This window comes from Girardinichthys multiradiatus, chromosome 2 (genome assembly GCF_021462225.1).
Source record: "Girardinichthys multiradiatus isolate DD_20200921_A chromosome 2, DD_fGirMul_XY1, whole genome shotgun sequence".
NCBI lineage: Eukaryota > Metazoa > Chordata > Actinopteri > Cyprinodontiformes > Goodeidae > Girardinichthys > Girardinichthys multiradiatus.
The window spans coordinates 13,667,365-13,787,461 of NC_061795.1; the positions used below are offsets into that span (position 1 = coordinate 13,667,365).

At 41.6% G+C, this 120,097-nt stretch overlaps 6 protein-coding genes and 1 non-coding gene across 10 annotated transcripts; 3 read left to right on the forward strand and 4 right to left on the reverse strand.

The window, feature by feature from the left end:
* Nucleotides 1-472: 472 nt before the first annotated feature.
* On the reverse strand, nt 473-11,419 carry sv2 (synaptic vesicle glycoprotein 2). 3 transcript variants are annotated; one of them, XM_047393243.1, is made up of 13 exons: nt 11,290-11,419; nt 9,930-10,028; nt 9,474-9,635; nt 5,654-5,816; nt 4,633-4,754; nt 4,168-4,331; nt 4,010-4,090; nt 3,827-3,925; nt 3,048-3,115; nt 2,592-2,722; nt 1,479-1,574; nt 1,134-1,293; nt 473-948 (listed from the first exon to the last, which is right to left on the reverse strand). In XM_047393243.1, exons 1-13 carry the CDS (start codon nt 11,381-11,383, stop codon nt 765-767), a joined length of 1,623 nt encoding a protein of 540 aa, XP_047249199.1. In that variant the 5' UTR covers nt 11,384-11,419; the 3' UTR covers nt 473-764. The 3 variants fall into 3 exon arrangements, with proteins under 3 accessions (XP_047249199.1, XP_047249190.1, XP_047249204.1); XM_047393234.1 differs by having other exon boundaries at nt 3,048-3,136; XM_047393248.1 differs by lacking the exon at nt 3,827-3,925 and having other exon boundaries at nt 3,048-3,136.
* A 145-nt stretch (nt 11,420-11,564) lies between these two features.
* On the forward strand, nt 11,565-23,846 carry LOC124885040 (sorting nexin-1-like). Its single transcript, XM_047393224.1, has 15 exons — nt 11,565-11,908; nt 15,132-15,957; nt 16,066-16,196; nt 16,391-16,460; nt 16,556-16,599; nt 16,802-16,943; nt 17,775-17,853; nt 17,971-18,046; nt 18,198-18,311; nt 19,263-19,356; nt 19,603-19,808; nt 19,896-20,039; nt 20,143-20,223; nt 20,308-20,379; nt 21,852-23,846. Exons 1-15 carry the CDS (start codon nt 11,780-11,782, stop codon nt 21,900-21,902), a joined length of 2,259 nt encoding a protein of 752 aa, XP_047249180.1. The 5' UTR covers nt 11,565-11,779; the 3' UTR covers nt 21,903-23,846.
* A 4,962-nt stretch (nt 23,847-28,808) lies between these two features.
* Nucleotides 28,809-46,767, reverse strand: ireb2 (iron-responsive element binding protein 2). The gene is made up of 22 exons (XM_047387876.1): nt 46,659-46,767; nt 41,586-41,672; nt 41,251-41,416; nt 40,932-41,069; nt 40,600-40,839; nt 38,509-38,578; nt 38,147-38,330; nt 37,868-38,007; nt 37,517-37,688; nt 37,333-37,433; nt 36,585-36,701; nt 36,312-36,471; nt 35,872-36,007; nt 34,778-34,862; nt 34,521-34,677; nt 32,558-32,682; nt 32,361-32,465; nt 32,087-32,229; nt 31,815-31,962; nt 31,466-31,588; nt 30,652-30,837; nt 28,809-30,543 (listed from the first exon to the last, which is right to left on the reverse strand). The coding sequence occupies exons 1-22, from the start codon at nt 46,681-46,683 to the stop codon at nt 30,388-30,390; spliced, it is 2,964 nt and encodes a 987-aa protein (XP_047243832.1). The 5' UTR covers nt 46,684-46,767; the 3' UTR covers nt 28,809-30,387.
* A 2,260-nt stretch (nt 46,768-49,027) lies between these two features.
* slc25a44a (solute carrier family 25 member 44a) lies at nt 49,028-64,009 on the forward strand. The gene is made up of 5 exons (XM_047387889.1): nt 49,028-49,171; nt 49,301-49,429; nt 58,479-59,174; nt 59,322-59,449; nt 61,559-64,009. Exons 3-5 carry the CDS (start codon nt 58,541-58,543, stop codon nt 61,748-61,750), a joined length of 954 nt encoding a protein of 317 aa, XP_047243845.1. The 5' UTR covers nt 49,028-49,171; nt 49,301-49,429; nt 58,479-58,540; the 3' UTR covers nt 61,751-64,009.
* Nucleotides 64,010-65,649: 1,640 nt separating this feature from the next.
* Nucleotides 65,650-65,768, reverse strand: LOC124861576. Its single transcript, XR_007036672.1, has one exon. It is a non-coding gene; the product is annotated as a 5S ribosomal RNA (ribosomal RNA).
* Nucleotides 65,769-67,382: 1,614 nt separating this feature from the next.
* On the reverse strand, nt 67,383-78,625 carry wdr61 (WD repeat domain 61). 2 transcript variants are annotated; one of them, XM_047383379.1, is made up of 11 exons: nt 78,514-78,625; nt 78,194-78,232; nt 78,081-78,108; nt 77,322-77,427; nt 76,558-76,730; nt 76,021-76,169; nt 74,465-74,558; nt 72,613-72,706; nt 72,362-72,454; nt 72,025-72,103; nt 67,383-67,597 (listed from the first exon to the last, which is right to left on the reverse strand). In XM_047383379.1, exons 2-11 carry the CDS (start codon nt 78,203-78,205, stop codon nt 67,508-67,510), a joined length of 918 nt encoding a protein of 305 aa, XP_047239335.1. In that variant the 5' UTR covers nt 78,206-78,232; nt 78,514-78,625; the 3' UTR covers nt 67,383-67,507. The 2 variants fall into 2 exon arrangements, with proteins under 2 accessions (XP_047239335.1, XP_047239340.1); XM_047383384.1 differs by having other exon boundaries at nt 78,194-78,258; nt 78,514-78,545.
* A 3,993-nt stretch (nt 78,626-82,618) lies between these two features.
* crabp1a (cellular retinoic acid binding protein 1a) lies at nt 82,619-104,561 on the forward strand. Its single transcript, XM_047348911.1, has 4 exons — nt 82,619-82,895; nt 87,306-87,484; nt 95,516-95,629; nt 104,231-104,561. Exons 1-4 carry the CDS (start codon nt 82,826-82,828, stop codon nt 104,279-104,281), a joined length of 414 nt encoding a protein of 137 aa, XP_047204867.1. The 5' UTR covers nt 82,619-82,825; the 3' UTR covers nt 104,282-104,561.
* Nucleotides 104,562-120,097: the final 15,536 nt, after the last annotated feature.

Below are 120,097 nucleotides of genomic sequence, written 5' to 3' on the forward strand. Positions count from 1 at the left end.
TGTTTATTTTGAGCAAGAGTGATTCGTCTGTCAAAATAAGCTCAAAGTTCCCCCACCTTCGGTGAAGCAGTTGATTAAACAGTGAGAATTTAATAATTGTAATTATCAAGGGCTTTGAGCCATAATTACAACACCAGAGGACATTTCTGATTTCGATTCGTAAGTAAAGATTTTTGGATTAGAAATAATTTTTTTTTCCAAATTATGATTTTAAATTATAATTCTTGATAAATATAAATTAATAAATAATCATAATTCTTACGATGTCAACTCAGTAATTATATTTTCTGTTTTGAAATAAAAGTAGAACCCTGCTTTGCAGCCACTGCTCTCTCACGTGTCACCTCTGCTTTTAGTGGAGATAATTAATGACAGCTCATGACAGGAATGCTGGAAAAATATTTTTCAATAGTGTTTTAAATTTTCATATATAAAAGTTATTTAAGAAAAAATGGCAATCAGCTCAAATCTGTATCAGCGGGTAATAGCTTTACACAAACCCATGATTGGATATCAGCCACAGAATCTCAATTCTCAGGAGCTCACGACATGTCAACCCCCCACACATCTGCCACTACTTTTCTGGGACGGCAGAGATATACGCTTTTAATTACGTTTCTCTTGCTTTCTGGCAAATGGACCAGAATAAAAGGCACCGATATTTGGCCGAAGGCTCCAGAAACACCAGATTCATTAGAGAACTTTATGACCAGCAGCTTTCCTGTCTGTTTCCATGGGGGAGTTTCTAAAACATACGAGAACAATCAGGTGAGCTCCGTCTGCCTCGTCTGTGGGAGCAGAAGAGCCATCAGCCCTCCTGTCAACAGCAGAGCAGACACCAGCAGGATGGGCACGGTGCAGTTGGAGTCCACCATCTTTCCGAAGGCCACGTTGCCCATGATGGCTGCCACTCGGCCCACTCCAGTGAAGAAGCCCAGGGCAGAGGACCTGGGAGGAGAACAAGTAGCGGCTGAAACCATGTGAGCTGCTTATTCATTCCATTCATCTGGATTTTTTTTTTTTTTGCTTCATTTTAGAAAGTGAAACACTTTTTAGGCGTCACATCTTCAATATATAATTTATTCTTTAAATCTTTCAGCAGTTGGTTGAATTTCAGTTTCTGAACTGGTTACCGTAGCTGGGTCGGGTAGAGCTCAGTTCCCACCACGTCCAGAGCGTTCCAGGCGATCACCGAAACTCCGCTGAAGATGCAGGACAGACCCAGACTCTGGGCTTTGGTCTGAACCATGTAGATGAGGAAGACGCTCAGACTGGACATGATCAGGCTGCAGGCTGGACGGCGTAGCAGAGAGGGAGAGGTTAATGTGTTTGCTCATGTTGCGACCAGTGCACCAGATGCTACAAAGTGAGGTGACTGAAGCAGAAGGCTACCGTGCCAGTGCAAACTGAAAGGCAATAAATATGGTTCCCCAGGTTTTCCTTAGAAAGCACAAAGGCTACAATCCAAACAGACTCACAAAGCAGAGTTTTCCCCCCTGTGCTGTCCATAATGAGGATGGTGAAGATGTTGCCTGGCAGGTTCGATGCAGCAATTATGAAGCCCTCCATGTACACTGTTAGGTGTAGAAAACATGTGTCAGAAGATCAGAAAGGACAGAGAGAGGCAACACCTAGAAGGATAAAATTGGTGATACTTCTTGGAATATTCCCAAAAAATAAAACTTAATACACGCCCCCTTTTTAAACAAATACAGTTATGCACATTTTTTGGGGGGGAATATATGTACAGTGCTCTCCAGCAGTTTTTTTATTTTATTTTGTTTTGCAGCACTAGTGACCTTTATTTTTAGCATTTTCTGAAAGTAGACAGACAGGAAATGGGGGCAGAGAGAAAGGGAAGACATGTGGCAAATGTCGCCGGGGCCGGGAATCAAACCCTTGACAGTCGCGTCAAAAACTGAAGCCTCTGTATATGGGTCACACGACTAACCCCTTAGGCCATCAGTGCCGTACCTGCTCTCTAGCAGTTTTGTATCAAGTTCTTAAATGATTTCCTTTAAGTTCTGGTTTATGAAGATCAACACGATTATGTCTACAAGCCTATGCATATTCTGCAAAAACAGAAATTTGTATCTCTCTACCAGGGCTGCAAAAATGAAAATGAATGAGTCACTCTGTTGTTACAGCCCATGTTTGGGAGTTCTTGCAGCTTGCTCTTGACAAATGTTCCAGACAGAACCTTTTCCTTGTGTTCGGGAAATGTTCTAGAATTTTAACCTCTGTTTCCACTGCATCTATCAGAGGTACAAATAAAAACAGCCACAAGGGGCCCAGCTTGTCTGAATCCTGACCTCTGGACATTTGTTGCATGTCTTTTCCCCCTCACTCTCTTACCCTTTCCTGTCTGTATACTGTGAATAAGTGCCACTAATCCCCTGAAAAAAATTTGAAACAAACAAAAAAAAAAAACACACACAAGCTCAATGAATATTTGTTGTGAACAGATTTTAAGTTTAAGTCCACAATTTACATAAATGGAACCCCACTTGAAATGCACACACCAAACAGCAGAGCGGGTAAGAGGATAAAGGTTCAAGGTAGCAATAAAGAAGACTGCCTTAAGAGCACACCTGCTGTCTTGACTGGGTAACAACTTTGGTTGTTGAATGGAGACGGGAGGGACACGTTGGCACAGGGAGAGCCGCCGCTGCTTTCAACTCGAGCGAAAAGCTCTGGAAACCACATCCACAGTCCATAGTAGCTACACAAAACAAGAGGTGTTAGCAGTGAGCCAGCACTCTGTCCAACCAGAAGTAAAACTGGACTTAGTCATTGTTCAAAATCCTGCTTTGTTGTGATCAGGGGAGCATGTTTTAGCACAGCATTAGCCGTTAAGTAGAATATCTGGCGGTAGAAGATAAAAACCCTTCCAAGTGTTATCTCTTGCACCGGTTTGTAGTTGTAGAGCAGCCAGCTGTAGATTTAGCAGCAGACTATGTTGTTTCCAAATGTGTTTTATTCACTCTGGGCTGCATGAAAAAAACCATAAAAGAAGTCCAGGACAAGAGAAAAATGACTTTTCTCACCCAAAGGAGATGCAGTAGAAGATGATGAGCAGGACGAAGCTCCTGGCTTTGACAGAACCACTGAACATCTGTTTAATAGGAAGCAAACCCTGCAAGTTCAATTAAAATAATTAATAACAAAAGATAAAGTGAACAACAAATTCACAGGACTAATAATTCATGAGTCTCAGTGCTGGCAGCAGTTGGTTTACACAAACATGAGTGTATTTTAGTGGGATTTATGTTACAGACAAACATAAATTACAACATGATTTTAATAATGGCAAAAAATGGTTTTGTTTTTTAACAAATAAAATCTTTGTATCCCCTTTACTCTGATTCCCTCTAATTAAAACCCACTGCTATCAATCTCCTTCAAAAGTCATTGAATTCGTTAACAGAATACACTTGTGTATAATTTAATCTCATTCTAACCCCAGCTGTGTGAGGCTGAAAACTAACCCTGTTCATTATCCTAAACACACCATCTTCACTGTGAAAAATGGTGGTGGCAGGATCATGCTGTGGTAACGATTTTCTTCAACAGGAACAGGACATTTGTTCTGAGTTGACTGAGTTGGTCTGTTATAAAAAATCCTAATAAAATACATTTGGGTTTGTTGTTTATATTGACAGTTGTTAGATTAAGAAATTAAAAGAAATTGATGCCTTTACGTGACAGGATTTCTGAACAAAAATAGAGCTTTTATTGCTATGATTTACATTTTCCTTACAAAATGTCTAAACTCACAGTTAAGAAACATGAAGAAGTTGGATTGAAATTATTTGTAGAATGTTACCTGTTTTAAAACACTTATAGGAAATGTTCTCTTTTTATCCTGAGATCTGATCTCTTCGATTTCCCCTTGTTGCTTGGAATTTGTACACAAAGCAAATTCCTACAGACAGACAGTGAATGCACAGAGAGCGAAATTGAGTTTACAGAAATAGGTTTTGAACTGTACAAGTCAACTGCTGCTTACCGGAAAATCCTTTTCTATTCCCTTCATGTTCAGGTCAAACATCTGTCTGAAAACAAGAATTGCCTCTTTCTCCCGACCAGCCTGGAAAAGACCAGGAACAAGCGTCAAAGACGTCAATCCATCAGAGAAACGCAACTGTTTATCTGCCCTTTCAGTACCTCCATGAGGAACTTTGGGCTCTCGGGCATGAGGAACTTGAAGAGGACGGCTGAGGAGATGCTGGGAACTGAGCACAGCACCACAAACAGCCTCCAGCTCTGGAAGTCTAATGTTCCCAGAGAGAAATGTGCCCAGGTTCTTGGAATCACTAACCAGGCCAGACCTGCAGAAAAAAAAACACAGTAGAAACTGATGAAAAGGGAACAAAACTAATTTCCTTTTGTATGTGTTTTACTGACGCCACCTGAAAATGTTCCGCTATCATTCCAATATTTATCCAGGTAAGTCATTCTGTTGGCATCACAACCTCTGAACAGGTTTTCTCACCAGAGAATTTCAGATAGAAATCAGCCATCTTTAGTGCTTGTATTGGCAATGTTTTTTTCCTTCAATATGACTCATTCTTCTGAACCTTTTTTATTTTGTTTTTATTTGTTCATCCTGATCCAGTTTATTGTTCCCACCTGCAGCCAGGATGTTTCCTGCCATCCAGAAGGTGGCCAGAGCGCTGATCATTGCCCCTCTCCTCAGGCGGGGCATGAACTCTGAGAAGTAGGAAAAGATGACAGGGATAGACCCGCCGACCCTACAGAGAACATAGGAGATTACATTACAAAGCATTAGTCTAAAGGTGGACATATGGGCCGAACCACACTACTTCCTCGATGCGCATTTGAACACATTAATGGAGCTTTGAACCTTTTCTGCAGTTTGACTTTTCTATTTTTTTCAGAAAGTGCTAGAGATGCACCAAGAAATGCTCTAGGCGTGACCCTTGTCACTGAAAGAAGAGGACTCACAGTTAGCTATTTCTGGTATCAGCGAGATGTTTAGAAGGACATCAGAGGATGCTGGCTCCAACAGAGAGCTAGACCTCTGTGGGTGCTGGATCACTTTGCTACTTCAACTTTTCCTTTATCAGTTTGGGTCATTTTATTTCCAGATACAAAAAGGAGCTGTCTGCTACAGGAAATTCATTTATACTCGCCTTAGGGACATTTTGTCGAACCGGTAAAGGACTGAATTGATCGGGAGCCATCGGTACCATGAAAGCTGCCCAGAGAACAGCAAAATAGCTCATTTTAATTCTGAGTTTAGGTGAAGGGAATACATATACAGTTAGCAATGCTAAACAGGCTAATTGTGCTAATCACTAATAAAAGATGCTAAAGTAAAAAGTTTAAAATATAAACCCCAAACATTTTTTCTTCACCACTTTACAGCAACTGCTCTCTCATAAACATGGTGGGACATCACCTCTGTTCCCCTCTGAGCCTGATATAAACACCGCCCACAGCAGGGAGGCTTAATAATAGTCTTAAAAAATATATGGATCAGCTCAAATCATTATTGGCTTGACCAAAAAACTAAAATTGGTAAGCAGCCACAAATCTGTGATGAGTGCATTTCCATGAAGAACCCTGTAGGAACAAAAGGATGAACAGACCAGACGTCATTGATGTGTGAAATGAATCCTATGCTCACCCAATGCCGCTGATGAACCGTAGCAGCAGGAAGAGCCAGAACCATGGAGCCATGCTGGCCAGACCTCCAAACAGCCCATTTACAGTCAGCGACACCACCAAGACCTTTCGCCGCCCCCTCTGGTCAGCGAGGTATCCCCACATGTAGCCACCAACCATCATTCCTACAGACATCAAAACATCATGATGGTACAGTTACAAATCTGCAACACAGGTCCAGTTGTTGCTGATAATTTCTAACTTTATTTGCTTTAATAGTTCAAGTCAAGTCCAATTAAGTACAAATTTGTGAGTTTTAAATGAACTGGTTAAAACTTATTTGGCATCCCCACTCATCTACAGAGGCTTTTATGTTCCATTGTTTTTTCAAAAAACTTTAATAAGATGAGGATTATTTTCTGGAAATGAAAGGAGTATTTAAAAATAAAGTACAAGTTAAAGCTGTGTTACTGTTACTGCAACTCTCAGAAGCATAGCTGCTAAAACCCATAAAAATAAACTCCTTAAGACATAGAATCTCTGTAACATAAAAAGATATTGACCCACGTTCAAACTTCCGAGGGACTCCAGTCTAAGGTGGAATATCATAGTCGAAAAGGTGCTGACTGCACGTGTTGGGGGGCTTTGCTTGGCCCTCCCTATTTGTCAAGAACGGAAATATAACACCATTGTTTTAATTTCTGAGAAATCTTCCAAATGTAAACATTTAGGGTAGTACCAGATGTTGGGACGAGTTAGTTACAGATAAAATAGATGTGAGTCAGGTCGAAAACTCAGCTTTTAATTGAAGAAACTCATTAATTTGGACATATCATTTGCATGATGATGGTTGTTGGAGTCATCCATTTCGGTCGCACAATTGAACATGCGCAGCTCTGAATCCGAGTGGTGTTTTGTTATTGGACTTCTGTGCTAGTCACGGATTGTCCATAACGAACACCATGTTCAAACATAAGGGTGTCCATCAGTGCACTTGGCACCAGGACACCCTAGGCAGGAGGTCGATGATCGACTTTGTTGTCGTATCATCAGACCTTCGGCCACATGTTTTGGCCACTCGGGTGAAGAGAAGGGCTGAGCTGTCCACTGATAACCAACTGGTGGTGAGTTGGATCCGCTGGAGGAGGAGAAAGCCAGACAGACTTGGCAGGCCCAAGCGCATAGTGAGGGTCTGCTGGGAACGCCTGGCGGAGCCCTCGGCCAGGGATGTATTCAACTCCCACCTCCGGGAGAGCTTCGACCAGATCCCAGGGGATGTTGGAGACATAGAGTCCGAGTGGACCATGTTCTCCGCATCTATTGTCGATGCTGCTGCCCATAGCTGCGGCCGTAAGGTCTGCGGTGCCTGTCGTGGCAGCAATCCCAGAACCCGGTGGTGGACACCGGCAGTAAGGGATGCTGTTAAGCTGAAGAAAGAGTCCTATCGGCTGTGGTTGGCTTGTGGGACTCCTGAGGCGGCTGACGGGTACCGTGAGGCCAAGCGTGCTGCGGCCCGGGCTGTGGCAGAGGCAAAAACTCGGGCCTGGGAAGAGTTCGGTGAGGCCATGGAGAAGGACTACCGGTTGGCCTCGAAGCGATTCTGGCAAACCGTCCGGCGCCTCAGGAGGGGGAAGCAGTGCTTTGCCAACACTGTTTATAGTGGGGGCGGGGGACTGCTGACCTCGACTGAGGACATTATCGGGCGGTGGAAGGAGTACTTCGAGGATCTCCTCAATCCTGCCATCACGCATTCCGTGGTGGAAACAGAGGCTGGGGACTCGGGGTTGGACTCTTTCATCACCCAGGCTGAAGTCACCGAGGTGGTTAAAAAGCTCCACGGTGGCAAGGCTTCGGGGGTGGATGAGATCCGCCCTGAGTACCTCAAGTCTCTGGATGTTGTAGGGCTGTCATGGTTGACACGCCTCTTCAACATTGCGTGGCGGTCGGGGACAGTGCCTCTGGACTGGCAGACTGGGGTGGTGGTCCCCCTTTATAAGAAGGGGGACCGGAGGGTGTGTTCCAACTACAGGGGGATCACACTCCTCAGCCTCCCTGGTAAGGCCTACGCCAGGGTATTGGAGAGGAGAGTCCGACCGATAGTCGAACCTCGGCTTCAGGAGGAGCAGTGTGGTTTTCGTCCCGGCCATGGAACACTGGACCAGCTCTATACCCTCTACAGGGTGCTCGAGGGTTCATGGGAGTTTGCCCAACCGGTTCACATGTGTTTTGTGGACCTGGAGAAGGCATTCGACTGTGTCCCTCGTGATGCCCTGTGGGGGGTGCTCCAGGAGTATGGAATCGGGAGCCATTTATTAGGGGCCATCCGGTCCCTGTACGAGCAGAGCAAGAGTTTGGTCCGCATTGCCGGCACTAAGTCGGACCTGTTCCCAGTGCATGTTGGACTCTGGCAGGGCTGCCCTTTGTCACCGGTCCTGTTCATAACTTTTATGGACAGGATTTCTAGACGCAGCCAAGGGCCGGAGGGGGTCTGGTTTGGGGACCAGTGGATTTCGTCTCTTCTTTTTGGAGATGACGTGGTCCTGCTGGCCCCCTCTAGCCAAGACCTACAGCATGCGCTGTGGCGGTTCGCAGCCGAGTGTGAAGCGGCTGGGATGAGGATCAGCTCCTCCAAGTCCGAGGCCATGGTACTCGACCGGAAAAGGGTGGCTTGTCCTCTTCAGGTTGGAGGGGAGTTCCTGCCTCAAGTGGAGGAGTTTAAGTATCTCGGGGTCTTGTTCACGAGTGAGGGAAGAATGGAGCGGGAGATCGACAGACGGATCGGTGCGGCTGCCACAGTAATGGGGGCGCTGTGCCGGTCCATTGTGGTGAAGAGAGAACTGAGCCGAAAAGCGAAGCTCTCAATTTACTGGTCGGTCTACATTCCTACCCTCACCTATGGCCATGAACTTTGGGTCATGACCGAAAGAACGAGATCCCGGATACAAGCGGCTGAAATGAGCTTCCTCCGTAGGGTGGCCGGGCATTCCCTTAGAGATAGGGTGAGGAGCTCGGCCATCCGGGAGGGGCTCGGAGTAGAGCCGCTTCTCCTCCACATCGAGAGGAGCCAGTTGAGGTGGCTCAGGCATCTATACCAGATGCCTCCTGGACGCCTTCCTCGGGAGGTGTTCCAGGCACGTCCCACCGGGAAGAAGCCCAGGGGACGGCCCAGGACACGCTGGAGGGACTATGTCTCTCGGCTGGCCTGGGAACGCCTTGGGCTCCCCCTGGAGGAACTGGAGGAGGTGTCTGGAGAGAGGGACGTCTGGGGATCTCTGCTGAGTCTGCTGCCCCCGCAACCCGGTCCCGGATAAGCGGAAGACGAGTACTCTGAACATTCCTGAATGTAATTGTGAAATTAGACCATGTAACAGTTTATCTCTATATATATGTTTATTAAGGACTTCTTTGTTGTATTTTGTTAGAGGAAGGCTGATTTTGACACACTTTTTTCCTAATATTTCAATAAAAATACTCCTTAATAAAAAAAAAATCTAATTTGGTTTTATATTCTCAAGAAACAAGGAGTTTGGTACAAAAATTAAGCATTTGTCCAAACATTTCTACTGTGAGCAGCAGTTAAAAGTTAATAAAGAACAATGTTCAAACAAGACTGGAGGTTGAAAAAAAAAAAGCATTGTGTGTTTTGCCACACCTGTTGCACAATTCAAATAATAAATCAATAAAGAGTGAAACAGTGAAAAAGCCCCTGGTGAACTCAGAGCTTCCGTCTGTTTGTTTAGTGAGATCTTCAATTCACCGCTTGTTATAACAAAGCAGCACCTGAAACAACCGCTCAGACTGATACATAAATTGCTGATTGTTGGATTTATTCAACGTTTTACCGAGGAAAATACTGGCCGTGAGCAGGCCCATGTCCGAGGAACTCAGCAGCAGATCGCAGCGCGCTGTTGGTAGCAGAAAGGACACGCAGAGGATCTCCACGGCGTCGCTGGCGTTGGCCCAGCCGCACACCACCAGCAGGAGCCAGTGGAACAAACCAAAACCTGAGAGTAAAACCAGGGCAAACAGGGAACAAGCAAAAAGAGATGTTAGCCAATAAAGGCTCACCCAGAAGCTATAAGAGGTTTTCTTTTTCTTTACTGGTTCAAAAAGAACACAGTCAGCAAACATTTCTGTATTAAACACATGAGAGTCATGGGATCAAACCCAAGGAATTTTACTAAAGACAAAAAAGTTGTTTTGTTTCCAGAAGCTTAAATATGGCACATTCTTACAGCACAAAACAAGTCTGGTAAGGTTTCAGTTTTTGCCTGTGATGAAAGAAAACCACAGATTACCTGCTTGTTCGACCGCTTCCTCGTAAGTGAGTCTTTTTGTTGCGCTCCATCCAGCTTCATCAGTGATGCCTGAGACCCTTCTGTCAAAAATGACCTCACCTGTGGATCAGCAACATACCACTTTTTTTTTTTTTTTTTTTACTTTTACAGTAAATAAAACCTGCAAATGACCAGATTTAAGGAACTAAATGATAAATGACTTCAGCTCTATAATAATTACATTAAGCGAACACGATTTATTAATAAAGTTTCCTATTTTGTTAGTTGGATTTTATGTGTCAGCCCAGTACACAAAAGTGAATAAAGATCAAAAGCAAGAAAACTAACATTGGTTACCACCATGAACACACCATCCAAAGACAGGGGCAGAGGGTCACCAGCCAGAGTGACAATGAAGGTGTTTAGATCAGACATATTCATGTGTTAGAAGGGGGAGTTAAAGGCCAGACCCGAATCTAATTCACAATTTGTGGCAACACATGTAAATCGATTCTTACAGAGGATCTTCACCCAGTCTGACTGAACTTGAGCTATTTTGCAAAGAAGAATGGATGAAGAAGCTAGACGCCAAAAGATGTGCAGGAAAACATTTCAGCAAAGGGTGATTCCAAAACGTTTTTCCTCTGGGGGGGATGAATACAAATGTGAATACACTTCACAATTATGTGTTGGTCCATTGCATAACATCCAAAATAATTAACTGCAGTTTGTGGTTGGAAAGCAACGCACTGTCAAATAGTTCGATTTGTAGTAATACTTATGCAAAAGCACTGAAGTGGCCAGCTCATGTGAATGTTAATTATTAACTGTTTGAAAACAAAGAAATGTAATTAAATACATTTTTTATAATTAAATAAAATTACAAGCAAAACATATTGTGCCTGTTTTCCATTTACTGTGCATTTATTATTAAGAAGTAACAAAATAAATAATTTTTCTAAGTGCATATATGCAAGAAACAAAATGGAAAATTACATTAATCATATAGAATCTCGCTAGATCATATGGGTTTTTTGTGAACATGTACTTGAAAACATAAACTTGCAGGTTATCTGTGTTTTCTCCCCATAGTAACAATAGTCATTTCAAATAGTATTTTGTTCTTTGCAGCCTTTTTTTGCATCCTCACTGGTCACCCCTTACAAAACTTTCTCACTTCAGCTTTAATAGAGATGGAGGTCCTCATTTCTCTCCAGATCTCAATTTTAGACTTTTTAAGTACATGTTCGTTGCTAATGTACAAATTACTCTTTTTTTTTTTTTTTTACTAATCATTGTATTTTACCATAATGCTGTGAACATTTCTCCTATCCATCCCTTGGTAAAGCTTGATGGTGAAATGACGGAGCCCCTGATTTACCTTCATCTGAGTCCAGCTCGGTTGGACCCAGGTGATCTCCGCTGAGGAGCGGCCGTCGCGCCTCCTGATCTCCACCGTTAGTGTTTCTGGACATTCTGACCCCTGACAGCCAATGGTCTTCGTGGCTATGTGGGTGGATTAGTTCTCTTTAGCCGCAGCTGTGCGTGGGTCCCACAACACCTGAGCCTAGCGGCTGGCTAACGCTGGAGCTAACCTGTCTGAGAAGAAGAAGAAGAAGAAGGAGGAGGACCAGGAAGTAAAAAGACAGCGGCAGTTTACACGTTCTGAGCGCCGCGTCTCTGCTCCTCCTGCTCGGTGTGGTTAAACAGCAGACAGCGGGGCTGAACTCGAAGCACAGAAGGCGGTGCGACGGTGCTTTGGCCTCGGTGTGAGCGGCTAACTTACGGCGACACACAAACAAACGGCTTGTGGAAGCAGAGGAGGTAGTGTTACCTCCCCTTTGGGTTTTTAAAAATTATATAGAGCGAAGATGGCGACCGGCTCAGAGCGCAGTCCTCCTCCGTTCCCGGATTCCGAGGACCAAGATGCTCTGGATTCTGAAGAAGTCCGAGCCCGGGACAGCGACGAGGACGACGGGGAGGAACTTTTCTTGAGCGCGGTAGGTTTCCTTGGAGCCGACGCTCCTTGCGATAAGGCTAGCTGATATCAACAGGGAGTTAACGAAGGGAGCTAACGGGGGGCTTTCTGGAAAAGTTTAAGGTGTTGCTGACCGACATTTATCAACTCAGTCCTTCTGGAAAAATATTTAGCGTTAACACGGAACACTCTCTGGTAAAATTAGACTCACAACGGCCTCCGTAACTTCAATATAATGTGTTTGGTGCAGGAACTTTCTCCTACCTGCCCCCAAAAAGCTCGTAGTTGCATCAAATTGAACGCAACAGCGTCTTCCTAAAAGTTTCATATTATCCGGGATTTGACCTGCAGGCCATATCACTGTAAACTTCGCATGTGGTAACTGATTTTTTATTTTTATTTTTTACCTCCCCAAACACTTCCACTATCAACCGTGAACTTGCAGCGAGCCTGGTTAGGGTGTGCAGGCTTCCAGGCCGTATTCGTGGGCAAGGTTAGCTAGAGCCCCGGGGTGACAGCCTGCAGAACAGTCTGTGCTTCGGCTGACTGGTGTTTGAGAGAGGGTTATTCGCATATTTGTTCGGAGGTTAAATTCAGTTTCCAGGGAGGATTGTGAAGCTGGCTCACTCTTTCTCCTGTCATGTGAGGACGCCGTGGTCACATGGTCAGAACCCGGATGTTTTCTCGCAGTCAAAGTTCAGAGGAGAAACTGGAAAGTTGCTGCCTATGCAGAGTTTGACTCATCCCTGCAGGGAGGACAGCAGTCAGCATCTTTGGATGTTTCAGTTAGACCTCCTAGTTCAAATCCAGTTTGTACATGGGGACAGTCTATGTTGATCTGCTGCTGCAACGACACCCAAGGCATTAATTGTGACTGTCAGTTTCCCAGGGGCATTTAGTGTGGTTCTCTTGGTTTTTTTTTAAATTATTATTTCCTGTCTGCAGCTGCACAAACCCTCTTAACAAACATTTCACAAAAAACCGAGCATCACGATCAATGAAGAAACCAGATTGGATTTCACATCTGCTGTGTGTGTTTAGCTTATTTTAAAACGCAACATTTTTGAGGTGGATAATTACTGAGTTCTTCTCCATGAGTAAATTTGGTTAATTTAAGTATGATTCTATGTTCCTACTATGCTCTGGATTTATTGTGTTAGGCGGTCCTCAACTCAAGCTTTGAATGTCCGTCAAGTAAAAGAACTATTGCACTGTGATTACCTCTGTTTGTCTATTTTACTGTAGTGGCTAGCAAACAATTATTATTACAATTTTTTTTTTACAGCCCTTGAACTTTTCCACACGTCACATTACTACCACATTTGCGTATTTTATTGGGACCAGTCAGTACTTTGTAGAACCACCTTTCACTTTAATTTCAGCTGCGAGTCTTTTGGGGTATGTCTCAACCAGCTCTACAGGGAGCGAAACCTTTGTTCATTTTCATTTGAAAAATAGCTCAAGCTGTTTACAAGGCTGGACTTTGACTGAAAAAGTGTGGCATATTGTACTCAGACCCCTTTACTCTGATTCCCCCAAATAAAATGCAGTACTACAACTAGCTGCCTTCAAAAGTCACTAAATTAGTAATCAGAGTCCACTTGTGTGCAGTATAATCTCACTATAAATACAGCTGTTCTGGGAAGACCCAAGACAGTTCAGTGATAAAATTGCAGAGTAGTTTAAAGCAGGTTATAAAACCATGTCCCAACCTCCAGCTCAGTCGGACGTCTTTTTTTTAAGCTGCTAACAGGATTTTTCTTTAAGGATTAAGTTAGAGCAGCACTACTTCAACACATCTTCACTCAAGTAAAAATAAAGAACTAACTCAATAGTAAAAAAGATATTTGGTAAAAAGACTACTCAAGTACTGAGGGACTCTAATATTTAGAAATTATATAATGACTCAGACAGTTATATGCTATTTCTGGTATTTTTAATACAAAAATAAGAAAATAGGAATAAATACAATCATTGCAAAATAACAAACTCAGACAGAAGAAACAGTTTTTAAATCGGGGTTTTGTAACATAAAACAAATGGAACCAGTACCTATAGTAGGTAATGTATGTTAGAACAGGTGTGTACTGTTTACTGTATATTCGCTTGACCTCCAAATGGCTCAGCAGGACCAGCAGATAGAAGATAACATTAAAACCATGAAGCTTGTGTAGAAACAAGACGTCTCTCTTTAAAGTAATCTGTGTGTGTGTGTTTATGTGTGTCTGCTGCATCTCTTTGGATAAAATGAGCTTGTTCTTCATTCAGCGAGGAAGAGCAGCCAGAACGTTTACTCAAATAATAGTAGCTATATTTTATAATAATATTGCTTCATAATAATTAAGTAAAGATAAAAAGTATGACGCAGTAAAATACTGCCATAAGTCCTTTTTCTTTTCTTTTTTTTTTTTTTTTTTTCAAAGAAGTTACTCAAGTAAATGTAACTAACTACTACCCACCGTTACATGTAGACCAAAAAGTTCACCGTTGGTTTCTTCTGACCAGAGCATGTTCTTCCACATAATTGCAGTGTCTGATTCTTGGACTGTGACTAATTATAGTAAAACTCGACTCCTTTTGACTTTTTTTTTTTTTTTTTTGCAACTCTTCTATTGGCTAATAGCCGTCCTGCCATCAGATTATACCACGTGAGCTGCGGCCCACATCTCCTCCAGAGTTATTGTGAGTCTCTGGGCTGCTTCTCTGATTGAGGCGAGGTTGAACAAAGCTCTGCGAGATGTTCATAACGTGCAATATTGTTTAAGAACCGAATCCAGCTTTAAACCGCTCCACAACTTTCTCCCTGACCTCACCACTATGTTCCTCGGCCTTCGTGATCCTGTGTGTTCAACCATGTTCTCTGACGGACCTCTGAGACCTTCACAGAATAGCAGGATTAGGTAACTTAGGCAGCAGTTTGCACTGGATTTTCTTTAGTGGTACCCGCGTAAAGGGGACTGGCGACAATTGCATGCCACCCTTTTCAGGTTTTTATTTGTAAAACATTTTCAACCATGCATCATTTTCCTTCCAGTCCATTAATATGCTCTACTTTGTGTGGTTCTGTAACATAATAAAATACTTCTGCAATCCACTGTATAAACTTTTAAAGCACGAGGTGTGGAATGTGCTGCAGCATCTGTTCAGTCAGGGTTTATGGGCTTCTAAGTATTGCTTTTGTTGTTCCAAGTTGATGGTGGCTTATAATAAAAGCAGTAATAATAATGCCTCTCCTGTGTCTCCAGACCAATACTCCCATGGCCAAAAAGGAGAACACGTCTGCACCTGCCAGTCACTCCGTTGACCTCATGAGTGACCCTTTGATTGAGCCCCTCAGCAGCCAAACAGAAAACAAATCCCCCTCCGAGCTTTTTGAGGACCTAACAAACGACATAAACATCACAGCAGAAGGTGCCAGTACAGCAGAGAACCCTTTTGGTGAGGCCTCGGATGATTTTGTTGACATTCTGGGAAGCAAAGCTCCAGAGGAAGTAGATGTTACTGTTGAAGCAACAGCAGATAAGGGTGACGTGAGCGGTGGTGCAACGGAATTATTTGGTGATGGAAAAACGAGAAGTGCTGTACAGGAACCAACTTCCACTGCTCCAGTTATGGACCTCAGCGACAATTTGTCAGCCAGCGCCTTACAGCTGCCACCTGGCAGTGCAAAAATCCCCAACCCTCTGGTGGACCTCCTGGGGGATTCTCCTGCCGCATCTGATGCCCAAAAACCCAGCGGGGCAGTGACTGACCTCTTTGACGATGAGGGAAGCGACATTTTCACCGGACCCCTGCCTAGTAAATCCGCCAAGCAGCCTCAGAAAAGCCTCTTTGGCGAAGCCAACGAGGACCTGTTCGGTGAGCCCCTGGGGGCTGTCTCAAAGAAAGCCACCAGTAAGGAGCAGAAGGAGAAACCCGCCAGAGCTGCAGCTGCTGGGGGGCACCATTCAGGTGGAAACCCTGCAGAGCCTGGTGACATCTTCTCCGAGGTGGCAGTCAGCGCATTGCCAAACGCCAGAAACACCAGAACCAATGGAGTCCACTCTGAAGAGGACTCTGATATATTTGGTGGTGGGTTGACGCTTTTTATTCCACTATTATGATTTTATTTTCCTTGTAAGCTTGTAAAGATCAAACTTCAAAGCTAGTTTTCTTCTGGTTTTTCCTCCTTTCCAACAGAAGCCACAGTGGAGCTTTCTCTGGACAGTCCGAGGAACGAGAGAAGGAAAGAGGCGACGACCAAACCTGCTTCTGCCTCCACGTCTGTGTCAGCCAGCCTTGCCAAGCCACAGTCGGCTGCTCTGGAAGAGGTTTAAACAACTTTTATTTATTCATATTTATTTATATTACTACAGAACCTTAGCAAACCTTATAAACAGATGGCCAGTCAAGGGTCCTTCTAGCCACTGTGGTTTGTTTAACATCTCTTCTTAGCACAATTTCCTGTTGGAGAAGGAAGCAGGTGTTGTCACATTTCACTCTTTCTGTCTGATATTTGTTTCAGCTGGAAGAGGAAGAGGAACTTGAAGATAAAGTTGACATTTTTGTCTCCGTCAAAGACCCTGAAAAAATAGGTGAGGCAAAGCAGTAAAACAAATAGCCGGGCTCAGTTTGTTTGATTTAAAATAGTCGGGATTTACCAGTTGGAGTTTGTGATCTTGTTTTCCAGGGGATGGGATGAACGCCTACATGGCTTATAAAGTATCAACACAGGTATGCAATAAGAACTGAAAATCCTGTCATTACAGAAGCTAAATAGAATGTTTTCTCTCTTTAAATATGAGGAAATTATCTAACGATGTGGCAAGAAAGGATATTGATTATGTCTAAGTCTGAGATTACCATTTCTACCCTAAAAAAAACTAAATCCACTGATGTATTTATAGCACAAGCTGTAAAACCCTGCCTCTTTCAGACCACTCTGCCCATGTTCCGCAACAAAACTTTTACCGTGAGGCGACGCTTCAGCGACTTCCTCGGCCTCTACGAGAAGCTGTCCGAAAAACATGGACCAAACGGATTGATTGTGCCTCCGCCTCCAGAAAAAAGCCTCCTAGGTGGGGTTAACCCTCCACTCTCCCAAATTTATCTCAATGTTTAAATTCAAGCTTTAGGGAGAATATGCTGCCTTGCACACATTTAACATTTCAGCTTTACCGTACAACCAGAAATTTCAATGTGTTTTATTGGGATTTTTTTCCGTGATTGACCAAAAGCATAGTGCGCAATTGTGAAGTAGAGCAAATCAATAGCTAGTTTTCACAGTCAAACAAACAAAAAATAAAACTGATGGGCCTTCAGCCTACCTGAATAAATGCTGCATAAAACCAACCTCGACAATCTAGGGACAGGAATTCTTTTTCCATTTTTCCAACTTATCTGAAGCTTAGTCAAATTTGGTGGAGGGCACCTGGGCACAGCAATTTGCCTCAGAGTTTGGTTTGGGCTTTGACTAGGCCATTAGATGGAAATAAAAATGTTGTGATCCAAACCAACTCAAGTAAATTATAGCAGGTTTTCTTCCAGGATTTCCCAGTAAATACCTCCATCTGTGTTCTCATCACCAGCCTCACCATCTGCATTGTAGAAGGGCATCCCCACAGCATGATGCTGCCACCACCATGTTAAATGGTGGGGAGGGTGAGCTAAGGGGGATATTTTTCCACAATTCTTAATGTAAGGTTAAAACACACAGGTGAACTCTATTTACTAGTCAGGTGACATCTGCAGACTATTGGATGCAGTTGATTTTATTTAGGGGTATCAAAGTAAAGGGGGCTGATTGTTTATCACATAAAATGCCAATAAAACACATCGACATTTTGTGGTTGTAACTCGACATTGTGAGAAGCCGCTCCAGAGGTATGAATACTTGTTTTCTGGCGCAGGGATGACAAAAATGAAGGTAGGAAAGGAAGATTCCTCATCAGCAGACTTCCTTGAAAGGAGAAGAGGTGCTTTGGAAAGGTATGAGAGACTGACTGCATGGATGTTGAAAGGAAATCAAGTAATGCAATATTTTAGCAGGATTTTGTCATTTCTTTAGAATGCAATTCAGGATATTGAGTCTTCTTGTTTTCACAGGTATCTCCAGAGAGTGGTGAATCACCCAATGCTTCTACAAGATCCTGATGTCAGGGAGTTTCTGGAGAAGGAGGAAGTAAGCAACATCTTTAAGTCACTGCACCTCATACTGAAATATTGCGTGATTAAAAACAATTATTAGTCTGGTGTGTTAATTTACTCCCTTTTAGCTCGCAATGATGGCTTTATTTTTCTGAGGCTTTGATGATATTATGACTTGTTTTCAGTTGCCCAGAGCTGTCAGCACCCATGCGCTGAGCGGGGCTGGATTCCTTAAAATGCTCAACAAAGCAACAGATGCCGTCAGTAAAATGACCATCAAGATGAACGAGTCGGATGTGGTGAGTTCAGCCATGAACATGGCCTCCTGATCCTGACATTTGTTCCCCCATGATTTCCTTTTCCTCCCAGGAGGTTTGGATTGTGGAAATCCTTCCATGTTTATTTTAAAGCGCAAAAAGTATCTGGTTCTGAACGTAAAGATTAGGTCATTTTGCATCAAATATTTATGCAACTTTGACCAACAAGAAATAAAGGACTGCTGTCTTATTGTTCTCAAGAAAGTTTTCCAAAGTGATCCAGAAGACATTCTTCCACAACAAGAATCTAAAAACGGGTTTTAACAGGAATACTCCCATCCTGATTCAATGAGAAGATTTACAGGTGCCTGTCAATACGTTAGAATATTATCAATTTATCCACATTTAGTTGTCATATTTGTTTGTTTATGACAGTCGTTCAGGTTTACAGGTTTGGTCAGAAGGTAACATGTATATCATGGGTGTTCTTTCCAAGGTGGTAGGATAAGACAGCAAATAACTTCAGTGAATCTTGATAATAAGACTTGGATTCTCAAACCCAAACATGGTCAGAATTACACATACACACAAGCACAAGGATAAACATATCCCTCCACTAATATTTTATCACAACACCCCTTAGCACATAGCACCTTGGTGCTTTTGTAGCCATTAAGACGCTTCTGAGCAGTTCTCCTGGCAGAGCCTAATGTTGGCCCGCTTCATCCAGTTCAGTTATGTATTTGGGATTACTGTTCTGTTGGAACACCGGATCTCAGTTTCAAACATGTAGCTGCTGATTTGAGGTGAAGTTGAAGAATTTGGAGGTCTTCCTCATTAATGTGTAATTCATCTGTACCAGGAGTCGCCCACTGCATGATGCTGCCTCCACCATGCTTCACAGATAACAGTGGTCTTCAGTCTGAAAGCCTTACCTCAAGTCCTTGTAGCCAAATGGTCTCGTCCATGCATAAAAATGTGTTTTTCTTGCAGTGGTTTGAGGAGAAACTGCAGGAGGTGGAATCTGCAGATCAGCAGTTTAGGAAGCTCCACGCGCTGGTTGAGTCGCTCGTCATTCACAGAAAAGGTAATGCGATACATTTTCACTAGCAGTCCATCATATTCCAATATCTTTGTCTTATGCAGTTCAATTATTTCAAGTCCAATCCCCCAATAAAAGAAGTTATCGCATAAGACTTAAATGTTCACTTTATCTTCTGCCATGTGTGTTTCAACCTGTTTCAACGCACAGCTCTGTTCCCTTTGTTCCATTCTGATGCCGGAGTGTAACTGTAACATGGTTCCTTCTGTGTTCGTCTTCCTCCTCCTCCAGAGTTGTCACTAAGCACAGCAAGCTTTGCCAAGAGCGCGGCCATGCTGGGCAGCGCAGAGGACAACACCGCTCTGTCCCGAGCCCTCTCTCAGCTGGCGGAGGTGGAGGACAAGATCGAGCAGCTACACCAGGATCAAGCTGCAAACGACACCTTCAGCTTTGCAGAACTGATCGCAGATTTCATCCGCCTGCTGGGAGCAGTCAGGGTACGTCCAGAACTATTACAGAAAACACAGAACACATTGCTGTAAGACGGAGCCAGAGGTAAACCTGCGTGTGTTTGCTGCCCGCAGGGAACATTTGATCAGCGGATGAAGGCCTGGCAGCGCTGGCAGGACGCTCAGACCATCCTGCAGAAGAAGAGAGAGATGGAGGCCAAGCTGCTGTGGGCCAACAAGCCGGACAAGCTGCAGCTGGCCAAGGACGAAATCACTGAGGTACAACATGGTATATGTTGGAATATGTTGTTTATTATTGAGCCGAATGTTGCGTTAAAAGAACAGGTTCACACTTGATTTCTCCATTTCTCCCTGAGAACAGTGGGAGGCCAAAGTGACTCAGTATGAGACAGACTTTGAGAAAGTTTCTACAACTGTGCGCAAGGAAGTAATCCGCTTCGAGGTACGACTTTTATCTAAACTCTATGCCCCGTGTCAGTTAAACATGTTGAGGATAATAATCCCTTTTTTAAAATCGTTCTAACAGAAAGAAAAGACGAAGAATTTCAAGAGACAGATAATTGAATATCTGGAGTCTCTGCTTCAGTCTCAGCAACAGGTGAGTCTGTCTCCAGTTAGAGGTTTATATCCACTCATCACGGCCATGATTTTCAAAGCCATCTGCGCGTTTCAACACAGTTTTACCCAAGTAATTTCAATTTGTCGGGTCCACACTTTCCCGGGTAAAAGGTCGGCGACGGGCGCACCGCTGGTGGTGTAGGGGTTAAACACGCGACCATATATAGAGGCTTCAGTCCTCAATCAGGCAGCCCGGGTTCGAGTCCTGGACTCGGCTACCTTTGTCGATTGTCTCCCCCTCTCTCTGCCCCTCTTTCCTGTCTGCCTACTGTTGAAAAATGAAAAATAAAGGCCTCTAGTGCTGAAAAAATATTTTAAAAAATAAAAGACTGTGACACGGAAAACAAAATTGCCCCAAAAGAAATCTTATTACCCGCTGGACTGAAGGTGTAGTGCTTTTTTTTTCACAACTTCCCATCAGCCATTAGGCTGATTTAAAAACGTTTTCCGCAGCCTTTCAGAGCAGCGATAACAAAAAGCACACAGATTACGTGGTATTCCTTTTACCCGGGTAAAAAAAAAAGTGGAAAAGGGGCTATTGTCATACTCATTGTGGACCATAGACTCTTTATTGAATTTTAAAAACAGGAATTGGGTGCACAAATTTAGATGTATTCATTTTTTTTCTATAATCAACAAAGGGTCAGAATTCCACCTACAGGCTCAGATATATTCATACACCACTACTAATATTGCCAACTGTGAAAGAAGCCCCGCTTCTGTAAAAAAAAAGAACAGCATTTTTACCATGTGACAAGCATGGTGGTGGCAGCATTATGCTATGAGTTTGTTTTCCTTCTAGACGAAAAACAACCTGCAAATTTCACCTCAACAATTAGACAGTCGAACCTGAACACAATAAGGCAGAGCAGTTTATGCATGGATAAAGCAGGTTAATTATGGGTTTTTGGAACGGCTCTGACCCCAAATATACAGAAAATTTGAAGGATGTTCAAAAGCTGGATTTTTGTTTAAAAACAAAACAAAGTAAACTGAACTCTACCATTTGCCAAGAAGAAGGATCAAAGAAGCTTGTTGTTGGCTCCAGAGTTTGGGGTTGAGGTAACTTCCTAAGGAAAATTTAAGCACATATTACTGGAAGTTCATCTATATATTTGAACCTGTTTATATAATTTGTGAAGATTAGAGAAAATCCACAGTACATTTAGACTTGTGCACAAAATTCTTGTTTTTCAAATAATCGAATATGCACGTCGTATCATCATTCAACAGAGTTGAAAGGCATGATTAAAAGTTTACAAATGAGGAATTAATGGCCACGATGGGTGTATGTAAACGTCTGACAGTAATTGTACCCAATGAAAGCTGAAAGTACAGTGAAGGGTGCAGGTTAAAATGCAGGTGTTGGAAAATCGGATGCCGAAGATGTAACGCGACAGCTTGGATCTGGCCTGACGACCACGAACCGATAATGTTTTTGTGTCTTTCCAGCTGATCAAGTACTGGGAGGCGTTCCTACCCGAAGCAAAAGCCATTGCCTAGTGGCCCACCCTCCAAACGACAAACAGGCTGCCTTCTTTATACACTTTACCTCTTTTTGCCTTTAAAACAAGAAAACAAATGTGTGCATTGAAAAGAGAAATACAATGAACTTTTTTTTTTCTTTTAAACAATCATCCTTAACATATATCTCTGTATTCTATTGTATTAATAACTGTCAATTTTCATTTACCCTTCCACAATATTTTCTTACTAGAGCAAAGAGTACGAAACGATAGAAATGAAAAGAGAAAAAAATTTAGCCACATGATTCTATTCATTTTTACATGTGAAACTGGAAACAACCGGAGCAGGATGCGCTCAGTAGCGCCCTCTCTGGGTGATGAGGAGCTCCTTCCAATCAGCAGCGTTCAATGTTGCCTCTCTCAACAGAGGTCGCTGCTGCAGAAGGTGGCCAATAGTTTCACTCTGTCTCTTGCTTGTAATAATGATTCAAAAGGGATTAAATAACATTTTTGAGCACTTCTAGCCGCTGGATTATCTTCCTCGAGTACCAGCCAGGTTATTTTTCTTAAGTGGGGGGACAATACGGGTTACATGTCATGTATGTGGGTTCCATGTGTTCAGTGGGATTTAAGTCATGCAAAATCATGTGTCTGTGCCTTTTTATATCTGGATATGATGCCAGTTTGATAGAATTTTGTAAACAGGTGTGAGCCGAGCAGAGGCTTTGTTGCACTTCTAGTAAAGAAAAGAAGAAAAAAAAAACCAAACTGTTCACCTGGGAGTTCTGATTGAAAGTCTGCTGTGTACATGTGAAACAGGTGAGCGTGTCTGAGCTGATGCCATGTCAGAGTCCACCTTGGAGACAGCAATGCTCTTCAGGATCATTCACTTGTTTATGGCAGTCTTAGCAAGTTATTACATGATGCAGTCATGGAAGGAAATGCCTCAAAAGTACCTGGTAGGGAAGCCCGTTTGTCTCTGCTTACAGGGAAATATCTTGGCTCAGTTCTGTTTATTCCTTTTTGCAGTCCTCTATCACACCAGATGGGCTGCTCTCACATGTTACTGTGTCATAAAAAATAAGTCTCACTGGTGGAAACAAATAGAGGCTTCAACGGTAAAAGGGGGAGTTTCTTGGGTGTTTGCAGTGCAGAGACCTCCTCCTCCTGATTGAAAACGTGATCAAAATGCACCAAAATCGAAAGAAAAATCACTTCAAAGTCAGTGATTTGCTGCTTCAGGTTAAATTTCCACTTAGATTTTAGGAAATAAAATTCCAAAAAGTTGAATCATCTGTTACAGATGAAGTTATGGAGGGATTTTTGAATCACTCTTTGCAACACCATAACATTGATGGAGAGTTCTACTTGTTTTCCAGGAGCACATTTTAGTAAAACCGTTCAGATTCAAACCACCAGGAACTGTTTTGATTGCTGTGACAAAATCCAGAGAGAAACAGGACTGGAGCCAAAAGAGTGTTGATTGTCTTTCTCGACTAACAACGTAGGCAATCAGTTATTTAGCTTTTGTTTAGTTCACCATGAAAAAGAATAGGCAATCAGTTGGAGTCAACTGGTCAGGAGGAATGGTGAGGTGTGAAACTGATGGCGCAACTTAACATCATACAGTTCATATAAGGATGTCAAGAACGTAATTTGAAGTATTACCTGGTCCGTGTCACTGCTGTTTCTGCTTTAAAGTCACGTTTCTTCACAGGAAAACTTCGAAGTGACTTTTCTACTATTTTCTCATGGAAGTTCCTGTAATGTCCTGGGATTTCTTTGGTTTATTCTTTTTCTCTTTCAACCTGTAACCCTTTTTTTTTTTACTTACATGTTTTTCCACCACATTACTAAAATTGTCTGAATGGCCTCCCACTCTGTCACTAATGTAATGTCAGGACATAGCACTGTGTCATAGTCCTTTAAAAGCCAATCAATAAAAGTTGCACTGTTAACTCTAGGAAATGTCTTAAAGACAGTCGAGGCTTCATTTTTTATTCCTCTACATGGAGGGTTTCCACAGAACCATCTAGATGTTATAACAGTCTGTGTCCCAAAGATGCTCTGAGAACTTTGAAGCTAAATTTAATGTTGATAAAGATGTGCATAAATCACAATTACTCTCGCTCTCAATTCCAGGAAGGTACCATAGTAGGATGCCAGACACGAAACGTCTACCCTACTAAATATTTCATGGTCAACCGTTGGTGTTATAGCAAAAGGAGAGTGACTGGGAATGAGCTCAGCCACGAACGTAGAGGACCATTTTAAAATCCCAAGCAGGTGTTGAGCATCAGTTGGCAATGTTCTGCAGTCAGCAACTACAGATCTCCAAACTTTATGTGGCCTTTAAATTAGCTCAAGAACAGTGTGTAGAGCACTTCATGGGATAGTTCCCTGGCTAAGCAACTTTGTCTAAACATAGCAAGTGTAAAGTGTCTGGTGCTGAACTCTGAACCAGTGGAGAGGTTGTCACTGAAGTGATGAAGCAGACTTCACTGGTAATCCAACGCACCAGTCTGGGTTTTGCAGTTGCCAGGGTAACATTACAGGTCCTTCTCAAAATATTAGCATATTGTGATAAAGTTCATTATTTTCCATAATGTAATGATGAAAATTTAACATTCATATATTTTAGATTCATTGCACACTAACTGAAATATTTCAGGTCTTTTATTGTCTTAATACGGATGATTTTGGCATACAGCTCATGAAAACCCAAAATTCCTATCTCACAAAATTAGCATATCATTAAAAGGGTCTCTAAACGAGCTATGAACCTAATCATCTGAATTAACGAGTTAACTCTAAACACCTGCAAAAGATTCCTGAGGCCTTTAAAACTCCCAGCCTGGTTCATCACTCAAAACCCCAATCATGGGTAAGACTGCCGACCTGACTGCTGTCCAGAAGGCCACTATTGACACCCTCAAGCAAGAGGGTAAGACACAGAAAGAAATTTCTGAACGAAAAGGCTGTTCCCAGAGTGCTGTATCAAGGCACCTCAGTGGGAAGTCTGTGGGAAGGAAAAAATGTGGCAGAAAACGCTGCACAACGAGAAGAGGTGACCAGACTCTGAGGAAGATTGTGGAGAAGAGCCGATTCCAGACCTTGGGGGACCTGCGGAAGCAGTGGACTGAGTCTGGAGTAGAAACATCCAGAGCCACCGTGCACAGGCGTGTGCAGGAAATGGGCTACAGGTGCCGCATTCCCCAGGTCAAGCCACTTTTGAACCAGAAACAGCGGCAGAAGCGCCTGACTTGGGCTACAGAGAAGCAGCACTGGACTGTTGCTCAGTGGTCCAAAGTACTTTTTTCGGATGAAAGCAAATTCTGCATGTCATTCGGAAATCAAGGTGCCAGAGTCTGGAGGAAGACTGGGGAGAAGGAAATGCCAAAATGCCAGAAATCCAGTGTCAAGTACCCACAGTCAGTGATGGTCTGGGGTGCCGTGTCAGCTGCTGGTGTTGGTCCACTGTGTTTTATCAAGGGCAGGGTCAATGCAGCTAGCTATTGGGAGATTTTGGAGCACTTCATGCTTCTATCTGCTTAAAAGCTTTATGGAGATGAAGATTTCATTTTTCAGCACGACCTGGCACCTGCTCACAGTGCCAAAACCACTGGTAAATGGTTTACTGACCATGGTATCACTGTGCTCAATTGGCCTGCCAACTCTCCTGACCTGAACCCCATAGAGAATCTGTGGGATATTGTGAAGAGAACGTTGAGAGACTCAAGACCCAACACTCTGGATGAGCTAAAGGCTGCTATCGAAGCATCCTGGGCCTCCATAAGACCTCAGCAGTGCCACAGGCTGATTGCCTCCATGCCACGCCGCATTGAAGCAGTCATTTCTGCCAAAGGATTCCCGACCAAGTATTGAGTGCATAACTGTACATGATTATTTGAAGGTTGACGTTTTTTGTATTAAAAACACTTTTCTTTTTTTGGTCGGATGAAATATGCTAATTTTGTGAGATAGGAATTTTGGGTTTTCATGAGCTGTATGCCAAAATCATCCGTATTAAGACAATAAAAGACCTGAAATATTTCAGTTAGTGTGCAATGAATCTAAAATATACGAATGTTAAATTTTCATCATTACATTATGGAAAATAATGAACTTCATCACAATATGCTAATATTTTGAGAAGGACCTGTATTTAGCTGGTGTGGGGCTATTTCTGGAGTTGTGTTCAGGCCCGTTAGTTTCAGTGAAAGGAACAATGAATGCTTCAACACACCCAAGATGTTTTGTCCCAAATTAATGAGAACAGGTTGGGGTTAGCACTTCCTGCAAGCAAGGCCCTCTCAAGTCAGAGTCTGACCATAGAAATGCACTTCTGAAAGAATGGCCAAAGATATCCATAAACAAAGTCCTAATCTTTGTGATAAGTCTTCCCAGAAGAGTTAAAGCTGTTATTGCTGCAAAGGGTTTGGAATAAGATGTGTTCAGGAATGTATTGTGCACCCTGCTTTTTGCAAGGATAAGCAGGTGTAGACAGTGGATGGATGGAGATTACAGTTCTTTGCATAAGAACTCATACCACTTCAACTTTGTTACATTTAGTTAGATAACAATGACATATCCCATGGTATTTGTGCTACTTTGTGTTGGTCTATCACGCAAAATTATTTATCCAGCTACATCTTAAAAATAAACTAAAAATTTACTTAACTGATTGACTTAGTGCCTTAAGGGTGCGAAGAAAAAGATCATTTAAACAGAAACCCTACAACAGAAGGTAAATGAACTATTCTAAAATTTAAAAGAAACCTTAGGCTTAGCGTAAAGTTAGGATGCTAAGCACACACCCCTGAGGCACCAAGATGAAGTTAAAGATTTTTTTAAGGCTCTTCTTATTTGTCCACCTAATACCATATTAACTTTTACATAATTTGAGATCCTCATGGATGGTTCTGATAGATATTCTGTTAGTGGCTGACAGTTTATAGTCAAACTTGTGAACTGTGAAATAAACGGAGGAGAAAAGGTCAGCAGAGTCATTGCGAAGCATTATGATCTTGCATAACTTTAGTGTTATGGTTATATAAATGCTGACAAAACACTTATGTTATGGCAGAAGCAGCTGAAGCCAATGGAAAATGCTTTCCCCCTCTGAAGTGAGTTACCACCTGTTCAAAAAGATTATTGTAAACATGACATTGCTAATAAATCCTTTACAATGTTGAAACATCTGACAGTACGCGAGGCCATCACAATAATATGCATAAATGGTGGTTATTTCTAAGCAAACAGCCTAATACAGCAGCCTCCACCTGTGGGCTAAGGTGTGTAAAAGTCCTTAAATGCAGTCCATCTTATCTTATTGTAGTTGCACAATCTCATTCCAAGAATATTTGTTGCAGATCAGCCTCATGTACCATCGTTCTTACATGGTAAACCGGTGTCCTCGTCCAGAGTTGTTTGCCACAGTTCCAGTTATTTGAAACTTTTTAATCATTGCCATTCCCTGACTTACAAACATCAGCCCACATCTAAGATTTTTATGCCTTTAACCAATTTGGAAAACCCAAATTGAGGCAGATATCAGGAGAAATGTGGACCTCATCAAGTCTGGTTTATCTTTGGCTAGTTTCCAGATTCCTGTTGGTGCCATATTCCTCTGTTCGATTTTACGCAATTATGCACAGAATGGAACTGTCGAGCCATCCTACTTTTCGAAAGGAGATCGGTTCTGTGTCCAAGGATGAATGTGCTTTGGTCAAAATGTTGTATATCAAAGAGGGAAGCTTACAAAGCCTGGGAACACCAAGCCAACTGTTAAGTACGGAGATGGCAGTATCATGCTGTGTGTGTGTCGCTTTAGGAGGGACTGGTATCCTGATGGACCACTCAGACCGGTTCTGTCTGGAGGCCAAGATTCCCATTTTCCACAGGTTTGTGGAAGGATACCCCAAAATGTAACTCAAGTCAGAGTTTAAAGGGCAGTTCCACCAAATCTAAGGAAATGTGTGTAAATGTCCACCTTTGAATAAATTCATAAAATGGTCTCAGACATTAGTCTGGCTTTTAGCAAATTGAATTAATTTTAGTCATTCTGACCTAAAACAGAAAATGTTTGATTTAATGTTGGAGAGAATAAAAAGGTTGTGTGCCTTTATATATAGTGCGACAACATATCTGGTTTCAACTATAAATGTTCAATTAAAAGGTTATTTACAAAGTAAGCCCTTTTCAGCACTGCTCAGAGACAAGTAAGCATGTAATCTTAGCTTTTCCATTTATTAAAAACTATTTACATCAAGATGTGCCGAGACAAACTCCTGTCCGGTGAGGCGGCTCACTCCCCTCTACCTGGCTGTGAACCTGCCGTCCAGCCGAACATTTCATCCTTCGGTTTAAAAACCAGCTCAAAACAGGGCTGCAAACCGGAAATGGAGGCAGCCTGCGCTTTCTGATGAGCTACACATCCTGTAATTTAATGCAGCCTCGAAACAAGGAGATAAATTAAATGTTTAAAATGACTTTATGATGCATCAAAACATCAAAGAAAACATGGATCATTTTGGCAGCTGGTGATGCAAAAAAAAAAGAGAAAAAAAGTGATTTAGCTCAAATTAAGCAACAAGTATGTCCAAGTTTCAAACTGCTCATGGATTAATCACATGACACACCACTGTAGGTTCGAGTTAATAACTAATCAGCAACACAGACAGTAGCAATAACTGTGGTCTGTCCAGAACGTCACGATGCGTAACATTAAGGTGGATTTTTAAATACCTTAAATCCAGGCGGGGATGGAGTTGCTTCGCCTGAAGCCGCAACTCAGCCGATGAAGGTAAAGTGCTGATAATCAGTCATTTCTCACAAAAACAACTCTGACCAGCAGGTAGAGGGTTTTTTGCGAAGTGAGATCATCCTAAGCCGCGGGGAAGCATGAAAGAGATGAATAGCTGTAATAACACCTTGAGCCAAATCAGTCATTATGATGACTTTTAATGAATTGTGTGGGATTTGGGAGACATTTGTGTGATTACTGAGAGTTTGATGAAACCCATGGCGGTGGTGTGTACAGAGAATAAAGTGAGAGCCAGCGGATCTGGTTAGCACCAACAGGTAGGACAGCTGAAGAGAGAGCTCTTTTAACTCCCTCCTGATCAGCACAAGTCAGAGGTTTACATACTCCTAACATGAACATCATTATCCTAGGATTTAAATCATTTATATCTACCATTTTTTTTTTGGGGTGGACTGATAATATATCATACATCTTTAAATATTTAAATTTAAGCTAATACCAAATAGGTTTTATGGTCAGATTAACCTTTGACTTAAAAGCACTGGGGTGGTCCGTGTGGGCAGTTGCAAATTTGAGTCCATCTTCAAGGTGTCCATTTTAGAACAGGGGCTTTTTTACTGGCTTACAAATTCTTATTCGAAGGAAATTCACTTTAGTTTGGACAGTGAAGCTAAAGTTGTAGCATCTTCCAGTAAGTGGCTGGTTTGAGCTTTGGGGGTTTCCTGGGTTGTCTGTGAACATCCCAGCTAATTTCCTTTAATCGGAGGGTAACAGTACACAAACTGGTGGTACAACTGGAAAACAATCCCAAGCTCACATTAAAACTGGTCTTGGATTGGACAAAGAACAGCAACATGAATCACCAAAATGGCCCCGGCATCAACCTTGTTGAAGATTTATGGGCTTTACTTTAAAAATCTGGTCAGAATGATGCCAGATGCTTGGTGATTACTACAAAAAGCTTGTGATAGGATTGCAACTTCCTAAGGGACCTTTAACACAATATTAGTACATGTACGAGTATGTTTCAGCATGAATGTATAATTTTGACCCTTCTTTCAAAATACGTCAACTGGGTTGTTTGCTGCATCATCAGTCCACCATGGAAAAATAATGGTTCACATAAATCACTCAAACCTAAACGATTCTAACAGGCACTGAAAGAGTGTCAGGTTTACAAGGACCAGGAATGACACACGCAACATGCAACTGTGGTCACATTTCACAGCAGGTCACATAAGTGATTTTATCAGAACATGATGTTGTTTTCTGAAAAGGGCCCAAAGAAAGAAACATTAACACCCATGTAAGATGGTTCTGCCCCAATGAAAACCTAAAACTCAAGCAGAATTCAGAAATTCACAAAACCTGGGTTTGAAATTTGGAGAAGAGGTTGTAATGCAGTGCTCCATCTCAGCTTTCCAAAGCAACGTTGACAACAAGAACACGGACTTGTTTGAACTCAACAGTAAAAGAAAAACTTGTGAGTCCTCCAGCAATGAAACACAAAACACCATATCTACAGGCAGTGCAGTCTCCAAGCAGAGTGAATGCAATTACTTCTTCTTCTTGGGTTTATACTGTGAGCTGAAACGTTGTCAAAGCTGAAGCATTTGTGCATTAACTTAAAAGATGCTCACGTTACAGGTTTTAAAAATGGCCGTTCCAAAAGTCAAAGGATGTTAATCTTGAAACACAGAACTGCCTCCTTGTTGTTGCAGGGAGCATGAGGAGTTAAAATGAAGAAGGGTGCAGTTCACGGAGCGAATTCGGTGGCGTCGGGTCCGGGTCGCAGGCTGTTTTTCACCACAGTCCGAGCGACATACCTAAGGAGCCCCCCGTGCTGGAAAACCATAACCTCCATTTCAGAGTCGAACACCGCCGTGACGCAGAACGATGTTCCTTTGCTGGTCTGCGGGACAACACATAAAACAAAGAATTCATTGGAAGGCAGCTGCAGTTGGTGTAGGATGACCTTTAAATGGTTTTTAGAGGACTTTGATGCAGCTCAGATGCGTACCTTGACAGTGAGCTGCAGCCTTGGACTCAGGCTCTCTGGTAGGGTGACGCTGAACTTCTCCTTCCCGCTTAGCTCTAGCGTGTCGGCGTTTTGGCCGGACAAAAACTGGAGCGGCATTATGCCCATTCCCACCAGCTGGTTCTTGTGTAGTTTCTCGAAGCTCTCAGCGATGACCGCGCGGACCCCCTGGAAACACAGACAATCAAAACATTTATTTTACATTGTTGTCACATTATAATCGCTAACTTTCTTTTTACAAATAAAATTATAAAGACTGTAGAGTGTTTTTATATTCGCCCCAAAATAAAATCCAGGGCAACAAAGGGGTTTCAGAAGTGACCTCATCAGTATGTGAGGTGAAGAGCTAACACTGGAGATCACCCTGAACGCAGGGTGAAACACGGTGGTAACTGCATCATGCTGAGGGGGACAATTTCCTTCAGCAGGGAGAGGAAAGCTGGTCAGAGTTGAACACAGCAGAAAGACCACTCTAAACATCCAGCCAGATCTTTGGTTTAATCCAAGCATTTTCATTTCATTAGCCTCATAGCATAATTGTCAAAGTCATATAAGCCAAAGTATAACTTTGGCTTATATGACTTTGACAATTATGCTATGAGGCTAATGATTTGTTAGACGGCCCAGTCAAAGTCCAGACCTAAATCCAATTAATCGCTCACAAATGATTTTCATATAATGAAAGTAAATCTCAATAAAATACAATCAATGTTTACGGTTGTCACGTAACAAAATGTGCTTCATTTCAAGTGGTATGAATGTATTTGCAAGCACTGCAGCTGCGTGTGTTATTTACCAGTAGGTACGGTCCTTTAGCCACCCAGTCCCTGGAGTTTCCAGAGCCATAGTCTTTGCCTGCTAGGATGATGAGAGGAGTACCGTCTCTCTGATAGCGATCAGCCGCCTCAAAGACGTCCAGCTGGACAGAAGGAGAGAGTCATTTAGACAACTGGACCTAAACTGGCCTCAACCTGCAACAACTAGCAATACTAAACGTTCCCATGCTGTTGCTCAAAGGTCAAACAGTTGATCAGGCTCTGTACCAGCATGGGCGGAGTCAATGTACCGGCGAAACCGACTTAGATCTTTAGTCACAGGAGGAAAAAGAGCGGGTGTGGAAATAGCATCCTTAGGTTTCTACTCACAGTCTGGGTTGAGGGAATGTGCAGAGTCTTTGGGCCCGGTTTGCCGATGAAACGGTTGTGTAGCTTGATGCTGGCGAAAGTGCCTCTGGTCATCACCGCATCATTTCCTCTGCGAGCGCCGTATGAATTAAATTCCCGCGGCGTCAGTCTGGGGGAAAACATCCAGTCAAACAAAGATCATTTATTTGAAACAGCTTTGTGAATAAAGGGGGCATCTTTGCTTCTCTGCTTCCTTTCACAAGCTGCCACCGCAGTTGGGATTTGAAACTAACCGTTTGCTCTGCAGGTACTTGGCAGCGGCGCTGACCCTGGCAATGCTGCCTGCTGGTGAGATGTGATCTGTGGTCACTTTGTCCCCGAGGAAAAGTAAGGCATGAGCGTTTTCTATCGACTGGGGAGCAGGAATATCCTTACTCTGGATCAGAAAACATTTTATGGAGAAGGAAGAATTGAGAGTAGATGTGTTACCTCAGGGCAGGAAGGAGGACAGGTTGTGTGGTCCATAGGCAGCCACACAATGTCTATGATGAAGGTGAAAGGACTTACGAGCTTGCTGAAGAATGGTGGGGGGCGGATATATGTGGACTTGTGATCCCATGGGAAAACCACAGAGTCTGGACACTCAATCTTGTTCCAAAAGGTGTTCCCTATCTAAAGGAGAACAAACGTCTCACACCATGTCTGTGCTGAAGGTTTTGAGGTCACATATTTCACATACATGTAACAAGAGATTATGTTCTAACCTCCATCCTCCTCTTGAGGTCCTTAAAGATGGAGGAGATGACTGTGTCCTCCTCGGTGTGCTGGACCTCCTCTCTGGATGGCCAAATATCACGAAGATACACTTCCTTACCCTCTGAGGTTAAACCTGTTTAAACAACGTGGTGCACAGATTTAGGCATCAATGATTAATCTACATTTTTATCCATCTCCACATTTTACAAGAGCTTTCCAAGGAAGGTGTCTAAGCAGAGCGGTGAATATCTGTAAGGTGGGAGGAGATAGATAAGTGGCTTTCAAAATGTCTTACAAATAAAAATCTAAAATTAGCCCAGTAGTCCAGTAGCAGTTATCCTGTGAGTCTTTTAGGGTTCGTCTCTATAAGCTTTGCATATTTGGAGTCTGACATTTTTGCCCATTCTTCTTTGAAGTATTGTTCAGGTTCAGACGGGTTGGATGATGAGCAATCAATACGTTTCTGGCACAACTTCACCTACTTCCAAGATGCATGGAGAGCGACAAAGATCTGGTGAGGTGAAGGTTCCAGCAACAGTTCAGATACTGAAGAAACAACTTTATTAACAGACTAATGCGTTTCGGCTTGAGACCTTCTTTGGGATTATTACACACAACAGTTTGTGTTTAAATAAAAATAAAAAAAACATACTACTGGTTACTCTCCACGTTCAAACTTCTAGTCACAGATTCTCAATTTGATTTTAGTCTAGACTGTGACTGGGCCGTTCACATTCCACCGCAGCTCTGGCTGCATGTTTAGGGTCTTTGTCCTGCTGAAAGGCGACCCTCCAACCCAGCCTCAGGTTTTCTTCCTGGACTTCCATGTATTTAGCTCCATTCATCTTCTCGTGAACTCTGACCAGCTTCCTTGTAGAAAAACAGACCACACAGCATAATGCTGCCACCACCGTGTTTCAACACGGGGATTGTGAGCTCACATTGTGGCTTTAGTTTTCCACCGCATACATAGTGTTTTGCACGTGGGCTAAAATGTTTAACTTTGGTCTCATCTATGCAGAAAACCTTGATCCACATGTTTTGCTGTGTTCTCTACCTGCTTGTGGCAAAATGCAAGTGGAACATTTTATGGCTTTATGTCAACCAGGACGTTCTTCTTGACGCTATTCTATGAAGGCCAGACACTTTTGCCCTATCAACATGTTCTCCTACATGCGCTGTTGATCTCTACAGTTCATCCAGAATTAACATTGGCTTCTTGGCTGCCTTTCTCATTGATGCCTTGCCCCTTTAGTGTTTCCACTGATAAACAATAGAATAAACAGGGGTCTGTGAGATGTTCAAAGCTTGGGATATTTTTTTATAACCTCAGCCTGCTATAAACGTCTCCACAGCTTTGTCCCTGACCGGTCTGCTGTGTTCCTTGGTCTTTATGATGCTGTTTGTTCCTTAGTGGTCTCTAACAAACCTTTGATACCTCCACTACCAGAAAAGGGGCTTTTGTTTTATTTTTAAAATTCAGAAACGTGTAAATTATTTTCCTCCCACCTTAAAGTTACAAACATACATTGTTTAATCACTTAAAATCCCCCAAAAATGCACTGAGGTTTATGGCTGTACAGTGGCAAAATATGCAAAGTTTTTGCCTGAAACTGTAAAAGGTGTTAATAAAAAAACTGACTGCAAAACTTCTACAAATGACAGTGAGACACTGATCGTTTTTTTAAAAAACAATCTGATGTTTCCAGGCGTTTGAAACGCATGAATCTATGCAGAGGACATAAAATGTGTAAATTAAAAATACAACCATATTGCAGACGAGCTATAGAGAACATTAAGGCAGACAAAATAAATAGCTAGATCATCCTTGTTACTTATTTAGTGGCTATTACATGCCTGCACAAGAACAGTGAATCCCAACATATAATCTGCCAGATTCCTAAAATCCCCTGCTGATCTCCAGCTTTTAGACAAACAGCTTAGGAGAACTTCAGGCGGTGCCCGTCTCACCTAGAGGCTCTTTCTCAAAGTCGATTCCCACAGTGCCTGCGATAGCGTAAGCAACCACCAGAGGAGGGGAGGCCAGATAGTTTGCACGCACGCAGTCACATAGGCGGCCTTCAAAGTGCCTGTTGCCAGACAATACACCGCAGGCCACCAGGTCCCCCTGAAATAACAAACAATGTTAACGTCTGAGTAAAGGGGAATTGATTTCTTTCTATAAGGAGCTGCAGAAAGAGCTCAGAGCAGCCTTGTAGAGAATTTACCTTTTTGATTGCATCGACCACGGCTTCTGGTAATGGCGCCGTGTTCCCTACACAGGTGGCACAGCCGTAACCGATCACCTCGAACCTGTTGCATGAACACGGCCATTATTATAACAACTTCGACGCGTCCACACTTTCAAACACAAACCCCTGAAAATAAAGGAAAAAACTTCCTACTTCTTTACACCAGTCTTTTCCTGTGTGACCATCAATCAACATAAAACTATCAAGTCAGACAAGATTTAAGATAAAGACAAGAAATGTAAATGTATGAATACAAATGAAGTCTGTGGAAACTGCTTTTATTGGAGCATCAGAAAACAAATACTGGATTTCTCCTGAAAGAATCAAGCATAAATAAATAATAAGCCCTTCTAAAGCTTTTTGCTAAATTTAAAACGCCTTTCTGACGCAAAGAGCCTTTGGAGCCCTTAAAAAACCAAAAGTGCTTTGTCAAATATGGACGATGATGTGTATTTTGGCAATAAAAGAATAGATAAGTGGCCAATAAGTGGAAACACAGAAAGAACGACCCAAAGCAGGGGAACAAGGAAACAGTTCATGCCCTGACAACCAGTACAAAATCTTTGTTGATGTCAGCAGTTAAATCCTCATGAGTCAAACATGGACTGGGTATGTGGAAAAAAGTGAGACTTCCAGCTGCTTCCCTTCACTGGCCTTTCCACCAAAGTGGTTCCAGTTCTCTAACCAGGGGTGGTGCTAGAGACAGTTCTGTAAAAAAACAAGATTGCTTTTCCACAGCCTGAGAGCCAATTCACTAAACATCTCAGACTTAATGTTTGATCCTCTCGCAGTTTTATACAGTTTAATACATTTCTACATTGAAGTGAATGCAACTATAAGGAGCTACAAGGCTGAATCCAAATGTACACCATTTAAACTTGTCTTCTAAAATATTTCTTAGCCACTAGAAAAGATGTAGTTGTTTATTTACTTTAACTTCATAAATCAACATTTTATCTGTTTGAATGTTAAGTGACACCATTTTATACATGTACAACAAAATATGTCAACATGTTGCTGACATGTATTCAACAAAGCCGCTGATGCTGCCACTGTGTAAACATGCTCACCCCAGCTGATTGAAGTAAGGCAGGACTCCACTGGCGTTGAGGTAGTGAGTGACCATGCCACTCCCAGGAGCCAGGCTGGTCTGGATGTAGGGCTTGACAACAAGCCCAGCTTCTACAGCCTTTTTGGCCATAAGCCCTGTCAACAGCAGGCAAGAGTTAAACGTGTGTGCATGAGAGCGATGCAGAGAAGTCATGCAGCCGAGGCAGTACATGCAGACGCATCGAGGAAAATTAAATGCGAGATGCAACCTTGATGCAAAATGTTCTAAGACTATCTTTGTTGTGACCAGCTACTATCTCTGAAACTGAACTAAATTTGTGGAAAAGACTAAATAGCTCACATTTGGAGTTAAGGAAATTCAGCTCAACCTCAGAAAAAAAAAATCACCTTCTATCTCACATATTGTGTAAGAGAACAGTCTTTCTCAGTCAGGGCATACCTGCAGTGAGCATGACAGACGGGTTGCAGTTGTTGGTGCAGCTGATGACGGCAGCGATAACCACTGAACCGTGAGCCAGCTGATATTCCTGACCACAGTGCAGGAAAGGAACCTGGATGTCCTGCTTCTCCTTGGAGATATGGAAGCCTTTAAATCCCACCTGAGACAAAAGAGAAGCTATTGACTCACTTTGCAACCATGCAAAAAAAGGCATCAATAAGTCATTATCACCATTCCAAACTCAAAACCTATTCTGAATTATTTCCATGTTACCTTCTCATTTAGACAGCTCTGGAAGTCCTCTTTCATGCTGCTGACAGCCACTCTGTCCTGGGCTCTTTTGGGTCCACTTACATGGGGAACCATGGAGCTCAGGTTAATCGTAATCACCTGCACAAACAATGCAAACCTCAAAAACCTTTCAGGCAGCCTGTTTTACTCTAAAGTAGACAAAAAGTTAAAATCAAGCCTAAACAATTACAGATGCATCTAAACTGAAATATAATCGAATTCAAAAGTGAAACTTCTTTTATATACTTATTTATTACACACAAGGTGGAACGTATTAAGTGTTTATTTCTCTTAATTTGGAGGAAAATAGCTTACTAATCAAAACACAAAATTATGTTTCTCCAAAAATTTGAAATATAACATAATTCTAATTAAACTTGATTTTTATTACAAAAACGTTACGATAGTCAGTGACATGCTCCACAAGGAAAGGCACAAGTCATTGCTAAAGTGTGGTACTCAACAACATCATTGGAAAGTTGAGTGGAAGGAAAAGGTGTGGTAAAGAAATGGTGCACAAGCAACAAGGACAGATGGAACATTAAGAGGAAAAGGAGCACTTCATGCTAGAGGAAGATAGACCAGAGCTCAAGGCTGCTATGAAAGCAACCTGGGCTTCCTGAACACCTCAGAAGAACCACAGGCTGACTGCCTCCATAACACCTGAAAAAGATCCTGCGGTGTTTAATGAATCAGTATATTATACGACTTGTAACTTTTTGAAAATTACCTCGGAGAACTGAGGATCTTCTACGGATTCTTCATAGCTTCGGAAAAGATTTACAGCCTTCATGTATGCCTCCAGTAATTCAAGCTTTTCCTCAGTGAAATCTGGAAAGGTGAATAAGACACATTACATAAAAACTGTCAACAGATGAAACTCTAAAGTAAGACATATTACTCGGGTTACTCACTTGTCTTTCTAAAGTGCTTGAGAGTTATGGGGTCGACGGGGAAGAAACTGATGGTAGCATTGTATTCTGGACACATGTTGGCAATGGTGGTTCTATCAGGAGCTGATAACTGAGAGACACCTGGTCCAAAAAACTCCACAAACTTCCCAGAGATTCCAGCCTGCCGCAAGTGCTGGGAAAAAAAACAGAGCGATAAACGGGAAGCTCAGAGGGTTGTTATACCTGACAAAGATTGTTTCCGTTTTATTTATCACTCTTATTTATAGCAGAGGGGGAAAAAAACAAAGACTTGTAAGGTTCCTTTGGTTCAACGATCCTAATATCGATGCGTGTTCAGTTTCTCAAAGATACCTTTGTAATGCCAAGGACAATGTCGATGGAGGTGGCCAGGGGGTTGATGGAGCCCACCAGTTTACAGCCCACCACCTGAGGTAGGGTCAGCGACACTGGTTGGCCCAGCATCACTGCTTCAGACTCAATTCCTCCAACCCCTGAACAAAAGCATGAAGGCAAAGTTAAAACCAAGTTTTATCAAAGGAGTTCTGACTATGAGTCTCCTGACTTGTTGATGAAGTCTACACACAAACATGCACACAGGAAGTGAGAAAGGTTAGCAAGAGGAGGTTTTACCCCATCCAAGGACGCCCAGGCCGTTGATCATGGTGGTGTGGGAGTCTGTGCCCACCACACTGTCGGGGTAAATCAGACCGTCGCTGACATGGACCACCCTAGACAGATACTCCAAGTTCACCTGGTGGACAGCACCGACGTCCGGAGGAACCACGTTCACATTTTTAAAAGCTTTTGAACACCACTGTTACGTAAACACAAAGGGAAATGTTTGGGTTCAACAAAGGGTCTTCTCCAACTAACAGAATTGTTTGGAGTTTTTAAGATTTATTTCAGTTTTTCTGCATAAAACCTAAATTTACAGACACATTTCTTTAGGCATAGCTCTGCTGATTATCAAACCTGGACACATGTTTTGGTACCTTAAAAAAATGAAGTCTTTCTTTGTTTCTTTGTAGTTCCATTTCCTGGTTCTTCAAAGCCATTTCAACTCTGAAAAAAACAAACAAATCTACACTAAGCTTCAAAAAGGAAAATTCTGAGGCAGACAATGAGGAGCTGCATTTGAACTTTTCCACGTCAAAATACAGGAATCCTCCCAAAATCCTTTTTAGTACAATCTTATCTTATTTTCACTTTTGCTGGAAATACAGCTGCATGTCTTTTAGGGTATGTCTCCACTAGCTTTGCACATCTCTCTAGATGCACATCTAGAGACTGATATTTATGCTCATTCTTCTTTACAAAATATCTCAACATCAGTCAAATTGAATGGAGAATGACCGGGAAGGGTCGCTCTGGCTGGATGTTTAGAGTCTTTCTGCTGGAAGACGAACATCTGTCCCAATCAAGTCTTTTTCAGCCTCTAACAGGTTTTTTTCCAGCACTGTCCGTGCATCTTCCCATCAACTCTGATCATCTTCCTTCTTCCTGCTGGAGAAATACATCCCCACAGCACGACGCTGCCAGCAGCATGTTTCACCATGTGTATGGTGTGTTCAGGGTCATGTGCAGAGTTAGTTTTCTGCCACACAGTGTTTTTGCATGTACGCTCTGATCAGAGCACCACATCTTTGTGGTTTCCATATGGCCTGTGACAAAATGCAAAAACTGGACTTCTTGTGATTTTCTTCAAGCTGGTGCATGAATATTAACTAAACGTTTCCCCATTCAAACCAACATATGGATCCACCTTGTTGATGACCGCAATTTTCTTGAGGTACATGGCGTTATCAGGAGGCTGTAACGACTCTAGATACTTATCCAGGGTTGAAAAAGTATGCCGTGCTGCAATGTTGTGAAAAGCGTGAAGCGATACACAGACACCCAAGATGGCGGACTGGAAGTGAGGCTGCGACTTCAGTGACATCGGTGAAAAACCCCCATTCTCACACTTTCCATTTTCAGATGAAGTATGTAGGACTTTTGTAAATAGTATCTTTTAAGATATAAACTCACAAAGGGCTTCACAAGAGCCAGCAACGCATACAAAGCTACACATTTATAAAAGCAGATTTAAAAAGCTTTTCCTCAATGAAATCTTGAAGAACTGAACAGAGCTCTGTGAGATGTTCAAAGCTGGAGATATTATTTTATAACAAAATGCTGCTTGAAATCTCCCAGCAGCCTGCTGTGTTCTTTGGTCTTCGTGATGCTGTTAGTTCACTAGGATCCTATAACAAAACACTGAGGTATTCACAGAACCGTTGGATTTTTAGTAAGATTAAATTACACACAGCTGGACTACATGTACCAATTAGGTAACTTCTCACAGCAGTTTGCCATGGATTTTATTTAGGTGTATCAGAGTAAAGGGATCCAAAACATCATGTATCATTTCCTTCCATTTCACAACTATCCACAAGAGTTTAGGTTAAAACTTAGACATAATATTAGAGAACGAGACGAGATACTGAGGTTGTGAAGGTGTCTGGGAACTGTGATAGTGCTAGCCGCAGTGTACAGTAAGTTTTTTTGCAGTGCTTACATATTGTTCGTCTCTGGCACTCTGTCACCATTTATCTTTTCTCCTGGAAACCCAAAATTCTGCCTAACCAATGATATCAGAGTAGTTGGGGCATCTTCTATTACAACTTCATCAGGAGAAGCCAAGCTGACTGCAACTGGTTAGCGCTGGCGAGATAGTCAGTGATGTTTTAATATTGCGAGATCACGTTACACTCCTAGTAATGTTACAAAATGTCAAAAAGAAAGAGTTCAAGGAATATGAATAATTTTGACTGACACACAGACTGAAATGATCACATCCTCTACAACAGAGGTGCCCAAGTCCAGTCCTCCAGAACTACTATCCTACACACCAGAACTCCCTAATCAGTGTTCAGTCATTCAGCTCTGCAGTGGCCTGGTAACCAGTCATTCATTGGATTCAGGTGCGTTGGAGAAGGGTTGCATCTAAAAGTTTTAGGATGGAGGCTCTGGAGGACTGGAGATGGGAACCCCTGCTCTACATAAACAAACATAGCAACAGAAGAAATAGAAGTGAAACTTACTCAGAAACGGGCTGCAGGTGGAAGGGACACAGGAGAGGAGTGTTTTCAATCTGTTGGACAGAGACGGGACGGCCAGAGGAGGTGGGAGGGTCGCTGCAGGCAGTTTTACTGCAGGAGCCCCGCTGGCCTCCACAGTGGGACCCCCCTCTGGACGGAGGCCTGGCTGGTGTTGAACGAGACGGATGCTGGTTCGGGTTTGAACTGTGCCCTCCACCTGGGTTTGGGGCATTCTGTATGGCACTGATAAAAACAGTTTAAATGTTTATTTAGGTCAGTCTTGTGTGTTTTTAATCAAAGCTGGTATTTATTTTCAGCTAATTATATTAACACACCATTTGCTGTAATCAATTTGTAGCGAGTGGTCTACTATGAGGTCCGTGTGGCATTTAGGGCTGACTAGATTGGGGTCCACACCGTGTTTGGCCACAGCGTCCCTCATGGCTGCCAGGTCCACCATAGCAGGAATACCACTGATAGATGAGATAAACAGCTTAAACACGTGATTTTTCGAAGAAACAAACAAAATGTAAAGCTGCTTTTTATTCCCATCTGTTAAATGAGTACCTATGTTAAATCAAATTTGATTTTTCTCTATAAATCCTGTTTGTTTTTTTTCTTACCCCAGAGGGCTTAAAAAGTCAATGAACTCACGTGAAGTCTTGCAGAAGGACTCGCGCTGGAGAGAACGGCACTTCTACTTTCCCCTGCTGCTGCTGCCAGTCCAAGATGTTCTGCACATCCTCCTCTTTCGTGTAGAAGCCATCACAGTTGCGAATCGCTTCCTCCAGTAAGATCCGGACGGATAGAGGCAGCTTGTCTGCAAGTCATAAACAAAGAACCATTTACCTGCTTGCGACCCGTGTCAGCGAAAGCACCTGTGGTATGGTAAACGTTACAACAGACAAGGTGGGACGCTGCAGCGATGAACCATCACATGTAATATGACTCTGGAGGACAACACGCTCCCTGAGGGGGCCTGAACTCACCGTATCTCGGGTCGCCTAGTTTACGTGGGTTGAAGAACTTGATGCTGCCACCTTTTAATGTGTCGATAAGATGGGCGTACGGGTGATCTGAGGAGATATTAATATTTAGACCAAAATTAACATTTGCCAACTCTTTTCTAATCAGTCACAGGTAATATTAACATTAATTAGGTTGATAAAAAATATTTCCCATGACAGCAATAATATATACATCCCAGGGGGGTTTCGGGAGAGGGTAGATTCTGTAAAATGCTTCAGTGCATCAATGTAAAACCCTGCCGATATTAAAAGTAATAGAATTTAAGTGATTCAATGAACTTAGGCGTGTATATTTCTGACATCCAAAAGCATTCTGAGCCTCAGCAGATCGCTCCTACGTCACAGCAGAGCATCAAACTGGAACTTGAGGTCTCATGTATCGCTTGTCAGATCCCACAACACACAGATGAGCCCTTTTATCATTAAACAAACTACTGCTTGCTTGGCACTGTTCATTGCGAGATTTATAAGCTTATTGATACAAACACAAAAGAATGTATTCATGTAATTGTTCATAAATGTAAACAGACAGGAGCCGCAATCCTAGAAAGGAGATCATAAGCTGGAGGTGGGGACACACTTGGGGATTCCTTATCCCATTTATCTGCAGCATTTCCTGTGAACAGACTCAACAATATGGTGGAGTTGCAGCATGATACCCATAAACAGGTATGGGCCACTTTCCTGTATCAAGTTACACGGCGGCTTTAAAAGGTTGCCGGCTAAAAACTGCTAGGGTTCAGCGTCATACAGTTTCCACGGTTTAAAATCCTTTTAAAGGGATTGTTGAGAAAGTGTTGGAGTGAGCTGAATTTTCTCCAGCAGTGTGGAGCTGCTCGCCCCGCCTGTTTTTCTGTACCGCTGATCACTATTCCCTCACAAGAAAATAAAGTTCAAACACTCATGGTGGGGAAACTAAAGGTTTAACCCTCCTGTTGTCCTCATTCTCTGTATACACCATGTGTCCTCTGGGTCAAAATGACCCATCTTCACTAAACCCCCAATATAAGCAGCTTAATTGAATTTTAAACACCAAATTTCATATTGCATATTGTCATTGAGCTCAAAATGTGTGAATACTTGAGTTTTTCCTCTTCACTTGAATTTCTATAGCTTAAGAAAAGAAACAAATGTGCAAAAAGGAGTTTTGAATACATTTTTATTCATCCCATTGACTCTTTTTTTTGTCTCCAGTGAACAATTTAAGACAATGTACAATACAAAAATATGAAAAATAACATAGCCCTTGCAGATATATTTCTTACACCTGCAGCACACAGTACGTGTTTTACAGTCCTTCTTTTGAGGGCAGAACTGACATCTCTTCCTCTTACTTGCCCTAGCTGGGGAAGTGGCTGTGGTAGATGGATCCTCAGGTTGATCAGGAGCTCCTGCACTCTGAATAGCTTTCACAACTGCTGCTGAGGTTTCTGTGCGGGGGACATGCTTCCTTCTTTCAATGAGTGGAGTTACAAGTGCCTTTCCTAGCTGCTCCAGGAACAACCTCCTCTTGTTCTGCTTATGAAACATCCAGGTTGGGTTGATCTCTCTCCAAATCACAAAGGCATTGTAGGAGGAAACATCAATGATGTTGTGGAAGATGACCAGGGGCCAGTGGGCAGTCATTATTCTGCAGCTATATGTTCCAATCACCTTATCCAGGTTGTCCACACCTCCTTTGTTGCAGTTGTAGTCTAAGATGCTGATTGGCTTCCTGTCCTCACGGTCGCTAATGTCACAGTCTGTGTGCAGTGGGCTCAGAAGAACTATATTCCTGTTTTTCTTTGGGAGGTAGGAAACTAGAGTGGTGTTGGGCGTGAAGGCATAGTTTGAGGAGAAGACCTCTCTCTCCTTCGACGCAAGCAATGCAGGTGGGAGCTCAGGCTTATTCTTTCGAACTGTACCAACCATGGTGATCTTCCTCTTCAGGAGCTGCTGTCCGAGTTCATAAGAGGTGAAGAAATTGTCACATGTCACATTGTGACCCCTGAGTCCCTCTGTCACATCAAGCACAACTTGCATCCCTTGATTCTTCCCTGGGCATCCACTGGTCGGCTTCCCAGTATAGACTTGCATTTTCCAAGCACAGCTTGATTTGGCATAGCAAGCCACCCATGACTTGATCCCATATTTTGCTGGCTTGCTGGGCATATACTGGCGGAAAGGACAACGGCCTTTGGACAAAAGACATTAGCATCTGTGACTAGTATCAGTATCCCAGAAAACAGTCAAAGACATCAATAGTGAAAATCACTTTTATTAGAAAAATGAAAACTGATTACCTATAAATGGAACCAGTTATTCATCCACTGTTACATCAGGCCCTGGATTGTAGAGGTAGGGCAGCCGCTCCACCGACTTGTCCCATACCTCTCTTATGGCTGCAAGTTTGTCTGTCACACGTCTTGCTGGTCTTGACTCACGGTCATCAAATTGTAGCAGTCTTGAGTAGGTGTGAAAGACTTTGAGTGGCATTGTGGCTCGGAAAATTGGCCTTCCACTCTCAGCATCCCATAGACTAGCTGCAGCCTCACCTCGGGACCTGTATACACCTGCTAAGATTAGCAGCCCTAAGTAGGCCTGCAGGTCAATCTCATCCATCTTTTTCCAGCTGTCTCCATATTTGTGAAAACCCTCCAGATGTCTCATCCCCAGGATTATTTTTTGTATTGCTGGTGTGATAAACAGGCAGAATGTAGAGACAATATCATGGGCATGAGAAACGGCATACCTTGTGGGTCCTGGGGTCATCTTTATGATGTTTTGTTCTGCATGCCTGCCGTGTTGGTCATATGCTCCTGAGGACCATGTTATTTTGCCATTTTTTGAAAGGAAAGTCTCTCTTTCAGCTTCAGGGTTTTCTTCTTCTTCTGAAGATGATTCATTATGCTCTGGGTTGTATTCCTCCCAAACTTCTTCGGATACATCCTCCACTTCCTCTTCTGAATCAGAGTTGTCTTACTGGACATCTAGGAAAATCAGTTCTACAGCGTCTTCAGCAGTATAACGCACACTCATGGCTTCACCACAGACAGAATTCGGGGTTCTGTTAACTGCAGCACCTTTATAAGCTCTGGAAATAAACAGGTGGTCTTCTGAAGCCTGCGAGAACACCACCTGATTTGCCTTGTTTACGTCTGCTACTGATTGATCTGAGACACATCTAAAACATTGTAACATTCTGTGGTTTGTAAATAACTCTGTGACCTTGATTTCAACTCTATTTGTCTCTCGGGTCAATTTGACCCGAAGACCACCTTTGTACCTTTTTTTGTACAACTTATATAGAAATGTGAATAAAAGCAACATTTCACTTTTTCTATTGTTGGGGCCAATCTAGGAAAAGTCATACAATTTCAAAATAAAAAAAATAGCATTTAGTGGATTTTTTTGGGGGGTTTTAACACAGTGGCGGGTCATTTTGACCCGAGGACAACAGGAGGGTTAATACCCATCACTCCTATTAGAGAAATGCAGTTTAAAACTAGAGTTGGAAGGAAATGTCTGTTAAGCAGCTGACTGCAGGCTACCCAAGCAGGTAGCATAACCAACTAACATTGAAATAAGTGCTATAGATGAAAATAGGTGTAACAATTACTATACTGTTACCTGCTAGCAGACTGGGGAACATTTGTTGCTTTTGTTTTAAATAAAAGCAATTAGATCATGTTTTAGATGTTTGTTTTAAATCTCTGTGTAAAACCATAAACTGTTTACTCGAGGTTATCTTCACCTCACACAAACATAAATATGCTGCGTATGACATGGGAAATAGGTGTAAAAAAGCTTCATTTATTCTCTATGTAAAAATCCCATACTTTTCAGACTAAAGTTTAGATAATATTGAGGTATTATTGCTATTAATATTAAAACTATGAATATATGGCAGACTTTTCTACTGCGGTATGGCTTTGAAAACAGATTATCCAAAAACCAGTTACTATGGTTTACTAGAAGATGGATGGATGGACAGAAAAATTGGCAGATGAATGATGATAACATTTACACAGTAGGATATGAAATAAAGTCTGGAACTAGAGATCTTTTTCCATATTTATCCATACCTGGAAAATCCATAAATCAAATTCCCTATTTTGTCCAATGAAGGAAGCCCGTGTGCGACAGAGCTAAGGCAGCAAGGAAATAAATAACATGCTTACCATATAGACAAAATATAAACGTTCTGCTTATAACTTTGTTGTGTGTTGTTTTTCCCCAACATAAATATAAATACAGATGCATGTAGCAGCATCAGGATATATGTACTGTAGGGCAGTCTGTGTGTGTTTAGAAATAAAATGACGTAAACAACCACACACTGCACTGCAGTTTTCAAGTGATACATAATCAGGGATCGAACTGTGAGTTTTTACAAACGTTTTGCTTGTTGTTTATTGTTGTTAAATAGCTTCCAACCTGAAGTGTCACTCAAATGTGTTTCAGGTCTTTAAGGCCGACTTTTGTAGCAAATACTTTTAACACCAATACTAGCGTCTTTGTAAATGTTACAATGACTAAATAGCCAGTGTGACGATGGTGTGCACCAGGTTTTAAATAAAACATCTTAGCGTGTTTCACAATGACAAGGTGAGGAGGAAAGGTGCAGAGCTAGCAAAGGTTCAAGCTGCTAACCTAGCTTCTTATCGCGGAGCACACTTGCGCAGCGCTGTACTTATCGAGCTACCGGCTGAACGTATTCTAGAGATAACAAGAACCAATTTACTTATGACACAAAACACAAGCATGGGGCATTTAAGTTAAAGTTCTGCCACTGGCATCAAAAATACATAACGGTTTGCGGCTTTAGCATCATTGCCAGATTAGCTGTCATAAACGTATTATCACACTAGCTAAATGTTAGCTTTTCTGACTGAGACACTGAGGCCGGAGCACTTTATATAACGTTCACGTGAAGCAGGCGGAAGTTCTCCTACGAGCTAGGAGGCCATTTCAAACCAGCTTCTTTCTCGGTTAGATTACTCGGTGCAACCACTCATAATGGTCCGTAGAAAATTCGTAAAAAACTCGTTTTACCTTTAATTGTCTCACTGAGCGCCATGATGACTCCTGAAATAAACACTGGGCCCTTCTGTCGGCACACAAGCGATCCAGGGCCGACCAATTACAACACAGCAAACAGTACATCAACCAATCAGAGTACAGTGCTGCTGGATCACGCTCAACCTGAAATTAGTAGTATAATAAACGTTTCAAACAATTTTAGAAACTATCGCTCTCAGAAAGTCATGTTTTTAAGAAATAGATAAAAATCAGAGAAGGTTTCTTACAAGTGAGACAGTTGAATCATCCCTCTGCTGTAAGCAAAGATTTCAACTCATAGCTCTTTGGAAAATAACCCTGAAGGTGCTAAAATAAATGTTTTGTGTTTTCAAAATGCGGTATATTTGTATTTTATTTAGATAAATAAAAATATATTTTCAAACAAGCTTCAAGCAAGTGCCTGATGATCCTCTTTTAGAAGTTTTTTTCTTCTTTCAGCTTCTACACAATGCTTCATCCTTTGAATTCAGGAGGTTTTTACCTACATGATTAAAACACGTTAGATGTGTTAACAAACAAGGATAACAACAACAAAGAAATATAAGTCTACATCACTTTAACAGTTAAATGTAAGTAAAATGTGTGTGATGACTGTTTTGCATGGTAAAGATCATGGTAATGAACATGTCCGACAAAAACTTGAATAATGTACACGTCTTTCTCTATCATTTATTTCCCAATATTCCTGCCAGATTTCTTTTTTACATAATTATTAATGATTCATTTGCATTCAGCATTACTCAATGGAATCTAAAGTTCTATGTCTGTAGATTGCAATGACTGTTTGGCAAGAATTTCTGCATCATTTTTCTCCACTCCCAAATGTGCTGGAATCTAAACAAATGCTACTGTGACTTTTTGGGTGTGAAGTTTGTACAGAATATGATAAATCTGAGGAATGATATCTTTGTTGAGTTATCTGATACATGCCTTAACACATAGATACTGTTCGCAAGAAAACCCAGCACACACTGTACTCCCTGCAGCACCTAAAGAAGTACAACCTTCCGCAGGAGCTGCCGGTCTTCTTCTACTCCGCCATTATTCAATCTGTTTTGAGCACATCCATCTCTGGTTGGTTTGGCTCATCCACAAAACAGGACAGGTGCAACAATTAGGTTTGCAGAGAGGATCATAGGGGCTGACGTACCTCCATCCAGGACTTGTACAGGTCAAGGGTCAGGAAAAGAGAATCTAACATGTCTGCAGATCCCACACATCCTGGACAAACTGTTCAGACTTTTACCTTTTGCCTGTTCCCTACATTGTGTATGGAATGTAAACTGTTGCTCAAGTATCCCCTGATTCTGGGTCTTTTGGGCCATCAGAAAATAATAAAAGTTTGTCAGAAAATTGTTTATTAAAATATTTTTGTTCAATAAACAATTCTGGAACATATGTATTTTCTAATTTGTTTTATCAGTTTATGCTAGGATTAATCTACAAATGGATAAAACAAAGAGTCAAGGTGGAATATCTGGGTGGAATATTAAGAGGAATGGTCATCTTTAAAGGATCTTAGATGATAAATTAATTTATAAAAAAACCTTTGGTCCATAAGTTAGACGATTATGGAAGACCATTTCTGCCACTATGATAAAATAACAAATTTTAGCTCAAATTTATGAGATACTATCTCATTATCATAAGGTAATAATGACAATAATAAAAAAATAATGAGATGAAATATTGCTCAGTCATAATAACGAGTCTTTCTTTATCATGACTTATTAATTAACTTTGATATAATCATGAGATTTCATAACTACAACAGCTAAGTCATAATAGGAAATGCTGTCTCATACTAATGGCATTTTATCTAATAATAATGACATAATGTCTTATAATTATGTGCTCAAATAATTATGATTTGGCTATATCATAATTATTATGAGATTCACAAACAATCTTAACTTTAATATATAATATTTCGAAATTTATGAGATATTGTCAAATAATTATGGGACAGCTAAGTCATCACTGTGAGATAGAAGTCCTTTTCTATCAGAATGATAGGAAAAAGGGATTTTAAGAGCTCGTAAATGGCACTGTGACTTTAAAAAAGTGTTGCCATGTGATGTCACTTGCGCTGCTTTCAATGCACCTCGGATTGTGGGCTGTTTGAAGAAAGTTTGCACAATTTACAAAATGAATAAGACATTTTTTTAATTATTTAACCAATTTGGCATGTATGTAAGCACCTTTGTCTGTTTTTTTACTATATGATCATATGACCTATTGATTTCCATTTGTCATAATCTTTGATATTATTTTGTGGACATCTGTACACCCCGGAAGTGCTCATTGCTACATACTGTCCTCTAGTGTTTTCTATTTTGGATCTTTAGAAAATATAATTAAATTGGCTTTGTTTTTTTTTAAACCCCGACACCCTTGCAATGATTGCACCAGTGAATGTACTTCTTAGAATCCCTACCTGATCTTAAATGCATCATCTTCGCTCAATTATCTAAACGACTGGCAAAGTAACTATTTAAGTCATATGAATCATGTTTTTTTCAAACCATGTTTTATATTTTAAAATGGGGAACCATTTATGGATTTCTTGATAACGCGCAGACCCTTGACCTTTTACCTTTGACTGTGTTTTTCAGAGCAGTAATGGACGCAAGACATGACCCTCCATCGTGGTGCAGCTGCAGAACAGGCCGTCCGAGTGTAAACAAACAACTCCGCTACTCAGACGACAGTGGTCGGGGACGGTGATGTGCATCACTCTTCGGGTACGTTTAGTTAGTGTGTTTAGGTGACCTTATTTTGTATATCTTCGACTGGAAAGTGCTCCGTCAGTTTGTTGTTGCTAACGCAACGCGAGTATAGTACACGCTGTGACTTGCACGTGCTTCCTCTTGTAACAAAACATCACTGTAAGCCAATGATTGTTTGATCAAACGTTTACAAGGATGATTGGTCATCTATTGTCACATATTGTTTTACTCTCAGTCTGTCAGCAGGTCAGTCAGTGCTGTCAGACCTCCCCTGGGGTCTGTCTTCACCCTCACAGACCCAACTAGATCTAAAAACAATCTCGTTTCATAAGTCATGTAAGTTCCGGGTTTGCAAAGCCCGTGGCAGTACTTCTTTACTTCTTTAGGCCAAAGTGTGATTTGTTTTAGGCACTGAAAGTGCCAATGCCATCTTAGTTTTCACACTGTTACAAACAAGCACACGTATGTGTGTGAATGTGTCAGTAATACTGCGGATCAATGACGTTGTAAGAAATGTAAAGAACTTAGTTTAAGTTGCGAAACCAAACTGTGCTCCCAGCATATAATCAAAGGCCGACCCACAGAGGAATGGTTGCTTTTACTGCGCCTTGCAAAAAGTACTCATACTCTGGTAACCTTTCAACCTTTGGTTCTGTTAAAACCACACATTTCCGTGTTTCTTACGGGAATTCTCTGTGATAGACCAACACAACATAGCGCGTGAAAGTAAGAAGATGCGTGGTTTCACAAATTCTTACTAAGACAAATCTGAAAAGTTTGGTGTGCACATCCATCACTGTTTGGTTTGGCTTATCCACAAAACAGGACAGCTCCAAACTGCAACGAACAGTTACACCTTCAGGTTGGTGCTACCGGCCACTGTTTGCAAAAACCAGCCGTTTCAGAGAAAGTTTCCTCCTCCATACTGTCTCTCTGATGAACACAATAAACACCTCACAGCCTGAGTGTTCAGCTACTCTGCTGTGAAACTAAATAAGCATATTTGCACTCACAACCTACCTTTCTTTCTGTTTTCTTTATATAAAAAAAAATTATAAATTAGCTGTACGTATATGTACATTCTGTCTCTTTTATCCTTTATTTTATTCTTTCTACAGTTTATATACTTATACTTAATGTCTGTATGCTGCGAGTGCTTGAAACCAAAGTCAAATTCCCTGTTTGTGCGCACAATCTAAGGCTGATTCTGATTCTTCTGTTACCCCTAAATAAAATCCAATTGGACCAATTGCTTTCAAAGGCCTCGGAAGTTTGAACTAACAGATGTTGGAAATAGGTTGGAGACCATTGCGTGTAACCAGGCCACTCCCTCATCCTTGGAGGAATGGTGGGGCGAAAAAAAACTCACCTCGCAGGTTGAAATCTTTGAAGGTGAGCCATACCTGCGATACCCTGAGAGAACCTGCAGGTCAGATCTGGAGGAAGTAGAAACTGCCCTCCAGAGATTACCTTTCCAGGCTCATGGGGTTCCCCATACATCCACCGAGTCCAGAACAGGTGTAAATAGTCAGAATAGGTTCAGTCCCACCCCACTGTAGTCACCAGCCACGAACAATACCTGGCGGTGGATCCAGCAGGAGTAAATAGTTCAAGGTTCAGAGGCGAGCAGCCTTCAAACTTGACTCGCAGTACAGTCCTCTGCGATCCCTCACCTCCGCCAAAGCGACAGGAGAGCCGCCCCTGGGATTCAGGTGGTTCCTACCGCCCTCAACTGCTGCCCAGGACCCAAGTCCGGGAAGCACAGGGCCCACCGTTGTACCCTGAGCAGCCTGATGCACCGACACATCCTGAGTGCAGCCGGAGTGAACTCTTAGATGATGACTCATCAATCCCTGAGAGTGGATTGCTCACCCGCCAGCTTGAGTCTCTGGCCAAAGACATAGAGCGTTTCGACCCTAATAATGCAGATTCAATTGATGATTATCTTAGGGAAGTTGAACACTGTCTTTTAGATTTGTACTGCCCATCAGCACGGGAAAAACTGAAGCTCATCTGGAAGACAACATCCAGGAGCGTCCATGTTTTTATGGAGAGCCTGCCCCCTGCAGTCCGAGACCGTTATTCAACCCTCTGCGAAGCTTTAAGGGAAGAATATTCTGTGTACACGGACCGGGCATCCACCACACTTGGTGCTTTCACTATCCAGCAAAAGAAAAGCGAAGCACCCAAGGAGTATTACCGGCGCTTGAGAGCTGTTTACTTCCAAGGATGCAATGCTCTCGGCATTGAGGAGGAACATGCTTTTAAATCCCTTTTTCTCCACATCCTTCATGAAAGTGTGCGATACGATGTTACTATGTATTGCAGAACAAAGACCATGAGCATGCAAGAGATCCGGAAATATGCTCAGATGGCGTGGGAAACACGTGCTCGCCCGACCAAGGGATCAGAGGGCGAGGCTAGGGTTTTACAGGTACAGACAGAAAGGAACAGCCTTGCGTTGGAAGATCAAGAAATGCCTTCAACCAGAACCCATGTTAAGAACAGGTTCAGGGAACAACGTAGGTTTCGTCAGCAAGATCGGGGGGGTGGTACTGAATACCAACCACAGTCAAAGTTGTCGAACAGACGACCTGACCATCACTTGAGGCCTAAAGGTAAAACTGATGGAAAAGGGTAGAAGGGATTATGGGGAAAGAGATGGAGGAGGCCTTACGCAAGATGGTAACAGAAGCAGTGTGTCAGGCCACCACACCACCACAACCTTCGAAACAGGAAACCGACCATCCAGGTAAACCAGATCCGAAATCCCCGTCAGCATGACTAGGCATGGATTCCGTCTCCACGACCATCATAGTCTACCTGATCGGATTGGGAGACAAACCTGGGAAACTCCAAGAAACCCTTGGGACTTCTCCAGGAGAAACACTACAAACCATTTTTCCAAAGTTCTCAGGTAAACTATACTGTCCCACCAGTATAGGAGGACATGTCAAACTGAGTTTCCATTTTGAAATAGGATCAGAGATCAACGTGATGTGCTCAATCATGTTTGAGGAGGTGAGTAGAGCCATGCTCTCCCTCAATGAATCATTTCAGGCCGAAGCTAGTGATGTAAGCATCACCAGCCGCACCCAAAACTGATCATGCGTCACTAGTTGGGTGGAGCTGGACATCACACTCGAAGACATGACTCTGGTGCACCCCATCTATATGTGCACATTGAACAAAGAGCTTTTTCTTGGTTCCCAGTACCTGCTGGAGAGGCTGGCCCTTTTCATTGACTGCCACCAGGACCAACTCTGGGTCCAGGCGGAGGTGCAAAACCCACTGGGTGCAAGCAGCAACTGATCCGTTTTGACCAACCAGGTTGCCAGCTTAGAGGAGCCCAAAGAACCCCTCAGGCCCTTGTCAGAGCCGGTCATGGGCACCTCTGAGACACAGCTGCACCCAGCCACCCAGAAAACTCCTCCCAGATGCAGTCATGCATCATTTCTTTGCTGTGTAAAGAACCCAGGTGTGAAAACTTACAACCCCAAAGTGGTGGAAGATGTACACCTGGAAACCATGTTCATACCAGAAGTGCTTCTAGCTTTCTGGCTGGAAAATTCATCAACCAGTAGAGAGCTGTATGACTGTTTGTGCCAAAAATATCCCCTCGTAACCGAGGCACAACACAGCCACACACTCCCTTAGCAGACGGGCTCCGCCCTCTCCTTAAGACAGCCAGAGTGTGCACCTCCAGTGTGCAGATTGGCGTAAAACAGCTCTCCCATGCTTTGAGCATTGTTCCAACAGACCAAAGGGGGGTCACATTAGCCTACGCCCATTACTCTCCTGTAGGGGGCCATAGGAGCTGCAAAGCCACACTCCACACTCTCCAACAGGTGGCGTACTTTCCTCCAACGTCTCACGACACTCAGGGCTACATCCAAGGATGTTTAACCTGCTGCCAGTTTCAGCCATCCCAGCCAATCAGTCAACCTCCGCTTCAGCGAAGGGGGGTTACATTACCTTGGTTCCACCTTCACACCAACTGCGTCGAACCAGCCCCAAAATTAAGAAGTAACAAATTTCTCCTAACTGTGACACTGTGGCACTAATCACTAACAACCTTCAACAGAAACAGTTAAAATTATAACTACCTTCTAGGACACAGGGTTAAACTGTATTTTTCCATTAACCCTCTGCATGCACTGCAGACCCTCACAGAAGTGATTAAGAATGATTTAATGGACACACACTGCCAGAGATTTCATGCAAAGTCTTATTAAGAGAGGTTGGTTCATCTGTAGACAGTCCCACCAAGGCACAGATACGTACTGGCCTAGTTCTGCTGAACTTCGTAGAGAAAATCCTAAGTCCACCCCAGCAGACTTCTTGCAACCTCCACAAACACACCTGGCTTATAGCCTAGGTACTGCAATTCAATTATTCTTTATCTCCCTCTTTTCGCATCTAGATAGTTTAGAGACAGGAGTTATATTAAACCCCATCATCATTTGGAAGAGCTAGTGGTTTCAGCCTAAACCTGTTTTAAACGTTTGTTTTTGTTAAGATTACACACCGCATACAGGCAGGTTAAGCATTTACAAGTCAGGATTGATTCCCTCACATTCATTCCCCCACGGTTCATAGCACCACCTTTGCCAATGACACAGGCAGGTTCCAGTGCCTAATGGAAGTTGGATGAATAAGCTATGAACCATGATTTTGTTTTTGTTCTTTTTTTTTATTTATATATACATATATATGTGCTGTATCTTTTTATTGTTGTTTCACTTTGTCTCAGGGTTATCAAAGCTGATGACCAAAAGAATGTAATGATGATGTGAATGTATAGTTTGGTATTTTCCCATTGAACAACATAGAAATGTATGAGTTAGTCAGAGTTTAGCCCTGCCCAGGCTAACTTCTATCCTGCCCAATCATAGGCTTTTGAGGAACACAGAGACAATTTGTTTTGTTCTGCTTCGTCACGGATCACTGATTGTTCAGCTAAGGACAGAATGGTCCCAGTAGCTTCAAAGACTGCGATTCATCTCACCTTTGAACCTAAGGGACCATGTTTTGCTGAATATTGGACCATTTGTACATTGCTGGACGCCACCAGGCCTTCCGGCGCCATCAGCCATTTTGTACCCCAGGATAGTCCGCTACTACAAATCCCAGCGGGCACTGCGGCTGAAAGGACGGGGGCGTCGCAGCTCTGACGTCACAGTGGACTATGTAAGGGCACCGGAAACGCCCACCATGGCTTTTTCAGTTGGGACTGAGACACGGTTACCGCCATCTGAAGCGCATCATTCTGGAAAAAAAAAATCCCATGTGGACTTTCATTCATTCTCCCCGTTGGCCAATGAGAACAAAACTCATAAAAGAGGTTTCTGGGATAAGAAGACCAGGAAACTTCACTTTACCGATCGAGGGCGTGGATTTAACACGTAACCAAAAAAAACCACAGAGTTTTCAGGGAGACGCAATTTTCCTCGTTTTTTTTGTTCCAGTCAACTAGTGACGGTCCGTCATATTTTTCACCTTTCTGCCAAGGAGGCCGAAAAAGACGAGGACAGACCAATCTCCTGACTTACTCACAGACGTGTGGAAACTTTTTACCCCCTTCTCTCTCCTCTCCTTTGATCCAGAGGAGACACCATCAAGTAATTTCGTTCTTTTTTTATTTTTATTTTTTATTTCTTTATTAGAAATAGCTTGGGCAGGATACAGTAGGATTTTTGTGCGATTTAGAATCGCCACTTATAGTCCAATGTATTCTAAATTGTATGTGCATGCCTTACGTTATTGAAACTTGATTGCTGTTGACCTCTGAGGCCGCCGAATCTCGCAAGTTGTGTTTTTATTGTGTGAACCCATGAGCGCAGGTGCGCTGTAAAATCGTACTGCTATAATAACTTCATTGTGAAAACCAACCATTTTCTTTGTCTTCAACTTCATGTTTATTAATTGCCGCCAAAAGTTTTACAACCCTTTGTGTGCACGGGCTCCCCAGCGGTGGGGATGTTTTATGACTTACAGTAACTAAGCTACACTTTGGTTGAGCTTCGTTCAACCATAGTCCTTTTGTATTTTGCCATAACTGCTGGTTTGATTTCATCCACACTCTTAGTTAGATATTTTATCCTTTGGTGTCGAACTTTGCATGTTTGATTAGGTGAAGATTATTGAATTGGAAGAGCGAGGTGTATCAGGGCTGTTGATTTGATAAATATTCACGTAGATAAAGAGAAGGTATTTGTGTTTATTTTGTGCAAGGGTGATTTGTCAGTCAAAATAAGGTTAAAGTTCCCCACGTTTCGGCAGAAACGGTTGATTAAACAGTAACATCTAATAATGGTTATCAACTATTACTGAGAATTTAATAATTGTAATTATCAAGGGCTTTGAGCCACAATTACAACACCAGAGGACATCTCTGCTTTCGATTCATAAATGAGGATTTTTGGTTAAGAAATTAATTTTCTCAAATTATGACTTTTAATTATAATTCTTGATAAATATTAATTAATCAATAATCATAATCCCAACACAAGACACGGCTGTCCACCTATGGACAGGCCAGGAAAGAAGAGCAATGATGAGAAAAGCAGCCAGGAGGTCCATGGTAACTGTGGAGGAGCTGCAGAGATCCACAGGTCAGGTGGTAGAGTCTGCTGACAGGACAGCTATTATCCTGAACCCCATAAATCTGGTCTTTATGAAAGAATGGCAAAAGGAACGCTGTAAGAAGTCCTATCACAACCCATGTAAGGGGCACAACACATATGTGGAAGAAAGTGCTCTTGCCAAATGCGACCAAAATGTATCTTTCTGGCCCAAATGTGAAAGGCTCTGTGGTGACTACCAGTGTGGTAGTATCATCCTGCGGGATGTGCTTTTCTTCAGGAGGAACAGGGCAGCTGGTCAGAGTGGATGTGGAAATTAGATGGAACTAAACATAGGAACGTTCTGGAAGAAAATCAGTTTGAGGCTGTAAAAGACATAAGGCTGGGGTGGAGGTTCGACCATGTTGACTCAGGAGGGCTGATTGCAAATGGATGCTATACTTATATTTTTTTGGTTTAAAAAAAGAAAAGAAAAACATGTTTCCTTTTTCTTACACTTCAGTTACACTACTCTCCTTGATGCTGCTTTCATCTGGTTGGTAGGTCAGGTAAGGTAAGGTAAGTTTATTTATATAGCGCTTTTCAGTAACAAGACACTCAAAGCGCTGTACATACAATTACAATACAATCACAAAGAAAATAAACACAGATACAGACACAGAAAAACTACAATCCTTCTGAGAAATCTAAAAATCTCTGGCCAACATTACAATGATACAGATAACATTAATAATCCTTTGGGTTTTACTGGTAAGAGCTGGTTCTAAACCAATCTTTCTAAAGAGGTAATTATATCATTAAGTCCTCTATGTAGGGGAAAGCATCTTGTGCCGAGAGAGAATGATCCTTGGGTTCTCTGGTATAATGCAGTTGTAGTCCCATAATTGAATTTTAACTAAGCAATCACTGAGTTCTGACTAAGGAAGCTGAGTCACTGGTATAAAAACAACTTTTGTTCAAATTTTTAAGAGACTAGTATTATTCTCCTTTCACTGGTAAATCTAAAAATCTATGAAAAGGAGCTAAAAATCTACAGATAACATTAATAATCCTTTGGGTTTTACTGGTAAGAGCTGGTTCTAAACCAATCTTTCTAAAGAGTTAATTATATCATTAAGTCCTCTATATTTTCCTTTCACTGGTAAATCTCAAAATCTATGAAAAGGAGCTAAAAATCTATGAAAAGGAGAAGAAATTAACAAATGAAATCCACATTTAGGTAAAAAAATGAGCATGGGAAAGCAACACACATAAGCAAAGATTTTGCAGGGGCATGGTGGACTCGTGAGGGTGCCAATATTTAAGTATGATCATGTGTGTAAAGAATTATACTGTCAACACTGACGAAGGTGCCATTGTCCTTGAAAAAGATATGGAAGTTTTATCAAACGGCCATACAGTTCAGTTCACAGATGAGGGGGGGGGGTTGCTGGGGCAGAGCGTCGTGTTTACAGAAGATCCAGGAGAAATGTTCTGATAAGAAGCCTGTGAAGGCCATATCGGGGCGCCGGAATTAGACAAACAATAAATGTTTTGGTTCAGGCTGGCTGTGATTTTCCACCTGCCTTCAAAGTCTTACTGGTATTTCTCAATTTCAAATCCAAATAGCCAAATTTCTTGTACTTCCGTAGATCCCGAGCAAACAACTTTCTCCAAGATTAAATCATATAACCTTTGAGTCCGGGAAACGCAGCCAGCCTGCGATTCTGTTCAAGGATCGCGTCCAGCTTGCGATTCTGCTCTTTTAACATATCAGTCTGAGTGCTGAGAGCTCTAAAGATCCCTTCAAACTTCCCAGGCAGCTTTGGAGTGCTTTGAACAGCTGCCGATGTTTTACAAATCTTTCGATAAGACAGGTAACCGCCAACTCCAAAAAGCAGAAATCCTGTTATCAGAAATCCAATTATGTACAAATCTTCCACGTCCTCGACTGACATTGTTGTCAGGCACACAATCTTCCACTGCCAAGAATCCATTGCGTATCCGGAGAAGAACGTCCAGTCTGGATGAGGCTTCCCCTTTACCCTGTCTTCCCGTCGAGAAAATTTGATCGATTGTGTTGAGAGACCAGCTGACCAAATCCATAATGAACATTAGGGAGGATATGCGAACAGAGGCTCTAAGAAAAACAGACAAAAAGCTGAAGCAGGGCAAAAAATGGAGGAGGATCAAGGAGAGAGTGGAAAAGCGTCTGACCCCACCAAGAGCAGAAAGAGAAAAAGGTAGAGCATTCCAGAGTCGTGGAGCCACTGCCTGAAAAGCATGGTCTCCATAGGTTTTAAAACGGGTTCCTAGTACCATCAACAACATTTGACTCAAAGACCTTGGAGTCCTAGACCAAGTTAGAGGATCCTAAAGGTCCAGAATGTATTCAGGGGCCTGGCCATAGATTGCCTGATTTGTTTGTTTGCCCATCAGACAGGTCTGGTGTCCTAACGTTATGTCTTCTGTCATTAATTTAATGCTTTTGGCTCTTGCAGGTATGATGGAAGCAGCAGGGTTTAGACTTGCAGAGCTGTGGCTTTAGGGCCTGACCAGCACCATGCAGCAAAAAGGTGCCATCCAGATTATCGAATGGGAAGACCTGGACAAGAGGAAGTTCTACTCCCTGGGTGTGTTCATGACGCTGACCACCCGGGCCACGGTCTACCCAGCCAGCCTGATTCGGACCAGGCTCCAGGTGCAGAAAGGGAAGGCCTTGTACTCGGGCACCCTTGATGCTTTCTTCAAGATCCTGCGAACGGAGGGAGTGAGGGGTCTCTACCGAGGCTTCATGGTCAACACCTTCACCCTGGTCTCCGGACAGGCGTACATCACCACCTACGAGCTGGTGCGCAAGTACGTGTCCCACTACTCACCGAGTAACACGGTGAAGTCGGTGGTGGCGGGGGGCGCGGCGTCGCTGGTGGCTCAGACCATCACCGTGCCCATTGATGTGGTGTCCCAGCACCTGATGATGCAAGGACAGGGGGAACATCTGACCCGCTTCAAGGTCAAACCAAAGATGATGCTCACCACAGCTAAACGCAAACCTATTTTCGGGCAAACGCGGGACATAACGGTGCAGATATTTGCAGCCGATGGTTTCAGGGGATTTTACAGGGGTTACGTGGCGTCGCTGCTCACGTACATCCCCAACAGTGCTGTCTGGTGGCCTTTTTATCACTATTATGCAGGTAAATAAACACCATGGTTCTGTGTGTTTTGTCATCTTTTATTGTTACATATGATCTTTCCATAAAATTTCAGATTTTCTAAAAAGATTATCTCTATTAAATGGTAAGATTTGGCCTTACTCTGTTTAATATCATTTGCGTTTCTAGAAAAATTGTCTTTATTGGCACCAAGTGGGTGTCCCCACCTGATTCTGCAGGCTGTGGCAGGACCAATGGCAGCAGCAACCGCCTCCACCATCACAAACCCCATGGATGTTGTTCGTGCGAGAGTCCAGGTAAGCACCAGTAACTGCCTTTGTTTTTTTATTTTGATATTTAATGAATCAATTTAGGGATACTGAAAAGTTCAAGTCATATAAAAAAAACTGTGAAAACTTAAGAGAACACCTTTTAAATATTTCTGTATAAAAAAAAGGAATTTTTGTTGGAGAATAAATTAGGATATCGCTGTAATTTTTCCCACTTAAATATCAGGAGCACATGATGAGAACATCATTACTCAGCATTTTGAAGTAGGGTTTTCACTGATTACATCTCAGACTTTTAGTTTGGTGTGTTCCTGACTGTTGGATTGATACTGACCACCACGGTGAGATCCAGAGAGCTGTCTGAGACCCTTTAGAAAGATGATGGTAGCAGCTTATGAGCCCAGTAGGGTCCTAAACAGGTTTGTAATCAGCTATTCCACTGTAGGAAAAATAGTCTACAGAGGAGGACATTCAAAACAACTTGCAAAATGCCAACGTCTGGCCATCCAAGTAAGTTCACCCTGGGAGCAAACCGGAAGATGCTGAAAGAAGTTTCCAAAAACCCCGCTATCGTAGAATCCACCTGTTTGCTCACTTGCAAAGAAATTAACAGTCTGTTTTTTATTTTGGTAATTTAATTTCAATGTGGAGAGTGAACATAAAAAAAACAAGTATTTTACATGCCATTCAATAAGGATTTGAACCCAAAACAAGTATCAACAAAACAACAAACAATAAAAAAAAACAACAATGGCGAAACCTTTGCACAACAGTAAGCAGTTTCTTGTAGTTGGAATATTGATCCCTTCTTCTGTAAAGAAAGCTGCTTAATCATTTAGGTTTATTTGGCTTCCACTTCGAAACTGAAACCCACAGTTTCCTATACATATTTTCTAAAGATCAAGGCTGGCTAAGCCCTGAAGATGATTGTTTTAGTCCCTGTCCACTGGCCTGAAATCAGAATCAGCTTTAAAGGCCAAGATTGTGTACACAAACAAGGAATTAGATTTCATTTTCAAGCACTATACACAACACAATCATCCAAGTCTTGAGGAAGCAAAGCAGCCCTATACCCTCTCACTACTAACACTATTCTTGTCTGGCAGCAGGATGGTGTGTTTCTGAAATGCTGTGTGTGCCCTACACCTATGAAAATGTCCCACTTTTGCCACATCAGTCCACAGAGTAGTTTCCTTGAAGTATTCTTAATCATCCAAAGGTTTTTTGGTAAATATAGTACGGGTCTTTTTGTTGTTTTGAGTTATAGTGGTTTTGGTCTTAGAAATCTCTCACGGAGGCCGTTTTTAGCAGTCTCTCTCCAGGGAAGGTCCATCATTGCTGCATGTTTTCTTTGGCTTGGGAAGATGGTTCTCACTTCGATAGCAACCCAAAGTCTTAGGCTTTGTGACCTTTTCCAGACTGAAAGATGTCAAAAACTATTTTTTCTACTGTTTTTGATTATTTTATTTGATGGTGTATTGCACTCTGTACGCGTACACTGTGTCCCTAAACTTTCAAAATCATCAATAATTATTCGATATATTCATGATTTTTATAAAAAAAATAATAAAAAAGAAATCAACCTACTGCTGATGATCTTGCTAATTATGACCACAAAACACAACACCACTCATGTTTATCTTCATGACTTCTACTAGCTAATTTTCTAACTCCAACCTTTCCTTCTCACCGGACTTATCTGAAAAAAATAAATGTGCCTCCATCTGTTCATATCAGAAAACAATGGATGCAATGAAAGTAAAAGGAAATACAAAATGCCATTAACTCATATCTATAAGCGCTTCCTTCTTGTTGCTTTTATTTTCTACTAGAACAACCTTTTACAGCAGGGATAAGTTAAGATCTCACCTAATCTTGACAGTAAATGTCTGAATTTCTTAAAAATATTTTGGTCTCTTAAACGTACCTGTTGATTTGTTGCTAAAATGATATACAGATAGCTTTAACATAGTTTTAGCTGATTATAACAACGAAAAAAATGAGATTATGCAATCTTCGCCACCCAGAATGCAACAAACTCTCTCAACTCTTTGTTTATGCGAATTACAACCATTTATCAGCTCGCCTCTGCTGTCAGTGCTGATTCAGGCTAATCATACATCGTCTTTCTCGAAGGTGGAGGGCCGATCATCGGTCACAGAGACGTTCAAGCAGCTGGTGGCAGAGGAGGGCATTTGGATGATGACCAAAGGGTTGTCGGCCCGCATCATTTCCTCCACGCCCACGTCAGTGATCATCGTGGTTGGATATGAGACTCTGAAGAGGCTGAGCCTGCGTTCTGAGCTGATTGAGACCAGACACTGGTGAAAGACAACAAGGCGGAGGGGGTGGGGGACCAGGACAGCCTTTCAGCAGGCTCCAGCTGTATACAGGCAGTGACCCAGATCTGTCCTATGCTTTTTAAACTGGGTGTGGTTTTTAATGCAGGCATAGAGAGGATCCATCATTAGACATACCAGGAAGCAAATTGAAGGGTGCTAATGCCCTTTTTTTTCCTGTGTCAGACTGTTTTGCAAACTGTTATACTGTACCGTATTGTTCTGGCGTTCTTGTGATTTGCTGTATTATTTGTGAAAGATACACAATGAAATTTGTAACAGGCACTTATTTCTCTTTCCTGCTGCCGTCTCCCTGTATCACCCAGTTAGATTAGGAAAAGGGAGGAAAATTTAAGGTTTAATCTAAACAAATGTCTAGAAAGGTTTTATTAGGTATACTGAAACGGTAACATAACTGTTTTGTGTGGTGTAAAATCCAGTTTTGCTTTTATCCTGCAATGCTTTACTGTAAAAATCACTTTTAATGTCTGCATATTTGTACCCCCCCACCCCTGTATTTCTTAGAGTCCGTTTTTTCGGACCACATGCGTTTTGTGGATCTTGAAGTATTTTCTGGGAGTTGCAGGGGATGCTTATAAGGGCTATCCGGTCTAAAACAACAGTGGGTCCTCAAATCTCAACAAAAAAGTCAAGCTTGTGCCCAGTTGGGTTTGGACGACCCTGTTTTGGGTGTTCATGGACAGTGGGACGACAGTAGACCTCAGGGTCTCATCTTTGCTTTTGCAGATAAAATGGCTTACACTTGTATAGCGCTTTTATCAAGTCCAAAGACTCCAAAGTGCATAACATTACAGTCATGCACTGACAGTGGTAGGCTACCTTGTAGCCACAGCTGTCCAGGGGCAGACAGACAGCAGTGAGGCACCACCCCACCCTCTGACCACCATCAGGAGGCAAGGCGGGTGAAGTGTCTTGCCCAAGGACTCAACAATTGAGACCAACGGAGCGGGGGTTCAGACCAGCAAACCACCTGTTACAGGACGAACCCCTTCCACCCGCGGTTCTGTTGGCAGAATACCTTAGGTCTGGGATTAAAGTCAGCTCCTGTAAGTCTAAGGCCATGGTAATCAACTGGAAAAAGGTGGAGTCTTAAGCAGGAATATTAGTATCTGTGCAAGTGATGGTAGAGGAAAAGAGGGGCTTTGTGTCCAGAAAAGCTGCTGTGGTAAGGAAAGTAAAGTTTTTATTTACCGATCCAAGCAGGACAATACAGGGCGGAATGCTGTGTACAAGCAGCTGAAGAGGGCTGTATCCATAGGGTGGCTGGATTCAGGTTTAGAAATGGGTCCTTCTTCCATGGGAGGATGGCGAAAGCAGTTGAGCTAGTTCAGGCATCCAACCAGGTTCCCTGCTGGGTGTCTAGGCTTTGGGGGTTTTCTAAGCATGTCCTACCAGTAAGAGACCAGTGGCAGATCCTGAACTCTCTGGAAAACCCGGGGACCCCCCAAAATCAGCTGGAGAGAGTCACCAGGGAGAGGGATGTCAGGGTTTTCCTCATGCAGCTGCTACCTCTATGACCTTATTTGGGGTAAGGGGGAAGACAGCCTATGGATGTCTGAAGCCCATCTTATACTTCTGCCTTTTGCAAATTTTAGTAAGTTGCCTCTTTTTGTGAAATAGCTCTGTGTGTTTAAAATGTATAATTCTATAGATTAATACTTTTTTGGACGCTGATAATAATATGTATCACTGCCAGTAAAGTGTTCACTTAAATGGAGAGTTAACCACATTAACGTAAGCCAGAGTCCTCAATCTGGTTCCAAACATTTATACTTGGACCCTAAGAGGTGCGGGATTGAACACAGTACTCTTTATTTTTTGCTATGAAACATGTCTCCTGGGGAGAAATGTAATAATCTTGAGAGGTCTGCAACTAAAACGTGATGTCAAGGAGACGGTCTTCAAAGACGAAGATGGCAGCACTACACCAGCGCACATCCTGATTTACTGAGCTGCCTTCAGAGTTAACTCATTGCATTCTGCTTGGTACACCAGTGAAAAGCAGACATTGTGTGTCTTTAAAAAATGCCATGTTTGTAGACATCTCTGTTCATGTAGAGTACAGTGTTGTTTTTTTAACTTTTCATTAAATGAATGTGTTAACGTTGGGATATGTTAAAATGTACAGAGTACCAGTTGAGGAAAACAAAAACACTGTAAAGAAATCAATGCAGTGTTTTAAACAGATTTCTACTGGCAACAGCAATAAATCGTTACGTTACTAATACAGGTCCCTCTCAAAATATTAGCATATTGTGATAAAGTTCATTATTTTCCATAATGTAATGATGAAAATTTAACATTCATATATTTTAGATTCATTGCACACTAACTGAAATATTTCAGGTCTTTTATTGTCTTAATACGGATGATTTTGGCATACAGCTCATGAAAACCCAAAATTCCTATCTCACAAAATTAGCATATTTCATCCGACCAATAAAAGAAAAGTGTTTTTAATACAAAAAACGTCAACCTTCAAATAATCATGTACAGTTATGCACTCAATACTTGGTCGGGAATCCTTTGGCAGAAATGACTGCTTCAATGCGGCGTGGCATGGAGGCAATCGGCCTGTGGCACTGCTGAGGTCTTATGGAAGCCCAGGATGCTTCGATAGCGGCCTTTAGCTCATCCAGAGTGTTGGGTCTTGAGTCTCTCAATGTTCTCTTCACAATATCCCACAGATTCTCTATGGGGTTCAGGTCAGGAGAGTTGGCAGGCCAATTGAGCACAGTGATACCATGGTCAGTAAACCATTTACCAGTGGTTTTGGCACTGTGAGCAGGTGCCAGGTTGTGCTGAAAAATGAAATCTTCATCTCCATAAAGCTTTTCAGCAGATGGAAGCATGAAGTGCTCCAAAATCTCCTGATAGCTAGCTGCATTGACCCTGCCCTTGATAAAACACAGTGGACCAACACCAGCAGCTGACACGGCACCCCAGACCATCACTGACTGTGGGTACTTGACACTGGACTTCTGGCATTTTGGCATTTCCTTCTCCCCAGTCTTCCTCCAGACTCTGGCACCTTGATTTCCGAATGACATGCAGAATTTGCTTTCATCCGAAAAAAGTACTTTGGACCACTGAGCAACAGTCCAGTGCTGCTTCTCTGTAGCCCAGGTCAGGCGCTTCTGCCGCTGTTTCTGGTTCAAAAGTGGCTTGACCTGGGGAATGCGGCACCTGTAGCCCATTTCCTGCACACACCTGTGCACGGTGGCTCTGGATGTTTCTACTCCAGACTCAGTCCACTGCTTCCGCAGGTCCCCCAAGGTCTGGAATCGGCCCTTCTCCACAATCCTCCTCAGGGTCCGGTCACCTCTTCTCGTTGTGCAGCGTTTTCTGCCACACTTTTTCCTTCCCACAGACTTCCCACTGAGGTGCCTTGATACAGCACTCTGGGAACAGCCTATTTGTTCAGAAATTTCTTTCTGTGTCTTACCCTCTTGCTTGAGGGTGTCAATAGTGGCCTTCCGGACAGTAGTCAGGTCGGCAGTCTTACCCATGATTGGAGTTTTAAAGGCCTCAGGAATCTTTTGCAGGTGTTTAGAGTTAACTCGTTAATTCAGATGATTAGGTTCATAGCTCGTTTAGAGACCCTTTTAATGATATGCTAATTTTGTGAGATAGGAATTTTGGGTTTTCATGAGCTGTATGCCAAAATCATCCGTATTAAGACAATAAAAGACCTGAAATATTTCAGTTAGTGTGCAATGAATCTAAAATATATGAATGTTAAATTTTCTTCATGACATTATGGAAAATAATGAACTTTATCACAATATACTAATATTTTGAGAAGGACCTGTAGGCTGGAAGTGTTGGAGCAAAAGGGTGCCGTAGTGCGCCCTCCGCTGGCCAAAAAGCTTACAGCACCTGGTATTCCCAGGCGGTCTCCCATCCAAGTACTAACCGGGCCCGACCCTGCTTAGCTTCCGAGATCAGACGAGATCGGGCGTGTTCAGGGTGGTATGGCCGTAAGCCACACACCATCCTCATCGCAGCCCTTTTATGCATCGGAGCAGCTGCGTTGCGCTTTCTACGTGAATCGCATGTTGCTGTGTTCACCCCCGGAGCTTCTGCATTTTATTCGAATGAACTTTATCACAATATGCCAATATTTTGAGAAGGACCTGTATCTGTTCCAACAGCTGGGGCTGCAGTAGATCCGTTAATCCATTAGAGGGAGCTCTTTATCCAGCTGCTGTAACCATACAGGCGCAAATTAATAACTTATTTCTTTGAATCCCTGTTGAAGACTGCCTTACTTGGCAGCTGTGCAGCAGACGGTGCTGTATCCAAGCAATGGAAAGCTGAGTGAAAGAAAAAACTGGTTAAAGAAAAATGTACGCAAGCAACAGGGATACCCTAATTTAAAGTAACTGGGAAGCAACTGCTATTTAAGAGTTTGGGTGAGATTCACAAGGTGTGGAATGCAGGCTGGAGCCGGTACCTAAAGAGTAACAGCACAAAGACATGGGCTACATCTGTCAGGCTTTTTGCTTTAAGCCACTCCTGAACAACATGTCAAAAGTTTCTTACCAAAGAAGAAAAGGACTGAAGTGTATGGGGCGACTACAGCTAAATGGGGAGATCAGTCATGCAATCAGAAAGTGTTTGATTCAATTCCAGCCTAATGTCGTGATATGCGTTTACTTACTCAAGGGCACATTGATCCAGGTAATGTGTATGAATGAGTTTGTGTGACTGGACGAATGTGGTTCTGGTGCAAAGCTCCAAGTGGTCAGTGAGAAAGGTGCTCTATTTATTCAGACCATTTATTTATTCATGCCCTAAACACATGGGTGTATGATGACTCTTGAAACAAAGTTAATGGTGTTAGTTGTGCACCTTCCTCGACTACAGTTTTTCCTTCCACTCAGCATTCCATTAATATATATTTTAGTTTCTCCAAACCTGTTTATCCTCGACAGGCTGACATACTCTCAATTGTAATGTGTTATGGTTCATATTTAGAGGGTTCCTACATATTATTCATTACAAACTTCTATATTTGGGCCATTTCACAACTTTTATGGCATCTGAGCTTTCTTAGATTAGCTCCATTTATAAATGTAGAGGTCTGGGACTTGTCAAATAAGGGAGTATTGTAGGCAAAATGTATGTTCTTTAAAGCAAAGTTTAGGAACCTTTAACTTCCAAAAAAATAGCTGTTTTAATGTTTTGTTTTGCACTTTTTAGGCCCAAAAACCAATATATTGACGAGTAAAATGTTGAAACCAAAGATTTGGCAAGATTGTCAAATTAATGAATCAATGAGAAATCCATTTCATTTATAAAACTTTGTTGGACTAGACTGCCCTTGAAAACAATCAAAGGAGAAAATAAAGTATTTTCCATACTCTTCTTTTGTACAAACTTATCCAGACCTGGAAAAGGGTAAAAGCATAAAGCTGGAAGTGTTGATTCATTAAAAAAAAACTTTCCAAAGCCTAAGTTATATTATGGGAATCACCATTAAATCAATTATTTGTAACCTCATTCAGTTTAAATATTGCAGTCTATGTAGATTTCTATAAATGGCATGAATCACTGACTAATAGGTTTAACTAACACCAACACAACAGAAACAAATGTACCAAAACAAATCTTTTATTTGGCCAAACTTGGCCAGTGCAAAACAATCTAAACACATTTTCTACCCCCCCCCCATTCTGAATGTATGCCATCTGAGTATCTTTGGGACCCTTCCTCCTCTTCATCATAACGGGCAGTCGTAGATGTGGATGGCGCGGTCGTCACCGGCCGAGACGATCTTTGAGCCGTTGCTGTTGTACTTCACGCACCACACCTGAGGTCACCAGGAGCAGAGTGCTTACAAGTACTGTGTCAACTTAGTATGAAGTCAATAGCAGTAAATTATAAAACAAATGTGTCCAACTAGCTTCAATACAGTTTTAAAAACACTTCTGCTCATGAATGCTACACCAGGCTTTTCACAGCTGTTCCCAATTGCTTCCAAAATCCACTGATGACATCCTAAACGCTAGATTTATTGGTTTTGCAGAGACCAGACAATGAGCACCACAACCCAAGCAGACTCGACGGCCTGTGATCTCAGAGGAGCTGTGCTATATTCGACCAGCGCCTTCGCAGGCGAACAGATCCAACTCCCCAAGTGCGTCTGAGTTCTACTGAACACTGGGCTAATATATGGAGCTAAATTAGGGCCATAAAGTTTGTTCAAACGAAAAACATTTGAACCTGAAAAATTATTTTGAACCTCCCCCAAAAAATTGGAAAACTTGAAAGAAGTTTTGCAACTGAAAAAAAAAAACTGATGTGAAACTGGAAAAGATAAGTTCAAAACTATTTTTCAGATTCAAGTTTTTTTTCGAACTTGGCAGATTTTTTTTTTTGGCGTCAAACTTTTGACCCTGCTTTGGCGTAGGGGGCGGGGCCTCAGATCACAGGGTTGCGGAATCATGACTGACAGCTCAACACAGCGGCTGAACAACATATTCCCAGCTGTTGCATTCAGGGACCGTGGGAACTGGAAATATCTGTAATACATCATCGATATTCTATATATATGTGATTGGTTTTTTCACCGATAGAAGCAGCTACGTGAATACACGACACGCATCTCAGAGGAGAAAATATGATCTTGACTGATTTGCACAGCATTTTAAGACCGTGTTGGAGATTTCCCATGCTCTCAACATAAAGCAAAAGAACCGCTAGACTAAGCAGCAGGAATGAAACCAGATGCAAAACGAGCCGGTATTTTCTGAATATCCTTGCATCATTAAGCCTGGACTTGTTTTCACATGGACTGGACTCGGGTTTCGGTTTCTGGTGCATTTTTGATTTAAACATGTTTGGTCTCCATTTATTGAAGTGACTCACAGCCAGGGGCAAACTGGCATACGGGGTAACCGAGGAAATCCCCAGTGGACCGGTGGCTTAGGCATTTCTTATTTTGTGAATGTTTAGTTTTAATAACCGCCTTTCACAGACGCTGGGCCAGTGATTCAGCCCGTGAACCACCTGCCCACGAGCTGAATCACCGGCCCAGCGCCCTGCACAGACGCATCAAGTACAGAAGAGGCGACAGTTTCTGGGACGCTGATATTTTGCTGGACCATTGTGCCCTAAACTATGCCATATCAACCTGTTAAGGATAATGTTTATTTATATGACTCATAGCAGTTTTTCCCAGTCAGTCAGTCATTTTCTACCGCTTATTCCATAGTGGGTCGCGGGGGAGCTGGTGCCTATCTCCAGCAGTCTATGGGTGGGAGGCGGGGTACACCCTGGACAAGTCGCCAGTCCATCGCAGGACAACACACAAAAAAACCAAGCACACACTCATTCATACATCTAAGGACAATTTAGACCAATTAACCTAACATGCATGTCTTTGGACTGTGGGAGGAAGCTGGAGTACCTGGTGAGAACCCATGCATGCACAGGGAGAACATGCAAACTCCATGCAGAAAGACCCCAGGCAGGGAATGGAACCCAGGACCTTCTTGCTGCAAGGCAACAGTGCTACCAACTGCGCCACCGTGCAGCCCGCAGTTTTTCCCATTTATACCTTAATGATATAAAGCATAAGTTCTAATGTCTCCTTTTTGTTAGAATAGGACAAGAATGCTCATCGACACACATTACAAAGATAAATGGCCCAAGGTTTGTCATGAATGACCTGTGGCTGGGGCACTAGGTTTGATGGTGGAGCAGGCTGTAACTGGTTTGATTAGAATCCAGGAGCACACTTAGATTACGGATGGACACCAGCTACTACACAACGTACCAGATAGACACCACAATGGTGACACAGTCTACTGATAATCACTGAGGGAGGGTACATCCATTGCATCGGAGTGCCAGATATAAAACTACATGTGACCTTCTTTCGGGGCTCTTCCTCATCCTTTCAAAGACAACGACGGTCCGAGACGAGCCTCGGCGCTGATCTCTGTAATCATTCCTCTGCCTAATTTAGATTAAAGGAGCTGAAAGTTAGAAACTGTTTGAGAGTCGTTCATTTAAGAGTCAGTGTTAGATAGAGTGTGATCGCTTCTGGGGACCAAGGACCGGAGAAACTCCGAGAGGTCTGACCGCCAACAGGGTGCGGCAGCTCGGACAAACCTCTCCTCTGCTCCAGTCAGGCAGATCAGCTCTGCTGCGTGCTGGCGAACAGCTGATCTGTAACACATGAACATGCGCTGCAGGGCGGCCAGCTGAGCTGACAATGAAGAGCGGAGATCAGAAAAAAACAGCCCGGGCTACTAGAACAGTGACACTTATTAATCCCATTAATGTTGTTGTAGCTCATTATGAAGGTTTCTTCAAAGAGCCGTTGTAGATGCTGATGACTGTGGGCAGGAAGGATCTCCTGTAGCGCTCCGTCTTACAACAGATCTGAACAAGCCTCTGACTGAAGACACTGTTGTTGTATGACAGTCTCATGAAAAGTAATAAATGGAGCCCAAACATGTTTAAATCAAAAATGCACCAGAAACCGAAACCCGAGTCCAGTCCATGTGAAAACAAGTCCAGGCTTAATTATGCAAGGATATTCGGAAAATACCGGCTCGTTTTGGATCTGGTTTCATACTGTCGCTTAGTCTGGCGGTTCTTTTGCTTGATGTTGAAAGCATGGGAAATCTCCAACACGGACTTAAAATGCTGTGCAAATCTGTCAAGATCATATTTTCTCCTCTGAGATGTGCGTCGTGTATTCATGTAAGCTGCTTCTATCGGTGAAGCATGTTATCTTTCAAAACCAATCACATATATATATAGAATATCGATGATGTATTACAGATATTTCCAGTTCCCACGGTCCCTGAATGCAGCAGCTGGGAATATGTTGTTCAGCCAGCTGTCAGTCATTCCTCACCCCCGTGATCCGAGGCCCCGCCCCCTACGCCAAAACAGGGCCGAAAGTTTGAAGCCGAAAAAAAAATCTGCAAGTAAAAAAAAAAAAAACTTGAATCTGAAAAATAGTTTTGAACTTGTTTTTTTCCAGTTTCACATTAGTTTTTTTTTCTCCAGTTGCAAAACTTTTTTTTCCAGTTTTCACATTTTTTGGGGGGAGGTTCAAAATAATTTTTCAGGTTCAAATGTTTTTCTTCTGAACAAACTTTATGGCCCCAATTTAGCTCCATACTAACACGGCTTTGCTTGAGCTCAGAGATCACAGAGTTGGTCTACTCCATGATGGTGATACCAATATCCTCAAATGCACATCAGTATAAAAAGTGCCTTGGAAAAGTATTCAAACCCTTAAACTTTTGCTACCCTTTGTTACCTTACAACAAGAAAATCGCATCTTATTGGGATTTTAAGTAACAGACCGCACAAAGTAGTGATTCCCACTATGTTGTGTAGATGTTCGGTCTAGACTTTGACTAGGCCGTTAAAATTCATTACCATGCTTTGATCTAGTCGGAAGGTGACGCTCTGCACCAGTTTCAAGTCTTTTACAGCCTCTAGATGTATTTTTCCAGGATTGCCCCATATTTGGCTCCATCCATCAGCCCTGACCAGCTCCCCTATCCCTGCCGAAGGAAAGAATCCCCCAGCATGATGCTGCCACCACTATGTTACACAGTGGTAACTGTATTTTCGGAGAAAAGTGCAATTTTTGTTTCCTGCCACACCTAGCATGTTTTGCAAATAGGCCTAAAAAAATACAAAAACAAATGTTGATATGGCCTGATCAGAGGAGCTTCTTCCACTTGGATTACAAATGCTGAAAACAGGACTTCTTATGGCTTTCTTATTGCCACTTGCAACAGCAAATGTTTTAAGAGAAATATTCTCCAACCAGAGTTGTGGATCCCTACAGATCCTCCAGAGTTACCATGGGCTTGTTCACAGCTTCACTGATTAATGTTGTCCTTACCCATGCTGTTAGTTTAGATGAGCGATTTGTTGTTGAGTTTGTAGCTGTACTTTTCAGATGAACTGAAGATTGTTTCAGGACCGAACCCTATTTTAAACTATTACACATCCTGTCTTGTATGTTTTTTGGCCTTTATGATGATGTTTGTTAACTTATGTTCTCTAACAAACCTCTGAGTCCTTCACAGAACATGTGAACTTCTGAAGATGGTTGGTTGCACAGGATTTTACTCATGGGTATCAGAATTATATTCAGTACTGTGGGTTGGTCAGTCCCAGAAAATCTCAAAGATCTACTGTTGAGCAGATTTCCGCTCTGAATGCGAGCATAAAAAACCAGAAGAGAGTCAGGTTTGTCACCTGGTCTTGATGGTCGAAGAAAGTGTTGATACAAGCTCTGGAGCTGGCGTCCCAAACTTTCACGCTCTTGTCAGATGAGCTGAGGGGAGCAGAGGGGAGAACATTTTACATTTCTTACAGTTTAGCTCAGGCTGCTCCGTTTATGCTGGCACAGTGAAATGAACAGATTCAGCTAACAAAACACGCATGGGAAAGTAGACACTATCCAACAGAGACACGCTGGCTTACTGCTGACACAGCTACCTGCCGTCACATCATCATAAACATCCAATGATACAGCCAGTTATAATACATTTAGCTGTGGAAGAACTGATCCGTTTAGGGTGGGTTGTTCTACCTCGAGACAAAGTGGGTGTGATCCGGAGAAAACGCAACATTAAGAACCCAGGATCCATGACCGCTCAGCGTGCCGGCAAGGTTGGCATGTTGTCTGTGAAAGAGATACAGCAAAGCTTTAATCTTTCACCACTTACTTACTTCAATACCTAGAAGTTGTACATTTTATGTTTCACCCCATGTTTTACTGAAATGTCTAAAAAAAATCTAAAGTACTTAAATGTTATCTACAGAGGGGATTAGGGAATTTACACATCGTATATTTTGATGTATCCGTCATCGGAGGCTGTGACCAGCAGCTGGGAGTCCGGGGAGAAGGTGAGGGATCTGATGGGCATGGCGTGACCTGCGGACACACGAAACAAAGTTCTCAGCTCCAGGCTTGTTTTGGACATTAACTCCATGGCTTTCATCAGATTGTGTGAACATCAAAACCCTAAAATATGCAGCATTTTTTGTCTGGACAGTATTAGGTATAAATGTTAAATTTTATTGTTTTTAATTTCAAACTTTACAAACTCAAATTTCTAGAATGTTTTTCCAAGCAGATTGTTTATAGTGTTTTGGACATCTAAGTACAAAAAAAAAAAAAAAAATCACCCTGAATTATTTTATAAATACTTTATTTATTGGCTCCACAAAAAATGAAACAACAGCGCTGAAACTAGCTTTTGATTTTCTGGATCAACTTAGATGAGTTTTATTTTAGTACCTGTAACTGTTGTAATTGCTGAATTAGGACTGCAGTATTCTTTATCAAATGCAAATTCTTTCAACAATAATTTTTGCTTTAAGAACATTTCTGCATTTTATTTCATTCATTTCAAATTTCTAAAAATATTGCACTTTTAATGCGTTGTTCAGCATTTTAAACAGACCCTGCCTAAAGGCTATGGGTCCAGCAAAATGGTCCTGCCCGACTTTTGAAGGCGTGTGCATTCAGCCAGTGAATCCAAAACCAAACGCTGATGGGTGAAATGTTAAAATTGGGGCTGCAACTAACAATTATTTTAAACTGTTGACAATTTTTTGGAATAATGAATTAATATTCAAATAGCAAAAGGTGCTTAATAGGAGATTTACTTACATAATTTGAACATGGTGAAGCTAAAGCCATGCCGCTCGAAGAGTTCAAGAAAAGAGCATGTTTACCGACAAAAGGTTTTTCGTCTTAAATGCAAAATGTATATATTTTTTGTACAAGTTTGGCCCAATTACTGCTCTGAATAAGTTCTTCTTTTAGCAAATGCCACATTTTAGTCTCTATACTATAGTTAATGATTATTCAATTACTCAATTAGTTGACAGTTATTTTAATAAGCGATTAATCACGATTGTTTCAGCCCTAGTTAAAATCAAGGTGAGACGTGTCAAAGATGAAGAACGTCATTTAAATATAAAACAATGTAAAGACCTCTGCATTTCTTAAGCATTTTTAGGATTTTTTTCCTTTAGAAATGTGAAGACAAGAGAAAAGTCTGGGATATCTAATTTCCCATACTCATTTTTCTTTTTTTCCATGCTTTTCCAGACCTGGGAAATAGTTAAATAAAATGTCCTACTTTTCCAGGCCTTTCAATACTGCTTAGGAACCCTGTCAAGTAATCTTCGGAAAAAAATCCCAGGTACAAACACTTTTGTCATGGCGACATTCCAGATTTTGTTTACAGTCAGATTTCTATGGATCTTTGTCATTTTAAGGCAACTATGGCTGGCTGACCAGAAGGATGGATGGGATGACATGCTTATCCAGACCTGGAAAATACTTAACTAGAATTTCATACTTTTCCACAGTGCAAAGGAACCCTGAGAAACAGAATCTCTGCCTTTTCTGACATTTGCATTATAATCTAAAATAAACTGCAACATTTTTAACAGCAGAATTAAAATGTTAAAGAAAATGTCTCTATTCCGAGATCTCTAATAGACAAACTGCTTAATCCTAGCCTTATGTGTCAAAGAATTAAAAAACAAACATGTTCCTCGCCATCTGTAGGGGGCTGGCTGCTGAAAACATTTAGGATGCTCGATCTGTCAGTTTAGTTTTGAAGGATTATTCCTGAAAATAATCATAGAAATTGTAGAAATCTGTAATTTGGCCAACCTTCAAGTGTGTGGAGTAGCTTTCCAGTGGCAATGTCAAAGATGTTGATGATCCCATCAATAGCTCCGCTGGCTAAATACTTCCCATCGGGGCTCTGAGGAGCAAAAAGAAAAGTCAAATGAAGCTTAAATTGCAGTTATGGTGCAGCGACGCAGTTTCTGCCCCTTACAGATTTCTCCTGTTTTTGCTTTTTTGTCACATGTAAATATTTCAGATCATTAAACAGATTTTAACAAAGATAACCAGAGTAAATGCATAAATGTATGATTCTATTTATTAGGAGAGGAAAGCTATTCAAACCAACCTGGCCCAATGTAAACTAGCTGTGCCAACCTTGGCGCCACCGACTGCCATCGAGTGTTTGTTATACCTGCCAATTAGTTTTTTATGTCACTCTGGAGGACTTTGGGCCTCTTTGTAGCAGAATTGTTTTCATTTAGCCACACTGGACAGTTTTCAAGCAAGAACAGGCTGTTTAAGTTCATGCCAAAGTCACTTCGGAACCTTAATTTTTTGTCTCCTTTGAGCCATCTAGATGGGCCTTGCTGGTGTCTCTCGGGTCATTGTTCTGCTACACAACCCATGTGTGCTTGATCTCACAAACTGATGGCCAGATATTCTCCTTCAGTGATTTCTCCAAGAGAGCAGAGCTCATGATTCCATCAGTTACAGTACGTTATCCAGGTCCTGAAGCAGCAAAACAGCCCCAGATCATCACAGCACCACCACTACCTTTGAATGTCAGTATGTCACTTTTCTTAAATTACGTGGTAGTCTTATACCAGATATAGTGAAAAATCATTTTCAAAAGTCCCACTTTTGTCTAACCAGTCCATAGAATATTTTTGGGGGTCATCCAGGTGTTTCTTGGCAAATAAGAGTGGTTCTGGCCTTGGAACCCTTCCACGAGGCCACTTTGCTGAGTCTCTTTCTTATTGATAAAACATAAACCGTGACGTTACCTGAGCCAAGTAAGGTCTGCAGTGCTTTAGATGTCCTGGGGTTCCTTTAGTTTTTTTGGGACCTCCTGGATGAGTCAGCGATCCACTCCTGGAGTAGTTTTGGAAGGCCGACCCCTCCTGGGAAGGTTCAGCACTATTCCATGGTTTCTCCATTCATAGCTCTCTCTGTGGTTCCCAAAGCCTTAGAAATGACTTTGCAATGACTTTCCTGACAAACATCAATGACTGTATCCAAAGCTTTTCACACTTTAGCCTACTTCGTGTTATCAGACAGGTTCCATTTAAGGGATTTCTTTGTTGTACAGGTCTTACAGTAATCAGGCCTGGGTGTGGTTGATGGAATGGCACTCAGCTTTCCGAAGGATTTGGTTCATGAGAATTCATGATTTAACTATCAAGGAGGTATTACTTTTTTTTTTTACATTGGACCAGGTTAGTTTGATTAATGTTTTGCAGAGCAAATCTACAGGGTTCAAGTAATTTTCCACATCAGTGTACACATTGGCTGAGAGGGTGAAGACTTCAAATGAATGGCTGAGTTATGAATGAAAAAGTCAAAATTGTAACATAAAAAAGCCGTCAGCTGATTCTCACATAAGCTATGCTCAGGATGAATTTTCCTCGAGTGTCCAGGGAATATTCCTTCTTGCCACTTTCTACACCAAAGATGTTCACTTTGCCAAGATGGCTTCCTGTGGCGATGTATTTAGAGTCTGGAGAGAAGGCAACCGTCCACGCGTCAACTAAAAAAGCAAGAGAAAGGGAGAGAAGGAGGATATGAAACAGCTACGTCTGTTGTGTGTACCTTTGACGTAGATTCTATTTTAAATAGTATAAAAAAAAAAAACAATCTGCATTTACGCATACATTATTTTTCCAGAGTATTTGTAGACAGTGAGTAGACAGGGAAATTGTGTGGAAAGAGTTGAGTGAGGGATTGCAGAAGGCATCAACGGGCCAGGATGCCTGACTGAGGCATACATGGGTCACGCACTTAACCCCCAATGCCACCATCGCTGACCCCACCTATTATATTCTTAATCCTCGGCTAATCAGGGTCTAAGTGAAATACAAAACTAAGGCAACAATAACCTCCTCTAAACTCATCGTTACTTGTGAAACCCCGCCTACCTGGTCCAGCATCCATGGACTTGATCTGTTTTCCTGATTCCAGGTCCCACAGACGGATGTGTGCGTCGAGGGAACTGGAGGCAGCGATGGCTCCGTTGTGGCTGATGTCTACAGACACCACTCCCAGCTGGTGGCCCTCCAGAGTCCACTGCAGCTCCATCTTCTCATCTGACCTGCAGGAACAGTGAGACATGCACATTACTTTAGGCGTTATCCAAGTCAAATCAAAGGCAGGACATCTTTGGTTTATGAACTAGGTTTTAAATTGATTCCAACGTCAGCTACATTTGAGGATATGGAAGAAACAAATAGTTGAAAAAGCATCTGTTGCTGTATCTATTCCTTTAATTCTGTAGTCACATTTGTGATTTCAAAATAGGGGCATAGTTGTTAAGGACGAAATGTAAACGGAAAACTGGTGAGCTGTTTCATAAACAGCCACATTTGACAAAGCTGAACATTTATCCTTCACTCCTTTTCCCAGATCAATATTCATATTTCATATTTGAATACACCATTGATCCTATCCATGGGAGCTGGTCAGGAATCCTTTGGCTTCTCTCTAAGTCATGTAGGGTTACCTTTAAGGAACATTTGCCAGTTCTGAGAAACCTCCCTTTACTGGTGGTACAACAATTTTACCAATGCTACTGCCATCCACCAGAACAATAACACACAAATCACACCTCTGGAAATCTAAGTGAAAATTAAGTCAAGAAGGAAGCGATTATTACTCTTAGTGCTGGAAACAAAGAAATTCGCACCATTTCCAGACTTTGACCATATCATCCAGTGAACCGGTGATGATGGTTTCTGAGCCATCTGCTTCACTTTTGCCCCATGCCGCTGTCCAAATGGCATCGTCATGAGCTGACAGGAAACAAGGATGAGAAAAAAAAAATGAACTCAAGCTCAAACCAAGACTGCTGATCAGAATAAACAAACTCAGGAGTTTTCACTCACATCATTTCACTTTTCTACAGCCACAAACACAACCATACAACAACATATGCTTTCCCTTTTGACTGGATCATCAGCTAAATAATCACACAGAGACAGATTTGGACTCTTATAATTAAATTATTTTAAGGTCAAGACTGTGATCTGTGTCTCCAAGCACATAATTATCTACAATAATTCGTTTGTAACAAGAAAACAACATTATCACATAATTTAATATATGACATGTTCATTTGCTGTGCAGGGGTGGGCAACTCCAATCCTCGAGGGTGGTGTGCTGCAACTTTTACATGGCCCCCTGGTCCAACACACCTGAAGTCAGGTTCTGCACAGGCCTGGTAATCAGCCATACATTTGATGCAGGTGTGTTGAACCAAGGACATCTGGAAGTTGCAGGACACCTTGGACTGTACAGCTGTACAGGCACGTCCCTGTGGTCCAACATAAAACCAGATTGCAGTGGATGATGCTTCTTTGCATTGATCTGGTTTTTTTTTTTTTTATAACTCCTGTTCTGCAAAGTTGCAGAAACAGTGGTGGTGTTTATGATCAGTGTTACTCACCATGTTCTTGCTTGAACAGAATGCTGTACTGAAATCAAAGCACAAAAACAAAGTAAAACCTTTGCCCGAACATCACCACGCAGAACATGAAGCTATACGAAGGTATTCAGTACCTGTGTACTCATTGCTTTTGGTCCTGGAAGTACTTCACCCTGTGTTCAAAGTGATGTAGGTTTTACTGGAATGTTTAGTAAAAACGGCCATTTTAAAATTTACAGAGCTGATGTGGAAAACAGCTTTTTTTATTTAGTTTTTGCCCTGATCATTTAGAAAAGAAACGAACGTAGTAGCTAATGCAGGCTAGTACTTTGTAGCATTTTGGCGTTGCAACAAAATGCGGCTAGCTGCGTCAAAACACTATGAGCTCGCTCGTACCGGAAGCGACGTTGCAGGTATATACACAAGGTCGTTATGACGAGAAGTGCTCACTTACCTTCAAAATCCCAACTGATTTATTAGAAATTTGGACAAACTGATTTACATGTGAACCTCCATGACAACACTTGATGTAACTTCCGCCCCTTGGACTTCCTTGGCTTTTTGTTAATGGGGTTAGAGAAACGTCTAAAGAGCCTCACTATCGCCACCACGGTTGCGGTGGAGTTAGGTATTACAGGACAGTAATGCTTGTTTGCAATGAACCTAATATGTATTTCTGCACCTGTATCCGTCTATCTAAAGATACTAAAAATAGGCATCACAAAAACAGATGGCAGTAATATGTTGCAAATGAAAACATATATGGTATTTATGATCATAAAATCAGCCCCCAAACAACAACAAAACTTTGTTCAGTGAGTACATAATCATGATTAAATAATAATAGTAATAATACACTTAATGTTTCAGTACAGGTTATATTTAATTAATGTGCATCACATTTACTCACTTGTTCTTGAAAAAAAATCAAGAAAAGCGAATTTTTTAAATGCATTGATTAAATTCAATTAAATTCAGAGGCTAGCAAAAGGAATTACAAAGCGTTGAACCTTTTCACATAAAAATCAATTTTTTATGTATTTTAATGGAATTTTATGTGATAGACCAATACTAAATAGCATATAATAATAATGAAATGGAAGAAAAATAATGCAAGGCTTTCAAAATGATTCACAAAAAGTTTAATGAACTTCACAGAATTTTGGGTTGGACCAAGTCTTTGCAGTTATCATCAAGTCTTTTGGGATATGTCTCTACCAGCTTTGGACATCTAGAGTCTGACATGTTTACCCAATATTTGCAAAATAGCCAATGCTCTGTTTGTTTTTCAAGTCAAGGCAGAGATTATCAGTTGGATTGAAGTCAGGACTTTAACTGGGCCATTTAATTCAATTCAGTTTTATTTATATTGCGCCAATTCACAACACATGTTGTCTCAAGGTACTTCACAACAGTCAGGTACATACATTCCAATTAATCCTAACCATTGAACATTGCAGTCAGAGTTAGTTATTTATTCAAATTGGATAAAACGTTTTTCTGTCTAAGGAAACCCAGCAGATTGCATCCAGTCAGTGACTTGCGACCATTCTAACACATGATCTAAACCGTGCCATTTTAGCTCTGGCCAGTCAATATCCTGCAGTGTTTTTCACTTTGGTTAAGAAGTTTGTTTTGCTCTCATTTGACTACAGCATGTTCTACGTCTGTTGCATCCCCTACATGGCTTTAGCTGTGCTACATTCCTTTCACAGCACTGTAAGATAGTCTTTTATTAAAGTCTTTTGTCTTGTTGACCATAAGAGTGCATAAGAGAGCGTAGTGGAAAGTAGTTTTAGGTGTTTGGCATCAATGCCAAAATAGCTGCAAATCCAAAGAGGAAAGTTGTTGTAAAACTGTGAAATCACTGTTGTATAAACAATAATACAAGGTGAGAATTTAATAGGCTCATTATTCTGAGCAGAATTATATTATAACACCCAGTGCATTTAAATGAAATAAAGGGAAATCTACATGTCATTAATAAAATATTAACATGATTCTTTGGGCAATTTGGGAGCTAATCGGAGAAAATAGACGTTCTATTTATATCTCACAAATAGCAAAAAGATTTGGATTTTTTTATGAAGACCCTAAAAGCGCGTTTGTTTTAACTATAATGATACTGCAGCTGCATTTAGTTAACTAGAAGAAATTTCCAGCAGAAGCAGAGTCAGTATGAATGGCCCTCCACCGTGACTGACTGAGGTTTGAGTGGACAGTAAGGAGACAGAAAAGGCCCACCAACGGTGGAGTACTTTCAATGGGAAAGAATAACTGAGAACACAGTATGTGCATTTTTCTTTGGGCAGAGGTCTGCAACCTGCAGCTACAGATTCACTGTATCTCATAATTACTTTATCCAATAAATACTAAAGAACTGAGAAGTGTTTTCAGTTGTAAGGGTAATTAAGAAATTGTAGCATAAGCAGTTTTTCAAAGATGTTTTCATGCAATATTTGCATAACTTTTCCACATATAATAATAATAAATAGTCAAATACTTTTTTCAATGAGATCAATTTTTTTTTTTTTTTTTTGTCAATAGGTTGCATACTACCTGCATTTTGACCTAATTTTCTATAAAAATGTAAAGTTCTATTGAAGAAAATGTATTAGACCTATTCCAAATTTTAATTGTGCTGGCCAGTCAAGTCTCTCCACACCAAACTTTATACACCTGCAGCCATGAAAGTGACTGGAACACGGTAATTCAATGATTTGGTGGTGTGACCCAATACTGTTGGCAATATAGTGTATTATAAAAATAAGTTGTTTTGTTTTAAGTAAATATCTGTAGCTGGACCAAACAAAACAGCTCTTAACCACCGGATAAATTTAGCTGAATGGCATCCAAGAGAGGCAAGGGGATCTCAACTACAGGGGTTGAGCTAATTGAAGGCAACACTGAAGATGTCCAGGGCAGTGACTTTACATTGGTTCAAGCAACCATGAAGCGGTCACTAGGAAGTCAGCCAAAACTAGTAACCACCAGGGAGTATGAAGGGCCTGAAGAGCCAGCTGAATAGTAAGAACAAAGTCCAAGCCATAAATACATACGCTCTGTCAGCCATTCAGATACCCTGCTTGTATGAAGGGAGGAGACTAAAGCCAATGAAACCTCATCACAATGCAAAATGGGTTGGCACAAAGTCCAGCAGCCTGAAACTGCACATAAAGCAAATTAATGGAGTCTGAGAACTAGTCAAAGCTACCATTCAGAATAAAACAGCTCTTGGAGAACATCAAAAAGATGGCATCTGGTCATAAACTGCTAGGTGGAGGTCTTGAGGTCTTATGGCAGCACAGAACAGACACTCAGCATGATATCTATAGCAGACAGGGTCCACCACAACAGACAGAATCCAAAATCCTGAGGTGCGAAGTTGATTAATAAACATGGTTTAGCTTTTAAAGTTTGCCTGATGTTCTTTTTAGGCCACTCATTTACTATGATCTTTGACTTTGACCAAATAGCTACTTTTTCCTTTGTGTGGGTCTTTAGAGATATGAAGTATTTGCCAGAAGACAAAAAGACTATCATCCACATCAGGAAGACTAGCAATCCAACACTATGAACATAGCGCCCTCTTCGGAAACGTAGGAAAAAAAGCTTTAAAATAAAATGCAGTAGCATATTATCACTCTGAAAAATCATATAATTAGTGGACATTTGTTCAGTAAAAATCTAAAATAAAAAACTAACAAACTTTGACAAACTCACCGGCACCACACGTTTCTGTATCTCTAACAGTTAATTATAAAGTCACTATAACCGAAATATTTTAAAATATACAGTAAATATATTTTTAGTTTATCATAATTATTGGGACCTTTTAGCTGTTGTTCTGTGACAACAGGGTGCCATTTTATCTTTAAAATGGGAATGACAGGAGAACATTCCATTCTTGCAAGGTTCATAAGTCAGGAAATGGCAAGAAGATTATAGCTGGCCACCTTCTAAACTTGCCCATATTCACAGTCAAAGCAAAAAAATGTAAAACGTTTTAAACAGCTATAACTTTGAGAAAAAAACTTAAAACGGAAGTAAGTTCACCTTGCCATCGCCTGCTGTAAGCAGGATGGTCCAGGAGGTAAGAGCACTGTTAGAGTCATGCAGCAAGAAGTGGAAAACTGCCTCATACCCTGTGTTAAGTATGGTGGAGGATCTGTGATGCTGTGGGCCTGTTTCTTCCCCAATACATGGCATGATTAACTTCTTGAAATACCAGGAAATTTCAAAATGAAACTCTGGTGCATTCTGCCCATAAACCTAAAAGTTATTGCCACTGGGTATATCAGAAGGATAATGATTGTTCTTCTGTAAACATAAATCCTGTAGAAAACCTGCGGACGGAGCTCAAGAGAAATTTTTTTTTCAAAACAAAAAATAAGTTTAATAATTAATTTAGTCTTTTTCAAGTCTAAGCAGACATCTCAGACCAGCTTTACTGTATTAATGGGACAAATCTTTCAGAGGGAGGGACCTCCACTGCCTTCCATTAAAGACAGCTGCTATAAAGGAGTGAAAGAGATTACTCCAGCGTTCTGAGACACATATGCATGAAGGAGCTGCCAAGAGTGTGAGGGAGAGCGTCCATTTCTGTGATTTAAAAAATTAAATAAATAAAAGACTCAACTGGGTGTAACGCGTGAGCGGGAGGCTGAGCTCAGAGCAGAGGAGAACTGTGAAGGAGCAGGAGGGTGAGAAAGAGTCAGAGAGAGAACAGGTTTCTTCTGCAGCCCTCGCACGCAGCCTCAGCAGCCATGCCTAACTTTGCCGGCAACTGGAAGATGAAGAGCAGTGACAATTTTGAGGAACTTCTCAAAGCCCTGGGTGAGTCTTCTCCTGTCCCTCTTTGCTGCATAGGTTTGCTCCTGCATCATGTCCAAATAATGAAGATTAAAAAAGCCTTTTCTTGTGCTTTTGGAATACCATGACACCAAACAGCATCAATTTGTTCTGAGAAGCTCCCTGGGAAAAAGCAGGCAGAGATCCTTCTGAGGGGAAATCCCTCAAGCTATTCCAGGAGATAGACACCCTGGATGCAAAATTCCAGCCTAAACAGACGTTGTATTGTTACATGAAGTGAGAAAAGGGGGGAGGGATACCATTATTCATGTTAAGTATTTAAGTAGGGCATGCATTACTGCCAGGGGAGGTCCGTGGATCACTCTGTTGTTCTTTCTCATGTCCTTTTTCATCCTTTGTCAACCTGCTTAGTCTTCACTGATGATTGTGATGGTTTAGATTTAGACCAGTTTAACTGGGTCACTCGATTGTGTAGCAGCGTTTTGTCACGCAGGGACTAGTGAAACAGACAGGGACGCAGCAAAAAGCTTGATGTCTTTTAGAATAATGCGGAAATCTTCAGGGACAGGTCCCTCTGATGAGCTCTTCAGGAGCTCAATGGGATTACAGTTCACTTTTTTTGGATACAAATGCAGTGCCATGGATTCCCGCAAGTTCACTCACAAACTCTGTGTATTTCAGGGAGGATTTTGTGTCACAGACCAACACAAAGTACAACACAACTGTAAAGTGGACGGAAAAGGATACATGCTTTTCAAAATTTATAGAAAAAAGAGTGGGGTGTGTGTATGTATTACACCCACTTCATAATTGTAAACTAATTTGTAATAGTCCACAACACAAAATCCCAATAAAATACATTAAAGTTCATGGCTGTAACACGACAAATTGCCACTTTACAAGTGTAAACAATTTTGCATAAAATTGCCATGCTAAATAAAAAATAAAAAAAACTACAGTACATAATATGCATGAAACTTAAATGGCAAATATTTCAGGAATATCTGCGTGACTGGATTTTGTAGGTGTGCTTTCATCACCATTTTCCAGCCATACTGGACATATGAATTTTTTGCACAGGAGCTAAAAGGAAAAACATAAAGTTCTCCTTCCTAAATTATAGTTCTCCTATAACCTTCCCTGGGTTTTGTTTTTGAGGTTACTAAGGCACCAGCTCCTCTGTTGTGATCTTTGGTCTGAAGGGAAAAGGCCCTGAGTTTAGCACCTCATCCAACACATTAACCACATCTGCTCAAGCAGATCTGCCGTTAGCTCTTTGAGAGGAGTTCGGTCAGAGAGAGAGACAGAGAGAGACATCCCTGACCGCCATCTAATGCGGATTCCAGCGCTGAGGGGGCCGCCACTTTCCATCAACATCTTTCTAATTACCTGTTGAGTCGAAGGTTTCTGTACAGAAGAAAAGGATTGCTACACTGCCTTCCAAAACAACTTTTCTACATTTCACCACATTACAATGACAAAATTGTATGTGTTTTCCAGATTTTTTTAGATAGACCCACACAAATAAATACGTATCTGTGGAGTGGAGTAACATAGTTTTCAATGTGTTTTACAAATAAAAATCTGAAAAGTGTGGAAAAATGTAGCCCAATTTACTCTGACACCCCTATATAAAATCAGTCGCTGCAAATTGCCTTCAAAAGTCCCCTAATTAATAAATATAGTCCACCTGGATGTAATTTAGTGTTAGCATAGTTCCAGCTCTTTAATGAAGGCCTCCAGGGCTTGGTAGAGAATATTAGAGGACAAACAGCATAATGTAGGCCAAGAAACACAGCGGTGGAGACAGTTTTGGAAAGGCTAGCTTCTAAAACCATATCACAAGCTGTGAACATCTCACAGAGGGCTCTTCAATCCATCTTCCGAACATGAAAAGAACTTGATACAAATGCAAATTTACCAAGACATGGGTGACTACCTAGACTGACTGGGCAAGAAGAACATTAATCTGAGAAGTTGCCAAGAGGCCCATGGTAATTGTGGAAGAATGCAGGTGGGATAACATGTTAAAAAGGACAACTATTAGTCATACACTCTACATAGATTGTCTTTGTAAAGGAGTGGCAAGAAGAAATCCATTGTTGAAAGAAAGCCATTACAAGTCATGTATGTAGTTTGCTACAAGTGACCTGGGAGACACAGCAAACATTTGAAGAAAGTGCAATGGTCAGATGATCAGATGAGACCAAGTAAAAACCTTTTGACAAGGAATCTGGCCAGAGTTAATGGGAAGATGGATGAAGTTGGATACCTCACAATCCTGAAAGAAAACCTGTAAGAGGCTGCAAAAGACTTAAGACTGGGACAGAGGTCTACCTTCCAGAAGGACAAAGCCAGAGATACAATAGAAAGGTTTAGATTAAAGTATACTGGTGTATTGGAATGGCCCAGTCAAAGTGCAGACCTACAACCCCAATTTCAATGAAGTTGGGACATTTTGTAAAATGTAAATAAAATAAAAAAAACAGAACACTGTGATGTACATAATTCAGTTCAGTCTACTTGCAAATGAATACACTACATAGACAAGAGTAGGGACAGGGACAACGAAAGACTGGGAAAGTTGAGGAATGCTCAACAACACCTGTTTAGAACATCCCACAGGTGAGCAGGTTAATTGGAAACAGGTGAGTGTCATGATTAGGTATAAAAGGACTATCTGGATTGTTATCAGCCCAATGTTCTGATATGGGTAACTTGCACATTTGTGAAGGCACCATTAATGCATGATAAACATTCCCCCTGTCCCAGCTTTTTTCGAAAGTGTTGCAAGCATCAAATTCAAAATGAGTGAATATTTGCAAGAAAACAATAAAGTTTTTCAGTTTGAACATTAAATATCTTGTCTTTGTATTGTTTTCAATTGCATATAGGTTTAACAGCATTTGAAAATCATTGTATTCTGTTTTATTTACATTTTACACAACGTCCCAACTTCATTGGAATTGAGGTTGTAGATCCAATTAAGCATCTTTGACGAGATCTGAGAAAATTCAGAGATTATCTCCCTTCAGATTCCGATTCAAGATGTTCAAAGCAGCACTATGTTGTGTTATTCTATCCCATAAATTCCTAATAAAATACAATCAGGTTTGTGGTTCTAAAGTGACCAAATATGGAAAAGTTAATTTACCGCAAATGCTATGCAAGACATTGTACATCCAGATTGCAAAAAAGCACAGAATCGTCAGCATAATAATTTGGTCGGCTTGCACATAAAGTTATGAAATGTTTCTGTTCACATTTAGGGTGTAGTGGTCTAAAGATTATTTAGTGCTCAGCATTTTGCTGACTTTGCTGATGGAAAAGGACAACACAGGCTGCTTGGCTAGCTGGTGCTCATGCATATTTGATGTTAGAAAAACACATGTTGTTGTTCCTGTAGATCATGGGCGGGGTTGATTAAGCTGTCAGTTTAATTAGTCCACAATCTTGGGTGTTAACCAAATATTACCCCTGTGGTTTTGAAGGAGGAGGATCTTCTAAAAGTATTTAGAGGAAATTAGAGGAAAAAAAAATCCTACAGAATTAATTATTTGGTACTTTCTGTAAGGCTTTCTATAGAAAAATCCTCTTTTTGCACTTCCTGCTAGAGGAGAACATAAAGAAATCAAAGAGCCAGGATTTGGCAGGACATAAAGCCAGATGGCCATTGCAGAGTCAAACCAAAGCATGCCAAACACTTGTCACAGGCCATGCAACCATCAGACTAAAGGAGACAACCAGCGATAAGCTGCTCTGACAAACATGAGAGTTCCTATCCCTTTCTATTAAACCTCAGCACCAAAATTCCACAAATTTCTTACAATTTCAATAAGTAGCTGAGGTTTCTGTAAAAGCCACAGAGGGCTCATTGTGATTATATTCCAAAACAAGCACATTTCTATCATTCTCTGCAAAAATAGGTGTGGCTAGAGACAGACACACACCGATAAAGGGAGACATTCAGCCAGCAAGTCTCACTACATCTGAGTTTCTGAGTTGATATGGGCTGGCATGAGAGACTTGAACGCTTTAAATCTGGGAGGGGTGCAGACTGGAAGATTTTCTTCCGAAAATAGGAGCACAAACAACAGCACAATAACAGACATCATTGCTCTCTATTTCTTTTTGGTCTCTCTATCTCTCTGTTTTACGCTCTCTCTCTTTCTTTCACTGTCACAATTGGATACAGAGGGTATTCTGCTGATTCCAGAAACCATCCCTTTCCTAGAAATTACAAATTCATTTATGTGGCTTTAAGCAATCTAGCTTCAACTAGATTGCCTAGGACCAGAATGAAACACTGTAAACCCAATGACCCTAATGCTTCTGAAATGATGGTGGCCTGCGGTGCACACTGTGTCTCTTGCAGTCTTGGCTAAATGCACCCCGCCCGTCTGTGTTAACATTGTCTGGGTTGTGTTTTTTCAGGCGTGAACGCCATGCTGAGAAAGGTGGCTGTGGCGGCGGCCTCGACCCCTCAAGTGGAGATCCGCCAGGACGGCGAGCAGTTCTACATCAAGACGTCCACCAGTGTGCGCACCACCGAAATCAACTTCCGCATTGGCGAAGAGTTCAATGAGGAGACTGTGGATGGACGCAAGGTCAAGGTAGGATGACACAAGGCGTATTCAGGATTAAAAATGTGAAATGCAAGTCAAGAGGCAAAAAATGAACAACAGCCAAAACTGGAATCATGATTGTTCATTCGGTAGTTTTGGTGCTTTGTTCATTTCTAACTTTCTGTGATCTGGTTAAGCAGAAAATGAAAGGAAATTCTAAGTGGAAACAGTCAGATGGTCAAATCGTATGCAGATGAGGGTTACATTCTGTATTTTTTTAAGTTTTAGTGAAATTCTCGCGTATCATGTTTCTGTATCTACCTTTGTTTCTCTTTACTTTCAGTTCTCTGTGGTGAGTTCACTTACTTATCTTGTGGTCATTTATTATGAGTGTTTTTGTGGTGTTTTGCGTATTTGTGGCCATTGCCAGTAATAAATGTGATTGCTGTCCTTAGACAAAGGTACTGAGCCAGTAGGGCCCATCTGACCCATTCATTCCTTGGGCCTTTGCCCAGTAGGCCCAGTAGGCCCAGTAACTGGTCATTAAATCACTTAAGCCTCAACCATTCCGAGCATTTATTCCCAGTGAATCCTACATACTTCTGTGTTCATTTGTTTCACTTTTCTTGTACAAACCTTTTTGAGAATGTAATGTCATTGAAGAACAAAATAGTATACAGACTTTAGGCTACAATAAATAATTTTCAAAGAGAAAAAGCTCTATTTACGGATGAAGAAACACATGAACAGCGAAGGTTTTAACCTCTTGTGTGAGCAGAGTAATGTTCCAAAGATAGCTGAAAACATTTTGGGGTTGTGACTGGAATAAAGGTAATGTCTGGAATTTTAATTAGCATAACAATCAGAGGATTGTAGCAACAGTGCCTTGCAAAAGTATTCATAGCTTTTAATGTTTTCCATGTTTTGTCATGTTACAACCACAAACTGCTAAATATTTTATTGGGATTCTATGCAACAGAACACCACAAAGAAGGACACAAGTAAACTCTGCTCATTTTACACATCTGGAGTTTGATATTTTTGCCCATTCTCTGCAAAATACCTCAAGCTCAGTGAGATTGGAGAGGGTCTGTGAACATTTATTTCCAAGTCTTGCTGCAAATTCTCACTTGGATTTAGGTCTGGACTTTAAATGAGCCATTCTATTACAAGAACATGCTTTAATCTAGACCAAGCCATTATAACTTTGGCTGTATGTTTAGGGTCATTGTCCTGCTGGGAGGTGAAATTCCGCCTTCATTTCTTTTAATTTTGTGGCACTAGTGGCCTTTATTTTCAAAGTGAGCTGACAGGAATGGGGTGAAGAGTGAGGGGGAAGACATGCAGCATAGGTCAAAGGGCCGGGACTCGAACTCGAAAAAGGCTGCGCCAAGAACTGTAGCCTCCATACATGGGTCACTCTACCCCTGCCCCACCACCACGCCCTCAGGACTGCCCTGTTTTCAGCCCAATTTATTTCCCAATTAACTATGAACAGCTTTCCTGTCCTTGCCAAAGAAAAGATTACCTTGCACCAACTGTGGAGCATAAATGTGGAAATGTCATATTTGGTTTTGTTTTTGTTGCAGCGGGACCTGGCCAGATCACTATTATAAACCCACCATAAATTCTAATGTATTCATCCTATTAGAGGATGCTCAAGGAAAATGTAAGACCATCTTTAAAATGAAAAGCTGAAGCAGACCGGAACCCTGTAACATGACTATGAGCCAACAAATACCAGTAAAATAGGAAGTTCTGGGGGTTCAGATGTTTATAATAGATGTTGATATGTTTGAGATGCTGTGCGGTGAACTGAAAGGGGCTGTACATGGAAAAAAAAACCTCAAACATCTAACAGCTGAAAGTGTGGAGTGGAGCAAACTTTTTTCTGATCGATGTCAGAAACTGGCAGATATGCACAGGAAGCATTTCCCTGTTATTTTATACAAATGGGCTCAAATCAGCAATTAGGAAGTAGGGTGTCCAAACGTTCTCCTCAGCTAGAAAAGGTATTTTTGCTCATTTCTTTTTTAATGAACAAAACATTTTTTAAGTGCAGTTAAACTACCTTCTTTTTTATAGACATCAATATGTAACAAAGAACCTGAGAATGTGGTGTCATATGAAAGTTGGCAATGAAAATTAAATACCTTTTTTCAGCCTCAGCAATTGATATGACGTTCACGTCTTAGCAGTAAGGGCTGCTCAAGCTGGATGACAGTTTCTCTTTGAAGCCCTTCAGACCCAGAGGGGTGGGGGATCCTCTCATCCTCATTCAGACAGAGCTCAAAGAAAGGCAACTGTAATTTTTGCATCTTGTTGGAGAAAGGTGTTAGAATTTGAAAATAATTTTTAGAAAACCTTTACAAAACTAAAACATCTTGTGTTCTAAGAGTTTTTACAACAACAACAAAAAAAAGAATGTATTAGAATCCTGGGACAACAGATGTGTCCTGTGACATGATGCGATAGGAGTGAACTGGTTTCGTAGAAATGTCTCTCCACATAATCCCAGCTCTGAGACAGCTCTGTGAAAACACAGATTGTGCAATCAGATAATGTGGATGAGTTGGACCAATTGTCAGGTCTGATCATGTCCATGATAAAAGAAATTATAATAACGTTTCCCTCCTGATTTTAATTTCTTGTAAAGTATACAAAATTGTAAGATTCATTACACCTTAATCATGGTCTATGGTTGTAAATTGAATTACAGCAATTGCTTGTTGCAAGGATACCGCAAAATTCCTTTGTAATGGTTGAGCTTCCATTCAGAGATCTATATAATGTATTCACCTACACTCCATGCTGCATGCAGAGGAACGTTATATAACAGAAAGCAGGAGCAGATGACAGCTGAACTTGCCAAGTTTCTTTAAACAGTTTATGCAATTGGGGCTTGGAGTTTACGATCGGAGCTTTCTACTTATAGTATCTTTTGTCACAGACTAATGGTACATACTTTACAAAAGATAAATGATGTTTGGAGTTATTTATCGGTCACCAATAATTCAGATTTGATTATTTTAAACACCTTTTTTTTATTTGCTTCAATTCCCTCATATCCATTTATCTCGAGCAGTCACTGGGCTAGGGGTGAGTACTGACTGGACAGGTTCCTAGTCCATCGCAGTGCAACACAGAGACATGACAAACCACCATAAACACATACACTCATAACTTAGGACAATTTAGAGAGACCAATTAACCTAAATGTCATGTTTTTGGACTGTGAGAGGAAGCTGTGTTGTGTTAGGTTGAGAAAGTAGCCAATTTCTACATTGAATTTTCCTAAAACTTATCTGAAAGTGTCAACATAAAAAATAACTCTTCGTGGACTCAAAACTTCTGATTAAAAAAACAAAACCCTGGACCAAACATAGATGGATACAGGTCCATGTCCCATAACATGTCGATTTATGGGTTTAACCTAGGATACTGTGTTAGAAAAGGGTTAATCCTTACAAGGTCATGAGGGGACATTACTTTTCTCCATTGGTAAATGGGCAGGACACATGGAACATCCTGGGCTTGGTGAATCATAGGGCAACACAGACACTCACAGGAAAGCAAATATGCAGGCACACACTCACATCTAAGGGCAATTTTGATTGGGGCTAAACCTTTGCCTCTGTGCAGCCTTGAAGGAACGATAAAAAACAGAGACAACCACATCATAACATCTAAAAATATTTCTGTTGACAAGAAATTGAATTCATACTCAATATATAACACGGTAGCCCTCAGATCATCATTCTGCAAGGAACACGTAAGTACGTTCCCCTTCATAAATGACTGCTTTGTCCTTTCATATTGTAGAAGTTGATCCACGAAGATCGACCTGTATCGTGTAAAAGGACATGTCATACAGAAAGATTTCTATGTCTTAAAACATAGTTTTCCACTTGTGTATAATCTTACTCACTGTAGAGTGATGAACTTAATTTCTTAATGGCTTTATAGCCTATCCCAGTTTGGTGGGAAGAAACCATTGCATCCCCAAAGTCATTGTAGATGTCTTTCCACCCTGGCATTGTTTTAATACACCTGTGAGGTGTTAACGCTAGCTGAGGATCAACTAATCTCTGGGGATCCTACTGAAGGTTCGATAATCTCTTTGATCCAGCAGATACTTTTTTTGGTATTTCCTTTAAAACACAGAAATTACTCCAGCCTTTTAAGAAACTTTATGCAATACTGATGGAGAATTTTGTTTCTAATTTGTGATAGAGTTTGGTACAAAGTGGAAATAGTGCTACTCACTCATCTTGGCTTGAAAAGATCATGCACATGTCCTAAAACAAAGCCCAGATGATGAAGTCATGGCTTTTTAAGCTTAAGATTAATTTTCCACATTTGATTAAATGGAGGAACACGTGGATTTATTTTAAGGCAACACCTCAAACAAATTCCTTCCTTTGTGTCATACATGACATCATACAAAAAGCAAAAGAAATCAGTCAAGATATCAGGAAGAGAAAAATGGACCTCCACAAGTCTGATTCATCCTTGGGTACTGTTTCAAGATGCCTGACAGTGCCAGGTTTATAAGTCCGGCAAAAACAAAAGATCTAATAAAGATGCTCCCTGAAGCAGGTAAGAGTGTCATCCCCACAGTGAAACGTTTACTGAAATGACATAGGCTTACTGCCCACTCAGAGAACAAGCCATTACTCCAAAAACAATATAAAAAGCCAGATCTGGATACTTTTGTCATTTGGTCTGATTCATCTAGTGTTTGACCATCATAATATAAATGACCATCATCGAATTAAAAAGGAAGACGCTTGCAAGCCAAAGAACACAACCCCAACTGTGAAGCACAGGACTGACATCATGTTGTGTGGGTGTGTTGCTACAGGAGGGACTGGTGCACTTCATGAAGTAGAAGTCACTTTAAGGCAAAAGATTATGTGGAAATACTGAAGCGACATCTCAAAACATCACCCAGGAAGTTCTTTTGGAAACAAATGGGTCTTCTTACATCCACCTTAAGGACAGTGCCACATTGGTGTAAACAGTGGCGATTGCTCTAAGACTGCAAGGGAAGCTCAGCTTTCCCTAAAATGTCAAAAAATAAGGGATCAAATATATACTGTTGTGTGTACATGTCATTGACTAAATATGCGCTACAACGCGCTCAACTTTTGTTCAGAATCAGCTTCATATCACTGGTAACGACGCGGCTTTCTTCTCACTCATTCCCGCAGCTTAACAGTGCTTTAAACAGTGAGTTCAATAGTGAAGCAAAAATGCTGGGCTTTGTCAAGTCCATCTAACGCTAAGCATCTCTAGGGGTCTATGGGGCAGTGGGCTGGCCTCGGCTGGCCCGGACGCTCAGCTTCTGTATGATGATTGGATGATCTGTCTGAGGCTGAATCCCTTTTTGATTGACAGCGAAATGAGCGAATCGGCGAATCAGCAATCTTGAAATTGAGCTTCCCCTCCTTGAAAGACCAGCATCCGCCACTCGTTGTAAAGTGGCTCAAGAACCACAAAGGCAGTGTTTTGGAGTGGCCATCACAAAGACCCGATCTCAGTCCCATAGAAAATTTGTGGACCGTCCTGAAAATGTGTGTGTAAGCAAGGTAGCCTCCAAACCTCCAAACCTCATTTAAACCAGTTCTGTCAGGAGGACTTTATATACAATGTATGAAAATATTAGGTTTCAACTGTGTAAATGACACAATCTTGTTGATGCCTCTAAACAGCAGCAGAAAATGTTCACTTTATTCGAGTTAATACCAATTTTTAAACATGAGTCCTATGTTTTTTTTTTTTTTTTACTGTTCTGTGTATTAATTATTATTTCATGTTATGAGAAAAGAGTCAACCAATGCTGACTGTGGATATCACAACATATTGTGTAGATAGACATGTAGTCGCACATGTTCTGGCAGGGTGGGAGGTTTCTGTGGAGTGTTGGCAAACTCTCAGGTGGAGCAGGTTAGTGGAGGAAAACCTAGTGGGTTAAGTCAGTCGTGGTTGGTGGAATTACACTCTGATCTATGTCAGGCATACGGCATCGAGTTGATTAACAGAATCACAAAGTTAAAAAGCTCCGGTTTATCTGATTGATTTCAGCTGGATTAGCTAAGGCCTTCTAACATTAAGAAGGGTGAAAGTGATAAATTGTGTCCTGTTGGTCTCAGAGGTGGCTAAGAAACTCCAGGCTGCACTGGTGAGTGTTTGGTATTCAGAGGAAATGTTTTTTAGACATATCTCTTCTCTCTGAGACAAAGTTTTAAGTTAGACATAGTTTATTATTTGCAATGATGCATCTAACTTCTGCTCTAGTTCACTGAAGTTTGCAGACATTTGTTTCCACACAAACTCTCTCAAGGTCCCACCATAGAATTTCAATCAGGTTCAGGTCTGGACTTTGACTGGGCCACTTTGAATATTTTTTTTTTCTGCCCTTCTGTTGTAGATATGCCATCATGTTTGAGATCCTTCTCCTGTTGATGACCCAGTTTGGGCCAAGCATCAGATCATGGCCATTTGACCCCAGAATTATTTGGAATACAGAGGAGCTCATGGTCTCACTACTCAGTCACTGCAAGGTGTTCACGTCCTGTGGCTACAAAGCAAACCCAAATCATCACTGCTCCTCCTCCGTACCCTACAGTTGTTATGAGCCATTTCCGATGATATGCTGTGTTCAGTTTAATACACGGGGCTGACCATGATGATCAAAAATTTCTTCTTTAGTCTCATTTGTCTGAAAGATATTATTACAGCAGTGATGTGGTTCAAAACTAAGTCCTGCTCCCAGTTTTTTTTAGACTAGAGGCTTTTGGTTGGAAATAGATTATTATACACTTTATACCACATCTCCATGTGAAACAGGCCTACAAAAAAAAACATTGAATGGTGATTCACATTTGTATTACTCACGGGTACGTTATGAAGCTCTTTAGAGAAGAAAGTCTTTGTGTTAAAACATTTTAACGAAGAAAATCAGAGATAAGATCAACATTGGTACTCAAATGTTGCTAATTCACTGTCCTGGTTTTATTTTGGTGAAAAGAAAATCAAAATAAAGCTTTAGAAAAGCTCTCAGGTTTTGGAACTTGGTGAGGACTGTGTATGGCAGCCTGTATACCAAAACCTTTGATATGGTGACAAACATTTGTCCATGAAAGACTAAGGCAGCTGTTTTATTCACAACTGAACTGCAGTGCTTTCTAACACAAAATAAGATAAACTATTAAACAAGTGTTTTGGCATCATTTCCCCTACAAATATCATGCAATTCCACAAAGATACTGAAAACACATTTTGAATATGATGGAGTCCCAGCCATGTTAGCTCGCTTTTACACGTTGTACACTCTGAAGTGCCATCAGCTGAAAATTCTTCAAAACTAATTTGGTTATAAAGGAAAAAAATAATTGAGCCATAAAACATTACTAGAGGCAAAATGTGTAGAGAAGCAGTAATAGTTGGACCCTTTCAGAAGACACAGCAGCAGTCTTTGAATAATCTGCTTGAAACACAGCTAACAGAAGACAGTTGCAGTCCTGTGAAGAAGTTTCTGCCACTTACAGGTTTCCTGTGTTTTTGCTTCATTGCCAGGCTTAAAGATTGCAGCTCATCAAACCTATTTTCAACATGAAGATAAGCTGAAAAAAGACAAAAAGCAGCTTTCAAATGAAAACAAGCTATTCAAACCAACCTGGTCGTATGAGCAGAAGTAATTGCATCCTAAACCACTCCTTTGGTGTCAACAACTGCCATCAGACTTTTGCAATAACTCCAGTGAGTCTTCTACATTCTTGTAGGCATTTTGTTCCACTCTTCTTTGCAGAGGTGTTTTCAATCTGCCACATTGGAGGGTTTCATAGTATGAATGGCAACAGCTTCTCAACCAGATGAATGTTACTACTCATGTGCCAAGCAATAAGAAACGCCTTGGTTGGTTGCATTTTAATTGTCCAATGCTGCACCGTATCAATGAGACTCATCATCATTACTCAACAAACTGCACTTTTGTAGGTTATGCTAAAATTAGAGTTACTCTGTGATGAGAGTAAAGATATTGAAGACATCAATCTTTGGTGCCTTTTTGTGCAGAGCCTGGCCACCTGGGAGTCAGAGAATAAGATTTACTGTCAGCAGACTCTGGTGGACGGAGACGGCCCTAAAACCTACTGGACCCGAGAGCTGAACGGGGATGAACTTGTACTGGTGAGCACACAGCATTGAATTGTCTCTTCCCAGAGAACCTTGTGATTAGGCATGTAATGGTATGACATTCTAATAGTAAGATAACATTATGCAAAAATATTAAAGTATCACAGTAGTTACATAAAACAGTACTTAAATAAAGATTTTAAAAGATGTATAACATGATCAAACTTTAAAATCAGGAAAGCAACATTTAATCCGACTGTTTTAATTTCCGACTGTAAATTTATTCATTATTAGTTTCACTAATGTTATTACAATATTTCTAGTTATTGTTTTAATTTTGTTACACAGAATTATGAAGTAACCACCCACTACTATTATGGTAGTAGCTTGCCATTAATCCTTTTTGTGTAAAATATTATAACTTTTTCTCTATTCTGCTCTTTATAGAATAACGCAAGTCTAACAAGCTGATATTAGCTGCTTAATTGATCAGGCAATCTGCTCTGGTATCCAGCGTGGCGTCAGCTGCTTCACAGACATACTGCTCATAGTTTGTGTACTTTTAAAACAGCATTGCTTTAATATGAATAATGGCTGGTGCTCCTTTAGTTTTAAACACAATCACTAGATTGTTTTTCACAAACAGAAATATTTCCAAATAGGTGAATATGAATATTTGTGTGGTTGTGTATTTGTATTTGTAATATTTGTATTTGTGTGTCTGCCAGCAGAATGGCAGTGTGCAGGAACAGGCAGGAAAGGGACACTGCTTTTTAATCCCATCCATCATGCATCCATGCATCCATGCATCCATGCATCCATGCATCCATCCATCCAACCATCCATCCATCCATCCATCCATCCATCCATCCATCCATCCATCCATCCATCCATCCATCCATCCATCCATCCACTTCTGCTTATCCAGGATCAGGTCGTGGGGGTAACAGATCCAAGAGGGAAACTCTTTCCTATCACAAGAGATATTCTCCCTTTCATTCTTGGGGATCCTATAGTGCTTAATAGGCCAGAAGGGATTTATAGTCCCTCCAGTGGGTTCTAGGAGGTGTCCACCTCTAAAAGGAGGTGTCCAGGGGCCATCCTGATCAGATGCCTGAACCACCTTAACTGTGTCCTTTCGATGAGAAGAAGCAGTGGCTCTGCTCCAAGCTCTCCCTTGTTGACAGAGCTGCATGCCCTATCTCTGAGACTTAGATGAACTTCACTTGAGCAAGGGTGACCAGAGATAGCTCCTGGAACAATGCCTGTAAGGGAGTAAGCTTGTAGGGCCCCTGGTGATCAGATATTGCCCCAGGAAGCAAGGTTAGTTCACCAAGGGCCTGTTTCAATCCCTAAGAGGTGCAGTTCAAAAGCCAGAACCTTTTTTTATTTTTATTTGGTATACCTTGATACAGGTAACAAGCCATTGCCTACTTAGCACAGGCAGCCACATTGATAAAAAGTCTAAAACATAGCATTTTTGTTTTACAAAGCCAAACAACTTTTTCTACCATGCTATCAAATGTACAAGAAAAGTGTGCTCTGGTGTGGAATGATTGTATGTTGTAGCTTTTTCTTTTTGAAGATCACAAAGACATCAGATGCCTAGAGATGAGATTTTCACCCAGCCTTGTGCGCTCCTGTTTAACAAACAGTTAATAAAATGAGGCAGGTGGTGTATGAAGTCACCCTGGAAATTCAACCACAGAAGAAACGAGGGCCGTTTCCCAAGAAGCTGCGCTTTCATCTTCCCCAAAGAGAGACGTGAAAGGAGAACCAGAGCAGCTGCTACTCTGACATTGCAGTAAACCCTCCCTCTCCCCTATATTCAGCCAGATTAACATGTGCAGAAGTCAGTGGGTCTAAAGCCCCCTGAACCATCCACATGGGAGTCCACACAAACAGTTCTCAGGGAGTCAACAGCTAGATCTTCTCTACTTTCAGTGCTCTCACACTCTGCACTGTGCGTTTAGGATTTCTTATGAGATGAATGTCCACAAAGAAAAAGCCTAAACCAACAATATGACAGATTTAGATGCTGAAAAACCTAATAACCGGATGTTTGTGCAATTTTCTATTACCGTCTAGAGGCCAGTATAGATGAAGGAGGGGAAAAACCCGTAATAAATGTTGGGAGATTGAGGTTCCTCACTGTTAACACTGACAAGCTGTGAGGGCAGAGCATATGAACTCATCTGTGATGAGTGAGTGATAAAAGCAGAATGCGGTCAAAACTCCTCTGCCCCGCCGATGACACTGTTTGCCTGCCTTGCAGGAGCCGAAGCTTTTACGCACTGATGGAGGTTGATGTGGCTGAGGCGTGACATATGCAGAGGCTCTTTGTTTCTCAGCCCCTCTCACGTCAACTCTCCTTGGACAACAACACCCAACATTTCAAAGTTCTCAGTACTTCTATTCAACAAAACCTCCTTAAATCTTATATTTATTCCCATTACTGAAGAGTTTAAAGACAGGAAAGCGGTGTGTGGTTGCACAAAGCATTGTCTTGGTTGCCATAACAACACTAACAGGTAAATCATGTAATTTTTCACTTGGGACTGCTTTTCTTGTTTTGATACGACAGCAGCTTGACATTGTCCATGTGACCATGATAGATAAACCAACCTTGGAAAGGAGGAGAATTATTCCTTTGTTCAAAGACATGGCCTGTCACCCAAAAGGAAATATACCATTTAATTTATATACCTTTATTTTTTTGTGTCACACATCCGGGTCCTTGAAGCCACAGATTAATCAAACATAGATTCACCGATTCACGGATGTCATTCTCTATTGCTGTGTCCAAATTGAGGGACTGCATTCTTTGAAGGACGCATTTGTTGGCCGATTACGTCATTGTGAGGCAATGAAGTTTACAGCTTAGCAGGCTCCTCCAAATAGGGCCGACAAATGCGTCCTTCTTTTCCCCATATATGAAGGATGGGTCCGGTGTATCCTTCGTGGGACACCCTATCCCATGATTCATTGCGGGTCAAAGTAGATTGTGCTAACAGATGTAGCAAAGCCTGGAGGAGAAGGAAAAGCTGTGAACAAAGTTGGATATATTGCGCTTTCTGTGAAACAAAAGGAACATGTTTTTAGACTAGAATGTAGCTGTGTAAACCTGAAATATCTGCTCGGTTTATCAAGATTTCGCTTAATTCCACACGTGCTCCGACATGTTCAGAGACATCCGCTTCTGCTGCCCTGACACCGGGCAGCGCACAGCTGACCCGGGGGGTTGAGGTGCGATGAACCGAGAGAACAGCTGACTCCCGGCACGTTGTTTTCAAGTTCCTGCTGGGTTTCCCCAATGGATGGAAGTTAAACACAGATATAATTCAGTCAGATGATATCTAATGTTGATGTTCGGTTTTCTTTATGCTCTACAAATAAACTGATTTAAACGTTGTTCCTAAAGTTAATATGTTAGTGTTTAAATTGTTACATTTTTACAAATAGATTTTTATTTTTTATCTATGAACACAAAACTTTCACAATTTAAATGGCTGAATAATGAACAAGATTATAAAACAAGAAAATAAGCCATTAGGGCTCCATTTGTTCGGCTTCACAGCTGTGTGCTCACGCTATCACTGTTGCTAGGCAACATAAGTTACGCTGAGGTAAAGGCAGGGGAAACACTGACCGACATAACACCTGACGCACCATGCTGAGCTAATAGCTACAGGTAGCATAAGTGTTGCTATTTGACCATCATTTGTTTACATGACGTTTCTTAAAGATGCAAATTAATTCAGTTTCAAACCATTAAATTCAGTTTTCAAACCAATAAATTCAGTTTCAGATCAATACATTCAGTTTCAAACCATTAAATTCAGTTTTCAAATCAATAAATTCAGTTTCAAACCACTAAATTCATTTTCAGATCAATGCATTTAATTTCAACTTACCCAAATACATATTCAGTCTGAGAAATTCAAATTCAGTTTCTGATGGCACAAGTTTCTTCCCATAAAATGGTTTGATAATTTTTAATTTGTGTGTTTCCATTGTTTTTATGTCTGTACTGTTTTTAACCTCTGTTAAACACTTGGTTGTATGAAAGGTGTTCCTATAAATAAAGTCTGATTGCTTGACTGACTGACTGACTGACTGACTGATTGATAGATTGGTTTTTTGATTGATTGATTGATTGATTGATTGGTTGTTTGATTGATTGATTGAAAAATTGTATGAATACTTTATGCAAGTGACTGTAACAAGTCAGTTTTGCCTAAAATAATCTTTATTCTCTTCATCCTTATTTCTCTCCTCAATTCTTTTCTTCTTCTCTCCTTTTTTCTTTTTTGCCTGACCTCTCTCTCTTCCTTAATTCTTTTTGTTTGCTTTTTTTTTCATTTTTGTCTCCGTATCCATATATATATATATATATATATATCTCAAGCGGAACATTATGTTAGCTGTAATGCTCCATTTGTGAAAGTAAAGCTATTCAACTTCTTTACACTCAGACAACAATTCTGTGTGTTACTCTGACGGACAGGACATGTAAAAAAAAAAAAAAAACAACTGGGAATGTTTTTGTGTTTTGAGTTACTCTTTTGTTAGTAGGTGATGGCTTTGGGTCAACTTGCCTCTTAGTCGCTTCATAGCACCCAATTTTATTGAATGAAGTTCTGTTATACATTTAGGCCTTTCAAATTTAGCAAAATATGACCCCTGATCAAACCTAAATAAATACCTGCAAAGAATTTAGTCATGAACTAAGTGAATTCCAGCAATATGCTGTAATATGGTGTCACCTGTGCAATAAGTTCAGTCATGACATTTACTCACAACTAAATATTCAACAGTCAAATGTTGAGGGTGTTATAACAAAGTGGAGGTGATTGGGAATAATGGCATCTCAGTCACAAATATGGGTCAGAGTGTGCGGAGGCACAAGGGGATCAAAGGTTGTCAAATTTCTGCTGCTTTAATTGCTACAGACCTTCAAACTTTATGTGACTGTCAGGAAGATAGACCATGGAGAACAGGCAATGGCTAACATAAAATGAGTCCAAACAGAAAAGTAAAGTGGGAACCAAAAGAATACAAACAGGCTTGGATCATGACTGTGGCCTTCAGATTAGCTCAAGAACAGTGGGTAGGGAGCTTCTTCTAGTTAAGCAGCTGTATAATACCATTACATAGCCAAGTGGAGTGCAAAGCATTGGATGCACTAGCGGAAAGCATGCCACCACTGGACTCTAGAACAGTGGAGAAACATTCTCTGATGTGACAAATCATCCGTCTTTGCCACAGTCCAGTGGATGAGTCTGGGTTTGGTGTCAGGCTGTTTTTATAGTAGCTGATCTTGCCCCGTTAGTTCCAGTGAGAGGAACTCTCACTGGAACCGACATTTTGGACAATTCCAAGCTCCCAACTTTGTGGAAAATGTTTCGGGATAGCGATTCCTGTGACTGCCCTCCACAGCACCAAGCAAGACCCATAAGAACGTGGGTGAGCAAGTTAGGTGAAGAAGAACTTGACTGGCCAGCATAAAGTCCTAACAGCAACCCCATAGGACACTTTTGGGATGATCTAGAGCGGAGACTGTGAGCTGAGCTTTCTTGTCCAACATTATTACCTGACCTCAAAAATGTGCTTACCGAAAACACACTTCTAAACCATGTGGAAAGCCTTCCCAGAAGAGTTGAAGCTGCTTTTGCTGCGAAAGGTTGACCAACATCATTTTAGCCTAAGGATTAAGAATTGTGTGTCACCCGACTCACCAGGGGCCCTACAACCTTACTTCCTACTTAAAAGGAAACTGTATTTTCTGGACAAGTTGAACCATGTTGCCATGTGGGGCAACAGTGGTGATAGTGGTAGGGGTTTGTACTATAACTGGTGGGTTGCCAGTTCACACCCCGGTTTGAACCCCGTTTAGTCGTTGTGTCCTTGGGCAAGACATTTCACCTGCCTTGCCTGCTGATGGTGTTCAATGGGCTCAATGGCGCCAATTGTATGCCAGCCTCACTTCTGTCAGTGTGCCCCAGGGCAGCTGTGGCTACAATGTAGTCTACCACTGTTAGTGTGTGTATGAATGGGTGAATGACTGATCGTACTGTAAAGCGCTTTAGTTTCTCTGGGGACTTGATAAAGTGCTATACAAGTGCAGGCCATTTACCATGTCTGCAGTTCATTCGGGTTGCAAAACAGTGAGAGAGAACAACAATTTCATTAGATAACAAGATGGCTGAATGTTTAACCTCTGCCTGTCATGAAACCAGGTGGATTTTGACTTTATGGCAGCCTTTTGCTAAACACGGTTTAAAATGCCAACATGTTGTGTCTGTTTACAATATTAGCTAAACCCTCATTCTCCTACTTCCTGTTGCCTCTATTAATAAAAAATAATCTTAACATAGTTAATGACCTCTGATGACGAAAAGGCTGGAAAGAAACACAATAAATGCTCCTATCTTCTTTACCTTCTTGACTAAAAACAGCATCAGCAGGTCAAAGCTTTACAAATGCAGAGATCACAATTCTCTGGTCACAAATCTTTAATTTTTGATTTTATTTTATATTTATTATTTTCTGTTCAGTTTTTGTAGCTGATCATGCTCTCTGGTATATGTTGGACAAGCAACAGGTTTAGACTGTCTATAGAATACTTAGAGCAGATTATCTGAAAATTCAAAGTAGAACTCTGACAGACATTCACAAAGCCAACTAAACTATTTTTCAAGACAACAAAGACTGCAAGTCTGGCTTACTGAAGCTACAATGTGAAAAACATGTGTGGACAGTACTCGAATCAATCAAATCCTAAAGTTCAGAAAAACATCCAAAGACATGTAAGAAAGGGTTGCAGATGCACATGTCTGCAATATATTTAAAACCATCAACAAGCTTCTTCTACTGGGCTCTAAAGACAAGCACAACAATTGGGAATGAAGAGTCTTTTTAGGCAAGTAACCAGTGATTTCAACAAGTCATCATTCAACAGCATGTTACAATCTGCTCGGAATCAGCTCCTGAATGTCTTTAAAACATCTGGGAATGTCTGACTGTCTGTCAATTGGCGCCAAAATGTTTTTGAAACTACAAGAAGCAAAACTGTCTGATGCAATGAAAGTAAATTCACACCATATTCCAACAGTAGATGTGTTTATGATATATAAAAGACCCAGAACATCATCAGCTGAATCACGATAGGCGCTCTGGGCAATGTAAGCGTCATTCTGGTAATTCTAAAAAGGATGCTAAAAAACAAGTAATGGCAGAAGGAAAAAGGGAGGCAGAAAAAATACACAGCCACTAACCAGAGATTGACCTTGAACTGGTTAGAGCATCCTGGGAGAAACAGGAAAACATTTCTACAGACTGATCATCCCCGTCCAGCCTGGTTCTGCTGGAGTATATTAAATGGTTGAATATGTTATGATGATCATTAAAATCTTGGAAAGGATTGAAACGTCTCTGGAAAACAAATCAGGGGTGACTCATGCATGTGCATAGATTATAACTTATTGTGTAGAACTCTCTGTAGGAAAAGGAACTAGAAGAAGACAAGCAAACAGCAGCTGAATGTGAATCAGAACTAAGGCAGGTCCAGACGCAGAGAAAGCCCTACAGCTGAAGAGGCTCAGCCTGAGACCTCTATGGGGAACTGTGATAACAGCCCAATGGTCTCATGGTGTGTGGCAGTTCATGCTGTAAGTGGGGCACATTTCCATAGGATCTGCATAATGTGTGTAATTGGTTTAGTCTGGAAGCAGTTAAAGTGGGAGGAATTTCTGCTGAGCTCTATCAGCCTAAAATTAGACTGAATTTCTTGCAGGCAACGAGCAGTTTCACTCCACCAGATATTATGTTCCTTAAGAACTCATCCTTTCTGAAACAAAATGCTGTTTGATTAAAGTTTAATTTTAATCGCAGGTTTTCTTTTTTGACAATAAACTAATGTGATATGGACTGATGCTCTGGAGGTACTCTCACGTCAAAGGTGGTTTTTAGGCAAAAAGTAATTATGAATGTTTTTTTTTAAATTTAGAACATTCCACTCCAGAGGTGCCATATTTTCCTTTGGATAAATGTCTGTCTGTCTGTCTGTCTGTCTGTCTGTCTGTCTGTCTGTCTGTCTGTCTGTCTGTCTGTCTGTCTGTCTGTCTGTCTGTCTACAAACAAAATAAACCTTTAGCGCTGATAGAAAATTCCAAAGTTGAAGCTAACATTAGCGCCACTGATTGTTCTTTTAGTCTTTTTTTGACCAACTCCGCCAACACAACAGGGCAACTCAAGAACATCTTCCTTTCTTACTTCAAAATAACGGCATAAAACATAAATTAGCCCAACCCAGCCCCCCAAAATTTCCACAAAACTGGCTCTGCCAAACTCACGTGGCAAAGAAATGGAAATCACTGAATGATTAGAGACTCTAACTTTATTAATGCTCACTGATATGTTGGTGCTGATCCATTTTTTGAGGGCAGAATTGCCGTGGACTTACTGCATGGGGTGGCGTGTTGCTGCACAAATAAAGGTTTAGAACAGAGGCATACTACGGTGCTAAAGAGGGTAACTGTCACAGCTGTTTAGCTGAATTAAAACTGTACTCATCTGAAACATTTGAAAACAGTAAGGGCTAATCAATATCAAATGACTGAAATGCAAAACCCTTTTTTTGTTGTTTTCCTGCAGACATTTGGTGCAGACGATGTGGTGTGCACAAGGATTTACATGCGGGAGTGAGGCCGTGCAACCTTCACCTGGACAAAGCTCGTGGGAACCTATTCCATTAACTCAATAACACATTCGCCAAGTCTCTTGTGCAATCTAACCTTTCAGCATCAACCAGAATAGTCTCCTAATGGTTATTTGTAGTTAACATTGTGTCTGCAGTACAGTAGCTAGCTTTCTCAGTGTCCATACCTGCAACCCAGGTGATAATAATGTTGGATTTAGTCATCGGCTGCATCAACTGTTAAAGTTTGATGAAAGGAAGCAATAAAACATACATGGAACAAAGATATCTGAGACTGTTTGTTTATATGAATGTATATTAATGTTGTCATGTGAATGTTATTAATCATAATAGGTTAGAGGAAGAAAAAACTATTCTTTTCCTTTCAGATAGATAAGTACAGTATACCGTGGAATTTTAGATATGTGCTTTTTTATTTTACAGCTCTATAACTTCACCCAGGTAACTTCTAATCTATTATCATTTCTCATTAAAGTGTGTATTTGGTTTGCAGGTCTTTTCCACAAACTTTCTGCTGATCAAACAGTTTGGAAAGCTGCAAATGCATGGCCCCATTTTGCCGTCAGAACTTTCATTATTTACGACATACATTCAACAAGGTGTTGGAAACATTCCTCAAAATCTTTGGTTTGACATTATGGCATCACACAGTTGCTGCAGATTTATAGACTGTACATGCATTATATGAATCTCCTGTTCCACTACATTCCAAAGGTGCTTAATTATGATGAGATCTGGCTGCTACGGAGGCCATCAGAGTACATTGAATGCATTGTTATGTTCAAGAAACCAGTTTGACATTGTTTCAGCTTTGTGACATAGAGCATTATCCTGCTGGCAGTAGCCATCAGAAGATGGGTACACTGTGGTCATAAAGGGGTGGACGTGGCCAATGACAATATTAAAGTAGGCTGCCATGTTGAAATGATGCTCAGTTGGTACTAAAGGGCTCAAAGTGTGCCAAGAAAATATTTCCCACACTATCACACCACCACCACTAGCCTAAACTGTTGATACAAACCAGGACTGGTCTATGCTTTCATGTTGTTTATAGAGAATTCTCAATGTCACTGCTGATGTTGATGCTTTTTCTGATCATTCTCTGATCGCAGGGAGAAGTTTATGAGATAACATCTCAGTAGGGCACCGATTTCTGAAACCCCCAGACCAGCCACTCTGTGACCAAAAACCATGCTATATTCAAAGTCACTTAAGTCCCCTTTCTTCCCCATCGGAATTGGGACAAAAATACTGGTTCCATTGCAGGAGAAAGGGGGAAAGTTTCAGCCTAGACATTCTCACTCTCCAATAAAACTTTAGAAACATAAAACTTAAAGTACTTTTACTGAAACGTTAAACTCTTGACTTTCCTATATATTCTCAACTTTGCTGTTCTGCTCTCACAGTTTAAAAAGTGAAACATCACGTTATGTGTAAAACGATAACGTGATGTTGCATCAGACCTGAAAGGTAAAAGCATGCGTGTTTGCTTCAGGGACCACACAATGAATGGTTTTCACAATATGCTCCAACTACGCTGTCAGTCCTGTGCCGGAACTGAACAGAGACCGGCCGCTGTGCTTGGAGCTGAGGCAACAGCATGTAAAACTGAGCTGAGCGACAAGATAAGACTATCAAAACCAGTCAGTAACAAGCAAGCCTCCCAGCCCAGCAGCGTCCCATTGTTTCAAAGAAGAGTCTCTATTAGTCAAACGGACTCTTCAAAGAAGTAGACCAAATAAGAGCTTCTGTTTCTAATGGCTGAAACTGACCCAGATATATGTGGAGCTATTAGTCATATTTTCAAAATCTCTTTTGGAATTTGAAGGGAAATGGGATTAAAATAGAAAGGTGTAAAACACTGCTCATGTGACTCGACTTCTGGGCTTATCATGTGAAGGCGGAGATATTAGAAAGAACAGACGCAGAAGCGCTGTGGTTTCTTGATTTGTCTGACCTCTTTTGCTTCACCAGGCTTTCTATCTGTGCTGCTCATTGTTTTATCAACAAGGTGACCGGATGAAGTCAGGTATGAACATCTTTACGCAAAGGCCAACAAAAAAAGCAAGAAACAAAAAAAAAAAAGAGTGAAAAATCATACAGCTTCTGAGATTAATGTAATTATTCCAAAATTATGATTTTAGCTTAAATAGCTTACATTTAAAAAAATATAAAGCAAGTTTGTTTCAAGTTTTCTTTGAGTAAATATTAAATTTGATTTTTGTTTAAAAAAAGGATAAAATGACAATTAAAACAAGGGACTTCACGTGAGACAAGGTCTGTAGATGGAGAAAACAATTATATGTGAAAGGCATGGGAAAAAAAATTGGACACCCCATTTAATATTTACTTCTTTTTTCTCTTATTTTCATTGATCTGTCAAAAACAACGGGATTTGAATAGACATGAACAACAAAATATAGCCTAGTGTTACACGTTAAACAAAAGGTATCATCAAAAATGCATTTTCCAGCTGAGGAAGAAGTTAGGACACCCTATATTGCTATATCAAGTGTTAACCCCTTAAGCAGAAATAACTTCAGATGCTACTTTTAGCCATCTATCAGTCTCTGACATCAGTCTAAGGAAAGTTTGTCTCTAGCCTCCAGTTATGAGATGCTTTAGGGGTTTCTTGCATGTACAGCCTGTTTCAAGTCATATTGCAGCATCTCCTTATGAACAAGATCTGGACTTTGACTCAGTCCAGGGCTTTCTTTGTTTTTACCCTATCCTTGATAGATTTACTTTTTAGGTTTTGGGTCATTGTAATGCTGCAGGGTCAAACTCAGCTTTAGCTTTCATTTTTTTTACACATTTTCCTCAAGCATCCTCTGATACATGCTGTCTTCTACTTTGGTGTCGAAAGAATTTAATTTAAGGGTGTATTTACACAAGGAAAGTCCATTGGTCCAAGCAAACTTTCAATTTTTTGTTTGGTGCCATTCGCTTTCACATTGGTGGATTATACTGTAAAAAAACCCGCGCGCATGACAGTTATTGCTCCCATCGGACTGTAATGAGTAGGGCGGGACAGACCACTGACATGAAAATAGAGGAAAACTATCATAAAAATATTGTGGCCCAGTGGTCTTCACTCTCACTTCAACAGTCAGGAGAACCAAACTATATATCTGGAGTTCAAACAGGACAAAACACCTTTGAAATGCTAAGTGATGATGTTCTAATCACGTGAACCTACTTTAACATGCCTGTATGTGGATTTAGCAGTGTAAGTGGTTATAAATGTGGGGATTTCCTAATTTATTTATTGGAGGTTATTGTCTTTATCTTTACTTGTATTACTTGAATTACTCAGCATTGTTAAAATATGCCATTACCAGGGATTACCCCGGATTTTCAGTTGTTACTAAAGGGCTCAAAGTGTGCCAAGAAAATATTTCCCACACTATCACACCACCACCACTAGCCTAAACTGTTGATACAAACCAGGACTGGTCTATGCTTTCATATTGTTATAAAACAATATCCCAACCATTGAATATTTAACATGACTATGTTCAATCCATGATAACATAAAAAGGGTACACATTCACAGATAGACTTTCTCTGTTTTCAATTCTTCACTTTCCCTTGAGATGATGATGTCTTGTTTCCATAAGTTTAGAAAATCAAAGTTCAGCATGAACATCCTCCAGGCAATGAATGGCAAATTGATTTATAAAGCACCATTCATAAACAAGCAATCCAAAGTGCTTCACAGGACATTAAAGGAAAGACAGAAAGAAAACAACAAAACATAAGCATAAAAGCATTTCATGAAAGAAAAATATGTTAAAATACAGATATTGAAAATTGAAAGAAAAGAAGAGAAACAGTGCCTTCTGTGCTGGGTGTATGGCTGCTCTGGGATGATGCTTTATGTCTGGCTGCCTGGGACTACTTCGACTACTGAAAATAAAGGCATGCAGCAGTTTTTGGTTCCGTTTGAACAGAAAATGTTTTATTCTGGCAATGCTTTTAAGATGATAAGAAGCTGATTTAGTAAGAAACTTTATGTGGCTGTGGAAATGAGTGTGTAACCGAATCCAAAACTACACCGAGGTTCCCAGCACGCTCTGTGTTCTTAAGCTCCATTGAGTCTATTTGCGCACTAATATTGATCCTCACATTTTTTCAAACAAAAATGATTGTTTTTGTCTTATCTGCATTAAACTGGAGGAAATTCTGACCCATCCACTCACTGATATTATGGACTCACTGACTCAGTGAGTGTAGTGGAATATGGTCTGTGGTGACATGGAAATATAAAGTTGTGTGTTGTCAGTGCAGGAGATGTTGTAGTAGTCTGTCATCTGAGCCAGTGGAACCATACAGGGGTTGGACAATGAAACTGAAACACCTGTCATTTTAGTGTGGGAGGTTTCATGGCTAAATTGGACCAGCCTGGTAGCCAGTCTTCATTGATTGAACATTGCACCAGTAAGAGCAGAGCGTGAAGGTTCAATTAGCAGGGTAAGAGCCCAGTTTTGCTCAAAATATTGAAATGCACACAACATTATGGGTGACATACCAGAGTTCAAAAGAGGACAAATTGTTGGTGCACGTCTTGCTGGCGCATCTGTGACCAAGATAGCAAGTCTTTGTAATGTATCAAGAGCCATGGTATCCAGGGTAATGTCAGCATACCACCGAGAAGGACGAACCACATCCAACAGGATTAACTGTGGACGCAAGAGGAAGCTGTCTGAAAGGGATGTTCGGGTGCTAACCCGGATTGTTTCCAAAAAACATAAAACCACGGCTGCCCAAATCACGGCAGAATTAAATTTGCCCCTCAACTCTCCTGTTTCCACCAGAACTGTCCGTCGGGAGCTCCACAGGGTCAATATACACGGCCTTGGGATGTGGACAATGTGAAACATGTATTGTTCTCTGATGAGTCCACCTTTACTGTTTTCCACACATCCGGGAGAGTTACGGTGTGGAGAAGCCCCAAAGAAGCGTACCACCCAGACTGTTGCATGCCCAGAGTGAAGCATGGGGGTGGATCATTGATGGTTTGGGCTGCCATATCATGGCATTCCCTTGGTCCAATACTTGTGCTAGATGGGCGCGTCACTGCCAAGGACTACCGAACCATTCTTGAGGACCATGTGCATCCAATGGTTCAAACATTGTATCCTGAAGGTGGTGCCGTGTATCAGGATGACAATGCACCAATACACACAGCAAGACTGGTGAAAGATTGGTTTGATGAACATGAAAGTGAAGTTGAACATCTCCCATGGCCTGCACAGTCACCAGATCTAAATATTATTCAGCCACTTTGGGGTGTTTTGGAGGAGCGAGTCAGGAAACGTTTTCCTCCACAATTATCACGTAGTGACCTGGCCACTATCCTGCAAGAAGAATGGCTTAAAATCCCTCTTACCACTGTGCAGGACTTGTATATGTCATTCCCAAGACGAATTGACGCTGTATTGGCTGCAAAAGGAGGCCCTACACCATACTAATAAATTATTGTGGTCTAAAACCAGGTGTTTCAGTTTCATTGTCCAACCCCTGTATATATGCTAAGCAAAAATAGCCTGAGAATGGACCCTTATGGAGCCACAATCAATTATCATACACCCAGATTTGTAATTGCTAAATGACACAAAGTCATTCCTTTCTGCCAAATAAGATCTGAACCCGTTCACCAGACAGTCCTGCCTATTTTCCAGCCTTTCAATTGGTATGTTATTAACTGGGCAACACTGAAATAGAGTAATACCAAGACAGAAATTTGAGACTCATCATTGTAAAAGTGTATATCATTCAAAACTTTTACCAATACACTATCAGTGCTGCTGTGATCTTAAGCCTGACTATAAAGCACTAAAGAAATTAGTGTTATCATCCACCAACATACACATACAGTGATATGTTCTTTAAGAAACTGTTCAGGACATTTATACACGGCATTACAACCTCATAGCCGTTGCAGTAACATTACTCCCAGCTTCACCCATGCTCAGAGGCCTTCGCTCTGTCTATGCTCCTGTCGTTGGGGTGAAAATGGTGAGAAAGTGGCAGGACATCAAAGAACAAAAAGCAAATCTGTCTTTGTCCTTCATGGCTGCCAGGGATTAAAAGGTTTTCCTTCCAACACTCCGCTTCATAAAGACTACCACAGCAGCATGGCAAGCGTTCCAATTCCACGACGCCAAGGCCTTGGGACGAGACCATGCCAGCTTTGTCTTTTGTCCTAGTATCCCATGAAAGAACAAGTTTCCTCCTGAGTGCACTACAATGCTCTAAGAAGCAATGGCCAGGGCGCGCACCTGCTGTAATGTTAATTTAATGACAAGTTACTGTTTAGATGGCAGATCCAAACAGCTGAATAAAGGGGTTGTTTTCTTTTTTTGCTCCATTTATGGAGAGGAGAAGGCCCCATCACCCACCCTGCTGCTCCACTCTGGGAAGCAAACAGTTATGCCTCTATGAGTACAGTGGAGTATGACTAAGATTTCTAATTAAATAAACAATATTTCACTCAAGTACGTCCAGCTAGGTGAAAACAATTTGTAAAATATTTTAAACAAAAAGACCTCAGAATAATTAGTGCACACTTAAGGGCAGGTTCCATTTTCCAGCAGCCAAGACCTGATTGCCATTGTTCCAGTCAGTAACATAATATTGCAGTGACTCTGGTAACAAACAGCAGTGATTACGGTAAGTCTTGTGATGCAACAAAATCCTTCTACAGGTGAATGACATCCATAGATTTGTCTAAAGTATTTAACTCCTGTTATCTCAAGTGTCACAAAAGGTGTACCACAAGGCTTTGTTTTAGAGCCAATGAATTGTACATGAAATTATTTACCTGGGGTAGCATGTATCCAACGCATCTCCTCATCTCAGAGCAGATAGCACAAAGGTTTACTGTCATACATAGACAGTTGCCTTGGTGTTTGATACTCTACAAGTTGCACTTAACATTATTTAGTCGTATTTGTTCCCCCTCAAACAAGTACCAGTGAGTGAGTTCTCTTCATACTCAGAAGTTGAAGTTAGCCCCAGGTTTAGTGATCAATATAGCTACTGGGCAAATAGAATTTAGTGAAATTTTAACATATACATCAGTTGTTTATTTTGAAAGTTTACTTAATTTTAATCGGTGCCGCACATAGCACTACACAACCTCTATTTGTGAAAATGTTCCTTTAGTGTTCAAACACATAAAATTGGGAAAGATATATTGTTTTTGGCTTGTATTGCTAATAGTAGTTAGCGCCAAAACAGAGCAAATCCCACTTTTTCATTTTTCTAATTTTTAACTAAGGTGCCCTCAATGCCAGTACAATGTCAGTTACTGTGGAGGAATTATTATTTATCTGAATTCTGCTGTTGGCTCCTTGCAGATGTTGGACGCTGTTTATTATGCAACACTGAGACTCATTACAGGACGTCAACGTCTTACAAAACATTGCACTTTAAGCTTCTTGCTTTGGTCATTGTTTACATGCAGACTGTTGCAATGGAATATTTTCATTAACAAATTAAACAGTTTTGGTTGCAAGCATTGTCTGTAACTTCCTATATGTCAACTAAACAGAGCAACTAGAGCCTCCGTTTTCAGGCTTTTATTACATTCAATGTTCCCTCAATATGTACAGAACCTGGAAAAACGTGTTTTCTTATGATGCTCCTTTTACTTGGAGTAAACTACAACTGGAGCTGAAGTTGTGCGTCTTAAATCAACTGAATTTTAAACATTCTTCAAGGAGCAAGCATCACTGGCTGTGCCTGTTAACATTTTATTGCCACTGCCTTTTTTATTGTATATTCAGTTGTACAATACAATTGCTTATTCAATAAGCGTTACTGAATGACAAGTGAACCAATTGCCAAATATATTCAATCAATGAGGATACCTGTAGATTTGTCGCACCGACTGGAGTTGTGTTTTGTACTTGTTTTCTATAATTTCTTGATTAATCCATTTATCCTGGGGTCCCAGCTTATACCACATCTTACATCTGTATATACCATTAATTACCAATGAAAGTGTTGATTATAACCAAGTTCTTATATATAAGTTTGAAAATGTTGGTTGGGTGACATAACAGTGGCTACATCAATATTTTTACAAAGTCTATGCTCTGAGTTTAGGATTTACAAATATAAAGTAAGACAATAAACCAAAATTAAGTTTCTCTTCTCTGGAGGATTTCAGTGAAATAGCATCTTCCTTTAGATGTTTGAAGATCAAACAGCACCTGGTATGGGAGTAGCAACTATCTCCTGATGCCCAAGCATGACCAGGACCTGTCAAAGAAGTCAATTTCATTCTTTGCTCAGCAATGTCTTTTAAATCAGAAATGTACCACTACCTAGGTTGTGAAAAGGGGTCATTTGAGCTACAGTTAACAGGGCAACAGATAAATTACCTACCTTGATTTCATAAATATGAGATCTTATTTTCTGTTACAACTGCGGAAAACCCTACTTGACCTTCCAAACATTGTAACTTCAGATATTGTATAAAGCATGTTTAAAGAGGGTGCCTGGTCATGATTCTGCTAGTTGTAATTCAGTTATGCAGAACATGTTTAAAAACGATTAGAACGTGCAAATCAGAGCTCCTGTATTTAACCCAGGCAGATGGCACCGACTGACCCTTCACTCAGATGCTGACCCTGCTCCACAATAACCTTCATGTACTGCACTGGAGCACCATGGGAGAGTGGAAAAGGTCAAGTTCAGCCAAGTCTGTGCGCATGTGTCTGTGTGTGGTCGTGTGGGTGTTGTCACAATAAATTAACAAGTGTGCTTTGTGCCTCTCACATCCCCTGTGACTTTTATCCTGTGATATATTTAGTCATGCTTAAGTCTCAATAAATTGCATTCTCAGAAGGCACATACATGTTTCAGACAGCTCTGTCAGTTGCAAACATGGGTATATATTTAGACAGACAGACAGACAGACAGACAGACAGACAGACAGACAGACAGACAGACAGACAGACATTTCTGGCTCCAGGCCAGCTCCAGGTAGTTCTGACCGCACCAGTCGATCCACCTCCTGTCTGTATGCAGACTCATTATTGTCGTGGATCAGATCAATACCAGTGGTGTCATCTGTGAGTTTCACAGGTCCACTGAGGTTCAGTCATTTGTGTACAGGGAGAAAAGGAGTGGGGAGAGAACAGCGAGAAGTAGATGCTGGTCTCACCTGATGTCTCATCTGATGTCAATCTAAGCATAGCTAAAACCATCAAGCATCATAAAAGCAAATATATTTGGAATTGCACTGTACAGCCCTTGAATCTTGAGTCTGTTTTAGCTATAGCTTTTAATGGGCTTTCTACGTCTGGTTCATAGGAACTGTTCCGTGTCATTGATTCTGTATATCTTTCTTATACCACACGTGTTTCTACTTGCACCCAGTCACCTCATCACTGCTCCCTGTGTAGCCTTGGTTTGTCAGATCCTCTGCTCACAGACTTTTTGTCCTGGATGTTTTGTTTTAGTTGGTTTCATATTAATACAATTTCTGAAAGTCAAGTCAATCTGCCCCGTGATGCTAGGAAGCACCTTGGGGGGTTGTTATTAGCAATAATGGAATATTGGAACTAAAACTACTTTGTTAGACACTGGTTTAAAACAGGCTATGTCATTTAACTTATCAGCTGCTTTGAAAAGTGATGTTACTGTGATGCAAGTGTTTTGACTGAAATCTGAAGGAAGAGATTTAACCAGGGCTCCTCCACACATTTCATGTAAAGATTCCAGACTTTTTCACTCACAAATGAAAAGATGGATGGATGGATGGATGGATGAACAGAAAATTGGATGCATGAGTGGATGGATTGTATAAACAGATCAACAGACCAGATGGATGGATGAACAAAAGGAAAGACGGATGGATGACTTTCCTAGCCGCTGAGATTTCTGGAGTTCCTCCTGTGAAAACATCAATTCAACCCACAAGCTGCTGAGCACACGAGCTTGCAGAGGTTATGTAAGAGTGCCAGACTATGCTAATCGTGTTATGGTATGGGAGGGATCCAGCAGCATGGCAGCACTTTCTCATTATGAAGACAGATTGTCTTATAAGGCAGCATAGAGCCGTGCTGCTTCCTCTGTCACAGAAAAATCCTCTCAGGAAAAGAAAGAGATGTGGCAGGCAGAAAGCACATTCAAAATTCAAGAGACTGATGATCTGAGAGGGAAATATTGAGTCTTTGTGTTATTATTAGCAACTTTCATCAAAGCCTTTATGTGTTAAATTAGCCATGCTTGATACCTTAAAATTTTTCCAAAAATAATTCTAAAAGCTGAAACACTTTTCTTTGACAAACTGCTGTCTGTGCATACACCCTGAAGGCACCATGCCATGACAAACACTGTACCTTCGCGTGGTCCTGCGTGATGAACAATCTTTTGTCTTCTTAAATGCACAGTGGCTCTTCAGTGACTGAAAATGCCTGTTTCATTCTGACAAACAAGATTAACGAGCAGTTAGCTTTAGGGTCACTCTGTAAGATAATTGCCTAGCATTGCAAGTGCCAGGGCCTTCAAGCTAGGAGCACAAAGAAAACTGTGTAGTTTTGACAATAGATTTGCTCTCTGAGTCAGAAGCTGCGGAAGCCCCGACATTGGGCAGCTGAAAGCTGTTGAAAGTCTAAGAGTGTGCACTCCAAGGAAGTAATCATGCAAAAGAGCTCTTTGTTTGGGGGGGGGGGGGGGGGGGGCGCTTGCCTTTGGGGAACATATTGTTAGTACTGCCAGTGGGAGGCATGGGAGGCTCTGCTGTCAAGTGTCAGCTTCACTCCTCATTAGGATTTAAGCACCACACTGGGTGAACCATTGCATGCTTGTGTGAATATGTCTAAATTATTGTGACGTGGAGGAAAAAAATATTACCTCTTACTCTACTCTTTTTATGTAAAATCCAGTGCAAGAAACTGCTGCTTTGAATAAACAGAGTTCACAAGAGTTCAGTTTAAGTTCAGTGGTTCTGTGAAGGCCTCAGAGGTTTGTTCTGAGGGAACAAACAGCTTAATCAAGACCAAGGATCATAGCAGAACTGTTCGATCCTTATCTTCAAACCTACCAAGACTTGGTGAGGAACATATTGTTAGTACTGCCAGTGGGAGGCATGGGAGGCTCCACAAACAGGTGGCTATCCACCTAAACAAACAGCTCAGGCAAGCACACCATTAATTAAACATGCAGCCAAGAGATCTATACCTTTGGAGGAGTTGCAGAGATTGACGGCTCAGGTGGGAGAATCTGTTGCTAGGTCATGCACCTCACAAATTTGGCTTTTATGGAGTAGTGGCAAGAATGAGATAAGATGTCCCGATTAAAGTTTGCCAACAGCCATGAAAGGGTCACATTAAACAAAGGGTCTGAACTTTTTGCACATGAAAAATGCCATGTGGTAGAAAATGCACACTGCACTTCTCCCTGAACAAACCATCCCCACTGTGACACATGGTGGTGGCATCATCTGTGGGGATACTTCTTTTCGTCAGCAGGGGGACAGGGAGGCTGGTTAGACTCTACAGAAAGATTTATTGAGCAAAATACAGAGCAAGCCTGGAAGAAACCCTGTTAGAGGCTGAAAAACGCTTGAGACTGAGGATGGAGGTTCGCCTTCCAGCACAGCAGGATGGCCCTCAAAAACAGTTAAAGCCACAAAAGAATGGTTTGGTTTAAACCATATTCATCTTTTAGAAGCATCTGGTTGAGGTCCAGAGCTAAGTTCAACTGAGAATTTGTTGCAAGACTTGAACATTTACACAGACACTCTGAGTCACATCTGACTGAACTGAAATTATTTTGCGAATAAAAATGGATGAAAAAAGCTGGTGATGTTTTTGGATGAAAACCTTTTTTGGCTTCAGAAAAACAATCTAAAGGTTGGACCCCTCCATCAATGTTGGTATGCTTGTGTTAAGGTGTACCAATAAGGTCTTTGTGCTGTCTTTTACAAAGCTTCATCTTGCTATCTGTCAGAGTGAAGAGGCCTTTTGTCATGGCAACCATGCTGAGACCTGTAGAGGTTCTCTGAATATTGCCTTCCTCATCTTGAGGTTCCTTGGATTTCAATTCCTGGGACAATCGCAACTGTCCTCAATGTTGACAAAAATCTTTCTCATGGTTAATTTAACGGCCTCTAAATAGTTTACAAATGACATCATATCCTCCAAGATTGACTGGCAGTAACAGCACTAGTAACAAAGCATAACGAGTCCTAGTTTTATAAGCTAGAGTCCTACTAGCTCAAGTTCCACAAATCAAGATGTTTGAAGCCAAGAACTCTGAAGTCAACGCTTCAGAAATGTAGTTCACCATCTGCTGCCAACCATTTTCAGAGTATACTATCACAAGAGCTCACACTTCATAAATCAAGTATATTTTGGTCTTAAGTTGTTAATCACAGATATCAGCCTCTAAGGCACCTAATAAATGAATGTAAATGTTTTTAATCAACAATCCCACAAGTCCAAGCAGCATGAAACACCTGGGGTGTGTGGACAGTGTGAGAGCTCCCCCTGCTGGATTAAACTGAATGCCAGTCATCTATTCATTCTCGCACTCATCAGTGAAACCATATCTGGGCAACTGGGTTTTAGTGCCTTGTCTAAAATTATTTTTTGTTACATTTCAACTTTATTACTTTATCAGTCAGTGAGACGTTTACTAAATAAGCAACAACTGCAACTTGGACTATCACAGTACAACTGATTAGATTATTTATCTTAGACTTTGTAATATTTGCTGCTGTAGCCAAGACCAAAGTCAGTGAGAAACCTCAGTTTAAATTGCTGCTGGTTATAGAAGACCACATCAACTTTATGGAGATCAGAAATCTAAATAGGGATTGATGAATTTGCATAAATCAGTATGTTGGATCAGTTCTCAAATGTATAGATAAGAAGGAATGCATTAATTGCTCCACAGCAGATCGGCAGATTTTCAGCTTGACCTATGATTCGCAGATCCTGCAATTAATACGTTTTGCATCTAGTTCATGATTTATATCTGTACGATATTTGAAATTTAAGTCACTGTACGCACAAGAGTGAGTGGCGAATAAAGTGACATTTTTGTAGCTAAATCTGCAAAGATAAATATAACGTTGAACGCTGTTGCTGACTGAACTGAAAGTAGGGGCTTGTGAAAGAAAAATGAACAAAAATAAGCAACAACATATAATGTGATTGAACATAATTTATATTCAGTGTTCACAAAATAAGTAAGTATATTCAACCTTTTGGTGAAATTTATAGGACATGCAAAATGTTATATAAACAGTTGTGTGCAATTTCTCCATCATGAATAACTTTTCATGAGTCCTTGAGCATCAATTACCGCTTCACGTCTGATGCTGTTGATGGGTCAGCCTCTGCTGAGGCATGCCGTTCCACTCTTCTTGAGGGGCTGCCCTCAGGTCATTGGGATTCTGGGGTGCAGGTCAACATGTCTCAGTTGATCCAATTGCTTTTCTATTGGATTCAGGTCAGGAGAAAGTCCAGGACACTTCAGTTGAGGTGCCCCAGCCTCCAGCAGCCTATCCCCGATGATGCAACCTTGATGAGGAGGGACCAAGGGGACATTGGTGGACCCAGGCTTTGCGCCCAGTTCGGTCTGCTCATCCCGGTCGTCGTTTCCCCAGGTCCTCCCGGGGCCAGGGAGCCCGCCGGTGATGTTCTGGAGCCGGCGGTGGGGTTTTTCTCCCCGGGCCAGCTCAGTTATTGGGCTGTTCACGCCCCGGACTTGTGGGTGTTGTCCACTCTGTCCCGGGGATACCGTCTTCAGTTCCGCCGCCGGCCTCCTACCCCCAGCCGGGCCAAGATGACGGTCATCTGCGACCTGATGAAGGCTCGGGCCCTGGACCGGGAGATCTGCACCTTGCTGGCCAAGGGTGCAATTGTTCCGGTGGACCCCCTGCGGGATCCCGGGGTTTTTTATTCAGTTTATTTTATGGTTCCCAAGAAGACCGGCGGTCTTCGTCCAATTCTGGACCTCCGGGGTCTGAACACTTTTCTCAAGGTTCTGCCTTTCCATATGGTGACCACCCGGGAGGTTCTGCAGGCGATCTCCCCGGGAGACTGGTTCACGGCTATCGACCTAAAGGACGCCTATTTTCATGTCCCCATTGCTCCGGACCATTGGCATTTTCTCCGCTTTGCCTTTCACAGGAGGCACTTCCAGTTCCGGGTTCTTCCCTTTGGTCTTTCCCTTTCTCCTCGGGTATTCACCCGGTGTGTGGCAGCGGCCCTTTCCCCCCTGCAGGCACGGGGACTGCGGATCCTACCCTATTTGGACGACTAGCTCATTTGTGCTGCAACCCGCGATCAGGCGATCCGAGACACCCAGACGGTGCTCGCCCACATATGTCAGCTGGGTTTGAGGGTGAACCTGGAGAAGAGCAGCCTGACCCCCTCCCAGGTGACTATTTTCTTAGGCACGGTTCTAAATTCTGGTTCCATGACCGCCTATCCTTCTCCTCGGCGTGTCGGCGATATCCTGGCCGCGCTTCCGAGCTTCCGTCTTGGCAGGGCTTCACGGTTTGTGGAATGGCTGCGTCTTCTGGGCATGCTCACTGCTGCGTCCAGCGTGGTGCCTTTGGGACTTCTTTCATTGCGGCCCCTGCAGATGTGGCTGAACGGGGTCGGCCTGGACCCCTCCCGGCGAACTCACCGGCTCCGACGGCTTCGGGTTTTGCCTCGGTGCCTACAGTCTCTGTCCCAGTGGCAGAGTGGGTCCTACATCATGGCAGGTGTCCCGCTCAGCCCCCTTCAGTGCCAGAGGGAAGTCATCCATACGGATGCTTCCTCCAAGGGTTGGGGAGCGACCTGGCAAGACCGGGGGTGTAGCCCCCGCGGTAGTGCGGGGTCCATATCAATGTTCTGGAGCTGATGGCTGTGTTCCTGGCGCTCCATGCTTTCCTCCCAGGGCTGCTAGGACGACATGTGTTGGTCCGGTCGGACAACACCACGGTTGTCTTCCCTGAAAACCGCCTTCCTGTTGGCCATATTTTTTGCCAAACGGGTGGGGGAATTGCATGCTCTCTGTGTCTGAACCATGTTGTCGGTGGAACCCAGATGGCTCCGGTGTTACACTGTGGACTAATGCTTCCTTTGTGCCAAAGGTGCCTGCAGTGGCTGGCAGCGTGCTGCCGCTCCGGCTTTCCCGATTTAATCCTGGTACCCCCTCCGAGCCTCTTTGCCCTATCCGAGCGCTTGAGGCGTATGTCCGCTCCATGGCACCCATTTGTCGGACTGACTGTCTCTTCGTTTGTTATGCTGGCTCTCGGAAGGGTCAGGCCCTTTCTAGACAGCGGTTGGCACGTTGGATTGTGGAGATGATCTCTGTGGCTTACTCCTTGCAGGATCAGCCCCTGCCGGGCGGCGTCCACAAGGAGCCTCTCCACCTCATGGGCTGCCATGAGCGGGGTGCCTCTGGAGGCCATTTGTGAAGCTGCTTCCTGGACGGCGCCAAGCACCTTTGCCAGGTTTTACAAGGTGAACGTTGCCACGCCGCATCCCCTGCAGGGAATACTGGAGCAACCACCTTCTGCGTCCCGCTGAGGTTAGTGGTGTTGCTGTGTTCCTTGGGGCCTCCGTGGGATTCCTCGGGACCCTGTTGGTATGCGTCATCCAGTGCTTGAAGCACCGCCTCTGGCGGTCAGTATGGATGAAATAGAACTAAAGTTACGAATGTAACTACGGTTCTATGAATCCCGGATGACCGCCAGAGCGCTCGGTCCCTCGGTCTCCGCGTGCTCGCGAGAAGATTGTCGGGATTGGGCTCCCAGTGTCATGTGACTATATAGACTCACG

What these genes read in the sequence shown, in the direction of transcription:
- sv2 (XM_047393234.1), bottom strand. Translation starts at nt 11,383, where the DNA reads ATGTCCAGAAACACTAACGGTGGAGATCAGGAGGCGCGACGGCCGCTC. An exon ending in AGGAAACATCCTGGCTGCAG is followed by an intron (nt 4,332 to 4,632) that starts GTGGGAACAATA and finishes TTTTTTCTGCAG; the next exon opens with GTCTGGCCTGGTTAGTGATT. An exon ending in GAATAGAAAAGGATTTTCCG is followed by an intron (nt 3,926 to 4,009) that starts GTAAGCAGCAGT and finishes GTCTGTCTGTAG; the next exon opens with GAATTTGCTTTGTGTACAAA.
- LOC124885040 (XM_047393224.1), top strand. Translation starts at nt 11,780, where the DNA reads ATGGCGACCGGCTCAGAGCGCAGTCCTCCTCCGTTCCCGGATTCCGAG. An exon ending in AGAAGAGGTGCTTTGGAAAG is followed by an intron (nt 17,854 to 17,970) that starts GTATGAGAGACT and finishes TTGTTTTCACAG; the next exon opens with GTATCTCCAGAGAGTGGTGA. An exon ending in AGGAAGTAATCCGCTTCGAG is followed by an intron (nt 20,224 to 20,307) that starts GTACGACTTTTA and finishes TCGTTCTAACAG; the next exon opens with AAAGAAAAGACGAAGAATTT.
- ireb2 (XM_047387876.1), bottom strand. Translation starts at nt 46,683, where the DNA reads ATGGCGCTCAGTGAGACAATTAAAG. An exon ending in AAGTACCTGCAGAGCAAACG is followed by an intron (nt 31,963 to 32,086) that starts GTTAGTTTCAAA and finishes GTTTTCCCCCAG; the next exon opens with ACTGACGCCGCGGGAATTTA. An exon ending in CTAAAGGACCGTACCTACTG is followed by an intron (nt 30,838 to 31,465) that starts GTAAATAACACA and finishes CTGTGTTTCCAG; the next exon opens with GGGGTCCGCGCGGTCATCGC.
- slc25a44a (XM_047387889.1), top strand. Translation starts at nt 58,541, where the DNA reads ATGCAGCAAAAAGGTGCCATCCAGATTATCGAATGGGAAGACCTGGAC. An exon ending in TTTTTATCACTATTATGCAG is followed by an intron (nt 59,175 to 59,321) that starts GTAAATAAACAC and finishes TTGCGTTTCTAG; the next exon opens with AAAAATTGTCTTTATTGGCA. An exon ending in TTGTTCGTGCGAGAGTCCAG is followed by an intron (nt 59,450 to 61,558) that starts GTAAGCACCAGT and finishes TCTTTCTCGAAG; the next exon opens with GTGGAGGGCCGATCATCGGT.
- wdr61 (XM_047383379.1), bottom strand. An exon ending in CACACCCACTTTGTCTCGAG is followed by an intron (nt 72,104 to 72,361) that starts GTAGAACAACCC and finishes TGCTCCCCTCAG; the next exon opens with CTCATCTGACAAGAGCGTGA. An exon ending in TCTTCGACCATCAAGACCAG is followed by an intron (nt 67,598 to 72,024) that starts GTGACAAACCTG and finishes TGGTGACCTCAG; the next exon opens with GTGTGGTGCGTGAAGTACAA.
- crabp1a (XM_047348911.1), top strand. Translation starts at nt 82,826, where the DNA reads ATGCCTAACTTTGCCGGCAACTGGAAGATGAAGAGCAGTGACAATTTT. An exon ending in TGGATGGACGCAAGGTCAAG is followed by an intron (nt 87,485 to 95,515) that starts GTAGGATGACAC and finishes CTTTTTGTGCAG; the next exon opens with AGCCTGGCCACCTGGGAGTC. An exon ending in ACGGGGATGAACTTGTACTG is followed by an intron (nt 95,630 to 104,230) that starts GTGAGCACACAG and finishes GTTTTCCTGCAG; the next exon opens with ACATTTGGTGCAGACGATGT.